The sequence below is a fragment of the Lutra lutra genome, chromosome 14 (assembly GCF_902655055.1).
Source record: "Lutra lutra chromosome 14, mLutLut1.2, whole genome shotgun sequence".
NCBI lineage: Eukaryota > Metazoa > Chordata > Mammalia > Carnivora > Mustelidae > Lutra > Lutra lutra.
The window spans coordinates 21,188,494-21,332,672 of NC_062291.1; the positions used below are offsets into that span (position 1 = coordinate 21,188,494).

The following is a 144,179-nucleotide window of genomic DNA, read 5'->3' on the forward strand; positions in this document are numbered from 1 at the left end:
AGCCAGAACTGGAATCTAAATTAGGTATTTATTTTTTTATTTTTTTTTTAAGATTTTATTTATTTATTTGACAGAGAGAGATCACAAGCGGACGGAGAGGCAGGCAGAGAGAGAGAGAGAGGGAAGCAGGCTCCCTGCTGAGCAGAGAGCCCGATGCGGGCCTCGATCCCAGGACCCTGAGATCATGACCTGAGCCGAAGGCAGCGGCTTAACCCACTGAGCCACCCAGGCGCCCTAAATTAGGTATTTATTATTATTCAATTTGACATCCCTAAATGCATAACTCTTTGCCAAAACTATTTTCACCCTGAATAATTTTTTATAATAAAACACTGTTTTCTAGTAATACTATCAGAAATATGTACATTTCACTATAATAACACTGTTGATCATATTTAATTAACCTTGGAACATTGAGCTCCCATGAAACCAGGTAACAGGTGGAGTCCCCAGCAAGGAGTCATACTGAGAGGCTGAGGCAGGTGTCCCCTAGTTAACCACCGCCTTCAGTCTTAACCTGTGAGTGAGGCAGTTACTGCTACCAACAGGGAGGAACCAAGAAAGGGAATAGTCATGAAAAATTACTGCCTTTCAGGGACTTTGTTAGGCATTTTTGTGATATGGTGAAATTTGATGTTCACTTTTGAAAATAGAGCTTATTGTTTTTTTTTTTTCAACTCTAAATACATACTCAAGAAAAATAAAAGGAAAAATTAACTCATTTTCAAATACCGAAGTATAACCACTCTTTCTATTTTTGTGTATTTCTCTGCAGCCTTTTCTTTATAAAGTTAGTTTTATCAAGTCAGGGAGTAAGTTGGTTAGGATCCTGGCTTCAAATGATTTATCCTTGCCTCAAATAAAGCTGTTAAGCATTTATCAACCTAAACATACTGGGGTCCCAACTAAACTCTCAAAGAAAAGATATCGTTAGTTTTTAAAATTAAACTTCTAAAAATTTATCTAGTAAGGATTTTAGGATTTTATGGATATTTTTGAGTTGATTTTCAATGATAAACCATAAATATTTGTAGCTTATGTAGTGATCCCATTGAAGGATTCTCAAATCGAGGATTTTGAGAACTCCAGTATCAACTTGCTATCTACATAAACACCACTAGGTGGTATTAAGCGATTTTCCTTTTTAATTCAAGTAGTAAAGCCTGTGCGTGCATGTATGTTCCTACCTCAGGCCTGTTAAAAACAGTGAAAAAGTGCAAATCGGCTGAGGAACAGTTTGGGGGTAATGGAAAATTCTAAAATCGATTGTAATTTAAATCTCAAATTTGCTAACAGGTCTTGAATTATACCTCAATAAAATGTAAAAGGATAAAAGAAAATTTTCCGTACATGGTATATCTTGATAGCATTCATTTACTTTGTCTATATATTCATGAGAAAGCTCTGCTTAGCAGTAAGTTAAATTTTTAAATTAATTTATATAATGTAAAACATATTCCCACCATGGTACTTTTAGCTCTAATCTGCACCCTTTCAAATTTGCCTAACAACATCAGAAAACCATCACAATGCTGCAAATATCTAACCAGTATAATTAAATACATATTTAAAATCTCCATTCTTGTGTTATATTCTACACTAAATAGAGACTATTCAATTTTTACTTCCAGAATTTTAACTTCTTTATTTCTTTTTAGATTTTATTTATTTTAGAGAGTGTGTGTCAGCTTTGGGTGGGGATGGGTAGAGGGAGAGAGAGAGAAATTTTTTTTTTTTTTTTAAGATTTTATTTGACAGAGAGAGATCACAAGTAGGCAGAGAAGCAGGCAGAGAGAGAGAGAGAGAGCCCGAATGCGGGACTTGATCCCACGGGACTTGATCCCAGGACCCTGAGATCATGACCTGAGCCGAAGGCAGCGGCTCAACCCACTGAGCCACCCAGGCACCCCCGAGGGGGAGAAAGTCTTAAGCAGACTTCATACTGAGTGCAGAACTGATACGGGGCTGGATCTCACAACCTGAGCCAAAACCCACTCAGTTGCTTAAATGACTGTGCCACCTAGGCATCCCTCTCGATTCCTTTTTAAGTTATATTATTTTTCTTAGCAATCTGTACACCCCACCTGGGGCTCAAACTCACGAACCTGAGATCAAGAGTCACATGCTCCTCTTCCTGAGCCAGCCAGTTGCCCAGAATACCTCCGTGGAGAGTAAGATTTCATAAACCCACATTTCTAATTTGGATAATATTTTCAGCATTTGATTGTAGGTGTTTTTTCCTATAGGTCAGTAAGTGGCATATTCTTACTCATCCAGACATTCCTTATTAGGGAATTTAAAGAATTGAGAAGTAAGCAAATCTAGTGTGGTAATTAAGCACCGTGGCCTCTTAGATCTAGGTTGAATTTCTTGTATTAAAGTCTGAACTCTGACAAGTTACTTAATCTCTATATAGGCCTTTTCCTAGTCTGTAAATCTGAAATAAATCTTATGAAGACTTTGTGAGGATTAAATGGATTTGACATTAGCAACATAAAGGAGGAAAATGGATTTAAAATTGCCACAGCCAATTGTGCTTGCCAAAGAGTGGTTACCATAATTCATTAGACTTAAACTAAATCTCTGTTCTTCTATTTACAGATATTGCTAGGAAAGAGGGAAAAACAAAGACTAATGACCATAGTAACTATTTATTTTTAATAAAGTTCTAGGAGATGGGGTGGAGGAAATAAAGGACAATTTAGGGCAAGGATGTTTAATATTCTATTCTGTTTTTGTTACTACAACGTAACCAAGTTTTCAATTTCCCAGCCTTCCCTAGCCTGCTATACAAATGCCTTGTGCAAACAGTTTGAGAGTAAATCAAGAAAAAAGAGCTGAGTCCCACTCTTGGCTTTGTATGGAGCAGAAAGTACAGTTGTAGAGATAAATGAAATGAAATGCTTGGAAAAATATACACTTGGGGCTAGTTCCTATTGAGAACAAGCCCTGGAGAAGTATATTGAACTTCTTACAGGATGTGGGATAGGTGGTTCTAACCAATCATGCCTAGACCCCAAACTAAAAGAATTGAGTTATAAATGATTATAATATGTAAATAATGCAGTGGCTGATATAAACATTCTCACTCTATATTACAGTTGAGCTTAACTATTCATGGATTCCATATTTGCAAATTCACCTACTCAGTAAAATTTATTATAGCTTCAAATCAATATTCATGTCATTTTTACAATAATTTGTGGACATGAACAGAGTAGCAAAAAATTTGAGTTGCCCAGCTGAAGTTGAACAAGGCAGTGCTCTACCTTCATTTCACTTCTCATATTATCTCTTTTTTGTATTTTGTTTTGTGCTAGATTTTTGTATTTTTGTGCCTTTTTTGGGTGATATCATTGTTTAAATGGCCCTTGAGCAGGGCTGAACTTCTACCTAGTGTATCTGAGAGAAGAGGGCTGTGATGTGTCTGGCAAAGAAACACATATATTAGATAAGCTTTGATCAGGGATGAGTTATAGTGCTGTTGGCCATGATTTTGATGTTAATGAATCAAATATATAAATTTGTGTGTATATATATGTACATACATATGTATACACATACTAAGGTGATTTAAACAGAAACACACATTAAAATACTGCAATATAATCCTGATGCTAACAGAGTTTAGCATCACACTCCACAGGTCAAACGACAGTTTCCAATAAGACCGTTCTTCAGACTTTAGCCACCAGTTTGAGTGCATATACACGGATATCGCCTTTAAAAAACTCCACGGAGAGGGGCGCTTGGGTGGCTCAGTGGGTTAAAGCCTCTGCCTTTGGCTCAAGTCATGATGTCAGGGTCCTGGGATTGAGCCCAGCATTGGGCTCTCTGCTCGGCGGGGAGCCTGCTTCCCACTCTCTCTCTGCCTGCCTCTCTGCCTACTTGTGATTTCTGTCTGTCAAATAAATAAATAAGACCTTTAAAACAAAAATAAAAAACTCCACGGAGAGACTGACTGTGAGCCAGGTCACAGTGATGTATTGACATCACTGGAGGGCTGTGAGTAGAAGGCACAGTAAGGAGAGAGAGGGGTACTTCACAGGAGTTTGCTTTTGCTTTGTTATGTTTAAGGAAGGAAGCAGGAATAACAATGATTCTGGAAGTAGCTACACAAGAACTATCACCTCCTGGACTAAAGTTGTTTAGGTAGAGGAAAAAACAGTCACCACTTACCTTTAATGTCTTCTTCTGAAAATATAAGAAATTGTGCAATGCTTTTTGGATGGATTACTATAAAGAGTTTAAGAACATTGTGACACCTGCAGTTATTTGTAGCTTTGTTATGTGAAGTTTCTATTATTTGCTATTTATGGCTTGCCTCAAAAGTTTATATTATATATTTTTTTAAAAGATCTAATTTATTTATTTGAGAGGAAGAGAGAGAGGAAAAGCTTGGTGCGGGCCAGAGGGAGAAGCAGACTCCCCACTGAGCAAGGAGCCTGAAGCAGGGCTGGATCCCAGGACTCCAGGATCATGACCTGAGCTGAAGGCAGATGCTTAACTGACTGAGCCAGCCAGGTGCCCCTGAATATCATATTCCTAAGACTCAAATACTTGAGCCCTTTTGTAAAAGCAAGGTCTCTACAAAAGCTATAGAAGAAAAATAAAGATCGAACACCCGGGAAAAGCTACATAGCATGTATTTGTGTAGTTACTGAGCAAAATGTCTAATTTTGCTCAGCAACTACACCTATTTGATGTTATACAGAATTACTAAAAACCTAGAAACTGGAAATTAAGGATAAAATCCCTGACTGCTTTGGATAAGTAGAGAGATGTTGTTATTCTTAAAAGAAGACTTGTTAATTTTATTTTCCCCAAGAAATATATTCAGAACATACTAAAAGGATAAAAACCATAATAGTATCTCCTCCTTGAAAAATGAATGAGAAATTCATAGAAAAGAGAAATTATGAAATAAACAGACATTCTTCCTAAAAATTTTCACCCTTAGGGGCACCTGGGTGGCTCAGTGTGTTAAGCCTTTGCCTTTGGTTCAGGTCATGATCCCAGGGTACTGGGATGGAACCCCACATCAGGCTCTCTGCTCAGCAGGAAGCCTCCTTTCCCCCCTCTCTCTGCCTGCCTCTCTCTCTCTTGTGAGCTCTCTGTCAAATAAATAAATAAAATCTTTAAAAATAAAAGAATTTTCACCCTCAGTGGTATATTATATACTAACAATAGAAAAAAAAATAGTGGGGAGAAAATAAAACTAAAATCTAGCTAACCTGACAATAAAACAGTGCATTCAAGTTCAAATAATATTTTAGAATAAGGTAGCTCTTGCACCTAAAAACTGAACCAAAAGTACTAGTTCAATTAAAAAAATAGTTTCATCAACTGGAAAACAGTATCTACAATATGTAATAGAAAGTACATGTCTTTTGCATAATTTTTGTCATAGAAACGTAAGTTTATATACACTTGAAAGAAAATTGACACTCAAGTCATCACCAAGGAACCCCATTAAGATTGCTTAGGATACCTTGTGGTATTATTCAGCCATCAAAAAGAATGAAATCTTGCCATCTGTAAGGACATGGACCAAGCTAAATAGTATTATGCTAAGTGAAATAAGTCAGTCAGAGAAAGACAAATACCATATTTCACTCATACGTGGGACTTTTTAAAGATTTTATTGGAGAGCAGAGAGAGAGAGATCATGAGTGGAGGGAAAAGGAGAAGCAGATGCCCTGCTGAGAAGGGAGCCCAGTGCCGCGCTACATCTCAGGAATCCAGGATCATGACCTGAGCCGAAGGCAGCCACTTAACTGACTGAACCACCCAGGCACCTCTATATGTGGAATTTAAGAAACAAATGAACAGGGCGCCTGGGTGGCTCAGTGGGTTAAGCTGCTGCCTTCAGCTCAGGTCATGATCTCAGGGTCCTGGGATCGAGGCCCACATTGGGCTCTCTGCTCAGCAGGGAGCCTGCTTCCCTCTCTCTCTCTCTCTCTCTCTGCCTGCCTCTCCGTCTACTTGTGATCTCTCTCTGTCAAATAAATAAATAAAATCTTTAAAAAAAAAAAAAAGAAACAAATGAACATGGCAGGGGCGGCGGGGAGAGGCAAACCAAAAAACACTCTCCTAATTATAGAGAACAAATCAATAGTTACTGGAGGAGGTGAGACTGATGGGAAGATGTGTTAAACAGGTGGTGGGGATTAAGGAGAGCTCTTGCAATGAGTACCTGGTGTTGTATGTAAGTGATGAATCACTAAATTCTCCACTCGAAACTAGTATTACACTGTATTTAATTAACTTGAATTTAAGTAAAAACTTCGGGGGAAAAAAAAAGAAAAAAGTACCAAAAAAAAAAGTACCAGCCATTCCTCAAATAACATATTATTACAAACTGAGGATGGCAACATTGTGAGACTACCCAGAGGGTTCTACCTAGGGGAGGTAAAGTGTGGGAACCTGGGTGAAATCTTTAAAAAAGGGAAAACAAATGAGATTTTAAAATTTGAACACAGTTTATCCTGCTGCCTCTGTTCTGACCAAGGGATCATTCTTAACGGAATGCCCACATTGTCCACTTGATCTGACTTTCTGCCTGATGAAAACATAGACCATGATAAGCCAGGGCAATATTCTGGTGTCCTATATGAGTTGGTCTGAGTTTGGAGCATGTGGTTGATTGCATCATGCCCTTCCGTAGCTGCCCATGCTAACTGGATTTGGCAATAATCGCAAACTTGACACAAACAAACTTGAAACCTGTTTGCATGTTTCAGCGTCTTCTCTTGTACTCCCACAACTACCAAAAGAAAATGCTGGGGCTAGCCTAATGAAAGAAGGTTGACATGTCATCCCAGCCATCCTAGACTAGCTCACAACCCACCCCCTCCCAGCCCCCAACTCAGCTGACCTGACAGCTGACTGTAGAAACATGAGTAAATCTAGCCAAGATCAGCAGAATCACCAAACTGACTTGCAAATCCATACAAATAATAAAGGACAATTGTTAAGCCACCTACATTTTAGGGTGTTATGCAGCAATCATGCTGACAGAGTGGTCAGGCTAGCCCATTACTGAGATTGGTCTCTCTGCCTCTAGCATAACATGGATGGGTTAGAGTCGACCATAATAGGGAGTGGAAGATGGAAGTTAAGACTGATGAGAACTAAAAGTTATGGTTTCTTTACAACTCACAAAAATAAAGATACTCTTTGAACTGGATCAAAGCCCTATAAGCTATAAATTCAGCCTATTTACCTTAAACTTATAATCTTTAAAATGTTTGAGGTAATACTGTTCATTCTTCCATAGATAACAAGTGTCCACATGATGCTTCCACATTCACCATCTTTTTTGTGCCCATCCCAAAGCACTTTGTCAAATTATATTAGTTTAATAAATAACAATTTTAACGACCTTCCTTTATGCTTGGGTGGCGCAGTCCGTTGAGCATCTGACTCTAGATATGGGCTCAGGTCATGATCTCAGGATTGTGAAATGGACCCCACATTGGGCTTCACAGTCTAAAATTCTCTGCCTACATGCCACACTCTTTAAAAATAGGGTGTGGTGCATAAACAATGAATTCTGGAACACTGAAAAGAAATTGAAAAAAAAAAATAGGGCACTTGTGATCAGCTAAAAAAACCAAAAAACCTTAAAAAAAAAAAAAACCAAAACCTTCCTAACTTCTCTTAGAAACATATAAACTCAAAACATCTGAGTATCCAAACCAATTGTACCACATCATTTCTCCCTAAAGCAAGTACAATGTAATTAACAAGCATATGCAGACTGTTTTCTTCAGTTGGTAGGCATCGTTCACACATGTGAAAAGCTAACAGCTGCAAATAGAAAAAGATTAGTCTATTATTACAGGAGCCCTAAGACCTGGAGGAGGAAAGTTTAATGGCCTGACGTAGCAGATGAACTTTTCTTCCATTCAAGAATGGACAGTATTTTTTTTTTTAATTTATTTATTTGAGAGACAGAGAGCATGAGAGGGGAGGTCAGAGGGAGAAGCAGACTCCCCATGGAGCTGGGAGCCCGATGTGGGACTCGATCCCAGGACTCCGGGATCATGACCTGAGCCGAAGGCAGTTGCTTAACCAACCGAGCCACCCAGGCGCCCCCAAGAATGGACAGTATTAACGTGAGCCATTACTGGCTGTTATTTTCTCACATTCTTTCTCAGCACTCTCCCTGGCTTTCAAATAGCTCTGGTTGTTTGGATAAAAGTGATCCAAGTTCTACTGCACATTCTACACCAAAAGAACCTTTTGAAAATCTTGCTACTAAGGAGTGGTCCATGGGCCAGGAGCATCACAGACCCCATCCAGGCCTCTGAATCGGAATCTGCATTTTCAATGAAATTCTCAGGTGATCATTTTCACTTACTTCATTTCAGCTTTTACTTAGTTCTTATAGTTAGCTGTAACTAGGGGACTACAGCTATGGGATTCTGTTATTCTCAGCAGTTAGGCAGCCAGTCTCAGAAACTACTTCACATAGTATTGCTCCTTCCCATGGTTTATAGTAGCAGGCAAAAAAAAGAGGAATGCCCTCTAGCTTTCTGGAGCCTTGAGTCACAACTGCAATGAGACTATGAGTCCCTTCTTCCTCTTGCATTTTATCAGAACTGACTCCTCTCTTTCACAGCCCTGCTGGATATTGGTTAAGTATCAGTCATACCCCAATAATATTTTACCCTTTTTATTATTTTTTCTTTCTACCAGATAGTACATATCTTGAGAACATGTACTGAATCTCTTAGGCAGCTTTTCAAAATCTCCAAAGCCAAATATGGTGCTTAATATAGGACAGGCATTTGATATACCCTCTCTTTTTAATTAATGAATGAAAATAATTAGGTCACTTATTAAGTAGCTGATTCACAAAACTTCAAATACAGGCAAAACTATCTTACCCACTTCTGAAGTTTTACAATTGCAATATGTATCTTCACAGCCAAGTCAGTTTGTTCTCCTGTTTTCCACTTCTCCTACAAGGTTGATTCCAAAGATTTTAGCACATCTCATAGAAAAATATTCAGGCAAAAAAGTTAAAATTTTTTTCATTTGCAATGCATTTTTTTTTTCTGTTACTAGCTTGTCTTAATCATCCTTGAATCCTTCATGATTCCTGTAGTTTCTGGTACATAACATACACTCAAATATTTGTTGAATGAGTATGTTATTTTTAAATTACCATGAGTTTGTTAGCATAATACAATGAAGAAAAGCTCCAATTGCAAAACATTTTAATAGGTTGTCAAATATACAGTTATTAGAATTATCTAAATATCACTTATAAAAATCGGTATATCACATTAGATGATTCTATAAAATAAAAACACAAATCACACATTGACAATAACCCCTGCAGTCCAAGTCCAAATACCCCCCATCAACACTACAAATTACAAACACATTAAAAAAAGGACATTGTGTAGACATTTAAACCAAAGTAACTTTGACTACACTAAATACATTCATTCATCAAGTAAAATAAATTTAGCATAGTCACTAATACAATTTTAGGTGCAATTTCACATGCTTTCATAAATCTTCCAGTACAACTCCCTATAGTAAAGTGTCTTTGTGCACACCAATTTCATTTATATGCAGGTGCATTACTATTTGAAACTATTTCACTTCATAATTAAACTTACTAACAGATTGTAAGTGAACACCAGGCCAAAATATAATCCCATGATGACAAAGTTTAACAATTAAAACTTTTAAAAGTATATTCTAATTTAATTGCACAAATGCTATTTCCTCTTATTAGACACTATCAACATAAGTAACAATTTAAACATCAAAAAACAGAGACTCCAACCTTCCTAAAATATTAACAAGCATTTTAAGTAACAATACAATCACTCTGTAAGTCAAAAATTTCATATTCATTGCCAAATTTAAAATACCAGTGGTTTGAAGATGAGACTGAGGTCTAAAGTACTTGTATGTAATTATAAAATACAATTTTAAAAATGTGCAGTAATTTCCTTGTGAATATGTAATGGAATGTTTTTCACAGCAATGTTCTGTTAAAACACTACTCTAAATGGACAGCCTAAAAATAAACGTACCTTTACCAGCAAAAAAAGTGAAAAATTAAGGCCTTTTTATCCTACCTATAATTACTACCTGAACTCAAGAGTCAAATAGAGGTTATAATGCTGCAAGTATTATTTTTCACCCAACATATTGTCAGTTGCTTCATCTCAGCTCAATAATCATTACCTTATCTTTACACAAACTCAAATGCTAGTTAGCTTCAGTATTGATAATGCATATTTTTCTGTATCTCTCTTTTAATTCAGTCCCCAGACCCACCCCATCCAGACAGAATGCAGACAATGGTTAGGGCTTTGTCTGAACTGCATATTCAGGGCCAAAAATGCTGGGCACATGGTAGACATCCGATATTTCTGAATGAATTAAGTAGCCTGGCCTATAGGCAACTCTACTTGTCTTCCCAAAGCATTGATAGACAATTGCTACCTCTTTACATGATCAAATTGACTTTTTTTTTTTAAACAAACTGCTGTCTAGGCTATAAAAATATTGCAGGATGTAGTGGAATGATAACTGAGGCTACAATCATATCAAATCAAGGTTAAAGGCACTGAATAAGAAAGATTATTACAAAGCACTGTAAACAATTTTAAGAGCAAATCAAGTTTTAAAGTATCAAATGTCTGTTAAGAGAGTACTAAAATGATGACAGTGTTTTAAAAACAGTAATTCCTCAAATAAAATTGTTTCATACCATTTTCTTTCATCCTGTATTTTCTACAATATTCCAAATCCTAGAAACAAAAGTTTTCAGTTGCATGAAATATGAAAATTACAACTCAAATCTCTCTGAAAATTAATCACTTTTTAAGTTATATTATCAATATATAGATATTATAGAGATAATATGAAGAACACTGCCTTAGAAATCATAAAATAGTAAATTATACTGAAAATCAGAAAAAAAGTTCTTATTCAGTTTAACACAATCTAAAGCCCCATAATAGCAAATTGTAGTGTAAAGAGGAATACTAAGTATGATCTTTCTAGACATATAAAACAAAGAATGAATACTGAGTTGAAAATACCACAAAGCTCCATGTTAGAGCCACTTAATATACACATTTTCACAACTGTTTCTTGAAAAACTATTTAGATAAAATATTTAGCATTTATCAATTTTTAATTTATTTGAATCTATGCAACTTCTACCCATATTAAAATATTAGTGTAAATACTTTATTATAAAACTATTATACAATTTAAATTTTTATTAGAGAAATGTATTATTATACTATCCACAATCTCTTAAAGTCCTTTTCATGAGTGCATTCCATAAGAAATACACTAAAATCATTATTTATGTTTCCTAGGGGGGAAAAAACCTATGATAATCCTATTAACCCAAACTATATCCTTATTATGCTTATTTCTTAAACATGTACATGTTTAAATATGGTTGGTGAATAGTGATCATTCTTCCCCACAGTGGTAAATTTCAGCATAATGTTAAATGGCTAAACATAATGTTAAACTGGGCTAGACAGTAAAATATTGACATGTAGATTACATAAACAGATACTTCCTCTGTGATATGTAAGATTACTTATAAAGTAACATAAAATGGGCATTGGATAATAGTGATAAAAATGTAAACAAACAGAATTAAATGTAATCCCTTCCCTGAAAAAAAAATAATAAAAGCGCTTTTTGTTTTATTAAAACAAAACCAAGATTATCTACTGTATCAAAAAGGTAAGACACTGATTTTTCCAAAACTGTATTTCCAAATATGGATAAAGAAAATCTAGAAAGCTGATTCACACTTTATTGAGCTAAAATGTGCAAAAGTCTGGTAATACTTAGATTTATTAAATTTACTATACATAGACCGATACCATCCGTTACAAAAAAACTCTTGTTAAAAGACTCAAAATTATTAATTATCTGAGCTTATTAAGACTTACTGAACTACTGTCCAAATACGAACAACAACAGAAGTCTATACTGTAGGAGAAAAAAGGTAAAATTAAAAATTTTTTGACTATTTATGAGCACTTGAAATTTATCTCCCCCCAAAAGCTATAGCCAATACCCATTTAGGCAGTAAGAAAAATATGAAGTCTCTACGAAAAATACTTATACTGACTCTAAAAAAAATTTTTTTTTGCTCTAACAAAATGTATATGAATTTTAAAGTAATTCAGGTTTAATAGATTTACCAAACACAGAATCATAGAACATTTGGTACTTCTGTCTGTGCTCAAATATTTGCAAAGTACGCTTAGAGATAAAATTGTGATACTTTCCTCCACACCAAAAAAATCTGCTTAGATTTAAAACTTTAATTTTTAATTCTAGGGGGAAAAAGAGGGAAAAGTCCAACAGCCCACAAATCTAAAACATTTTTCAGGAATATGTCAAAACTGTTAACTACTTAGATATGTTATTAGTAAGTCAAAGTACAATTAATGCTTTCATAAACAGCTAACATATTTGTAAATCCTTTTTCAATAACTGTTTTTTTAAAAGGTGGTAAATGTGAAATGCAGATAATACTTAAAAATCTCATTTTTCCAGGAAAAATGGCATTCCGCCCACCTATCACAAAATTAAATCGTAATTTCTCTCTGGAATAGGGTATAAAACTGTTTGAATAAGAGTGACATAGAAGCATGAATTTAGATATGCACCGAACTATTGGAGATGCACTAATTTACATAGTACTTTTGATAACACAACACTTGATGGTGTCCTTCACTGCTTACTAAAATTCTGAGAAGCACTTTTTTGGCAACATATATTTATACTACTGTTGAACTAAATGGGGATATATAAATACATGAATTTTAAATGAGAAAATTCTCAAGCTATTTAAAGGAGAAATAAGACAAAGCTTCAATCATCTACCTTTTGAAGCTGCATTTAGAGCAAAAAGTATTATATGGTTTACAGCACTTTTCAAATGTAGTAAATATATATTCCAATTTTCACATCAATGAAAGATTTTCAAAGAAAACCATTTTGTTCCTTGCAAATAACTTATTTCTTCTCCTAACCCTGACGAGAATAATTAGTGACCTTAATTTCAAGATTTTTGTTGTTCTTGTTGTTTAATTATCTTTCTCATGAAGTATAATATATTGAAATGTCCATTTTAATGGAAATTAAAGAGAAAATCTGCTTTTGGAATGCAATAATTCTAAATCGCTTTACTAAGAAGCACCTTTTGATATGCTGGTCTGAACTTTTAACATAAAACCTAAACAGTACTTAATTGTTCTGAAGTAGAATTTTCTCCAGTTTTAATGATTTCATACATAGTAATACCAAGGACATCAACCTGTGCTTTCTAGATTTTTAAGTGTTCCATTAATTTAATGAGTTTAGATATGGCTCATTGTCAGGGTTCAGTGGACAGAGATTTCATGACAAATTGGCTACAGAAAGCTAAATAAACTCTTAATGACTGAATAATGGTTTGCATCTTGATTCAGCCAGATGTTTAAGCCATGTACCACCACATTCCCTGCTTAAGATTCCTAAGTTTCTTTATTCTTCATAGTTTTCTAATGAGCAAATAATTAGTTTTCCTGAGTAAGATTATAAAAAAGATAACCCTCCTACCAAAAGTATAAAGACAAAATGTAGACTCACAATATAAATTTTTTACATAGATTTACAAGTACAGAGATATTGACTGCTGCTCTTATGATTGCCCCATCCCTTACAAAGACTGCAGCAAAGGATTCAATTGTCTAAAATACTTTGCAGTACAGTAATTAAATGCTTCAGCCCATAAACATATCCCTCATCTATTGAGTTGCTAGGGAACACATGAGCAAAATCTATCATTCGCACTTCTGCTTCTGAAATCTCTTGGCAACCAGTGGGAAGATGATAGAAAACTTTTTCCAGTTGGGAAAGTACATTTCCATTTAAATGTTCCTGTGACATGCTTTTCCACCCATTGTCTTGCTCTATATTTTCAACTTTCAATGAAGTCTGACTGTGATGCCTTTTTGAACACATTTTTCTGTGACGAGCATACATCTTGGAGAGGCTTTTGCCCACTGAAGCATCTATTTTTCCATTCTCTGTGGAATTTAACACATGAAAGTTATTATTGTACTCTAGTACATCTGTGTCTGACAGTTGCCCTTTGGACAAAAGTTTTTCTACCAAAGTTCTGTCATTTGATTTTGTAGTAGTTGGCCGAGATGAACCTTCATAAACAAACAGTAATGAACTTGCATAAAAATTAAGCTGCTTCTGATTTTCAAACCACTGCAGAATATTCTCAATCTTCTGAATACTGGCAGCAACAGCATCTTTTCTTAAGCAGAATCCATTATGAAAAAACCTGGAGACTCCTGTAAACAGGAAAATATTAGGATTATAATGAAATTATGAACTAGCTATCACATGGGAAATAAACTCATCTTAAATACAATTCTTCAATTTCTTCCTATCACCCCTTGCAATTAGCTGAACAGGTAAAATTCTAGTCAGACATAGAAACCTGAACCTCAACATAATTTTTAGTGAAGATTCTCTTATTAGAAAATGACACTTAGGTAAAGTGAAACATACTATTTAGATTAAAAAAATTATTACACAAAGACTGGTAGTTTAGTTCTCTCTCTATATATATTCTCTTAAGGAATGTGATTCCAAGATTTGCTTCATTTGCTAGTGTGAGGGATTTATTTTTAATAAGATTACTTGTTTGTTAGAATCACATTCAAGAGCTAATCTAAAACCTAGAGTCAAATCACAACTACTTGTAATGGCAACAACGGCCCATTACCAAAATACCAAATCATAACTATAATAAATTCTTTCCGTTCTTAATAACATTGATTAAATCAGTCTTCACAAAAGTTAAGCTCACTTTGGGATCAAAGCTACTCCAGGTTGAATATGTGATTCAAAACTGAGACTTTTACGTGTTTTAAACTATCAGATTATTAAGCCTCTTTTCATGTTGTTTATGCTTATTTTATCATATTTGAGAATTTATGGGTATATATAACTTGATTTCTGCTTTTAAATAGTTTGTTCCCCCACTATGGATAGAAATTGCTAAAAATGTATACTCACATTAGCCTGCAAAATATTTTAACAAAGAGCCAATCTGAGTATTATCCTGCTATTGGTTAAATAAACCAAGGCAAATACTGTTAAGATCACACTGTGTATGTTTGTCTTTTATATATAAAATTAAAAATTTTTTTCAAACTACACTACACATAAGCTCTTTCCCATCTTAGGCAAAGCTAAGAATAAAGTTTTTAATAGAATATTATTTCCAGGAACCTATTAGGGTCTCGTTGCTTTTGTAATAGCTCGGCTATAACTATTTTAGAGGCATTTATGTTAGCAGGCTTTAAACTACTTCTAATGCCATTTATTTTTACTATGTGGTTCTAGAAGCTTGTAATATACAGCTAAATTAGACATGGGAGATTTCGATAAAAGTACATTACATACAATATACATCTTAAAGTCTCTTATGTAAAAAGCAGTTTTAATACACTATGATTTACACACTAGGATTTGAAAAACAACCTCTAGTTTCAGGACTTGAACTATATGGCTGGTTCACAGATGTTCATTATTTTTTAATGTATAATAAGAAATGAACTAAAATAAAAGAAGGCACTCAAGGATTCATAGTTTTGGTGTATTACAAACTAGGGATTATGAATAATCCAACTGTGTAAATTTAAGGGTTTACATTTATTATGGATCGAATCATTATACCATAATTACACCAAAGAACTGAGACCGAAATTATTTTAGAATTATTTTGATAACTGTGCAGTAATAAAAGTATTGAAATAAGTTTTTCAATCCATACCATCTTTTAGAGTTTCTTTTGTTAAGCTTCTTCCATAGTGCTGATTTTGTGTCTCATAGCTGTCAGAATGAACATGGTAAACCTGTGAGAAAAAGCACTGAATATTAAAAACTAATCGTCCTTGACCATGTGGGGTTTACCCAACAATGCAATGATAGTTAAGGATGGGAAGATCTACTCATATTTCATTCTAATAGACTCAAGAAGAAAAAAATTCATATATCAATGGATGCTGAAAAGGCATCTAAAAAATTTATATCCTCTATTAATGAAAACTCTTTAAAAGGACTGATAAATATTTCCAATATGAAAGAATTATCAACATCAGTCCACCAAAAGTTAGCCTCGAGTTTAAAAAGGAAATAAGGAAACATCTGTCTTAAAATACAAGAAGCTTTTAGAAAAAGTATTCTACCACAATTTTTTTTTATCATCTATCTAATATCGTTCTGGAATTTCTAGCAAATATAGACAAGAGAAAGGGTATAATAATTTGGAAAGAAGGAGATAAAAATATTACTCTTTATAGATAATAGTTGTGTATTGGAAAATCAACTGAAAAGCTAATACAAACAATAAGAACTTGAAATGGTTACTGAGTACAAATTGGTACCCAGAAATAAGCTTTCATATTTACAAATAACCAGTTAGAAAATATAATGGAAGACTCTATTTACCAATGCAACAACAAAGAAATAAACTAAATAAGTGTAAGTCTATATAAAGATACCTTTAAAACATTCTTAAAACATACAAATGCACTCCCATTGTTCTCAGAATGGAAACTCAGCATCATAAAGGTATTAATCCTACTTAAATTAACAATTTAATTTACTTAAATCAACAACTAATCAACTTACTACTACTTAAATCAACAACTAAAGTGAGATTATAATAAAACAACTTTTTTTTAACCATATAAACTAATTCTGAAGTTCATATTAAAAAAAAAACAAGAATAGGCAGGAAAAATCCAAATAAGAATAATGAGGGACTAGCCTTGCCATCCTACTAGATATTAAAATATATTTTCCAGCTTTATCGAGGAACGTATGAGAAATATAATCATACATAGTGTACGTGATTATTTGCTACACATACACACTGTTAATGATTACTAAGATCAAAATAATTAACATGTGCGTCACCTCACAGTTAACTCATTTTTTGTGCATGTGTGGTGAGAAGGCTTAAGAGCTACTCTCAGCCAATTTCAAGTACACAGTACTGTATTATTAACTAGAGTTACCATGCTGTACATCAGGTCCTCAGAACTTATCCTGTAACTGGAAGTCTGTACCCTATGACATATATCTCATTTCCGTCCTCCCCCACCCCCGCCAAACCCCTAGGAGCCACCATTCTAATCTATTTCCATGAAATTGGTTTCTTTCTTTCTTTTTTTGGGATTGACGTGTTAAGTGGTACCACACATCATTTGCCTTTCTTTGTCTGGTTTATTTCACTCAGCGAAATGCCCTTCAGATTCATCCATACTGTTGCACAGTAGGATTTCCTTCTTTCTTGTGGCTGAATAATATTCTATTGTGTGTGTGTATATATACAAACTACATCTTCTTTATCCATTCATCTGTACGTGTACTGTTTCCATATCTTAGCCATCACTAATAATGCTGCAATAAACATGGGAGTTCAGATATCTCTAGACACTGATTTCATTAAAACATATCTTTGGAATCAAATACATGAGAAGTTTGTGAGAACAGTATTTTATTTAAATCAGTAGAAAAAGATGGATAATTTATTAATAAGTAATGATAGTGTCTTTAGGTAGTGATCTGGAAAAAAATAAGTTGTATTTATACCTTATACAAGGATAAAGTCCAAATATATCAAATATCAAAATGCACAAAATGAAATGATAAAAGGATCCCCACAAAGATGGAAGAATAACTGATACTAGGGAAGGCATTTCTAAACAGAACTCAGAAATTTCCTTCATACACAGTATGTTTTAAAAAATGTTCATAGTGTTTTTGCCAAGCAGAAATCAAAAGACAAATAAACACAGAGAAAAAGTATTTAAAATTTATATAATGAACAAAGGACATGATTAATCTTATGGGAAAAAATGAAAAAAAGGATCTGAACAGTTCACATAAATCAGCTCTCAAACACAAGGGGAGCACTGCCCTCCCCCAAATCGTGAAATACTGCTCCCTATCAGGGAGACTGCCAATATCTACCAAAATTACAAATGCATATAACCCTAGCAATTCTCCTCTAGGAACTTGTCCCAAAAATCTGCTTGCATATTGGTGAAATGAGGTAGGTCTCTTTTTATTCATTTGTAACATTATTTGTAATAGCAAAAGACTGGAAACAATCAAAGGGAGCTGGTTAAATCATGGTGTAATAACAGTGTGCCACTGTGGAGAGATCTTTATGATATGTTAAATGGAAAAAAAAAAGTAATATACAAAACTGTATTCAAAGTAGGTTTTTTGATAAAAGAACACATATATGCGGTATTTGTACATGTTAAAAATATCTCTGGAAGGATACACTGGAGAGAAAATAATAACATCCTGTGTGGAAGGTGACTTCTCACTGTATGTATGTCTATGTTTCTACAATTTTTGGAGTTTGAAGCATACAATAATGTACCTTCTCAAGTTTTAAATAAATATATTTATTTATTTTTGAGAGACAGAGCATGCACAAGTGGGCAGAGGGGCAGAGGGAGAAAATCTCAACCAGACTCCCCGCTGAGTGCAGAGCCCCATCTGAGCTGAAACCAAGAGTCACATGTTAAACCAGCTGAGCTATCCAGGCACCCCTTAAATCAGTATTTTTAGGAAGTATGAAGAATATATTGATTTGGGGGTGCCTGGGTGGCTCAGTGGGTTAAAGCCTCTGCCTTCGGCTCAGGTCATGATCCCAGGCTCCTGGGATGGAGCCCCGCATCAGGCTCTCTGCTCAGCGGGGAGCCTGCTTCCCTTCCTCTCTCTCTGCCTACTTGTGAACTCTGTCAAATAAGTAAATAAAATCTTAAAAAAAAAAAGAATATATTGATTTGGGAATTGATATTTTAAACCTTTTAGTCTGTTATAGTTAATTGCCATCTATTTCCAATGCTATACCTAACTGAAAAAAGTTCAATTACAATCATGTTCTTAAACACACCAACACATAATGCCTACTAAAGAAATATAATTTGGGGTGCCTGGGTGGTCAGCTAGTTAAGTGACTGCCTTTGGCTCAGGTCATGATCCCAGGGTCCTGGGATTGAGCCCCGCATCAGGCTCCCTGATCAGTGGGGAGCCTGCTTCTCCCTCTCCCTCTGCTGCTCTGACTGCCTGTACTCTCTTGCTCTCTCTGTCAAGTAAATAAATAAAATCCTTAAAAAAATGTATATATATATATTATATAATGTATATATATATTATATATATATAATTTATCTTGAGCAAAGTGTTACTATGAATGGAAGAAGGCACTTTATAAACATCAAAAATTACATTTGGCTACAGGAAATATTATTTTTATAAGAACAGTTAAGTATATCCAAAATGTGTTTTAAAATAACCACTCATGTTCTCTATACACATAAACAGGTTTAAAAGAGGATTCTTGAAAAAAAAAAGTAAATTAATTAAATAAAAAAGAATTTCCAACATGATAGAGGTGTTAGCTAATCTAATGCTAAGGTGGTAATCATATTGCAATATATGCAAATCAACATTTTGTATACCTTAAAATTACACAATGTTATATGTCAATTATATTGCAATAAAAAAGGATGAAATTGAGAAAATAATCTGAATAGATCAATGCAAAAAATGAGAATTTTCAAATTTTCAAGTACATAGTTATGTGAACCATAAACTAGAAAATGTACAAAAAACCCATGATTTTCTTTTTTTTTTTTTTTTTTTTTTTAAAGATTTTATTTTATTTATTTGACAGAGAGATCACAAGCAGGCAGAGAGGCAGGCAGAGAGAGAGGAGGAAGCAGGCTCCCTGCTGAGCAGAGAGCCTGATGTGGGGCTCGATCCCAGGACTCTGAGATCATGACCTGAGCCGAAGGCAGCGGCTTAACCCACTGAGCCACCCAGGCGCCCCAACCCATGATTTTCAAAATAAAAACTATTCTACTTATTCAGGGGTGTATTATCTGAGCTAAATTGTATTTCAGAATCTACATTTCACACACAGACTAAAGTTAAATAGTTTCAGTGGAACTCCTTTATTGATCTTCTCTTTTCCTCTATTTCTATTCTACAGTTAACACTGGAATAGAAAGAGAATTTCTCCATCTCTACTCTCTATCTCTACGGACTGCCCAGTCTTGGTCAGCAGCAAAGATACTTGTAAATCAAAAGTTACACACCAATCTTGAAAACATCTAAACATGTAGAAAAAAAAAAGTTTAATGGAAAGGAAAGCTGGAAGACATGAGTAGGGCAGAATAACAAGCAAACAGGCAAACGCTGGGGAGTCTGGCTGGCTCCATCAGTGGAAGCATGTGACTGACCCTTAATCTCACAGGTGAGTTTAAGCTCTACGTTGGGCATGGAGCCCACTTAAAAACAAAAACAAAAAAACAAGCAAAAGCAAGTTCTAGCCCTTCCTGGATCATATTTCACCATATGAGTTGCTCATTTTATGTGAACTTAAATCTGGAGCAAACAAAATATCTTTAGCAAAACACCTTTCCGATTAAGTCAATTCAAGACGTAAAAGGTTACTATCATCATATTATAAAGAAAAAAAAAGAGTCTGATCTTTAGATAAGATCAATAAATACCAAAAGAGAAGAATCATTTCCCCAATCAACTAGGAATCAGTGATTAAGAAAAGGTACTTCCCTTCAAAAGTATTTCTTTGTCAAAACTTTAAGCTGTTGCCAAAAATACACTGGAACATCTGAAAATTAAATCATTTAAAATCTTCAATTCTATGATTTAAAGAAATTTCAGGTAAATTTCTATACACTATAATTACTTTTGGCTAATAAATATAATAAATCCCTGTAATTATGTCTTGGTTTCAGAATCAATACAAAACTGGAAAATTAAACAAGAATGTATATAATAGTCAATCCATAAGGAGACTATTTAAAAAAAAAACCACTAAGTCCTAAAGCAGGTTACTTCTCTTAAATCTAACACTTTAAGATAATCTACACCCCACCTACCTATATATAGTATGTTCCAGTCACCTTACATAAACTCCTGTCTCACAATACACACTACTTCTCAATTTTTTTACTTTCCCTTGTTGCCAGTTCAAAAGATAGATATCTCTTGCTTTTCAAAAGTTTGTGTAACACCACTTTACTTTCACAAAAGAACTACATTAGTATCTGTTTTTGCTAACCAAAAGAGGTCCAAAGAGGATTTTCATTTCTATAAAGAAAGGCAAAAAGTGAAAATAGTGTTCAGCCTTTGTTTGGAGGTAACTGTTATAGAGGCAACATGAACCCCAGCAGCAAGAGCAGCACCACCAAACTCCTTCACAGGGAACTGCAGTCAGCATTCCAGCATCAGGATGCCATACCTTTGAACTGTGAATATCTGTGCTTTACTTGATGAATTTTGTGCATCCATTAGCAAGATGGAGCCTAAGGTATCAGAAGAGCCTGAGGGGTTATTTCTTGGGTGTGGGAAACTCAAAACTTTTCCATATAAATTAATGGTAACTGAGTTTTCACTTGAGGCCATGTCGGATCACAAAAAGTTTCATAGGAGCACTCTACTTTCAGAGAGCATGGAAAAATTGTACCATCTTTTCTAAAGTCACTCTATAACGCTCCTTTCTTGACTCCCTTGCTCTTACAGGCTCTACTCTGTTTCTACCTGTTTTGTAACACATATCTCAATAAATCTTGTTATTAAATCAATTGGTCTTTTTTTTTTCAAGTTTATTTTTCATTTTTTAAGTTATCTCTACACCAACATGGGGCTCGAACTCACAATCCTGAAATAAGAGTTGTGTGTACCACCAACTGAGCCAGCCAAGCACCTGAAAATTAATTATTTTAAAAAGCTTTCTTTTTTAAATTAAATTTTAGTTAGTTAACACAGAATGCAATATTGGTTTCTGGAGTAGAATTCAGTGATTCATCACTTATATACAATACCCACTGCTTATCACATCAAGTGCCCTCTTTAATACCCATCACCCATCTAGCCCATCCCCCACCTAACTCCCTCCATCAACCCTCAGTTTGTTCACTACCATTAAGAATCTCTTATGGTTTGTTTCCCTCTCTCCTTCGTTTTGTTTCCCCCTTCACAAATGTTCATCTGTCTTCTTTCTTAAATTTCACATGAATGAGATCATATGGTATTTGTCTTTCTCTGACTTACTTTACTTAGCATACTGCATCCTAGCTCCATCCATGTCATTGCAAATGGCAAGATTTCATTTTTCTTCAGTCTTATCATCACATCATCTTGGGATCAATGAAATATAGTATAATTATTAAAATCATTAAAAGTAAGTAATTCCTAGGGGCACATGGGTGGCTTAGTTGGTTAAGTGTCCAACTCTTGATTTTGGTTCAGGTCATGATCTCAGGGTTGTGAGACTGAGCCCTGTGTCAGACTTTGTGCTGGGAGTGGAGCCTGCTTAAGATTCTCTCTCTCTGAAAGGGGAACCCTCCAACACTGTTGGTGGGAATGCAAGCTGGTGCAACCACTCTGGAAAACAGCATGGAGGTTCCTCAAAATGTTGAAAATAGAGCTACCCTATGACCCAGCAATTGCATTACTGGGTATTTACACTAAAGATACAAATGTAGTGATCCGAAGGGGCACGTGCACTTGAATGTTTATAGCAGCAATGTCCACAATAGCCAAACTATGGAAAGAACCTAGATGTCCATCAACAGATGAATGGATAAAGAAGATGTGGTATATATATACAATGGAATACTATGCAGCCATCAAAAGAAATGAAATCTTGCCATTTGTGACGACATGGATGGAACTAGAGGGTATTATGTGGAGCGAAATAAGTCAATCAGAGAAAGACAACTATCATATGATCTCCCTGATATGAGGAAGTGGAGATACAACGTAGGGGGTTTGGGGAGTAGGAAAAGAATAAATGAAACAAGATGGGATTGGGAGGGAGACAAATCATAAGAGACTCTTAATGTCACAAAACAAATTGAGGGTGGCCAGGGGGTGGGGGGCAGGGAGAGGGTGGTGGGGTTATGGACATTGGGGAGGGTATGTGCTATGGTGAGTGCTGTGAAGTGTGTAAACCTGGTGATTCACAGACTTGTACCCCTGGGGTTAATAATACATTATATATTAATTTAAAAAAAAATTCTCTCTCCCCCCGCTCACACCCACTCTCTTAAATAAATAAATAAATAAAATTTAAACAAATAAATATAAAAAAAGAAAGATCCTAAACCAGCACAGAAAACTGGCAAGTTATTCTGCCCGCAAAACCTCTTCTACTATTGGCTGAGCAGAACAGAAAAATATTTAAATATATTTTTGAATATTTGATGTATTTGGTAAATTTCAGTCTAGTCAGTAATAAGAAGGCATGACTTTCCTGGAGGAAAATTTTTAAACATTAGAGTATAAATTGCACATATCTCTATGATAATTCTGTTTTCATTTCCTTGAATATATGCCCAGAAGTAGAATTGCTGGATCATGTGGTAGTTCTATTTTCTAATTTTTTGAGAAACCTCCATACTGTTTTCCATAGTAGCTATACCTAATTTACATTTTTCGCATTCGAACTATTCAAAGTTCTAGTGGCTTGACGCTGAGATGCTGAGTATAATTCCCAGAGGAGTGTTAATTCCCTTTTTTCCATATTCTGGGCAATTCTTGTTATCTCTTGTCTTTCTGATGTTTGCCGTTTTAACGTGTGAGGTAATTGTCGTTGTGATCTTGATTTGTGTTTCCCTGAGATTAGTAATGTTGAGAACCTTTTGATGTTCCTGTTGGCTATTTGGGTATTTTCCTTGGAAAAATCTCTATGTAGTTCCTCTGCCCATTTTTTAAATTAGATTTTTTTATCTATTAAATTGTGCTTCAAAGGAACTGTCAAGAAAGTGAAGGTGAGAAAATATTTGCAAATTATATCTCATCAGGTATTTGTATAAAACTCATTAATAAAAAGACAACTATCCCAATTTGAAAACAGCCAAAGGATCGGAATAGACATTTCTCCAAAGATATACAAATGGTCAATAAACACATGAAAAGATGCTTAATATAATTAGTCACTAGGGAAATGTAAATCAAAACCATATTGAGATACCACTTCACACCCATTAGGATGGCGACTGTATTAAATTGTATGAGTACTTTATATATTTTAGATACTAACCCCATATCAAATATATGATTTGCAAATATTTTTCTTGGAACCACACTGTCTATTAATGTAGCCTTGGAGTAAGCTTTGAAGCTTTGAAGAAATTGTGACAGCTCTAATTTTATTCTTCCTTTTTTCAAGATTGTTTTGACTAATTCTGGGTCCTCCTTAAATTTACACTTGAATTTTAGGATTAAGTTGTAATCGTCAGTTGCTGAAAAAAAAAATGCCAGTTTGGATTTTGGTGAGGATCATACTGGATCAATTTGTGTTCCTGTTATTTTTGTTCTCATAACTTCTTTTATAAAGTAGTAAACATACTGTTTAATTAGGATGACAATGGTTAAAAAAAGAAGAAGACAGTAACGAGTGTTGGGCAAGGATGTGAAGAAATTGGAATCTTCACAACATCACTGGTAGGTATGTAAAATGGTGCAGGAACTTTGGAAAAACACTTTGGCAGTTTCTTAACAAGTTAAATTTAACCACAGGACCTACCAATTTAAAACTCAGAAATCTATCCAAAAGAAATAAAAATATGCACATGTAAAAAAGTTGTACACTCATGTTCATAATAGCATTAATAATAGCCATAACATGGAAATAACCCAATGTCTATCAATAAATGAGTGGATATGGGACGCCTGGGTTGCTCAGTGAGGTAAGCATTGCCTTCATTATGATCCTGAGGGTCCTGGAATCGAGTCCAGCATCGGGTTCCTTGCTTAGCAGGGAGCGTTTCTCCCTCTGCCTGCTGCTCCCCCTGCTTGTGTGCTCTCTCTCTCTGACAAATAAATGAATAATATCTTTAAAAAAATTATATGAATGGATAAAGAAAATGTGGCATATATGGACAATGAAATATTATTTAGCAATAAAAAGAAATATAATACTGATCTATGCCACAACATGGATGAACTTTTAAAAACATTAAGTGAAAGAATCCAGTCACAAAAGACCATTTATTATATTGTACAATTCCATTCATATGAAATGTCCAGAAGAAGCAAATCTATAGGGATAGAAAGTAGATTATGGTTGCCTAAGGCTAGGGGGAATTGAAAGACTGGAAGAAAAAGAGGGGCGACTGCTAGTTGGTATATTTCTTTTGAGGGTGATGAAAATATTCTTAAGTTGAATGTGTTGATGGTTGCCCAATTCCATAAATATACTAAAACCAATGAATCATATCACATATTTAAGTAAGTGAATTGAAGGATATGTAAATTGTATCTCAAAAAGTTGTTAAAAAAAATACAAACAGAAGAATTACTTCTCTGGGGAAACCACATATCCCAAGAATGCTAACTCACACAATGTCTTCTTTATCCTGTATATGTACCTGAAGGGTAATGGAAACCCACTGAAGAATTTTTAAATAGGGTAATGTCCTAATTAGATATGTCTTTTGCAATGTTTGATGAACAGACTGGAAGAGAGCAAAACTGAACTTGAGAGATCAGTTAAGACTAGAGTCTGGAAAGGGATAATGGGACTCAAGAGACATTGGGAATTAAGATCAATAGAACTAATGACTGGTTCTGAGATGTGATAGTACTACAAGTCTTCTGCTTTGTAAAACTGTATGTATGGTGATGCCATTTACTGGGATAGGGAATAATAGAGATGTTACTATTGTTGTGGTTGTTAGTTTGCAAGAGGGATGTGTGTCAGTTTATAATATAGTCATTCTAGATGTCTTTACATTATCCAAGTAATAGATCCAAGGTCAGATTAGGAGAGCAAAGATAAACCAGAGGTAGAAGATACACATTGGGTTTAACCAGTTTAAGTAAAAATGAACCATTTAAGAACAAAAGACACTGCTCAGGAAGAAACAGAAAGAAAAACGAGGGAGTAAAATGGAACTGAGCAGAATACATCAACATTTAAAGAGTAAACAGAAAAAAATGAGCTGGTAAATAAGTGGTCTTAGGAAAGTGGTCTTAGGAAACAGCCAAGAGAGGGTGTCATGAACACTAAGAGGGAAAGTTTCAAGGATAACTTAGATAGCACTGAAAGTTGCTTTTCAAAGTAAAGTAAAGTGAATAATGAAAAAATGTCATTTGGACCTAGTTAAACAATGAAGATTGTTATGGTCTTTAGGGACCTTAGAGAGGAGCAAATCTGGAGGGATGATCAAACAGAAGCCAGATTGGAATAAGTTTAATATTGAGTAGAGGGGCACCTGGGTGGCTCAGCCCTGTAAGTGTCTGACTCTTGATTTTGGCTCAGGTCATGATCGCAGGGTCATGAAATCGAGCCCTGCATCAGGCTCCATGCTTATTTCTTGTTTGTTTTAACATTATTCCATTACCTTTTTTCCTTTACCATATAACCATATTTAATTATAGTATTCTAAAATGAAATAACTGTACATTTTTTTGGTTTTATTTATAACCAGAATACCAAATTCAACTGTGCTATTATTACCATCACATTAACAATTCATCTATAATACTTCTGTATTATAGTTTAAAAGTCAAAAGGAACACCTATACATATATCATCTTACATGATGAGTTTCAAAACTACCCACTATACTTGTATAGGTAAACAATCATTTATCATATATCCAAATTTTGCCTCCGCACATCTAGAAGGCATACCATTTATTTAGAGAATTTTATTCCACATTACTTTTTTTTTTTTTTTTTTAAAGATTTTATTTATTTGTCAGAGAGAGGAGAGCGAGCGAGCACAGGCAGACAGAATGGCAGGCAGAGGCAGAGGGAGAAGCAGGCTCCCCGCCAAGCAAGGAGCCCGATGTGGGACTCGATCCCAGGACGCTGGGATCATGACCTGAGCCGAAGGCAGCTGCTTAACCAACTGAGCCACCCAGGCGTCCCCTCCACATTACTTCTTAACTGTGGCATACTGTTTGCAAAGATGGCTTCAACAATCCTTCCCATCCTTGTGTGCACTACCATTTATATTGTGACTTCTCCATTCCCACTATCAGAATTGAAGTCTAGGGGCACCTGGGTGGCTCAGTGGGTTAAAGCCTCTGCCTTCGGCTCAGGTCGTGATCCCAGGGTCCTGGGATCGAGCCCCGCATCGGACCCTCTGTTCAGCAGGGAGCCTGCTTCCTCCTTTCTCTCTCTGCCTGCCTTTCTGCCTACTTGTAATCTCTGTCAAATAAAATAAATAAAATCTTAAAAAAAAAAAAAAAAGAATTGCAGTCTATTTCTTTTCCTTATCAATATGGGCTGGCCCTGTGATATTCTTTGTCCTACAGATGTCACATCAAATGACTTCCTAATGTAAATTTCAAGAGACCTTATAGCTCTCACTCTTGCCTTCTTGGAATACGAAGAAGCTCCAGCGAGCTTGCTGGAACACGAGAGATCACAGGGGAAAAGGCCCAGCCAACAGTATGATCTCTCAGACATGACAGTGAGGTCATTTTAGACCATCTACCCCTAGCTGAGTCATCAAATAAACACAGCTATATGAGGGACCCTAACTGAGATCAGCAAATTGTCTACCTGAGCCCAACTCAAACTTTCAACCTACAGAATCATGAGCAAATAAAACAACTGTTTTAAAATACAGTCTGAAGAAATAACCTAATTTTTAATTTTCTTTTTCTATTTTAAAAACACAGGAAAAAATGAATATATAAACTTACCACTTTTCTCACGGAAAAATCACGAGTAATATCACTTTTACTTATTAAATTATTTTGCACCTAAACTTAAGCTTCTTTAAAACAAAATTATCAGAGTCAGAGTCTTATGGTTCAGCCATTCATTCATTTATTAATTACATACTATGTGTCAGGATAACTCCAGACACTGACCATCTATTAGTGAACAAAGGAGATTAAAATCTCCACCTGCACTGGGGAGATATGGATAACCCAAATCCAAAATATATTATCTTCTAATATGTAAGAATTATAATAACATCTATATTTTCCAAGGGAAGAACATGTAAAGAGAAATGTTACCAATAATCACTCTTACCCTCATGCCAAGCACCAAGAACCCAATCTCTTCCATTAATGGGTACTTGCTGACCTGTTGCTTAATCTTCTCAGATGAGGCAAAAGGATCATAACTCTTTCGCCCTATCTTTACATCCATTATACAGGGCTTATTAAATTTATGGGTCACATCTTCCAGTTTTAAGTATAAATCTGTTATTAAAGAAAAAGCTTAATTAGTAATAGGAAAACATATTACTACCCAAATAACTTCCACAGGAAAACAAAATGAGAAAATCTTAAAACTGAGAAAAAAGTTAAAATAAAACCAGAGTCAACAATTATTATTATTCCAACTGAAAGAAGAAGAAAAAACTGACCAACAAATTTAAAACAAGTATAAATATCACAGAGAAACTCTTGCAGGAAGTGATTAAATTAATAGTCAATCATCAGCAAAAGGATGAAATAGATATAAGGTTCCTAAGGACATTAAAATGAGATGATATTTCAAAAGCTTTTTCAGAATGCATTCCCCCCCTTTTTTTTAAAGATTATTTATTTATTTATTTATTTGACAGAGAGAGAGAGAGAGATCACAAGTAGATGGAGAGGCAGGCAGAGAGAGAGAGAGGGAAGCAGGCACCCTGCTGAGCAGAGACCCTGAGATCATGACCTGAGCCGAAGGCAGCGGCTTAATCCACTGAGCCACCCAGGCGCCCCTGCATTCCCCTTTTGAATACATTTTATGTCATCTGTGCTTCAGTAGATCTCTTAGTATTTTAATAATTCCTAAAAATTTTCATTTAAAATTAATATTAGGAATAAATCCTTCCCACAGAGTACACAACAGAAGCATAGTTTAAGAAAGTATATCTATCAAGGGGCGACTGGTTGGCTCAGTCGTTAACTGTCTGCCTTTGGCTCAGGTCATGATCTCAGGGTTTTGGGATGGAGCCCCACACCGGGCTCCAAGCTCAGCAGGAAGCCTGCTTCTCCCTCTCCCACTCCCCCTGCTTGTGTTCCCTCTCGCTGTGTCTGTCTCTGTCAAATGAATAAATAAAATCATTAAAAAGAAGGTAAATCTATCTACATTATGGTCACTGCCAAATACACATTCTAGTCTTACTAGTCTCAAAAGAAAAATAAGTATCTTGCTTTTTAGAATATAAGCATTCGTCAAAAAGTTCATCTGTAAACTACTTTGGCATCCTGCATACATCTTCCCACAGAAAACTACTATAAATGGAGATTCAAGTAAAAAATTATAAAAGTTTTAGTTACTAAATACTGTAACTGAACTAATTACAGCTTAGCTTGAAAGTAAAGTCTAGGTACAGAGGGAAGAAAGGAAAGAAATTCTTTACTTGATGAAAGCATCTTCCCAAAGTTCTAACTGAGATCATAACTTTCAGTTATGAATATGTGAAGCATTTCTCCTAAAAACTTTTTCTCAAAAACAGAAAAGATTTTATCTGCTTTTTATTAAAGTAGCAAAGTTAGAGAAGATATGTATTTTTTATGAATAAAAGGCTACCAGAGGAAAAAAGACTTTCCCTATTTTCCTTTACCTTGACCCACACCAAGCAGTTATTAAATTACAACAAAGAAGGCTGTGTTGAACTAAAAATGAGAACAATCCTCATAGAGCTTGTGAAAGTTTTAAGCCCTCAGATTCAAGGGGCATACATCTTTTCCTTGAAAGGATAAGAAATAGGGGCGCCTGGGTGGCTCAATGGGTTAAAGCCTCTGCCTTCCACTCAGGTCATGATCTCAGGGTTCTGGGATCGGGCCTTGCATCAGGCTCTCTGCTCAGCAGGGAGCCTGCTCTCCCCTCCTTCTCTCTGCCTGCCTTTCTGTCTTCTTGTGGTCTCGGTCTGTCAAATAAATAATAAAATAAAATCTTAAAAAAAAAAAGAAAAAGGATAAGAAATAAAGAGGTAAGTTTTATCCCTTAGTAAAAAGAAGATGGGGGCAAGGTCATGATTTTGTAGAACCAGGTGAAGTCAAGCCCAAATATGACAAAAAACTATAGCCTAAGAAACCAGCACTGGCACAGCAGAAAAAGTAGGACACATTTTAAAAAAGGACTCTCAAAAACTGACATAAGAAAACAAAAGGTCTGGACACAGACACAGGACTGTTGACAATGAAAAGTAAGGGCACTGTGGGAATATTCTGATCAAGAAATTGGAACCCACCCAAGATTCTGTGCTTTCAAAGATAACAACAGGATGGGATGAGAAGATGGGGAAGAAAGCAGCACAGAACCGTCCCCTTTGTATTCCCTCCTTTCATCTCCAGCTACCTTGAGTGAAACTAAAGGAAACTTATTCATCCTTTTGCTACAGCTATGTAAAAATTTCAGTAACAAGGTTTATATTTCAAATATCAGAAAAAACTAATTAGAACCTAATACAGTAAATCCCTGACATACACAAGTGTATCATTACTTTCTGTAACTGAAAGAGACCTCAAATGTCTTGAGGAGAGTATAAAGATAGTGTGTGAACTTAGCTAACTATCATAGCATCTTTATCTCAGTGTAGGATTATTATTTTCTACTTGCCAATTTGGTAGTGATTAAAAACAAACAATAGGGGCGCCTGGGTGGCTCAGTGGGTTAAGCCGCTGCCTTCGGCTCAGGTCATGATCCCAGGTCCTGGGTTCGAGCCCCACATCGGGCTTTCTGCTCAGCAGGGAGCCTGCTTCCTCCTCTTTCTCTGCCTGCCTCTCTGCCTACTTGTGATTTCTCTCTGTCAAATAAATAAATAAAATCTTTAAAAAAATAAAATTAAATTAAAAAAAAAACAATAAACTGTTTCTTGTAATAATTGGAGATGACAGAAGCAAGAGTAGATTACAAACCATAATATAAAATCTCTATTTCCTCTTCCTCTCTTGGGAAGGAGGAACATACAAATGCAAATCCCATATATAGTAGGAATACAATAAATGTTTGCTGAATGAATGAATGTTTGCCTTTCTCAGTCCTACTGCCCAGAGAGACTTTGGATTTGGCCTAACACTGTAATAACTGAGTCATTCCTTCAGTAAACAGGCCTGAGCACCTTGGGTTTTATTTGACATATATTTCAACTAGCCAAATGTGTTTTTCTTTACTTTCAGGTTCTTTTTTTTTTTTTTTAAAGATTTTATTTACTTATTTGACAGACAAAGATCACAAGTAGGCAGAGAGACAGGCAGAGAGAGAGAGGACGAAGCAGGCTCCCTGCTGAGCAGAGAGCCCGATGCGGGGCTCGATCCCAAGACCCCAGGATCATGACCTGAGCCAACGGCAGAGGCTTTAACCCCACTGAGCCACCCAGGCGCCCCTATTTTCAGGTTCTTGATATGGGATATATGACTCAAATTACAAAACAACTGCTAGAATATTATTAACCTTAAGTTAATAACTCTTTTTTTAAAAATTTTTAATTTTTTTAATAAACATTTAATGTATTATTAGCCCCAGGGGTAAGTTAATAACTCTTAAATTAAAACCTGCTGAGTTGGCTTAGTGTTTTTCTTTTAGTTCCCTGGCCTTGATTTTTTTTTTTTTTTTGTAAGTGAAACTAAGAATTTGAGACTGTAATTTCTATCCTTCCCTCTTAGTTGTAAAAATAAACATCAAAACCTGCTGCAGAGATGCAGTTTTTTTTTTTAAGGCTATAATGTCATATATCTAGAAGCTTGCCACAAGTACTTTTGAATGAAATAGATAAATAGGAAAATGGGACATGATTTGAGCACGGACACCTTTACAGATTTTTTTTTAAACAGGTTGTTATCACTAGAGTTAAGTCTGAATATTAATTCTTTCTGCAAAATGCTATTAGCAAATTATTTCACTAGCATACAGCTTAATTCAAAATAAGTCAATCTTGAGATTCAGTAACTTAAATGCTCAAAGGCATTTTACTACAGGGGAGTTTCACTTGTAAAGCAATGTCACAGACTGGATAACAAAGGACACTTTTTCAGCCAGGCCCCTCTCGCTATAGAATGGAGTAGTATTTTTAAATTTTCAGGAAACAGAAAATATGTTCTAAAACTCATCCAGGGTTTTTGCCACCCTGGGTGGCTCAGTCGGTTAAGCGTCTGCCTTTGGCTCAGGTCATGATCTCAGGGTCCTGGGATCAAGCCCCATATCGGGCTCCCTGCTCAGCGAGGAGCCTACTTCTCCCTCTCCTGCTCCCCCTACTTGTGCTGTCTTTCTCCCTGTCAAATAAATTAAAAAAAAAAAAATCTTAAAAATAAATAAATCAATAAATAAAACTCATCCAAAAAATCGGATGGACTAAGAATAAGTGTTCTATCTGGAATATTTTTAAGTTCATTCTGACCAAGGTCAAGGAAATAAATGAAACTACTTTCATACAATGTTTGGAAAATAATTACGATATGATTATTTAATATGATGTAACTTGTAAGATATGATTTTGAATGAAGAGAGGTGATTTTTACACATACATGTGTATAACTGTATGTTGTATACATCATAAAGATTGATAAAAAAGTAAATCTAGTTATTATTCTAAGTTCTGAAAACCTCTATTTAAGACAACAGATACTGATGGGGCGCCTGTGTGGCTCAGTGGGTTAAGCCGCTGCCTTCGGCTCAGGTCATGATCTCGGAGTCCTGGGATCGAGTCCCGCATCGGGCTCTTTGCTCAGCAGGGAGCCTGCTTCCTCCTCTCTTTCTGCCTGCCTCTCTGCCTGCTTGTGATCTGTCAAATAAATAAATAAAAAATCTTTAAAAAAAAAAAAAAAAAAAGACAACAGATACTGATAAAACCAGTCTGCCAGAGGTCAAAGGACTGGCATTTATGAAACTCAGATCTAAGGAAATATTCTATAATAATTGTATAATAAATAAAAAGCCATCTACTTATCAGAAATACATGGAGCTCATTATAAGAGATCACAATGACTAGAAATACAGTTAAGTTTAAGAGGCTATGGCTATAAGAGATAAATCCATTATTTATCTACTAATTCATGGAAGTGTACACAGAATTTCTATAATTCATTAATTTTTTGAGGCAAAGATCATGAAAATAACTACCAGATATTCAGAAATATACCACTTTATGCTGTTATAAGCAGATTACTAAGTAAAATTTCTCAGTGGCTTTACCAATGACATGGTTAGCATGCTCAAAATATTATATACTTCATGCTGTTGACGACAGTATAAGATTGCCCAAGGTTACTATGGCTGAAGGAAGCTTCCTGTTTTAAATATATTTTCTAATTAAATATGTATAATTAAATATAATTACCTTTAATATAAATTAAATGTAATACATTGCTTTGTAATACATTATGCATAAAAAATCCCTATAGCAAATTTTCTACTGCTGGAATATATTCCTGACACTCTAAGAAAGGGGCAGAAAATTCCCAGTATCGAAAGAGAAAAAAGTAGAAACATTTGAAATACTGTGGAAAAACTGAAAGACCTACATATAACTAAACAGTAAAGATAATTAGTTTCTTTAAAGGAAGGACAAGGGAGAGGGCATTCAGGGAGTTGAAGGAAGAGTTATTTAGATGCTCTTATACTAAATATTACTGATTGTATAAATTATGAGAATATGGGTTCCAAGTTTCATCAAATTCTTCCCCACCATCTCCAGAAAGTCCAGTAGGTATAGATTACTATCTTCATTTCTGAACCTCTCAAAAAAGGAGAAAAGGCCAGATGAGGAGCTCCCGCCCAACTAGGAAGCCATATGGAAAAACAGAGAAGGCCTTTTGTTTCTGCTTTCAACTGCAATCATTGGTCATTTCTAAAGGCAAGATAAACTGAAAGTAGAAAGAATCACAGGCAGAGATCTTGAGCTTCCAAATTTGACCTCAGTGTATAGGAGGTCAGTGCATGCTTCCTAAAATTTGACTAGTAGCTAGCTCCAGAAACCCAACAATTAATCAAGCTGGAAAGTACATTTAAAAACTTTCAATTTGCTCAAACCCACTTAAAGATATACTTTTCTATCTCCCTAGATAACTATCAATAAAATCTTTTTGATGGTATATATCCTAGGCATCATATGTTTATATAGATAAGGATGAGATTTAATATATGTAACTAACTCAAAATCTTCAAAGATAATTTATAAATGTTTTAACTTAAAAAAAAAAATCTATTGATCATGTTCTAAAATTAGCTAATGGTGATGACTTTACAGCTCTATGAATATATTAAGAACTACTGAATTATATACTTTAAATGAGTGGGTTTTATGATACATAAATTATATCTTGATAAAGCTATCATAAAAAAATCAAAAGGAAAAAACCTTATTGGTGAGCATGATCTTACACTTAAGTTACAATAATTTGCTAAGCAAATTTGCAGTACTTTCTACATTTTACTACTCTGGGCTGTAAGAACTACATCAAGTTTATAAAACTACCATGAGCACCTGAAAAATAATAAATAATTTATAAAAGTACTATAAGCACCTGCCCGGTGGGTGGGTGGGGGAGGCCAATTATTCCTACGTAAAATACAGTAATGCAAACCACAGTGTTCTAAAATTTAAGAAAATATTTGGTTTCATGATATAAATATTTATATTTGTTTCATTATCAAAAGGATAACAGAAAAACGATCCCATGGATTCTCTAAAAAAAGCTAAACACCTGCATAGTGCAACAATTTTTGTGTAACTTCCTCCAGAGCAAAAAAATTAAAAAGCAATAGGACATCTACCAAGGCAACTGTTCAATTACTAAACCACTCTATATACAGATACTTTTTTATTCCTGTCCTTTCCACCCTTTTATTTACATTTTCTCCTCTCTTCTCTCATTTTCCTCACCTCATTTTCTTATCCCAGTAGCACCAATTTCTCCATAAGAGAAATTCAAATAAGAATATTAGAATTTTCAAAGCATTCTTACATAACATGCAACTCCTCAAATCTATGTGGTATTATTTTCAATTTATAAAAGAAAAAGTAGAGCTCAAAAAGGTTAATGAGTTGGGGTGCCTGCGTGGCTCAGTCGTTAAGTGTCTGCCTTTGGTTCAGGTCATGATCTCAGGGTCCTGGGATGAAGCCCTACATCGGGAGTCATGCTCAGCGGGGAGCCTGCTTCTCACTCTTCCAGTCCCCTACCTTGTGTTCCCTCTCTCGCTGTGTCTCTGTCAAATAAATAAATAAAATCTTAAAAAAAAAAAATGTTCATGATTTAACCAACTTCACAAAATTTGGAAAAAAATCGAGGTAAAACCAAGTCTTTTGGGGCACCTGGGTGGCTCAGTGGTTTAGCTTCTGCCTTCAGCTCAGGTCATGATCCCAGAGTCCTGGGACCGAGCCCCACATCGGGCTCTCTGCTTGGCAGGGAGCCTGCTTCCTCCTCTCTCTGCCTGCCTCTCTGCCTGCTTGTGATCTCTATCTGTCAAATAAATAAATAAAATCTTTAAAAAACAAAAACCCAAGTCTTTTGACTTCAAACTACTCTTTCTATTTTAGTATAGATGTCTCTCTATTTAGTACTGAGGACCAAGAAGATTGTTAATTGCTAGTAAGTCCTTTATTTTTAAATCATATGCTAGTAATTCCAAGCTATAAAATGTTATTTTTAATTAAAATATTTTTTCTTACCCAGATTCTTTCTATATACTCTACTTTTCAAAATAATGATGCTGTTTGCTCAGTTATTCTACCCCTTCCTAACGTTTATAAAATGAGTATTTACTTATCTGGATGTTGACTATAGTACCATCCTCAGTGACCTCTGTTAATCTTTCAACTGTCACTTTAACGATGAGTAATGATTTGCTCAAAATTAAACAGCAACCAGTGGCAAAGTTTAATGGAATCCAGTTATTTTACGTTATAATGGAAACCTCTATGAAGTAAGGTGATCATAAAGATTTGTGAAATAAGTAATATGGTGATCTCAATCAGGATATACTGTATATTTGGGACAAAAAGACAAAGAAAGAAGGAAGGGAAAAAGAAAGGAAAGAAATAAAGGGAAAAAAGAAAGGAGGAGGAAGACTAAAGCTAAACTCACTCATTTTTTTTTTCATATTACTGAAATACAGAAGAATCCTAAATACCCGGGGAATCATAGATTTACTATTACCTAACTGAGGATACCCAGGAAGATACCATGATTCCCTACAAATGACACTTCCTTACCTAGTAAATAAGTAGAAGAAAAACAAAATTGATGAACAAGCCCAAGCTGGAGCTCCTTCTCTCCCTCTTCTCAAAATGCAGTTCAAGTACTAGCTACATCAAAAAAAGTGTAGCTTTTTTTTTTAACAAGCATATCACTAAACTCTAACATTAATCTGCATAATCAAAACACTGGGAGTTGAGCCTATTAATTTGCATTTTAACAAGCCTCTGGGTTATTCTCAAACTCAGTCAAGTTTGAAACTCTTCACCTATTCATGAATGATTCTTCAATCATTAAGCATTCATGCTACTTGTTTAATTCTGCTCTGTCAAAGGCTTCGAAAAGGCAAATACTCCTTCAAGTATTCATTAAGAAAGAGATGTACCCTTACATAGATCATTTTGTCCTCTGACCATGAAACTTAGCAGTATTTTTTTTAAGACTGTGATTTTTTTAAAGAGAGGGAGAGGGGAGCAGTGGGAGAGGGAGAGAGAGAATCTTAAGCAGGTTCCACACCCAGCATGGAGCTCAATCTCACAACCCTGAGATCATGACCTGAAAATCAAGAGCCAGATTGACTGAGACACCCAGACGCCCCTAGAAGATTGCAATTTAAAGCCTAGAACGAGACAGAGGAAGTTATGTAAACAAAATATTTTTCTTGGTTTTCCTACTCAAAATGGAAAAAGAAATTGCCCAATAAATAAGGAAAAAAGAACATTTATAAATGTACACAGTATTAAGTACAATAGATTTTTTTATTCAATTATAAGAAATTGATCATAAATTTTTTGTTAAAGACATTTATTTTAGAAAGAAAGTGTGCACATATGAGTGGAGGGTGGTGGGAAGGGGCAGAAGGAGAGGAAGGGGGGGAGGGTTAGAAGCAGACTCCCTGCTGACCTCAGAGCCAACAGGGGGCCGGATGTCATGACTCAGATCATGACTTAAGCTTACATCAAGAGTTGGATGCTCAACCGACTAAGCCACCTAGGTTTCCCATTGGTCATTAACGCTATACACCATTTAAGAAAATGGGTATGAAAAACAAAAGCAGGGGCACCTGGGTGGCTCAGTCAGTCAAGTATCTGCCTTTAGCTAAGCTCACGATCCCAGATCCTGCGATGGAGCCTCACATTGGGCTCCCTGCTCAACAGAGAATCTGCTTCTTCCTCTCCCACTGCCCACCCCACAAATGCTCACACTTGCTCTCTCACTTTCTCTCTCTTTCAAATAAATAAATAAAATCCTAAAAAAAAAAAAAGAAGAAAGAAATAAGTACGATTCCCTTAATGAAGTAAAGAAAAGATTAGAAAGAAAACCACATATATTCTGTCTGTATAAAACTAGGCTTAAATTTATATAAAGGCGTTTAAAAAGATACTCTCAGGTCATGATCTCAGGGTCCTAGGATAGAGTCCCACATCAGACTCCCCTGCTCAGTGGGGAGTCTGCTTCTCTCTCTGCCCCCAGCTCCCCATGCTTATATACTCTCTCTCTCAAAAACAAATAAAATCTTTAAAAATAATTTTAAAAATCAAAATAAAAAGTCACTGTCATGAATTAATAGTAAAGAACAGATTTTTAAGAAAAGATTACCATTCGGTGCAGTGGGAGGTGACCAGATGCCGTAATATTTTGGCAAATATTTTCGTAGCTCTAAAAGAATACCATCCGTACAGTCAGCAGCATAAACCTGAAACAGAGAGAAATATAACATTTGCATGGCAGTTTCTTATAATGCTTTATAATTGTCCTACACATTTCTCAAATAAAATGATACTGGTGAATCATAATCTATCTCGTATTGAGTTTCAATTGGAAACACATTTGGAAGCAAAAAAAAAAAGATTACTTTGTGTCTCCAACAAAAAAGTATGATTGTTTAGAGCACGTTTTTCTTGGTTATCTAATTCTAGCCTTTCACTGTCCTTGAAATATTTTACAACTAAGTTGTAGATAAAGCTTCAACAAATGCAAAATAATTCTTGTCCATGGAAATGTAAAAAAATTCTGGCCGGAAGAAGTTCAGCTCACTTCCTTCCACCCTTCACCACCCCTCATGGGAGGGCAGAAGATAAATACTTATTTCAACTTCCCTTTAATTCTTATAAATTTGTGCTTCTTCGGATTCTCTTTTGAACCAGTTTCAGTATCTGCTTAGTTCCCTCATTATATAATGAGTTTACCAAAATCTTTAACACATATTCATTTTATATCTGTAAGGGTGTTACGGTTTTTTTTTTTTTTTTAGAAGATTTTATTTATTTATTTGACAGAGAAAGCACAAGTACAGGGAACAGCAGAGGGAGAGGGAGAAGCAGGCTCCCTGGTGAGCAGGGAGCCGGGTACAGGGCTCAGTCCCAGGACCCTGAGATCATGACCTGAACTGAAGGCAGATAGTTAACTGACTTAACATAGGCACTCGGGAGTTATGATTTTACCTTTAAAAAATTATCCTTTAGGGATGCCTGGGTGGCTCAGTTGGTTAAGCAGCTGCCTTCGGCTCAGGTCATGATCCCAGCGTCCTGGGATCGAGTCCCACATCGGGCTCCTTGCTTGGCAGCGAGCCTGCTTCTCCCTCTGCCTCTGCCTGCCACTCTGTCTGCGGGACGCCTGGGTGGCTCAGTGGGTTAAAGCCTCTGCCTTCGGCCCAGGTCATGATCCCAGGGTCCTGGGATCGAACCCCACATCAGGCTCTCTGCTCAGCAGGGAGCCTGCTTCCTCCTCTCTCTCTCTCTGCCTGCCTCTCTGCCTGCTTGTGATCTCTATCTATCAAATAAATAAATAAAATCTTTAAAAAAAAAAAATTATCCTTTAACTCAATGTAAGTCTAATTATTTGTCATTTAATTCCTTGATGTATAACCAGTAATAATTCTAGAAAATACTAGAAATGTTCACATATCCTGGAACTAGATTCTTAGTTTTTTCCCTAGAAGAGTAGGGAAAGAAAATATTTTTGGTTTAAAAACAACTTGTAAAACATATTATCCAATGAATTCTCACAATACGGTCTATCCAATTATCCCAAACCATTAAAGTTCACTGGTGTAAAATGTTTGTGAAATCTCAGTATTATAATTCTATTTGTCAAGCCATATTCATGTCTAGTAGTTAGACATAAAACAATTCTATAAAATAAACTCAAATGTGACAGAGACTCACTAAATATCCATGTGATAGACTGTATTACCCAGTTTTCCCTATTGAAATGTGAGCAGAAGTGGTATTAGTCAACTCTAGGCCAAGGTAAGTAAGGGAAGGGTATACCTTACCAACCCTTTGTTCCTGGCATAACATCAGTGAGGTCACAGTGTTCATGAAGACATAACAACAGGATGGAGGAACTAAGTATATATCTATGTTGATATGGACTTGAAATCCATGATATATTTTTAAGTAAAAAAGATAAAAGAACTGGAAGAGTATATATAAAAGGTAAACTTTCTCTTCTTACTTTAAATATGGGAGGGGGGGAGAGATGATTAAAAAAAAAAAAACTTTCTACCTGGAAAAATATAGGATAAAATATAATAAACATTTTCTTAAATGTATACCTGAGCTCCCAAGGAAGAGAAAAGGAAACTCATAGGGGTCTGAAATAAAGAGGGAACCAAAAGCATTAAACTGAGCAGTAATATTTGGGCTTCATAAAGGTCTACTCTGAAGATCTGAACCAAAAGATCTCTTTGGTTCTCACAGATGAAGACAGGGTTACTATACTGAAACAGGGAGAGTAAAAGAAAATCTAATTATGAATTGTAAAAACCCTGTCATCCTCTCCCTTCCCCTACCATTACATTCTAAAAATGCCAGGGACCTAAATAAATAAATAAATAAATAAAAATGCTGGGGGCCAAACTGATCAACAAAAAGACAAAAGCAACAAATAAACAAATAATATTAGGAATATAAAAGAAGTCATTAATTCAGCTCAGGTCCTGATCTCATGGCTCGTAAGATCAAGTCCTGTGTCCAGCCAGCTCCATGCTCAGCAGGAGTCTGCTTCGATATTCTCTCCCTCTGCCCCTTCTCATGCTCACATTTTCTCTCTCTTTCAAATAAACAAATAAATCTTTAAAAAAGAATCCAGGAAAGAAGGAATGAAATGAAAAAAAGGATATTAAAAAGAAAAAGGAAAAAAGACAACTGGCTATAATGATATAGTTAAATTCTACTGAGTCCTTAAGGAGGGGCACCTGGGTATTTTATTGTTAAGTGTCTGCCTTTGGCTCAAGTCATGATCCCAGGGTCCTGGGACTGAGCCCCACACTGGGCTCCCTGCTCAGCAGGAATAAATAAATCTTTAAAAATAAAAATAAAAAAATAAATCTTTAAAAATGAATAGGTGAATGAATAAATAAATAAAATGAATAAATAAATGACTAAAATCTTTTTTTAAAAAAGCCCTTAAGGAACAAAATCCTTATCTGACAGAAATTCTTCCATGAAATAGAAAAAGAAATGCCCCTCCTTTTATGAAGATATAAGAAATCTGATATCAAAGTTAGACAAGGAAAATATGTGAATAAAATAATAATTTAATCTCATTTTTGGGAATAGGTGGAAAAAATATTAAATAAAACACTAGCAAACAAAATCCAGTAATGCATATTATTAAGAAAAAATTAGAAGGACATGTACAAGTAGGTTTTACTCCAAAAATGAAAGATGAAAATAGATTAGAAATCTATTATGACATTTACATTAACAGATTAAAAGAGAAAACTCATAAAATCATTTCAATAGATATAGAGAAGGTACCTGAAAAATATTCAATACCCATTCATGTCTTAAAAAGTTTCTTGAAATAAAAATAGAATGGATGTTGTGTAACTTCCCCTTTTCCCAAGAAACTAGTATCAATCAACTAGATCGGTGGGCATCCCTTGTCCACCAGTGATGGACTTAATAGTACGGTGTCTCTTTTTTTTTTTTTTTAAGATTTCATTTATTTATTTGACACAGAGAGAGAGATCACAAGTAGGCAGAGAGGCAGGCAGAGAGAGGGGGGGAAGCAGGCTCCCCGCTGAGCAGAGAGCCTGATGCAGGGCTCAATCCCAGGACCCTGAGATCATGACCTGAGCTGAAGGCAGAGGCTTAACCCAGGTGCCCCCGGTGTCTCTTAATAGTACAAGATAGTGGAGGGTAGGAAAAGTGTTGAGATCAGGTTATTTACTTCTCTAATTTCCTCCTTCTCAGTTCATACCTTCTAGTAAAGTTACCTTCCCTTAGTTCTAGTAACCACTCCCTTTCTTTGCCCTTTCAGGCCCAGATGGTATTTGTAGGTGGCCTTGAACTGTGACCACACCTTTGTAAACAGTCCTTTTATTAAATTGACAGAGTGTACCTTCATATTTTGACAGTCTTGACGCCCACAGAAGGCAACTTCCTTAACCTGGGAAGAAGTATCAGAAACTTAAGAGAGAAAGCCATACTTAAAAGGAGAAATATTAGAAGTACTTTTCTTAAATGAGAAGAAGATGCCCTTTCTTTCCCCCATCACTACTTCCATTCACCGCTGTACTGGAAGTACTTAAAAGAAATATATGGATTCAAAAGGAACAATAACAGGGGCACCCGGGTAGCTCAGTAGGTTAAGCCTCTGCCTTCAGCTCAGGTCATGATCTCAGGGTCCTGGGACCGAGCCCCCCCACTCAGGCTCTCTGCTGGGCAGGGAACCTGCTTCCCCCTGTCTGTCAAATGAATAAATATTAAAAAACAACAACAATAACAACAACAAAAAAAAGCTTTAACTGTCTACATAGGAAGCAATCAGAACTGTTATAGTTCAATGAGATTACTAGATAAAAGAAATACAAATATCATTCCTGTATATTAGCAATCATTGGGAAACTTAATTCAAAAAAATATTTATGACAGAAACAAAAAATGAGTTACAAAGAGTAAGCTGAACAAATTATGTAAAAGACTTTTACAGAGGGAATATAAAATACATTCTTCAAAAAAGAGGCCATGTGTAGCAGTTAAAAGTACATATTCAAGAGCTAGACTGAGTACATTCAAATCCTGGGGCCATCATCAACTATTTGAATGATCTTGGTAAAATTATTTCAACTAATGATGCCTTCTTCATATGTACAGGTATAAAATGGGGATAATATAGACCCTACCTCACAGGTTTTTTTCTGAGGATTAAACAAGTTAATACTGGAAAAGCATTTATATTAGCATTTGTTTTTTGTTTTGGCTTGTACTGTTTTTTTCTACTTCATCTAAATGAGCTAAAACTACAAAATTCTTAGAAGAAAATAAGTATAAATCTTCATGACTTTAGATATGACACCAAAAGCACAAGCAAAAGAAAAAAACAGATAAATTGGACTTCAGAATTTTAAAAACATTTGTGCTTCTAATCACTACCAAGGAAGTGAAAAGACAACCCAAAGAATGGAAGAAAATATTTGCAAATCATTTACCTGATAAGGGACTTTTATCTAAAATACATAAAGAACTAAAACTAAATTAAAAAGACCACCCAATGAAAAAATAAGCAAAGGATTTGAATAGACATTAGTCCAGAGAATAAATACAGATAGTCAGTAAGTACATGAAAAGATACTCAACATCATTAGCCATTAGGGAAACGCAAACCAAACAAACTGCAATGAAATTAGCACTGCGCTCTCAAAAAAAACAAAACAAAACAAAACAACAACAAAAACCACAAAAAAATAAAAACCACTTCAACACTCACTTGGATGGCCATTAAAAACAAACAAACAAAAACCCTAACAAGTATTGGTGAGGATGAAGGGAAATTGGAAACTTCATACATTGCTGGTGAAAATATAAAAAAATGGTAAAGCCCCTCTGGGACACACTGACAGTTCCTGTAGAATATTCAAATGACCCACCAATTCCAAAATTGGAAACAGGTATTCAAGCACTAATGCAGGAATGTACACAGCCAACACTATTTACAAAAGCCAAAAGATGAGAACAACCCAAATGTCCATCAGTGGGTGAATGGATAAACAAAATGGGGTATGGAAGTAAAATGGAATGTTACCCTTCCATAAAAAGGAACAAAGTTTATGGACATTGGAGAGGGTATGTGCTATGGTGAGTGCTGTGAAGTGTGTAAACCTGGTGATTTACAGACCTGTACCCCTGGGGCTAATAATACATCATATGTTTATTAAAAAATAAAAAAATATAAAAAAAAATAAAATGAAAAAAAAAAAACAAAAAAAAGGAACAAAGTACTGATGCATACTATAATGTAGATGAACTTTAAAAACATTATGCTAGGGGTAGCTGGGTGATGCAGTTGGTTAAGCAATCAATTCTTGGTTTTAGCTCAGGTCATGAGACGGAGCCACAAGTTGGGCTCCACACTCAGCACAGAGTCTGCTTGAGATTCTTGCTCCCTCACCCTCACCACCTCCTGCTCATGCTCTCTCTCCCTCTAAAATGAGTAAATAAATCTTTAAAAGAAAAAAACACTATGCTAAAAAACCAAGCTAGGCCCATATTATACATAACTCCATTTATATGAAATATCCTGGGGGCAGCTGGGTGGCTCAGTGGGTTAAGCCTCTGCCTTTGGCTCAGGTCATGGTCTCAGGGTCCCGCGATTGAGCCCCATATCGGGCTCTCTGCTCAACAGGGAGCCTGCTTCCCCCTCTCTCTCTGCTTGCCTCTCTGCCTACTTGTGATCTCTCTCTGTCAGATAAATAAATAAAATCTTTAAAAAAATTTTTTTATATGAAATATCCTAAATAGGTAAATCCATAGAAAGCAGATTAACAGTTGCCAGGGATGGCTTAATAGGCACAGGGTTTTCTTTGGTGTGATGAAAACATTTTGTAACTAGACAGAGAGTTGAAAACACTGTGAATGCACTAAAAAGTATTCCTAGTCATAGAGTTAATTAGATGTTAAGTATGCCGTGTCCCTTTACCCAAATTTAAAGATTCATAGTACGCATTAGCACATTTAAGGTTCTAAAAAAAATCCTGTAGTAAAAATAAAAACACTTACTTAAATTCAGCACTTCTGCAATGAGCTCTCAGTTAAGGGATATTTATTTATTTATTTATTTGTCATAGAGAGAGAGAGAAAACAAGTGGGCAGAATGGCAGGCAGAGGCAGAGAAACAGGTTCCCTGCTGAGCAAGGAGCCCGATGTGGGGGCCTGATCTCAGGAACCCCCTGAGATCATGACCTGAGCTGAAGGCAGCAGCTTAACCCACTAAGCCACCCAGGTGTCCCAATTAAGGGGTTTTTAGAATGTAGGTCTAAATCCATTAACTGAAATCAATTTAGCAGATCGAAATAAGGATCTTTAAGAAATGAAGTAGAGTAGGGCCACCTGGTTGGCTCAGTCAGTTGGGCAGCCAACTCTTCATTTCAGCTCAGGTTGTGATCTCAGGGTCGTGAGATCAAGTCCTGAGTTGGGCTCCTCACTCAGCACGTAGTCTATTAGAGTTCCTCTCCCTCTGCCTTTTCCCTGCCCCCCTGCTCATGCGTGTGCTCTAAAATAAATAAATAAAATTTTAAAAATGAAGTACAGGGGAAAATACTAGACTGTAAAGATACACATTATATTCACGAAGCTTTTGTTTTAGTCACATATACAATATACCAGGACATGCTTTCAAATGAATTTCTTACCTAGTCATCAGAAAACTATGAAAAACTCTTTGAATACAATGAAACAAACCTTACCTCACTTACCATATTATAGAATTCCAGCTCTCTTGGACCCCTTGGAGGTGGCTGTAACTGTTTCAAAACTGTGCCATCTGGATGTTGCAGGATACCTATAGAACAAAAATCAGCTATTTTTTAATGCTTTGATAATGGTATACCTTGTATCACAAGATAGATGAGTTCTTAAAGTTACAGATAAATCACTTTCATAAAAACTAAGGGGTCTGTTTTCCTTATTTCAGAAATTTCAACATTTAACCAAGAGATTTCAGTGCTTGTTATATGCAAAGCACCAGAACACAAATTGTGAAGTGTGGTTTTATTGTCTCAAATTATTATTCCCCTTAGAGCCCTCTCAGACTTTCTAATAAATTTAGAATATACTTCTAAATTTTATAGAAATTCTTCAGTAATAGTCTTTCTGGGAGAAAGTAATTTATACTTAAACAAAAAATCACAAGCAGTAGTGTAAACTGATTCCACTCTTGTATACAGAAAAAAAAAAATATGTCAAAGGTGGTACTATATGAACTTCCTATTTTGTAACTTTTTAATAAGTTTTTCTCATTTATTATAAGAAACCAACTAAAAATTTTTCCTGATTCAGATGCACCACGTATAGATTGTATGAGGGCACATAACCACTGGGAAAAGTGGCAACTGAAATCAGATACCAAGCCTGAAGCAGGAAGGGGCAACTTCTCATAATCAGCCCACTCAAAGGAGGAGCCTTTTCCTAAAGCCATCACATATGTACTAGCACTGGTCCTGTCCCTATACCAAGAAGACTCATTACCAAATTTATATGCTAAAATCTTAAATTTTCAAATATTGAGCTTTTCACCAAATCACATGTTAGAACACAACAGGGCTCAAATAAGTATCATAAGGAAAAAAAGAGAATAGGTCAGAAAAAATTCCTTCACTGAAAAAATAAAATTAAATTAAAAAACAACAACAACAACAACAATAAAAAACCTCTCGGACTTCTACTTTCACTTAAGAGACAGAAATCTAAAAATCCCATCCCAAGACTCAGGGTCAGAGGGCCTACCTAATATTGAAGCTGCACCAAGACAACAAGAAACACCCCCTACAGCCTTGCATCAGGCTGGTAATTACCAAGTAATAAGCAACAGTAGCCTACATTTGGAGAAAAGGCATGAACATGGAGAAAAATTATCTCTGAAGCATGAGTGCACAAAGAAGACATAAAGTAGAGGGTTAAACAGGAATGTTGAGAAAACTCCTCTGGCAAATCAACCCCATTCTAAACATAAGCTTACAAGAGAAAAACTTCAAGCCTGAGGTGCACTAAAGGTGTTATTAGTCTGCTCCAGCTTCCATAACAAAATACTGCAGACTAAGTGGCTTAAACAACAAAAATTTATTTTTTCACAATTCTAGAGGCTGGAAGTCACAGATCAAGATGACAGCCTATTTAGCTCCTGGTGAGAGTTTTCTTCCTAGCCTGTAGACAGCTGCCTTCTTATTTTGTCCTCACATAGTGGAGACAGTGAGAGAAAAAACATACTCTCATGTCTCTTTTTATAAGGACACTCATTCTTTTGGGTCAGGCCCACCCTTATGCCCTCATTAATCTTAATTATCCCCACAAAGACCCTCTCCAAATACAATCATACCGAAGAAGGTTGTTCCTTCAGTGTATGAATTTGGGGCAACACAACATTCAGTTCATAACAGAAAGTAAGTATAAGAACAAAATTCAAACTTGGCTCTATTCCTGACTAGATTGGCTCAATCACCAACACTAACTGCCTAGCAGAAGAGGTATATTCATTTCAGTCATAAATACTGTTTGCTTTCAGTCTCACATGTGATGTCCAGAATTTAATAAAAAATTCCAAGACATATGAAAAAGCAAGGGAAAAAAACACTTCCAAAAGAAGATGCAACATATAGAAGAGTTTCAGAGATGATACAAATGTCAGAATTATCAAAGGAACTTAAAATAACCACAATTAATATGTTAAAGATTATAACAGAAAAGGTAAGTAACATGCATGCAAAGATGGGGAATTTCAGTACAGAAACTTAAGAGACAAATGGAAAGTTAGATGTGAAAAAGGGAGCAGCACCTGGGTGGCTTAGTCAGGAAAGTATCTGCCTTCAGCTCAGTCCCCCAACAGGTTCCCTGTTCAGTGGGGAGTCTGCTCCTCTTTCCCTCTGTCCCTTCCCTGGCTTGTGTTCTCTCCTCTCTTGCTCACTCTCTCTCAAATAAAAAAAGAAATTAAAAAAAAAAGAAGAAAAATGAGTAAAGAGACAAAAACATGCTTTCCATGGGCTCATAAGCAGACAAAATATAGAAGAGGAAGGAATCAGGGAGTCTGATGACAAGTCAACAGCAATTACCCAAACTGAAACACAAACAGGAAAAAAAAAAAGTGGAAAAAGTTAGAAGAAAGCATCTACAATCAGTGGAATAATATCGAACAGCCTAAGATAACTATTAGAATCCTAGAAAAAAGAAAAGGCACGCTCATGTTCACTGAAGCCATGATTCACAATAGTCAAAAGTGGAAGTAACCTAAATGTCTATCAACAGATGAAAGATTAAAAAAATGTGATAATATACATATAATGGGAACATTTTTCAGCCTTAAAAAAGGAAATTCTTTATGCTACAATATGGATGAACCTTGAGGGCATATGTTAAGTGAAATGAGACAGTCACAGAAGTACAAATACTGCATGATTCCACTTACATAAGGTATTTAAAGTAGTCAAACTCTAAGAAACGGCAATTACAATGCTGGTTTCCAGGTCTTGGAGGAAGGGAGAGGGGAATTTGTTGCTCAAGGAATAGTTTCACTTTTGCAAGATGAAAAAGTTCTAAGAGATATGTTGCACAAAAATGTATAGTTAACACTACTGTACTGTAAGGTTAAAATGATTAATATGGTAAATTTAATGATGTGGGGCTTTTTTAACCACAATGAAAAAATTATGTACGTAGTGGGATTATTTTACTATGTAAAATAAATGCATGTTAAAATTTCTATCTGTGGCAAGAACTTTCTAGGTAATTTTTATTTCTTTTTTTGTAACTTTCTCCAGGAGTTTCTATAATAAACACACTGCTTTTATTATGAGAAAAAAATATATGACATGAAAAATTCAAATATGCTAAAATGATTATACATTCTATTTAATCTCAATTATGTAAACAAGTTATTGAAAAAGATGAAGGGAAAAGTTTTTAAATGACAGAAAGGGTATGAGGAAATACTTGACAAGACAATGTCTAAAATGCTCTAAAACTAATGAAAAACCTAAAAACACAGAGATGGGAATTCTAAATAGGATAGAAAATACAAATTCCTAGACATTTTTTTTTTAAAAGACTATTTATTTATTTGACACAGAGAGCGAGAGATCACAAATAGGCAGAGAGGCAGGCAGAGAGAGAGGGGGAAGCAGGCTCTGTGCTGAGCAGAGAGCCCGATGCGGGGCTCAATCCCAGGACCCTGAGATCATGACCTGAGCTGAAGGCAGACGCTTAATCCACCGAGCCACCCAGGCGCCCCCAAACTCCTAGATATTTTAAATATAAAGACAAGGATGAGTTAAAAGTAAAAGGATAGGAAAAAAGACTATACTAGCAACTACCATTCATAAGAAAGTTAACATATTATTATTACCATATATCGGACTATGTTAATAATAGAGAACTCAAGAAAAAGGAACATTATCATATGTAAAAAGGGACATTTCATAAGTCAATTCATTTAGACACAGCAATCCTAAATGTGTGTACCTAATAAGAACTTCAAAATAAGTGAAAAAAAAAAAAAAAGTGACAGAACTGAGAAGAGAGACAAACCTGCAATTACTCTCTCAAAAATTGATAAAACATTAGTAGTGACACATAAAACTAAACAACAGTATCAAACAATCACATTGACAGGTACAGGATACTATATCCAAAAGAATACGCATTTTTTCATGTACAAATGGAACATTTACCAAGACTGACCATGTGCTGAGTGATTAAAAAAAAAAAAAAAAAGTTTAAATTTAAAAGGATTGAATATCCTCTGTCCATAATGGAAATAAGATATTTGGGAAAATACCAAGTAGTTATTGGTATTGTAGTTAATCATGGATCAAAATACACAAAGGAAATTTAAAAACATTTTTAACTAAACAATAATAAAAACTAACGTAACAAATTTGTGAAATGTATCTGAAGTACTGCTTAGAACTCAGAGGAAAATTAGTAGTTTCAAATGCTTCTATTAGAAAAAAAGAAAAAGAAAGGGGAGTTCAAACTTAAGATGCTAGAAAAAAGTAAGATATTAACCCAAAATAAGTGGAAAGGCAGGAGCAAATAAAAACAAAAACAATGAAATAAAAATAGACAACAGGAAAAAAAAATCAATAAAAAAGATTCTCTGAGATCAATAAAACTGATAAAACTCTAGCTAGATGGAGCAAGAAAAAAACAAATTACCATAATTGGGAATAAATGAAAGATGGGGTGTCACGATAAATGCTATAAGCATTAAAGTCATAAGAGAGTTATGAACTTCATACCAATAAATCCAACTTAAATAAAATGAATAAACTCCTTTACACATAAATTATTAAAACACAAGAAGCAGAAAACCCAAGTTGCCCTAGGTCTATGAAGAACACTGAATTCATAATTTTAAATATCTTTATAGATAACTGTAGGCCAAAATGGTTTCAATAGTAAATTCTATCAAACATTTACAGAAAAAGATAATAGCACTCTTCCCAAATTTTTTTTAGAAAACAGGAAAGTGGGGAACATCTCCCCACTAATTTTATGAAACCAGCATACTCTTTTTAAAAAACCCAACAAAGACTTAAAAGAATATTATGGACCTCATGAACACAGTCGTAAAAATATTTAATGAAACATCAGTAAACTTAATCCAGCAATATATTATCACGACCATGAGGACTTATTCCAGGAATGAAAAGTTGGTTGAAATATTTCAGTATGAGTAAATACGTTGATATTTTGGATAAGACAGAATTCTCAAAGAGAAAGAAGAGATATATAAATACAGAACAGGGGAAGGTAAAGAAAAACCCTGTGGTATTAGGTTTAAATTATAGGTATAGATATGAACCCAAATTTTAAAAATATTAAATTATGTATCTCTTAGTCCAATCTGCTTAAGGAAAACCAGCAACCATACCCAAGGAGTAATGAGTATACCTGGTGCCCATACTCTGGTTTTTAAATACCATTCTTCCCTAAAGGAACCAGGTTCTTAAAGAAAAATAAGCTTGTTCCAGGGCTGGAACAGAAAAAGTACAAGACAAACACAGAACATCTTTTTTATGCTAGAAAGTGAGAAAGTGCTTCAAAAGAAAAATGGGAAATGTTGAAAAGACCAAGTAGCCAGCCTGAAGAAGCTCCCACTGCCCAAATTTGGGACAAGATGAGCATCAATGTAAGTAGTAGTAACAATAATGGCTAAGACACATTGCCTGAAGTCTGCAAAAATCCTTATAATGAAAGAAAGCAAGAGAGAGAGAAGGGAAACCTACAATTCCCTAAAGCAGGATGCCAACTGACAAATTTAACAGGAATGACAGTTATTACCATTTTGCAACTACCACAGTAGTAAGTTGGTCAAATACCGTCAATGTATGCTTATAATGCTGGGTGAAAACTGAGGAACAGGATTTTTAACAGTCTCCAACAGTCTTTTTTTATTCCTCTCAAATTACTTAATGCCAATAGGAAAAATGAAAACTTTACAGTGGAAAACTTGTCAAATATCACCTAACCAAGTTGTCAAAGTCACATCACCAGTGATGCAACTGACATCCTGTGCTTATGATGCTTCAAGAATACAATGTAACTCAAATAAAAGAAAAAAATGAAAAACTGCTCCAAATGATAGGTAACTAAAGAGTCCTAACGACTAAATGCAACATGCAGTCTTGGATGGGGGAAATTGCTACAATGGATATTACAGGGGAAAAAAATGACAAAAGCCTAATGTTAAATATTCTCAATTTGATCACTGTACCATGGTTAGGTAAGAAAATGTTCTCATTTTTAGGAGTTAATTATTTAGAGGAAAAGGGGTCATAATGTCTGCAATTTAATATTAAATGGTTCTGCTAAATCATTATCAAGTAGAAAGTGATAAAGCAAATGTGGCAAAATATTAATAACAGGTAAACCTAGATGAATGGTATACATTAATTGATTATACTATTCTTGCAACTTTTCAGTTTGAAATTTTCCCAAAATAAAATAAAAATTCCTTAAAAAAGGCGGTATAATTTATAGTAACTCAAATACTTAGGGAAAAATCTAGCGAATGCTGTGTAAGACCTCTACAACGAAAACTATGACTAAGAGAAATTTAAGAAGGCCTAAATAAATGGAGAAATCTGCTATGTTCATGTATTGGAAGATTCAAGTACTATAAAGAAAGCAATTTTCACCAAAGCACCCTATAGACTCAAAGCAAACACAAAAATCTTACCATTTCTTGGGAAAAATTACAGGTTCATTTAAAATCTATATGGAAATGCAAAGGATCAGAAATCATCAAGACAATCTCAAAAAAGAAAACAGGATGCTTACTCCACCATACATTAATACTCAATTCCTCACTGAATTAAGACAATGGGATATTACTTCTATGATAAACAAATCAATGAAAATAAATATAAGTCTAAAAGCAAATCCAGGAAACTGACTGAAAAAACTGGGGTACATATGCACAATGGAGTACAACTGACTGTTAAAAAGGATGAGGAAGCACTCTATGAACTGATACTACTGATTTCTAAGATATATTAAGTTTAAAATTGAAGTGCAAAACAGTAGATAAAGTGTACTACTTTTTATGCCAGGAAGAAAGAAAAATACGAAAATTTATAGAGATTTGCATGTTCTTGCAACAAGTAACTTAGCAAGGATAAATCAGAAAACGAGAGTGGTTACCTACAAAGGATGTTGAGAAATGGGTGGAGTGACAGAGAATGAAGTGACACTTCTGATAGATCTCTCTGTAAAGTTTTAAGTTTTGGAAGAATGTTAATTTTATAAACATTCAAAAATACATAATTAAATAAAAATGAAGGGAGGGAACTGAATTTAAACACAAATGAATCCAACTGTTTTTCAAATAAATAATATTACCTTAGAGAAGAGGGGGGAAAAATAACCTCCCCCACCCCACAAACCCCTAATCCAGTAGCTTCTGAAGTGTTTCCAACCACATACCCTTAGTATAAGGGAATCTCATCTTGAATTCTTTATTCTAGGTTTGTTTTCTGTGGTAGTAGGGGTATAGAAATTCTGAAAATTACAGGAACAAGCAAAACATACAAACCAAAACACACACACACACAAAAGAACATTAAAAATGTTGCGAGCCAGGGTTCTCACTGAGGTAGATGAGAAATACAAATTTAGAATTAGGAAAGGAGGGGCGCCTGGGTGGCTCAGAAGGTTAAAGCCTCTGCCTTCGGCTCAGGTCATGGTCCCAGGGTCCTGGGGTCTAGCCCCGCATCGGGCTCTTTCCTTGGTGGGGAGCCTGCTTCCTCCTCTCTCTCTCTACCTTCCTCTCTGCCTACTTGTGATCTCTCTCTGTCCAATAAACAAATAAAATCTTAAAAAAAAAAAAAAAGAATTAGGAAAGGAAAGAACTCTGTGGTACTGGAAAGAAATTGGAAATACCAGTATGATATGATTTCTAAATATTTATACATTCTTCTCAGTTATGTTCTTTGGAAGGGCCAAGAAGCAATAACACTCCAATAGCAATGAGCACATCTAGCACCCAGATCTTAGTTTCAAAATACCATTTCCCACTGAAAATGAACCAGGACTCCTGAGAGCAACTGCTGGCTCTAGAATTGGGAAGGGAAAGTATAAGTCTAAAATAACTTGTGACAGAAAGGAAGGAAGTACTCCCACTCAACAAATCTGGGACAATTTGAACACCAAAATAAATATGTTCTATAATGGGTCATGACACTATAAAATAAGAATCTATGAGTCCAAACTATTAATAAAGGACATATACAGGAGTAAAGTGAGGGCTGTTTTTAGAATGCTGACTGTGAAAACAGAGGTAGTGATAGAACTGGGGAGAAAAATCACAATTTTTCAACTTTTAGAGTAAAGACTGCTTCAGGCAAAAATCAGCAATAGATGCCAAATATAGAGATGGAGTCTGAGGAGGATCTGGATATGTCCATGATCTCAAAGTGTCTCTCCAATAATTTGCACTATTAGTTGCAAAGTGAAAAATATTAACTACATGCTGGAGAAGCCAGACCATAACTGGACCAGATGATCAAAATAAATATCACTAATAATGGACAGATGCCATAACTGGACCAGATGATCAAAATAAATATCACTAATAATGGACAGATGGACACTGTAGGCCTCCAGATGTGATACCTTGAGGAGAACGCACTTCTATAATAATCCAGTCAGAAACGCATCCCCTGAATCTTACCGTAACAACCCATCAGAAATCCAAAAAAAGAGAACATTTCATAAAATAACTAGCTGGTACTCTTAAAAAATGACAATGTCATAAAAGATAAAGACTGAGGAGCTGTTACAAATTAAAGGATTCTGAGAGACATGACAACTAAATGCAATAAATGATCCTTAACTAAATCCTGGACGGAGAAAAACAAGTATGATAAAAGACCAGAACAGCTGACAAAATTAGAATATGGATTATGGATAAAAGCACTGTATCACTGTTAAATTTCCTATATTTGATAAATATGCCATGGTTACAGAAATACACACTGACATATTACTGTATAAAGGGACAAGATATATACAACCTATCCTCAAATAGTTCCCCCCCAATAAATAATATGCAAGAGAAAGAAATTCCATAAAATGTTAAGTTCTCTATACTGTCTTTGCAACTTTCCTGTAAGTCTGAAATTATTTTAAGTCAATTAGTTTTAGAACATATCTAATAAAACAGACCATAAGCCAAAATAGATAACACCAGTTTAAATCCTTCTTTTACCCAGACTACCTCATTTCTATATCCTTAGATCAGGAAACAAATACAGGATTTCAATATTTGTTTGAAACTTTAAGGAATTTTGAAAGAAACTAATGGCACATGTTAAATAATAAAACAGAAAAAGGATTTCATGCTAACTTTGGTGAACTTTGGGAATTTAAACCAAATTCCTCCCTATGAAGAATGTGAAACCTCCCTATAGAAAATTTTGCACAATGTGTTAAGTATACTATATTATACAAAAATGTTTAATACACTACTTAAAATAGCAAAAAAAAAAAAAAAAATAGTGAAAATATAAAAATCTATCCCAAGAGGAATAAATTGTGATAGATTCACACTATGGAATACAAGTTTTTTTAAAAAGTATGAAGTGTATTATGAATACAAAAATATGGATATACTACATAATACAGAATTTTTAACAAGTTGCTGATATATCGGGGTGCCTGAGTGGCTCAGTGGGTTAAGGCCTCTGCCTTTGGCTCAGGTCATGTTCCCAGGGTCCTGGGATGGAGCCCCCACATCATCATCGGGCTCTCTGCTCAGCGGGGAGCCTGCTTCCTCCTCTCTCTCTCTGCCTGTCTCTGCCTACTTGTGATCTCTATCAAATAAATAAAATATTTTTTTTAAAAAAGTTGCTGATATATCTATTTGTACAAAAATTAGAGTTCTGTTAGTGTATTTAGGTATGGGCCCAGAAACAAAAACCTGAGAAGTTGCACCAGGAATAGTTACCAGTGACTACCTATAGGAGAGGGAGAGTAGGTAGAAGGGTACTATTACACCATTTGAATTTTTTTCCTAAAAGATTATGTACTACTTTTACAATTAAAAAAAACCAAAACAACACTTTGTATTCTTAGATATAAGACTGAAATCATACTTCAGTGAAGAACACAAAATATTACTCTGATAGCAGAACTGTAACATATTCTTATTACTCAACTATAACAAGATCTATTTTTACATTCAAGTACTTTTGTGCAATTGGTTTCATGTTTTTAATTTTTATTTAACAAAACCAACAACTCCTTTTTGGAAACAGGTAAGATAGATTATCAATCCAAAACTGAAAAACCCTTAGTTAATGGCAGTAAGAAAAATTTTAAAAGGCAAAACAAATATCCACACAATGTCTTTAAGAAAATTTACTCTGAAAGTTTCAGTTGACAGCCAAGCCAAAGTATAATCTACACAAAGTACTTTACAACTGTGATTTATGATAGTAGAGAGACACAATAAATTCTTGAACTTTGAATTACTGAGCATCTTGTTATCCATTTTATGAATACATAAGATTATCATCATTCAGGTGTCCTTTCATTAATAATATATGCTAGGCTGTGTAAATAACTATGAATTAAATTCAATAAAATATTTATTAGGTTGCTAGCACAGTATGTTTGAGGCATTGTGCACTAGTGATACAGACAATCCCTAGTCAAGAGTATCTTACAAAATTTTTTAAACTGAATGCAATAATAAATAAAATTAAGGACTTTTAGAATCTCAACTACTCCTTCAATTAGGTAATTTGGGTGCCAAAACAACTTTCAGCCACTGTTTGCAATGTGGTATAAAGTCACATTTAGAGTACATTTGTGAATAGGCTGAATAGGTTCACTATTACACACTTTGATAAGCAGTGGTTACACTCTCAAATGACAATCACCATCGAAATTGTGTGTATTCTGCGGTATTTTATCTATTTTCCTTTGTACATGAGTCGATCTCTAGGGACCCTTAGGAAACAATTACTTTTTTTAAGGCTTCTAAAATACTATTAGGAATATTATCATTACAATTCATTAAAATAAATCAGTAGGTATGCAGTATAAATTTACCAACAATAATTCCATAATTACTCTAAAACTTTCAATACCAGAACAGACACACACAAAAATGTGTCTGTGCAAAGCATCTTAAGCTGTTTCCTTACATCTAGGCTAAGCACCTTGAGAACTCTATTTGTTTCCTTGCCTCTGTGTACTAAAAGAACTGTCATTTTTCACTCTTTCAGCATTTCCCAATTTAACTAAGCCCCAATCCCTGGACAAGGCTATGAGGATAAACAGATTTGGTCCCTAACTTAAAGGAACTCACAGTTCAGTGGGGACAAAGGCAGAGTCTACACTGACATCATCATTAATACCTAACTTTCACCATGAAAAAAGAAAGGTGGGTAAAGATAAAAGCAGAAAGAAATACTGCTCTTTGAGAAATAACATACATACAAAGATTCAAACAAATACTCATCCACTTTCAAAAATCCTTGTTGGATGAGTTATCTGCAAGAACAATACACGATGTACAGTGTTCTGAGGCATGACCCTTGGTGTCCCGAATCTAACACGCAGTCACGTGTGACCTCAGGCTTGCCACTTAACCAGGCTTGGCCTCAGTTACTCCTCTAAAAATGTCAATATTATCTTACTACCCTAAGCCCGAATCATTTTACTAACATAAACCAAACTGTATCTAATGGTTTCTAAGTCTAAGATCTGCAATACTCACATACTCATACATCAGATTCCCCAAGTAATCATGGCCCGGAGAACCAGTGTGAGTAAACTAGGTGAATTACGGTTCCTAAACTCAACTTTTACATCACCAAGACAATCAACTGCGATAGGTCCTACATTGTGCTTTAAACGTGGTGGGCTCACAAAATGTGTTACACAGACCATGACACAATCTTAAAAAGATAATCAAGAATAACTGAATGCCTTAACTGTGTACCTTTCTAGTAACAGCAGGGTATATTTCCTACCACGAAATTAGAGTTTCTGCATTACCGAACCACGCCTCCTGAAAAACCCAGGAGACACCAGAAAAACCTCTCAAAGGAATGGGGAGAAAGATCCTGGATAAGCCAATAAAACGTTCCCAGTAAATAAATAAATGAAATAAGCCCTGTTTTTCCTTCCCCTCCAGCTATGCAGCTGCACACAGAAGAGAAGCACTAGATTAGCATCATCTGCATTTCATTCCTTTTCTTGTGCAATTGCTCCCCGCCTATAATAAACAGACCTTGTGCTCAGGGGAGAATTTACTTCCCCGTTCAGTAAGTTCCTATTTTTCACTAACTACGCCGTTTCCAATCAACAACCACCCTCCTGGGAAGATCAGGCACTCCTCTCCCCGCCAACTCCCGCGGCTGGCCTAATGCCCCCCACCCTAGAAATCCGCCCCCCCTTTCGAGCCTCTGCTGCATGGGTCTCGAGGCTCCGGGGAACAGCGGAATAGGCCTGGGGTGCTGTGCGCAAACAGGAGGGGAGTCTAGCCCAGCCAGTGAGCGCCAAGCTGCCTCGGCCGGCCGGGGGCTCACACAAGCGAAAGCGGAGCGGCGAGCCCCACGCCAACCCCCACTTACCCACTTTGTCTTTCCCGTACATGTGCCCAGCCACCTGATGCGAGAGGGGCACGCATCCGTTGAGGAAGCAGAGCCTGCCGCCTGCCGCCTTCGGGGTGCCCTCGGGGGGGGCTTCGCTCACCGGTGGGGTCCGCATTTCTGGGGGGCCGGGCGCCTCAATTCGGAGGGGGGATGGCGGCTCCGTTGCCATAACGGAGAGCCGAAGCTGAAGGTATAGCCTCAGTGAGAACAGGAAAAAAATAAGGCGGAAGGAGGGGGAGCCGGAGAACCCGAGGGTCGCTTAGGCTTGGCCGCGAGGAGGCCCGGGGGTTCCCGCGGCTGGTGCCCGTTGAGGCCCGGGAAGGGGGCCCATGACGCCACGGAAGCGCGAGCGCTCCCCTGCCTAACTCTCGGCGGAGCGCGGCTCCCGACTCCTGCTGCTCTGCCGCTGCGGCTATCGTTGCCGGCTCAGCCCTGGAAACGGAACCGAGCCGAGGAGCGGCGGCCGCGGCGGCGCCCCGCTCTCCCTGGGGCCCTGACGGCGAGGGCGGCCCCACCTCCTGCGCCCCCGCCCCCTCCCGCCGTCCTCCAGTCCCCTCAGCTGCCGAGCGCGTCAGCGCCGCCTGCACCGCCGCCGCAGCCGCGAGCTTCCGACTGCGCGACCCGCGGCCGCCGCTGCTACTGAGCATGCCCAGAGGCTACCCGACGGGACCCCCTGCAGCGGGGCGGGAGCCTGGCGCAGCCAGCGCGAACGGAAGGCTACCGGATGGGGCAAGGGCCCTCGCGGTCTTTCTCACCCCCCACCGCTGAGCTGGCCTTACAGTGCCGGCCGGGCTGTTGTAGCTTCATTCATTCTGTGGGCGTTTCAGCGCTTCCTGGGGTCCGGCTCAAAGACTCCAGGGGCTTGCAGGTGTGAGGAGCAATCAGTCACGTGTTGAGAATTGGGAGGTCCTGGCTTGGGAGGCTACCCTGCAATCAACTCCCTCCGGTTCCCATCACGCATGGAAACGAGAAGAGTAAAAACAAGCAGCTTCTTAGAAAATGCACCTTCAAAACACCCTTTGAGTTAATTCTAACCCCCCTCCCCAAATTTGGGCCCCTAAACCGCTTTTATAAAATATTTTGTAACTGACACTAATTGCAGACTGTAGGAGATAGAGAATAATCTTAGTATCTTTTTGAGTACATTTTTTGGAAGAAATAAGCCGCTTTGTTTCTCCTATTCAGCCCTTAGTGCGGGTTCCAGGGTCCTCAATGGGTAACTGGCTCAAAAGCATTAGAAAGTGACGTACACCGTGAGCGAGGTGGTGGTTCTGAAATAGGACTTGTCTGCCACTGGCATTTTATAATGAAAACTGGTTGTGGCCTTGCAGGTGCCGAACTGAGCAAGAAAACTGTAGATAAAATCTTAGATACCTGATTATGTCAAGTGTACTACCAGCACCTGTCCTTTGCGGTAAGAAACCCGCACACCTGGAAAAGACTTAAATCTGACCTGGAATCTCTATTCTCCAAGCCCTGCCCCAGGCTCCAGGACTCCGCCCCATACGATTGCGCACACTCAGTTGCTACCTCTCTAGGTCTCCTCCCTACTTTCCCGCTGTCAAAATCCGGACTCAAGACTTTAGACTGGGACGCAGCTCCGCGCATGCTCAGCATCAACTAGAGTGGCAATACATACCGGCTCACGGCCAGCCGCGGCGCCTGCGCCGTAGCGGCCTGGAGTCGGTACGCGTAGGACGTTTCTCGAACCTTGACTCCGGGCCTCCGCAAGAACCTCTTTGTGCTTAGTGTCCTGTGCACACTCCTTGCAAGCGACGGAGCCATGAGTCTGACTTCCAGCGTACGAGGTGAAGTGGGGCCTGGGAGCGGGTGAGCTGGAGGCCTGCGCACCGGTTGCAGCTTCCTCAGCTTCTCTCTGGGCTGTTACCGCTGCCCTGCGAGCCCGCCAGCCCTGTAACCTTGAGATGTAGAAGGGCAAGCTTAGGGCGGGCCTGTGGACTCCCTGGGCCAAACCAGGAAAGGGGGCGATGTCGGTATGAATTGATGATCTCTCCAAGCTTAAGGAGTACTGGGGCCATGGAAGCATCTACCCAAGTCTGGACCACGTTTTCCTTAACTAGCCGTGTCCTAAAACCTAACGATTCCGCTGCTAGCTTTTTTTTTCTTGTTCTCCCTTGAGACACCTCTGTTTTCTTAAATCACAGAGCTTGGAAAAGAGGAAAGGTTTAAAAAAAAAAAAAAAAAGAACTGCTCCCCCTTCTCAAGTTTAAATCACCGTGGAGTCAGACCATCAATTTTCTGCAACCCTGAAGCAGTGCGTGACTAATCACATCTCAGTTTTGCACATTTTTTAAAGGAAAGAAACCCAACCCAAGACCTTCAGTTTTCCCAGGTTTTTTGTTGTTGTTATTGTGGGTTGTTTTTTTTTTTTTTTCCTTTTTTTTAATTCCTCTGGCATCTGCCACTCCGTGGCAGTAGTCCAGGAGAGAGGATTGAAAACGGAGCTCTTTGAACTCTCGGCTTTCTCAGCCTTGCTTCCTTTGCTCTAGTCTGGCGTTTGGAAACAGGTCCAGTTAAAATTAAGAGATTTGCTAGAATTTATTAATGTAGAGATTCACGTTATAACAATTCTTGGTGGTGGCAGAACTGTTAATATAATACTGTGCACCAGTAATAAAATACTTTGCCCAGGTATAAAACGCCACGCCTCATGGTTTGGTTACCTTTAACAGTTGTTAAGTAAAAGTAAAGAGATTGTTCAGAAGCTAATTAAAAAGAGCCTTGTTGATTCATTTAGTAAATATTGAGCTTCTAGAGTGCCCGGGTTCTGTAAAGCCTCTCTCTTAACCTGAGACCTAATTTTGTAATCTGTTCTTTAAATTGGAGAATTTCATGTCTGTTTCCAAAAGTTATCTGGCAGAGTTAGGATGATAACCCATGACATTTTTAACTTACTAATGAAGTTTGTAGGAGGTGATTATTTATAAAACTTATTTCAAAGGATGCTCATCTTTAAATAGAGGTACCTTGGTGCTCTTAAAATAGCGATTTTTGTTTTTGTTTTTTAAAAAATCCAAACCTGTATTTTCTCAGGAATAAAACTATTGTGTAAAATAAGATAATCATATGACTTGAGGCACTGATAATTTTATAGGAAGACAGTTTGCACTTTTGTGATATGGAAAGATTCCAACACGTTTTTAAAATGTGGAGTCATTTTGTGTATTTTAAACCTAGGGTGTAGTGCCCATTGAAATGTGAAGTAAGTGAACCCTAGGACTTCTTAAACCTCCCTGCTGGCCAATCTTTCTTGCAATCGAGACAAATTTGTGTGTGTGTGTGCGCGTGTGTTTAATCCAACCATAAGGGAATCCAAAGGTGACTTTCCCATTAGCTTGCTGTTTTGTGTGTGTGTGTGTGTGTGTGTGTGTGTGTAATCCAACCATAAGGGAATCCAAAGGTGACTTTCCTATTGGCTTGCTGTTTTCTAGGGATAGGAAATTGCTTGTTGAAGAGGGTTATCAGCTTAAACTTGAAGTACTCAACTTTGTAATGAGAAGTAACTACTTCTTATTTCACTTAAAAGTGTAAAGGTTGTTAGGCAAAGGCTGTGGGCAAAGGTCCAAAACCTTTGTAAATCACTTCATCCAGCACCTTCTTATCTTCTTCTCCAAACATAGTAGTTTGGCAAGGAAGGGACAGATAATGTATTGAGAGTCCACCTTGTAATATTTAGACCTCAAATTATTCCCAATTTTTAAACCACACTAAAAAATCTGAAATTTTGATTTTTTAATTTGGAGAAGATGAATTGAAAAGATGTCTCTTCTCACCTAAATAGATTAATAATTATAAAGGGCTTAAAAATAGTATGTACTTTGTAAGTATATGTTAAATAAAAAAAGGGTGTTGCCTATGCATGTAGAATTCTTGTTTGTATTCAGAAGAAAAATAATGGGTTGTGGGTTATAAATAAATTAATAGGGATCAGGCCAGGACATAAATCTGGGCAAGTCAATGAGGATAAGTCATTGGAATTGAAATCCAGAGATCCTATTCAGTGAGATGGTTCTTGATATACTTTGAGTGGGTGATGCCAACCTTTGTTTTTCCCTTATTGAGGTATAATCAACATACTTATGCTGAACTTATTTTTTATGTGATACCAGATACTACTAGTTTATTATAGTTTCTAACATTAAGCATCTTTCACTACAGTGGAGTCCCCCATCTTTAGTGACCCCTCCTCAACCCAGTATATGACTTTTAGGAGGTTTACTATATGTGTTGCTCCTTGATACCTCTAAAAGTCATTGAATCTGCTCCTTTAGGTTATAAACAATAAATAAATATTGGGGGACATTAGGGACTATGGATGAAACAGGATTGGCAGTGAGTTGATCCGTGTTGGAGCTGAGTGAGGGTAAATGGGAGTTCATTATAGTAATCCTTGTATATGTCTGAAGTGTTCCATAATAAAGTTTTATTTTTATTTTTTTAAGATTTTATTTATGAGAGAGAGCGCGCGTACGTGAGTGCACAAGCAGGAGGTGCAGCAGGCAGAAGGAGAAGCAGGCTCCCCGCTGACCAAGGAACCCCATGCAATTCAGGGCTCCATTCCAGGACCCTGGAATCATGACCTGAGCCGAAGGCAGATACTTAATTGACTCAGTGACCCGGGCATTCCTAAAGTTTTATTTTTAATATAAAGAAATGTTTAAGTCCCACACTTATACAGTATGTTAAGATGAGGCCAAAGATAAGTCAATTGGCGTAAGAGCAATGTGATGGTAAAATAGACAGAAGGAGTTGCAAATTCGAATTAATAATCTGTTATTTCTTTTTATTCAGCTAACATTGAACACCACCTGTAAGCCAGGCCTTAAGAAAAAAACATTACCAGGCACAGCCTGCCGATCTGGGAGAGAGACCTTAGGGAGGGAAAGATTTAAACATAGTCCCCCTCCCCCTCTCCTGAGAAGAAAAGGACATTCTGATTCTGTGGCAGTTGACACTGGGGAGGAGAGGACCATTTTGGACAGATAAGGGACTAAAGGAACAGAAACAGGGTGAGATTTCTAAGTTAAAACAAAATAATTTCCGCAGTAGAAGAGAAAAGCTGGGGAATGGGTTATAAACAAGAGATTGTTTTCAGTATCTGAATTATCCTGAGAGAAAACCAGTATTCTGCTATACAAATCAATATTATACAATAGTAGACCAAGGGAAGAGTAAGAATGGAAAGGATTATTTAGAAATGTATTTCCTGTATTTTGTTTTTTATATTGGCTTATTCATTGTATTGTAGAGAGAGAAAGCATGGTTAAGCAAGATTGGGAAGGGTGGGGTTTGATCTAACTGTAGGAATACTGTACCTTGAGAGATGTTTATAAGAGAAGGGAAGTGCGGGTAAAACCAGAAGAGGCAGAAGTAGTGCTCAGGAGTTTTCTGGACCCCGGTTAGGAAAGAATGTCTGAAAGGTGCCAGCTGAAATGTCTTTGAAAATTGGGCTTTAGTAAAGTCTCATTTTGCCTTTGAGGTTGTGTTTATTCTTAATAGAATATGCCCACTATCAAAAACTAAATGTTACTTAGGTTTTGTTGTTTTTATTTGTTTGTTATATTGGGTTTTCAATTCTTTCTCTATTCTAATTGTTGACTTTTCAGGCAATCATCATTCTTGCCTATCTCTACAGGTTTCCTTTTCCTTCTTTTCCCTAGAGTTGCCAGTGGCATCCACAGCTTTTTGCCAGAAAAAAAAAAAAAAAAAAAAAAGATTCATTTATCATGAAATGATAAAACAGTAACGTATTTCTTATTCTGGGAACTTTTACATTTGTCTCTATGAGATTAGAGAATTAGGTTTTTGGGGCGGGGGGATGGAAATTCTTAAGAATTTATCTAGCCCTGATTCTGAAAAACCCACTGGAGCAAATGCAAAGCCATTTTCCTAGCACACATATGGTACTATGACATTTATATAGGGTCATAAGTCACCTTTGTTAGGGGGTAGAGTAACACTGCGTGTTTTGATTCCCTGTGGGGCAGCTACTTTTCAATAATGTCTAGACTCAGTTTCCATTTCTTCATTTGCTATTGCCTATTGTGTGTGTCAGTTATTCTGTCATTTATTCCACTGTCAAAAATTCAGAGAAGTAAAGGTTTAAAAAAAAAAAAAGTCCTATGGATTCAGTGGCTAATATGAGAAAAGAGAATAGAAGACTGTTTTGATGGTTAAGAAAGATTCTTTTGGCCTATTACGATTTTCAGGTAGAAATTCCTATAGGATTTCGTTCTTATGTTGTGAGACAAATTAATCTTAACCAATTTTAGTTCTTTGGGTTTCAGACCTTTTTGATACATGTAGGCACTATTAAAGCAAATCTGCTAGGGATTACTTCATAATTCACCTAAAAAGTAGGGTGTAACTAAGATTAACTAAGATTAATTTTTATTGTGTTAATTTATTCTTTTGGGATATTTCCTCCTTTTAAGTTTATACTAAAGATAATATTTAGCAAATATAATTGAACATATACTATGCATAGCAGTATTTTAGCCCATTTTGTGATACGTACATTAGCTAATCAGAGTGGCTTTCCATTAACTTAGAAGCAGATTGCTACAGCTCCTGACATTGAGTCGTTTCTCAAGGGAGTTCCGTGGTAAATAATACATCAGAAAGGACTATTATGAACCAAGCTAGAAATCAGAGCGAAGTTTCAGCCCTGTTTGGAATTGCTACAGGGTAATATCATGAAGCTGCACTAAAATTCAAGACCAATCTACACAAAATGTGTAGTTAAAAACGTTCTTTAGTGAGTCCAAAGTTTGAAGCTGTCAAATAACTTGTCTTAGTCATGTAGCACCTGGGAAGGACATAATGTTAATGTTTATTTTAAAAGGATTTTAGCAGGGAGGAATAGAAATATTGTGGGAAGGAAAACTGTTTTGTAGGGAATACTGTAGTTGAAAGTAGAATCCAAGGAATGAGTTAAAAGAGAGGACCCAAGATAAAAGGAACTAAGTGTGAGAATGGTTGTTCCTTCCCATTATAGTTTTGTAACAATGAGCTCCAATTTAATTAGGGCACTATTAGGAAGGGTGATTAATCACAAATAAGAAATTTGACTCAATAGTGCAAATAAGCCATACAGTTGATTATTCATTATATGTTTTTATTTGTTCTTGGAATGTGTTTTTTGTACTTATCTCTCTAGAGCTTTATTTGATAGTCTGGGAACTTATTACAAACACAGAGAAGATCTGACTCAGGAAGTGCTGGGAAGCAGTCCAGTGTGTTTATCCTGACCCCTGTTCAACTTCTTCCTGCAGTTCACTCCATGCTGGGAATAGACAACTCTCCTCTGAGGCTGAGGCTAACCAGACTATGCAGAACTTTCTACTCTCCAACATTCTGTGGAACTGGGGTAGTTAAGTGCTTGGGTTTCTAAGGGCTCCTTGAAAAGCTACATGAAAAGAAAAATAGATGGTCTGTTAGTCAAGCAAATATTGAGTAGAAAAATGTCATTAAATTTAAAATGACGTTTGTAGGGCATTCAAATCATCATCCACTGGTGGGTAATGGAAATTTAGACTTGATTGAGAATATAACTGTAATTATATTCATGTTTTCTCTGAAATAAGAAATTAATACATTCTGATTTAATACACCTGACTTTTACTCTAATGAGAAAGCAGTTTTAAATTTAAAAAACGAAAACAAAATCTTTTGAGTAACTGAAGCCCAGAATCCTGCTGGATATATTTCTTTGAATGTTTAAGGGTGGCTTTGTTTTATTTATCCTTTTGTTTTTTTTTTTTCTTCAGATACCAATGCTGTTTGTGGTTATGCACTTTAAAATCACAAAAGGACTTACTATTTAAATGAACTCTGATGAGTCAGTTTGTTAACATAATCACCTCCTGATTTTTTGGGTGGGGGTAGTCTTTATAATCTGAATTATTTTATTTATCAGGTTTTTTTTTTTTAAGCAGTAGGTATCTTCAGGTTTGCATTTTATTTTAAATCTATGAACACTTTAAAAATTATTATTAAAGGGGCGCCTGGGTAGCTCAGTGGGTTAAAGCCTCTGCCTTCGGCTCAGGTCATGATCCCAGGGTCCTGGGATCGAGCCCCACATCGGGCTCTCTGCTCAGCGGGGAGCCTGCTTCCCTTCCTCTCTGCCTGCCTCTCTGCCTACTTGTTTGATCTGTCTGTCAAGTAAATAAATAAAATCTTAAAAAAAAATTATTATTAAACATCGTTTTTTTTCTTTTTTCTTTTTTTTTTTTAAGTTTTCCTCTATCTCAATTTAGCTATCATCTTTCAATAGAAAATACGCAATTGCCTCAGTAAAGGCTGGGGAAAGTCTTAACAAGAATTGTTACACCATTGTGTTGTGATTATTTTGTTAACAGTAAAAATTTTTGACTATCGGAATGCTTAACTCAAAAACTGGATTTCCTAAACATATCATGTTAGTAAAAATATACATTATTAGTGTATATTTCGGTTTTGATGATTATTCCTGTTTTCCTTCCCCGCTCTAGTTGAATGGATCGCAGCAGTTACTATTGCTGCTGGGACAGCTGCAGTTGGTTATCTAGCTTACAAAAGATTTTATGTTAAAGATCATCGCAACAAATCTATGGTAAACCTTCACATCCAGAAAGACAACCCCAAGATAGTACATGCTTTTGATATGGAGGATTTGGGAGATAAAGCTGTGTATTGCCGTTGTTGGAGGTCCAAAAAGGTGAGGAAAACAAGTTTTTTATGTTAGTGCCATCTTTAATGTAACATTTCTTTTTAAACTATTCTGTCAAACATGTATCACTAGATATAATTAGGATATCTCTTGATCTTTTTTTTTCATTTGTAAGTAATCTCTGTGCCCATCGTGGGGCTTGAACTCACAACCCTGAGATCAAGAGTCACCTGCTCCACTGACTGAGCCAACCAGGCTCCCCTTTTCTTTCTTTCTTTTTTAATGCATTCTGTTCTTCTCTGTTTTCCATGTTCTCTTCATGATTATATTTCCTAAAATGTATAACTACTATGCCGTAAAATTGTGTTATTCCCTTACTGATTTCAGGTGAGTGTAACTGTATTCTTGACCAAGAAAAGAAAAAAAAAAATCCCTTTATTTATTCTTAGGATTTCCTCCCCAAGTGGATCTTTGCCTCCACTCTCCCCGGAAAGAGAGTATGCAGCCTAAAACACACAAGAAACAAAAGGGTAGATTCTTTTCTTGAGCTTTTTAAGTTCCTGAATTCTAGGACAAGTTTTAGAAAATTCAGGAGAAACTTGGAATACTATCCTTGAAAATTTCTTATCTGGTAAATATATTGACACTGTATCTAAGCTTTCTTTAAGCTATAGCTCCTGTAATTAAATACATAACAGGATTTTTTTAATCTTCTTTTGTGATAATTTCATTTCATCAAGTTCCATTTGGAACTCTCATCTGTGATACCTGCAGCTTTTAGATAGTGATGACAGGTAGTGACATAAAGATGGTAAATCCTTTCCTAAGGTCATCTTGAAAAGCTTCATACATTGAATGTGATGTATTGTAAGAAATATGGTGAGTGTACTGCCACTATTAGTATTTAAATAAGATGAATTTCACCAAAGATGATACTATAACACGTAATAGACAATAGGGCCCCTGGGTGGCTTAAGCATCTGCCTTCAGCTCAGGTGGTGATCCCAGGGTCCTGGGATTGAGTCCAGCATCAGGCTCCCTACTTAGGCAGCCTGCTTCTCCCACTCCTCTCCCTGCTTGTGTTTTCTCTCTCTCTCTCTGTCTCTGTCAAATAAATAAATAAAATCTTAAAAAAAAAATAGACAATAAAAATGATTTATCTGTTTCTGAAAGCACATGTCAGGGACCATCTCTTCCCACAGTGGAAAACCATTATCACAAATTGTATATCAAATAAGACGTCACAAACTAGGTACTAGAAAGTGTATTCTAACTCTCTTCCCCAATAAAATGATGATGTATAATCCAGTGATACATTGCTGAGATAATGTCATTGTATTTGAAACTGCTTGATGAACATATGGAATGTGAAAAATTAATAGTTCCATTACAAGTTGTACCTTAAAAAGAACAGTGTTCATTTGGTATGTAGGATTATTTATAAGTACTAGTGGGGTTGCTAGAAAATAATCCTCAGTAATATTCTGTAGACCAGACCTTGTTTGTATTTTAAAAATTACGCTCATTATAGGTTTTATTCTCCTGTTGATCACCAAAATATACAAAACAATGCCTTTAGAAATTCAGGAATTTTTAAGTCAGTTTAGTAGTTCTTTAGTCAATGATCATTTAGTGTCTACTATATACGCATGAGAAAAGTTAAATTGTAACATACCAAGTATCATAGATGTGTACAAGACTCAGTGCTTTAAATAAAAGGGCTTATGCTGTGGGCTAGAATTTTCTAGGATAGCATAGTGATATACATGGGAGTTTAATTGCCCTTGGAAAGTGTGGTAGTATTTGAATAAAATACCAGTTTTGGGGGAGTCTTTATTAAAATCTGTAGGAAAGGACTCAAGTGAGCAAAGGTGGTGGGATCAATGAAGAATCTAGTCTGGTCACTGCTCTTCCATCCCCCCAGGAATAAGTCCACATTGAGGAGAGTCTTGGGTACCTTTGCAAGGAGTTTGTGCCTGCAGACATGGGGAACTTCTTGTCAGGAATTTCCAATACTTATGCGATATTATACTTATGCGAGAGTGATAGCTCTAGGAATGGAGAAAAATGAACAGATAGAGGAAACATTTTGAGGGAAGGATAAGCTAAATGTACTGACTGATTGGGAGATTGGTGGAGAAAAACTGAAACTAATTAAAGAATCTAAACCTGTTGTATTAGACGAGATGGTGCTGCTAACAGAAATAGGACTTCCAAGAAGAAAAGCTGATTTTCTAGAAAGGTGACAAGGAATTCAATTCCAAAGTGAATTTTGAGGTGACATTTGAATGGAAATGTTCAGCAGATAATCTGAAATGTGGGTCTAAGGCTGAGACATCAGGGTTGGAAATAGAAATCAACAAAACTGAGGAGTTAAACATAAGAATGCTTATGTTTAAGCATTAAGAATGCTTAAGAAGATCCGTGATGCAGATAAAAATCAAGCATGAAATCTTGGGGAATTTTTTTGCATTTTGGGAAGAGGAATAAGAGCCAAAAAAGGAGATGAAATGGGCCAGAGTCAGAAGAAAACTGCAACTTTCTCCTTTCCATTATGAAGCCATGATATTAAGACTTGGCTATGAACATAGGCTTGTGTAAAGACAACTAGTATGAGTTGCATTAGGCAATTGACCTTTTGGTGTCATTTCAACAGAATAATTAGAATAGAAGCTGTGTCTAAGTGGGTTAATGTGCGAATTATGAAAAACTAAAAATGAAATGCTAGGAGTCTGAGTATATGTTAAAATTTCAGTAACTATCATAGTAAGTAGAAAGGAAAAGAAAGATGACTGCTTGAGTGAAATCTAAAGCATAGATTTGGGGTCAAGTAAGGGGTGTTTGCCTTGGTTGGATTTTCCCAGAGGGTAAAGAAAGGGTCAATAAAGCAAATAGGAACGTATGAGGACTAAGATCTTAAGTGTATCAGGAAGAATCATAAATGGACACAAGCTACTGGTTTAAATGTTTATTAGACTTTATAATTCAACAAAACATTCTGGGATTATTTTCATCACACAGTTTCCAGATTCTTAAACCAGAGATGGTCATTTCCCATAAATAGACATCAAGGAAAGGAATGACAGACCAGTCAATTTATTTCCCATTTTCTCTTTTTTTTAAAGCTTATCTTTTATGCTGTTAGTGATCCTCTTTGCATCTAGTATTTGTCAGTTCTGAATTTTCACTGAATCTTAGGAACTTTTTATTCCCACATGAATCAATTAAGAATTCACTTTGAATTTTATTCTTGTTAATTGATGTTCTTATTCTTCTGATATCTTTGGAAACTTCCCCATTCTGGAGGTATGTAAGGTTATCACAGAGGTGCCAACTCACACATTTCCCTAACAGTGTACAAAAGACTTTAATACCTTTGGCTGTATTGAGTTCATAATCAGTAATTGTTTTTTTTTTTTTTTTTTTTTTTTTCATATAAACCAGTTGTGTTTATAATGCAACAAAATGAAAACACCTTTCTACTTATCTCAAAAAAGTTACGTATGATAGAATCTTTAATTCTGTTCTAATTCATTCTTAAAGTACAATCACTAGTAGCCCATTGTGTGGGTTTAACATTTTTGAGTGGTTTTCTCAGGCCTAATGAATCATCTCTTAGCAGTGTGCAGAAATTACATTTTTAAATATGCCTTGTTTGTCCTCTCCCCCCTCCTTCCAAGGATTGGTATGCCGTCTGCTGTTTCAGAAACATGTTATTTCATCGTATTTCACAAAAGGGCTATCCATATGTGACAGGAGAAAGAAAGGAGGCAATAGAGAAGTGACTGCGGGAAAGATAGTATTTGAGACAGTGCTGTCTTGAAAGAGGTTGGAAGATGAGAGTGGGAGCTCAAATGTGAAACTCAGAAAGGAAGAGAGAGCTTTATTTTAGAAATAAGAAAGTGAGAGAACTTTAATGTTAGAGGGAAGAGTATGCAACATAATCTTGCTAGATTGCCACCCTACCCCCACTCACCTGAGTTGTATTTTGGCCATCTAGGAGGGAGGAGAGAGTTTGAACAAGGACAGTAGATGGATGCACACACACTAAGAAATAAGAATAGAGGAAAGGCGTGCCAGTTACTGTCAGGAACTCAAATGAAGTTGAAATGCAACTGAACATACTGTGTAGAATCATTTTGTTTCATTTACAACTTTAGGATTTTAATTTTTTGTTAGTGGTGTGCTTGTTTTTGTTTTAGGTTGTGTGTGTGTGTGTGTGTGTATGTCTGTGTGTCTGTGCGTTACAGAAGTCTCCAGCCTATTAATGGTTTGGAAGAGAGTGCGTGGAGTCTGAAACAAAATTTTGAGTGATGGTTACATAGCTTGACCAATCCACATAAGGATAGTCTTATAAAATCTTAATTTCTCTTAATATATTTTACTTCTATCTTACATTTTCCTTAAAGTAAGTCCCTAAGAATGGAATAAAATGTCATATTTCTCAGATAATGTCAGATCTTACTGCTTTTCTTTCTCAACCAAAGCAAGACTATTTCTCAGAGTTTATGTTAGTCAAAATGGCCCCCGGCAACTTCCTTGGGAAATACAATTCAAACTCATTAAAAGTACAAAGCTTGGAGAAGGAAAATAATTTTTTTTAATTGTTGCAGATATAAAAGGTGAGGATCTTCTATTTATTTTTATCTTGAAATACCCAAAAACCAGAAACATCATAACTTGAGATTAAAGCCTTTAAAAAGAAGCAAATCTTGTCTATTTTATGAAGACTGATGATGTTGCTAGCTTTCCAAATGAAAAGCAAGAATCTCTAGGTCTTTTTTTGTTGACCCTAATCATTTTTTAAGCCTCCTCTCTAAGTCCTCTCTTCTCTAATTTTAAAAATATGTGGGATTTGTAGTTTACTAATTGGGTTAACAAATAAATGATATTGTCTGGACATACAGGAAGTTCAGCCAATTCAATTTGCAAGCTTTTCTTCAGAATTTGTTAATAACGAACACTGGCATGTTAGAACAGATTTCAGAATCACTCATGAGCTAAAGTTTTTTCCATCGGTTATTTAGGTTTTACTTTTAAATATTGATGACTACGTGAATTAAATATACCCTTTGTGGGTTTTTTTGTTATTTTATCTCTTTGCTTGACTGTTTAACAAATTTCAAATCTTTAATGAAAGGGTATTTTTTGGTTTTGATATATAATTGCATTAATACAAAAACTACTATACTTCCTAGATTACATTTGAAAGTATACACATATTTTCTTTCTCTAGCATAGAAAAGTTAAAAAATAGAACAAGAAAGACACTTCCTGAAAAACATAAATATTGTTATATAATTTACCATTTGAATTTTTTTTTTTTAAAGATTTTATTTACTTATTTGACAGAGAGAGGTCACAAGTAGGCAGAGAGGCAGGCAGAGAGAGAGGAGGAAGCAGGCTCCCCGCTGAGCAGAGAGCCCGATTCGGGGCTTGATCTCAGAACTCTGGGATCATGACCTGAGCCAAAGGCAGAGGCTTTAACCCACTGAGCCACCCAGGCGCTCCTACCATTTGAATTTTAATGCCAAGTAATTGACATTCATATTGAGAATCATGAATTAATTTCAATAAATATATCCCATTTATATGTACAGTGTATTCTTAAGAAATTGTTAATCCAGTCCTGTAGTAACTCATCTTGGTCCTGGTTGGGGGGAAAAAAAGCTTAGTTTTTTTTCATTAACTTAAAGTGAAAAAACTCTGAGTAAGTATGAAAATACCTAATCTTCACATGAAGTTTGGGAGAAGATTCTGCCCTAAGTCAGTAATTCCTGAGATTAATAAAGTACTATTAAAAGATATCTGTGTCTCTGAACAAAATGATTTTTAATGTTTAGTTTACATTTTAAAGTCATAAAAGCTTTATATATTATGAAAGCATGAAAGCTTTTTGAACAAATAGCCAGAATCTACTGTTCGCTGCTTTTTTTTTTTTTTTTTTAAATTTATTTATCTGACAGAGATCACAAGTAGGCAGAGAGGCAGGCAGAGAAAGAGGAGGAAGCAAAGAGCCCGATGTGGGGCTTGATCCCAGGACCCTGGGATCATGACCTGAGCGGAAAGCAGAGGCTTTAACCCACTGAGCCACCCAGGTGCCCCTGTTTGCTGCTTTTTAAAGAAATATTTTTTCTTTTAAAACAGGAAACAGACAAATTTCTGTTTTTAGGCATACCTAGATTATCATATAAAAAGTATATTCTCATCTTAGATATATAGCTTTCTTAACCTTTTATAAGATGTTCTTTGTATATTTCTCTGTAGATTTCTCTCCTGTTCTTGATTCTATATAGAGAGGGAAATAATTTTTGAACATGTATTATTTTTCTAGAATTTTTTAGTATTTTCAAAATGAGATTCAAAAAGAAAGAACCATGCTATTTCTGTAAGTTATTTAAGGCTTTTCTATTTTAAATACTTTATATTTTAGAAATACATTTTATAATCTGTATATGTAAAACTGTTCAGTAACATGTTTTGTGTGTGCTGTTTATAAAAAATGGAGTCTTTTACCATGTAAATTTGTATTCTCACTGTAAAATCATCTGTGTTTGTTTATTAAACATATGTCACCTTGAAATGCTGATCTCTGCTATAGGGTACATTTTAGTTTGATTTTTGTGGATTATTATGGCCTCTTACCTATGTCAAGAAAAAACTGAGAGCTTAGATTGATTGTTTTTGTTGTGAGGACTTGTTTTTAACAGGAATATACTGTGTACCATATCCTATTGAGGAAAGAAAGAGGAAAAGAGGAGGAGAGGGAAGGAGGAAAGGAAAGAGGAAAAGAAAGCTTTACATACATTGCATTGATGTTGCCAGCTACCCCAAGATAGAATTTTTACTTGGAAATATTAGATATGCTCGTACCTTGACTTTTGCTGTAAATTTTAACTAATTTACTGTATCTTGGAATTATATACAAATAGTAAAATTAAAATTGAATTTCTTTAACATAATATTTTAATTTTAGAATAGACACTTCTAATGTCAAAGTTGAAGATTATATACCCTTATTGTCTGTTTTCAGGTATCTAAAATTATACTGCCTCCACTGTGAGTAATGCAATTTTAATCTTAAGGCTGATTCCTGTTACTTTAGTCTTCTAAATTGGCCTCTTCAATGCAATAGTGTACCTTAAACCAAACAGTGACTCTAGATTCTAGAATATTAGGTACACTTCAGACATCAAGAATAAAACGAAGATACTAGCTATCATTATTTAATGTGAAATAGAAATAAAAGGTATAAATACAAAAGGAAAGAACAAAATAATTTACTAGTAATTGGACCTTCTAAGTGTAAAATCCTGAGGAGACACGTAAAACATTGTTGAATTCCTATTTTTGTTATTTAACAGTAGGAAGGCTATACCTGCAAAAACTGTTGATAATATATAGCATAAGTAGTTAGGTATGAAAATATACCTAATTATGATAACTATAAAATATGTAAGACAGAAATAATGTTATCAGAGTATGCATGAGACCTGAAGATGAGGATTCCAAGAGAAATTAAATATACTTGGCAAAAAAAAATTCTCAGGTTTATCTGGAAGAAAAATTGGCAAAGTTTAATAAAGGTAGGTAGAGAATAAATAAGAAAAGTCTAACAAGAATAATTTGAAGGAAACCTAGCTCTACCAAATATTGAAGCATATTTTAAACATCGTTATTATCCCAGCAGAGTAGATTGATGAATATGATAGTGTAGAACCTATAAATAGGCATTTTTACAGGTAGAACTTACTTTGTAAAATTAGGAATAAAGGTGTAACAATTGTACAAACTCTAATAATATTGAAGCAACAGGATCTTAGAACATCATTTTGTAAAGTGTGTTCTGTAGAACACTATGATAATAGATATCAGAGTTAAAAGCGTCCATGGCAGGGGCATCTGGGTGGCTCAGTGAGTTAAGCCTCTACCTTCGGCTCAGATCATGATCTCAGGGTCCTGGGATCGAGCCCTGCCATCCGGCTCTCTGCTCAGCGGGAAACCTGCTTCCCCGCCCCCCCCCAACCCCCTGCCTGCCTCTCTGCCTATTTGTGATCTCTCTCTGTCTGTCACATAAATAAATAAAATCTTCCAACAACAACAACAAAAACATCCACGGTTCAGTCAGCCTGGGAAATTTTGAGCTAAAATAGTATTTTTTAATAGCAGGACTTCTTTTAAATAATAATGTATGCTACAAATCAAGAGAATTATATGTTTTTTAAAACATAATGAAACCAAATCAGAACATCTTTTAGGACTTCTTTGGAGCACACTCTGACAGGCACTGTTAGAAATTTACTTCTGGGGGTGCCTGGGTGACTCATTCATTAAGTGTCTGCCTTCAGCTCAGGTCATGATCCCAGGGTCCTGGGATTGAGCCCCCCCCATCTGACTCCCTGTTCAGAGGGAAGCCTGCTTCTCCCTCACCCACTCCCGGTGCTTCTGTTCCCTTTCTTGTTGTGTCTCTCTCTGTCAAATAAATAAAAGTAAAATCTTAAAAAAAAAAATTTACTTATGGGGTGCTTGGGTGCCTAAGTGGGTTAAGTGTCTGCCTTTGGATCAGGTAATGATCCCAGGGTCCTGGGATCTAGCCCCACATCGGGCTCCCTGCCCAGTGGGGAGTCTGCTTCTTCCTCTCCTACTCCCCCTGCTTGTGTTCCTGCTCTTGCTATCTTTCTTTGTCAAAATAATTAAAAGAAATTTACTTCTGTCACTTTTCTACCACTGAATCCCAAAATGTCAGTTACATTTAAAATGTGAAATCATGTAAAGAAATTTACTCTAGGAGAAAGATGTCTCCATGAAGAATGTTAAAAAGGGAAATACTGGCATGTTTGTATGAAACTAATAGGAAAGTAACATGAAAAAATTAGCAAAAAGGTTTGGGGAAAATTGCTGCAAAGATGATCAACAAAGGGATAACACACAAATTGATTCTAAACAAATGAACTTAGGCTCTAAATGGACACAGTTCACTAGATGGGGCATTGTAACTGTAACATATAAACACGGAAAAGATACTCAGCATCCATGAACAAATATCACAAATGGAAATGCAGTTAATCATCTGTATTATCCACAAGTTGATTTCTTCCTTCTGCTTGGTGTTTATACTTCAAATATGCTCTTTAAGAATACCTATATAAGGTGGGCTAAGAAAATCTTTTTATTGAGAGTTGACGTGTGTTATATATATATATAAGCATCACCCCCACTCGGCTAAACTAATAGTGATTTTGCAATTAGCCATTGACATTCTCTCTTTTTCTAGTTCCCATTCTGCGATGGATCTCACACAAAACACAACGAAGAGACTGGAGACAACGTGGGACCTCTGATCATCAAGAGAAAGGAAACTTAAATAGACAGTTTTGACACTGCAAACAAACTTGTCATGATGTTTTCTGATTGTTTAATTAGAATGACTATGACTTCTGTCTAATTCACCTCTCCTGGGTCCTAGATGTTGTCTGTTGGAAACTGCAGCTTTCATATTCATGGCATTTGCCTTACTTGTTGAACCATTGTGGTGCACATTTGTTTAAACAAAAAAAGGAAAAAGTAAAAACCAATTTCATGGCTTGTGGGTTATTTTGGTCTTGTAAGGATCCGTTTCTTTATGTTTAATTATATTAGAATATAGTTCTGTATTAAAGTTGCTATTAAATTATTGTCAAAATCCTGTATATGCAGGTTGTACTTAGAAGTTTCAAAGAAAATTACCACCTTTTATTTTTTTTTTATTTGACAGAGATCACAAGTAGACAGAGAGGCAGAGAGAGAGAGGAGGAGGCAGGTTCCCTGCTGAGCAGAGAGCCCAATGTGGGGCTCGATCCCAGGACACTGGGACCATGACCTGAGCCGAAGGCAGAGGCCCTAACCCACTGAGCCACCCAGGCACCCCAAATTACCACCTTTTAATATTACTTAGTTAACCTAGAAAGTAAATTGGGTGTGATTAAGGTATATTAATCTCTTAATATAGGAAAAACCTGTTACGACCATGATTCTCTACTTGACAGAGATGACACTGAGAAAATATAACTTCTTTATTTTCATAGTTTTTAATCAAAATGAACTTGGAATGTTATTCTGCTTAATTATAAGTGGGCCGGACCTAAAATAAAAGGGCACAGTAGCTTCTTTATTCATTTTCATGAGTATTTAATTGACCCATGAAAGGAACCAATACTGGAAATTTAGATCAAAGTGATACTAGATTTAAAGTAGTCATGAAGAATGTCTTAAAATGTTAATGTTCCAGGGTTCTATTCCAAGAAGTGGCACTTGTAGCAGGAACATTGAAAGATTTGGAACACATGATGTCAAGCCTCTTGAACAGAGAGCCACACATCCATGACAGAAATAGTAGTCACAAAGCTAGATCAAAGGCACAGGTAGATTTTATTTCCCACTCTCCAAAATCAGGCACATGCATATTTCTAGTAAAGAAACTTGGGGGAGTAAAACAACTACATTCTCTTAAATTACATGATCTTAAAAGCAGAAATTTGAAGACAAGTTTTTGTTTATATAATACTTCTCAAAGACTCAGAAATATTGCATTCATTCCTGATTCAGAAAAAAAAATGAAAACTGAAAATAATTAGGAGCAATAAAAATATTAAGACAGGAGTAGTTGACGGGTGGATTTTTAGAGATTAGTTCTTTGGGTTTTATGGATTAGAAGGAAAAGCCAGGACAGAATATATATGTAATACAAACAACTTGACAAAGGTAACAAAAATATTCTTATCATTTCTTTTAAGAAGTCTACTTGAATTCTCAGTAGTAGTCAATAACAAGTTTCTATGTGGTAAAATCCAGAATTACCATGGAAGTCATAGGAATCAAACCAAATATCAGCATTCCTATATTTCATGTATGATCAGTGATATTTTCTAAATGTACAGTTTTGTGTATTACAGTAGGTAAAGTTTTTACCAGAATTGTGTATACTGATATTAAGCAGCCTATATGACTTAATATGGATGTGACTTTAAGACACATCTTGAATACACAATCTAAAATACTACAAACCCTGATTCTGCCTATCAGTTTCTTAAGGTGAATTTCTTTCCGTACCTCTGCCTCCTGTTTTAAGTATGAGTGGGTCTGCAAAAGAAGCATCATGCTTTTAAAGGTTGATTGTTTTAAGGAAAAAAAATCCATGAACTCCTGGTTTCTGATAAAGGGGCATCCCTTTAACAGACTAAACTGTAATTTAATTTTAAATTTGAAATTACGCTATTGGTCATGCATTTTTATAGCTAGTGAGGGGCGGGGAGGAAATTAGTGCCAATTCTCAAAACTATTTTTCAAAGGAATAAGATTATGTGTTTGTTTATGGTGGAATTAGAGGTGATCGCCTAATTGAAATGCAGGTCTACTGTAGAATTTTGTTAGTCCAAAATAATGAGATAAATGTATCTTCAGGGTCATGTTAAAATTTTGTTTCATGCTCTTGAACTAGAATTCCTTTAGAATATTAAAACTTTCCTGTTACTTAACCTAAAAAAATTAAGTGGGTGTGGTTAAATTAATGTGATGTTTTTACACAGAAGTCATTGTGTGTAAATACTGTTCTCATTTAAGCACCACGAAGTATCTGATTGCTTTTTTTTTTTTTGAGAAATCAGGCAAATTGGGTTCCCCAACACCACCACTATTTTTTTTCTCTATACGTTAATGTTCCAGTGATTTCCAAAATAGGATTCCATGCTAAGTTGAGAGTTTCTAATGTTAGGAAGAATCTTGTTTTGCAGTGATTGAAAGTGACACTCCTCTGTTAGTACAACAGACATTTATTAAGCATCTTCCATAGACCATGTACTTGAGAATGAAACATTTTGGATAATTAAAAGCTTACAGATAAGATTATATCATTTATGATGTAGGTTACATAATTATGATAATTTATGATTTGGGGTTTTCCTTAAATTATACGTATGGCTGTGTATAACAAGTCTTTATACTACAAAGTAAGTGGATTTGAATTTTCATTAGTTATGAAGGATTTGGGTTTGGTTTGGTTTTAAGATACACATTGATTAAGGTTCCTAATTAGCAACATGTTAAGTGATTATGTTTCTGTGAGAGTGTATTATCTACTAGTTGTCAGAAGCGATGCTTCCTCTCTGAGTTTAACACAAGCTGATTTCAGGCAAAGCCACTCACCTCTCAGCCTCTATTTAAAATGGTTGGAGAAGATGGCATTTTAGGCAATTTATTTGCAAATTTTAGGACAACCCTAAATTTTCAGCATCCAGAAGGGGAAAAAAAAGTAAAAGGCTGATAGGTAATCAGCTTGAATTTAATTCTTATTATAAGATCATTCCAACTTTTGTGGTATTGAAATATCCTTTTATGAAATGTTGATAGTATTATTAGTTGCTTTAAAGTATCCTTACTTGGCAAAATAAAAAGTTGACAGCTCTGTATTGGTCCCCACTTTTTTTTTTTTTAACTACATGAAATCTGGAAGCCTGGGAAACACTAACCCGTTGATCCTATCTAAAGTTCTGGGACTTACAGTTTTATTAGGGTATTAAAACAATATAGTTTTATTCATTTTGATAGTTTATATATTTGAAAATTTTCACATATGATTACAGTGTGTTGAGGTTTCATGCAAAGTAAATGTATAAGAAATCAATTTTTTTAAAGAACGAATTTTTTCCTAAGATTTTATTTTATTTATTTGACAGAGAGAGAGCACAAGCAGGCAGAATGGCAGGCAGAAGCAGGCTCCCCGCTGAGCAGGGAGTCTGACACTGGGGCTGGATCCCAGGACCCTGGGATCATGACCTGAACCCAAGGCAGATGCTCAACTGACTGAGCCAGCCAGGCACCCCAAGGAATTATTATTATTTCCATTCAGATGTACCATCATGGAATGGGTCCAAACTAAGAATAATGGCTATCCTTCTTAATCCTTTATTTAAAGCATTAAAATACACAACACAAATTTAGGAAGGATTGTTAATTGGGTATATGCCTTTCCTGAGAAAAGTCTATATTTTTGTGGACTTAAGTATTAAATAAACAAAAGATGGTATAAGTTAACTAACGTTGCCAGGAATTACGACAAAGGGGAAAGACTGGGAATAAAATTTTAATAAATTGGTGAATATAGTTAGGATTATAGATTAGGGGTATCTATATGGTATTACCCCTAAAATCTGAATAACAAAAAGGCAGAACAGCCTCAAACATGAAGAGTAGAATGCCAAGCTCAGAATGTCAGCCAGACATTGTGTAAACTAAATGTTTTTCATTTAACCCGTTACCTGTGAGGATAGACTATTTCTTGTCAATTTCTGTTAAGACCTGGTTTTCCTGAGTTCAAAAGTTGTTTTCATTAGTAAGTATAGGGTCGTATAGATTTCCAGCCTTATGTTTAAAATAATTGTGAATATTGCCCACCTGCCTACATGCTCATTACTAGGGGATAAATTATTTCTTCTGCTGGTAATCCTGTCTACTAACATTTTCATTATTGGGTTAGGCAGTGAGTGGCTGATTAACTCCATATTCAAGATAGACAAGAGAGATTATGTCTCTTAACAGTCCTATCATCCATTACACTTAGCTAAATCTGTTATATTTCAAAATCTCCCAACCATGAAAGAGTTTCATTTATGTACTCCATCTGCACAGAAATCCTTTTTCTTTATCCGAAACTTTTTTTTTTTAAGATTTTATTTATTTGACAGAGAGAGAGATCACAAGTAGGCAGAGAGGGAGACAGAGAGGAAGGGAAGCAGGCTCCCTGCCTAGCAGAGAGCCGGATGTGGGGCTCCATCCCAGGACCCTGGGATCATGACCTGAGCCGAAGGCAGAGGCTTTAAACCACTGAGCCACCCAGGTGCCCCCGAAACTTTCTTGATACAGGCTTGCTTCATTCTAGACAAGAAGGCTGTGTATTCACTTTAATACCATTATTCTATACTTTTAAAATTCCTCAGCCTTCATCTTCCCAACTTGCAGTTGCCCTGTAGTCATCACATGACCCTTTCCCCGATCTCTTCATCTCTATGTCTCTTCAAATATGGAGAGCATTTTGATCATCACTTAAGCAACCAGTTCTTTTTTAATACTATTTCTTCTAGGATCCACTGGGAAGTTGCTTCTAGCACAGAAGCTAAAATACATTGATTTTCCATTGCTGGTTACCGCTTCCATTCTGACTCTGGATGCCACCTAGTGTAGATTCTCTGATAATAAAAATATTAAAACATAAATTAAATTTCTCAAAACATTGCCATCCAGTGTATGCACTCAAGTCCCTGTTCCTCTAGTACCTTTGTACCCCCTAGAGGCTGGTCACTTACAGCAGTTTGCAGTTTATGGCTTTGTTACTCCTTAGGCTTTTGTCATCTTGTTTGCCAAAGTCCTTGGTCATGTTACATGACTCACTTTTTTTTGAACCCCTGAGAAGGAAAAATTTTCAAATTTTAATCATTACAATATACCCAGTACCCAGAACAATTATAAGCACATAGCAGGTACTCAATAAAGACTTGTTTTAATTAGTAAGAGATTTGAAAGTTATTTTATTTTTTTTTAAAGATTTTATTTATTTATTTGACAGAGAGATCACAAGCAGGCAGAGAGGCAGGCAGAGAGGAGGAAGCAGGCTCCCTGCTGAGCAGAGAACCTGATGCGAGGCTCGATCCCAGGACTCCGAGATCATGACCTGAGCCGAAGGCAGCGGCTTAACCCACTGAGCCACCCAGGCGCCCCTTGAATGTAATTTTAAAAGGATACAATGGTAATCCCCCAAAAGTCAATATTTCTGTCTTGTTCTACCCCCAAGTCCTGCTTATCTTTCCTTTTTTCAAATTTGCTCCTTTACATCCAGTATATATACCTTTGGACATGCTTATTAGGAAAATTTACTAAGTAGCTATCTTACCCTGACAAGATTAGCTATATAATTTAGTCTAATCAATACTTAAACATGCCTAAACTTCTAGTATAAAAACCAACAAATCCTACTACCCAAATCAGCTTGTTTTAGGACAGTATGCACATGATGCATTATAATTGGGGGAAAATTATGGTACTTAGAATATTTAAAATCTGTGAACACTGCTTTAGGAATGTGCTTTTTTGGAGAAAGCTTCTATGAAAAAGACTAAAAGTTTAGAAGTTTGTCAACCTGGAAGGCTTTCTAATTGCATTTATTACTTCTTTGGAGGCAGCATGTGCCCTGACAACAATTATAGCCCTTTAAATCAGACATATTAAAATCCCTGCTCTGCTACTCGAAGAAATAATTTTCTGTGGGCCTCTGTGATGGTTAGTTATGTATGTCTACTTGACCAAACCACAGACTGCCCAGATATTGGGTCAAATGTTATTCTAATTGTTTCCATGAGGGTGTTTTTAGATGAGATTAACATTTAAATTGATAGACTAAAGCAGATTGTCTTCCCTAATGTTGAGTGGGCCTCATCCAACCAGCTGAAGGCTTGAATAGAACAAAAAAGCTGACCCTCCCCAGAGGAAAAATTCTTCCTGCCTGACTGCCTTTGAACTGAAACATCTGCTCTTCCCGAGTCTCAAGTCTCGAAAGCCTGCCAGTCTTTGGACTGAAACTACACCATCGGATCTCTGAGGTCCCCAGCTTGCTGACTCACCCTGCAAATCTTGGGACTTGCCAGCAGCCTTCACAATCTCATGAGCCAATTCCTTCTAATCACATAATACAAACTGTCTTGGCTTCCTTACCGTAAAATCATGTCCCCTGCTAAAAGTAGTACAAAAAGATTCAGAACTGTTTTCTACACAATGACTGAATATTGGCATACTTCTGTTAACATTCCCAGGACATTTTTCTAAAATGGTCCCCAGTTATTCCTGGGGGGAAAAAGCAGTTTTTGTTGTTAATTATAAGGTCTTTCTATAGTAATTTCTGCAACTAATTACTCAGCACCTACTGTTTGCCAGGCTGTAAGTAACAAGACTCAAACAATCCCTGCCCTTACAGAGTTTATCAGCCCCCAACTCTTAGGGGGGGTGAAGGGTGGTATTACAACAGGCCATTAATATGATTAGAGAGATGAGGTGAAGGAGATTGTTGGGTCCCCAATGTTAGGTCCCCCAATAATGGGTCTGTGATTAAAGGAGCGAGACTGATAAAGTGAAGGTCAAGCAAAGCTTTATTTCGTGCCAAGCATCGAGAATCAAACCGACTGGCTGGGGCCACGCCTCTTACAGAGAGCTCGACCACTCCCTGCCTCACAGACTAACTTTTATAGAGCAAAGGCCATGTGGTTGAGCCTGGCCACACACAGGTGGCCAATGAGATTGCAATACACAGAGAAAGCTGCACAGTCATGCTAAGTCATACACGGGTGGCCAATTGAACTACAAGTCACCCCATAGTATCTCTTTGAATTAGCCTATCACCTTAGTCAGCACCCAAAAGGCACCCCAAGGGTGGGGCCCATACTCCTTGGTAGCTAGGAGACAGTATGTGCCCCCACTGATTGAATGTCTCCACTTGACCTGATCCCCCCTTGTATTTGGGCTTTGTTACCTGGGACTGGTTTCCCGGACTTGCTTTTAAGTAAGTTTCCCTGGGGGGCAGGGTCAATTTAGTTTTACTGCATAAACAACAAAATGGCAGTTCAACCGGGGTGGGGCCCCTCTGGCTCAATAGGCCCTTACAGAGATGAGTACAAACACTGTAAGAGTATAAGAGGCAAAAAAACAGAACCAGGTTAAGGCAGAATGAGTAAATGTTTGAAGGGGAAGAGAGGCAAGCAAGTTTCAAGTCTGGAAGACAGAGACCACCTTACCCTCTCATCCAACATGGCCCTGGTTGGTTCTACCTAAACTTGTTATGTCAGCAGTGCAACTTCTTGTGGAATGATTGTATTCTCAGTATTTTTTTTTCCTAATTTTTAATGTGTAAGATAAAATCCAGTTGTCATCCGTGACTAACCAGATGAAAGCAGACAAAGTTAGCATTAAACCCAGGTAGAAGAGGTTAGCCCTTACTGCTTTAGCCAGAACTTAAAAGGTCATGTATTCAACCTTGATCATGTCACCAGAGAGGTCAAGAAGTTAAATCAATGGTGTTCTATAATGTTCTCATTGCATAATGAAAAATACCTGATCTGAATATGAAAGGTTTCATAATCTCAGTAATAATAGTGATGTTTTAAATTGAACTATACCATAATGTAATGTTGAAGAGGAAAATTAAGTGGATATTTATACAAAACCATTCTTAGTATTCATTAACCATCAGTGAGTAAGTACCCTGGAAGGTTCTTAACAAAGCCAAGAGCTAAAGACTCCACCTTTTCCACTCTGTGACCTTAGTTGACCAATTAACCTATTTGAGCTCCTGTAAAACAGGGATAATAGGACTATCTCATAGCACTGTCATGAAGATGAATGCATAAAAAATGCATATGAAGTCTTTTATATAGGGCCCAACACCTGGAAAGTATGCTCGATTGTTCACTACTGTCAATTCTTGTTCACCTGATAGCATATCAGAATGCTGTATGAGTCATTACTACTACATTACCATCACCATTTTGATTCAAAGAAATCTTTTTCTTTCTTTTTTTTTTAATTTTTTTTTTAAGATTTTACTTATTTATTTGTCAGAGAGAGAGAGGGAGAGAGAGCAAGCACAGGCAGACAGAATGGCAGGCAGAGGCAGAGGGAGAAGCAGGCTCCCTGCAGAGCAAGGAGCCCGATGTGGGATTCGATCCCAGGACACTGGGATCATGACCTGAGCCGAAGGCAGCTGCCCAACCAACTGAGCCACCCAGGCATCCCCAAAGAAATCTTTTTCTTGATCAAAAACTATAATTTGAGTACAAAGTTGGTTTGATTATTATACCCTTTGATAGATACAGTCTAAGACCAAGTAACTAAAAAAAAAAAGCCAAAAACAATAAACACACCACACAAAGTTGATAAGATTGGAAATTTAAACTGAGAGAAGTAACCCAAATGACATCCCTAAATGTCATCCTTCCCCTTTCTTCCTTTGGCCTCATCTATTAGTAACCACTCCATAGAAGGAAAGCCAAGTGAGAAATGCAAAATTCTAAACATTCCCATGTATGTCCCCAGTGACCATCACCACCAGGGGGAGTCCTGGGCACGCCTTTCTATTGCAAGATACTAGGGTGGTGAAAAGTCTCTTTTATAAAAGTTTCTCATTAACGTTTAATCAAGATCAGGAAAACTGGAGTACTATTGACTAGAGGGAGTGTACCAGTTGATTTCAAAGGAGCCACTCCAAGCAGCTAAATTTTTTATTAGTGTCCTAAGAAAAAAAGGGGAGAATGTAAACCCTGAGGGCAGAATCAAACTACAGATAGTAGGAAGATCAAGCAAGCAAGTGATCTCAGACTGTTCCTTATCAGTAGGCCGAGAAAAAATGAGCTCTGAGAAGCTTCATGTATAATATCAAATAAAATTTTTAATCTCCCATTGTCTTCAAATATATTTTAAACAAAAGGAAACATTTAAAATAATACATTTCTTGAGTGAACATTTCTCTAACGTTATTTTTCTGAAGAGTTTGAGATTTTTTTTCCTTCTTAGTAAGGATTCCATATATTCATAATTTTGTGAGAAGGTAAAATGAAGAGTCAACAACCTATGTATATTGTTCTATACACATATGTGTGGTAAATATGATGTCTTACAATATCAACCACATGCCAAAAAAGTCATTTTATAGATACAATTCAAAGTATAAAATATGCAATTACAAAAGAAGTAAGCATGCCTTCAGGGGTTATAATCTTTATTGGAAAAAGTACCAGCAGAAAGTCTGGAGGGATTTGGAAACAAGAAAGGAGCCCCTAGGATTTCAATAATTGGAAAAGACTGCAGAGAGAAAGTCAAATATAAACTGGGTATTAAAATACACACAATAAGGAAAGAAAGACCTGTCATAGTTGTCTGTTCAACTGCACTAACATAAATAAATACTTCCACCTTTTCAGAAATATTTGAACATAGGTCAAAGCAGTGGAAGAATTCAGTGTGAAATGGAATTTCACGACAGCCTTCCTTTTAGCAAATGCCATCAAAATTTCTTTATCCTCGGGGCACCTGGGTGGCTCAGTTAGTTAAGCAATTGCCTTTGGCTAAGGTCATGATCTCTGAGTTCTGGGATCGAGTCCCTCATTGGGCTCCCAGCTCCATGGGGAGTCTGCTTCTTCCTCTGACCTTCTCCCCTCTCATGTTCTCTTTCACTCTCTCTCTCTCTCAAATAAATAAATAAACTTTTAAAAAATTTCTTTATCCTTTCTAATCACTTGGGCAGTCATTTCAACCAAAATGATTAAATAAGAAATATCTTTGTTCCTGGGGCACCTGGGTGGCTCAGTTGGTTGAGCATCCAACTTAGGTCAGGTCATGATCTCAGGGTCATGGTATCAAGCCCTGAGTCAGGCTCACCACTCAGCTCAGAGTCTGCTTGTCCCTCTCCCTCTATCTCCAAATTGTGCTCTCTCTCTCTCTCTCTAAAATAAAATCTTTAAGAAGAAAAAAAAATCTTTGCTCCTATTCCATTTGCATGATATGTCATCCTTCATGCATGTGTGTGTGTCTAATGTTACTTATTCTCAACATCCACCTAAAATGCTATTTCTTCTGAGAAGCTGATGACAATCTATTCATTCAAGGAACAAATAAGAAATATCTAATGGATGTTTTAGATACCAAGATGAACTTAAAAAAGAATTAACTTTAAAAACATAAAATGATCCCAGCCTAGCTGAAAAACTAATAATAAATATAGAACAAAATAATTAGAATGAAAATATAAGTATGTGCAAAGTACAATGGTTCAATCAACTCAAATTCTGTTCATAAGATTTAGAAGGAGGTTGAGACCATCTTTCCAGAAAAACTGGAATTTGTACTGGTACATAAAGGATAAGTGAGATTTTCCCAGTCAGAGAATTAAATTATAGACTGGGGGAAAACCAATTGGGAAAAAAAAAAAAAAAAAAAGAGGCATTAGTTTGCATTGTGTGCTGGTCTCACATGAACTTATTCAATGTAGTTTTTTTTTAAGATCTTATTTTATTCATTTGACAGAGAGAGAGAGAGACAGTGAGCACAAGCAGGTAGAAAGGCAGGGAGAAGGAGAGGGAGAAGTAGACTCCCCACTGAGCAGAGAGCCTGACATGGGGCTCAATCCCAGGACCCTGGGATTATGACCTGAGCTGAAGGCAGATGCTTAACCGACTGAGCCACCCAGGTGCTGCCTTCAATGTAGTTCTTCTTGACCAATCCTGACTACCCTCTGGCACCATCATTCATCATTCCCAACCAATGCTCTGGAATCAGCTCCCAAACCAGACTGCTTTCTCTTCTTGGAAAGAAACTGGATAAAACCAGTTTCTTCAAGAATCAAAGAATTATTCCAGATATTGCCTCCTCTGGGGGGTGGGGGAGGCAATCTCTAGCCCTTTGTTTAGGATTAGGTGCCACTTCTTTGCAGGTGACAGGACCATGCTTATTTTTTGTTCAAGTCCTTATTATACTTACTATAAAACTTTTCATTTAGCCTATAAACTCTTCTGTTTCTCTGCTATCTAACATTTGTTGAGTGAGTATATGAATCAACAAATAAATGCATGACACCATTAAGTACCAGAAACTATGGTAGACAGGAGGAAGTGGAGAGGGGATGTAATAAGAAGGGATGTTCTTAAAGAGTTCACAGCCCAGGCAATTCATAAGTGGCATTATCAATGGCTGAGGATGAAGGGTGAAGGAGTAGGGAGAACTGAACTGTAGGAATCATTGGCTGATGCTGGAGGGAGGAGACAATAAAGGAAATATATTTGTTTGTCCCTAGTACCTACTAACACAAAAACTGAATGCTGGTAGACCCATGGCCAAAAGAGAAACAGGCAGTTTTTGTTTCTTCAAGCTAACATTAAAAAGTCAGAAGATTTTATATAATAAGACAGATTTCTGCTTCATTTGAATAATTTGGTAACATGGAACACATTTTTCAGATGTGAGGAACAGCTGGGTTTTTTTGGGGGGAAGGGCATTAACTCTCATTTAACTTTTTTTGTTAAACTTATTTCAGTTAAGAAACGTGTGGTTGGCAGGGGGAGCTAAGATGGTGGCATAGTAGGAGGACCCTAGGCTTGCCTTCTCCCTTGAACACAGCTAGATTAACTATCAAATCATCCTGAATACCCAAGAAATTGATGTGAGGACTGACAAAACAAACTGCACAAATAGAAGGAGAAAAGATGCTACATCAAAGAAAGTAGAAAGTGCAGAGACATGGTTTGGGAGAGAAACAGATATTGGGTGCTGCAGAGGAAATGGAGTACTGGTTGCAGAGAAAGGTGAGTGGGTAGAATGAAGAAAGATAACACTCTCCCAAAGCCACTAGCTTGGAAATCAAGAGGGGCTGATTTTTGTGAGTTTTTGCAACCAGCTGGGCTCAAAGACTGAAGATTAGAGGTCAAGGGTTTGGCTGGGATAGAGCCCTGAATATACTGTCCTGCTCTTGGAGAGAAGGCACACAAGCAACCCTGGGGCAGATTGGCACTATCTGAAAATAGCCTAAGGCATGAAGAGAATATTAGCTCTTCTTGGAGCACATATGTGAGATGTGCTGGTCACAGAGTTCCCTCTCCTGGAACAAAAGAGCCAGAAGGTGCCACTTCCCTCCCCTGTGCCTCAGCATGGGCACAAAAACATCTGCTAAGGGTGGCTAATCTTTGACACTGGTTGTTTAGCCTGCTTTGCTCCATATCCCACTCTCCTATATCCTGGTGCCACTCCTCTTCTTGGTCAAACCTGCATCAGTCCCAGCGTGGCAAGACCATCCACCAGAAGACCAGCACAGGACCCTGACTATACCACATCCCTAAAGTATGGAGTTTTGAAAGTTAGCAGGCTTGGCTGGAATACAACCCAAAATGAATTGTTCTGCTCTAGGTAGACAAGCAACCCAGAGACAGACAGCATGAAAACAGTGATCAAAAAAATACTTGAACACACAAGGGGAAATCATTTGTTTCTCTGGGAGCACATCTCTGAAAGCAGCAAGCACAATGTCCCCTCTCTGGCTGGTACAATTTCTCTCCCCCACCCCTCAGTGTAAACCAACTTTAATAAACAGCACAGCACCCATAATGCTGCCTAACCTGCTTACAACAAGTCCCACCTAAACCTATGCTCTCCTGATACTGCTTTTCTCAGGCAAGTGTGTCTTAGGACCAGCATAGCAGGCTCATTCCCCAGGAGACCAGCACAAACCCCTATATATATCATGTCTGCCAACCACAGAGTTCTGCAAGGCTTCAATTCTAATAGAAGTAGCATTAGGTCTCATTTAACAAGCAAAACATCATACCTAGTTAAAACTCACCATACTCTTGACAAGGTCCAAACACTGCCTTCTGCTGGCAAGGAGAACTTCTGCTGACAACTGACCTGAGGGACATAGCAGCCAAAACACAGCAGCAGTGTCATGCAGTACACACCAGAGACACTCCCTGAAGCTCCAGGCTCTGGACATTATCTGACCTCTTCTTCATAAAGCCATTACTTTACAGACCAGGAAACATAACAAGCTTCTCCAACACAGAGAAAAAGACAGAAACCAGACAAAATGCCAAGCCAGAGGAATTCATTCAAAAAGAGTAAGAAAAGGTCACAACTGGAGATAAAATCAAAATAGATATAATGCAATATGTCTGATGGGGAATTTAAAGCAACAATCATAAAGATACTCACTGAGCTTGAGAAAAACATGGAAGACATCAGGGAGTTCTACTGTGGAAATAAAAGGCAATTCTGTACTGTACTGTGGAAATAAAAGAGTTAAAGAAATTAGGTCGAAATGAAGAAAATGTAATAACTGAGATTTGAAATAAACTGGATGCAATGACCAAAAGTATGGAAGAAACAGAGCAATGAATAAGTGATATAGAAGATAGAATTATGAAAATAATGAAGCTGAACAAAGGAGAGAAAGAATTATGGATCATGAGAGTAAACTTAGGGAACTCAATGACCCCAGCAAACATAGTAACATTCACATCATAGGAGTCCCAGAAGAAGAGAGAGAGAAGGGAGCAGAAGGTTTATTTGAGAAATAATAGCTGAAAACTTCTCTAATCTGGGGAATGAAATAGGCATATAAATCCAGGAGGCACAGAGAACTCCCATAAAAATCAATAAAGCAGACCAACACCAAGACATATTGTAGTTAAATTTGCAAAATATAGTGGTGAAATATCCTAAAAGTGGCAAGACAAAAGCCCCTACTTACAAGAGAAGAATATAAGGCAAGCCGCAGATCTCTACACAGAAATATTTATTGGACAGAGAGAGAGACATCACAACTAAGCAGAGCAGCAGACAGAGAGAGAGAGGGGGAAGCAGGCTCCCTGCTGAGCAAAGAGCCCAATGTGGGACTCAATCCCAGGACCCTGAGATCATGACCTGAGCCAAAGGCAGAGGATTAACCCACTGAGCCACCCAGGTGCCCCAAGAGAGAATCTTTTAAGCAGAATCCTCACTGAATGTGCAGACTGATGAGGAGCTTGATCTTAGAATTCTGAGATCACCACCTAAGCCAAAATCAAGAGTCAGCCACTTAACCCACTGTACAACCCAAGCCCTCCTCTATCAAACATTTAAAGAAGAGTTAATACGCATGTTCTCAAAATATTCCAAAAAATAGAAATGGAAAGAAAACTCCCAAACTCATTCTATGAGGCTGGCACTACCTTGATTCTGAAATCAAAGACTCCACTAAAAAGGAGGACTACAGCCCAATATCCTTGAAGAACATGGATACAAAAATTCTCAACAAAATACTAACAAATTGAATTCAGTAGTACCTTAAAAGAATCATTCACCACGACCAAGTGCAATTCATTCCTGGGCTGCAAGAGTGATTCAATATTCACAAATCAATCAATATGCTATACACATTAATAAAAGAAAAATGACATTTACATGCTCCAAGAGCCAATATAAACTGGAGGTGTCTTGGGCTCCTTCTCTCAGGGGTATAAGTCTGTGATTTGCCTCTCTCTACAGAGGTTGGCAAATTATTGCCCATGGGTCCAAACTGACTCACTATCTGTTTCTGAAGATAAAATTTTATAAGAATACAGCCACAGGGCAGTGCAATTCCATTGGGCAAAGACATTTGAGAAACACTGCAACAGGCCCCTCCCCCAGAAGATCAGCAAGAACTTCCAGCCAAGACTAAGTTCACCCATCAACAAGAATTATGGAACTCCAGAGCTAGGGGAAAGCAATGCATAGAATTCATAACTTTTTCCCCATGATCCCTTAGTCTTGCAAAGTTAAATTTTAAGAATTTGTGTTCTTATTCTATTTTTTTTTTAAACTTTTCCTCTTTCCTCTTTTAATGTTTTTAAACTATTTTATCTTAATACCTTTTTAAGGAAAAAAAATCTTAAAATTTTCATTGTTATAGTCCTATTTTATCCCTTCATTGTATTTAACCTTATTTTTTGTATACATATAGTTTTTTCTTTTTAAAATTTTGGAATAAAATTTCTTTTTTTTTAAATTTTTTATTTCTTTTCAGTGTAACAGTATTCATTGTTTTTGCACCACACCCAGTGCTCCATGTAATCCGTGCTAATAGGTCAAAATATCCCCTAAATATGGCACATGGCTTTCTTCTAGTCTCCAGCCTGCTCATTCTCTCCTCTTCTTTTTTCTTTTCCAACCAACCTATCAATTCATTTTTTAGAATCTTTTTAAAATTTTCATCTTTACAGTCATATTCCATCCCTTCATCATGTTTACCTTTATTTTTGTTTATATATAAGTTTTTTTTCTTTAAAATTTTGGGAGTTAGTTTCTTCTGAGAGACCAGAATACATTCAAAGTCAAGTGGTGGCTCTGTTCTATTCACCAGTCCAAAAAAAAAATATATATATATATATATATTTTTTTTTTCTTAGTTTTAGTTTTTCCCCCTTTCTTCTCCCCCCAGTCTCAGGTCTCTTTTGATTTAGTTAGCGTATATTTTCTGGGCTCTTTGCCACCCTTTTAGTATTTTATTCTCTTGTTCATATATTCTTCTCTGGATAAAACAACAAGGCAGAAAACTCACCACACACACAAAAAAAGAACAAGAGGCAGTACCGACAGCTAGGGACCTAATCAATATGGACATTGATAATATGTCAGAACCAGAGTTCAGAATGACCATTATCAAGGTGCTAGCTGGGCTAAAAAAGGCATGGAAGATGTCAGAAAATCCCTTTCTGGAGAAATAAAAGAATGAAAATCTAACCAAGTTGAAATCAAAAGAGCTATTAATGAGGTGCAAACAAAATTGGAGGCTCTAACTGCTAGGATAAATGAAACAGAAGAGAGAATTAGTGAAGACCAAATGACAGAGAATAAAGAAGCTGAGTAAAAGAGAGCCAAACAACTACTGGACTGCGAGGGCAGAATCCAAGATATAAGTGATACTGTAAGATGAAACAATATTAGAATAATTGGGATCCCAGAAGAAGAAGAAAGAGAGAGGATCAGAAGGTATATTGGGGCAAATTATAGTAGAGAATATCCCTAATTGAGGAAATTCCCTAATATGGCAAAGGGAACAAGCATCAAAATCCAGGAGGCACAGAGAATGCTTCTCAAAATCAATAAAAATAGATCCACATCCTGTCATCTAATAGTAAAACTTATATGTGTTCGTGACAAAGAGAAAATCCTGAAAGCAGCTCGGGACAAGAAGTCTGTAATATACAATGGTAGAAATATTAGATTAAAGCAGACTTATCCACAGAGACCCGACAGGCCAGAAAGAACTGGCATGATATATTCAGAGCACTAAATGAGAAAAATATGCAGCCAAGAATAAAATATCTAGTGAGGCTGTCATTGAAAATAGAAGGGGAGATAAAAAGCTTCTAGAACAAATAAAATTTAAACACCAAAACAGCCCTACAGAAAATATTGAAAGGAATCCTCTAAGCAAAGAGAGAGCCTAAAAGTAGTTAACCAGAAAGGAACAGAGACAATATACATATAACAGTCATCTTACAGGCAATATAATGGCACTAAATTAATATCTTTCAATAGTTATCCTGAAAGTAAATGGGCTAAATGCCCCCAATCAAAAGACATAGAGTATCAGAATGGATAAAAAACAAGATCCATCGATATGCTACAAAAAAGTCATTTAGGACCCAAAGACACCTCCAGATTGAAAGTGAGGGTGTGGAAAACAATTTACCATGCTAATGGACATCAAAAGAAAGCTGGGGTGGCAATCCTTATACCAGATAAATTAGATTTTAAGAAAAAGACTATAAGAAGGGATGAGGAAGGGCCTTATATCATACTTAAATGGTCTTTCCAACAAAAAGGTCTAAAAATTTTAAATATCTATACCCCTAACATGGGAGGAGCCAATTATATAAACCAATTAATAACAAAATCAAAGAAACGCATTGATAATAATACAATAATAGTAGGGAACCTTAACACCCTCCTTACTGAAATGGACAGGTCATCTAAGCAAAAGATCAACAAGGAAATAAAGGCTTTAAATGACATGCTGGACTAGATGGACATTACAGATATATTCAGAACATTCCATCCCAAAACAACAGAATAACATTCTTCTCTAGAGCACATGGAATATTTTCCAGAATAAATCACATCCTGGGTCACAAATCAGGTCTCAACTGGTACCAAAAGACTGGGATCGTTCCCTGCATATTCTCAGACCACAGTTCTCTAATACTAGAACTCAATCACAAGAGGAAAGCTGGAAAAAACTCAAACACGTGGAAGCTAAAGAGCATCCTACTAAAGAATGAATGGGTCAACCATTAAAGAAGAAGAAATTAAAGAAGAATTTTAAAAATACATGGAAACAGATGAAAATGAAAATGCAACTGTTCAAAATCTTTAGGACACAGCAAAGGTGGTCAAGAGAGGAAAGTATCTAGAAATACAAGCCTTTCTCAAGAAACAAGAAAGGTCTCAAGTACACAACCTAAACCTACACTTAAAGGAGCTGGAGAAAGAACAGCAAAGTAAGCCTAAAACTAGCAAGAGAAGAGAAACCATGAAGATCAGAGTAGAAATCAATGAAATAGAAACCAAAAGATCAGTAGAACAAATCAACAAAACTTGGAGCTGGTTTTTGAAAGAATTAATACGATTGATGAACCCCTGGCCAGACTTATCAAAAAGGAAGAGAAAGGACCCAAATAAATAAAATCATGAATGAAAGAGGAGAGATCACAACCAAAATAAAAGAAATACAAACAACTATAGGAACATATTATGAGCAACTATACACCAGCAAAATTGACAATCTGGAAGAAATGGATGCATTCCTAGAGACATATAAACTACCAAAAGTGAACCAGGAAGAAATAGAAATAGAAGAGACTCATAACCAGTAAGGAGATTGAAACAGTCATCAAAAACCTCCCAAAAAACAAGAGCCCAGAGCCACACAGTTTCCCAGGGGAATTCTACCAAACATTTAAAGAAGAATTGATACCTATTATCCTGAACTGTTCCAAAAAATAGAAATGGAAGGAAAACTTCCAAACTCATTTCATGAGGCCAGCATTACCTTGGTCCCCAAACCAGACAAAGACCCCATCAAAAAGAATTACAGACCAATATCCTTGATAAACACGGATGCAAAAAATTCTCACCAAAATACTAGTCGACAGGATCCAACAATATCTTAAAAGGATTATTCACCACGACCAAGTGGAGTTTACTCCTGGGTGACAAGGTTGGTTCATTTGCAAATCGATCAACATGATACAATACATTAATGAAAGAAAGAACAAGAACCATAGGAAACTCTCAATAGATGCTGAAAAAGCATATGACAAAGAACAGCATCCTTTCTTGATCAAAACTCTTCATAGTGTAGGCATAGAGGGTACATACCTCGATATCATCAAAGCTATCTATGAAAAACCCACAGCGAATATCATTCTCAATGGGGAAAAACTGAGAGCTTTTCCCCTAAGCTCAGGAACACGGCAGGGATGCCCACTATCACCACTGCTATTCAACATATTACTAGAAGTCCTAGCCTCAGCAATCAGACGACAAAAAGAACTAAGAGGTATCTGAATTGACAAAGAAGAAGTCAAACTATCACTCTTTGCAGATAACATGATACTTTATGTGGAAAACCCAAAAGACTCCACCCCAAAACTGCTAGAACTCATAGAGGAATTCAGTTAAGTGTCAGGATATAAAATCAATGCACAGAAATTAGTTGCATTTCTATACACAAACAGCAAGACAGAAGAAAGAGAAATTAAGGAGTTGATCCCATTTACAACTGCACCCAAAACTGTAAGATATCTAGGAATAAACCTAACCAAGGAGACAAAGAATCTGTACTCAGATAATAATAAAAAATAAAATAAAAAATTTTTAAAAAATAGAAAAATAAAAAAAAGTACTCATGAAAGAAATGGAGGAAGACAAAAAGAGATGGAAAAACATTCTATACTCATGCATTGGAAGAAAATATATTGTGAAAATGTCTATACTACCTAAGGCAATCTATACATTTAATGCAATCCCTATCAAAATACCATCAATTTTTTTCAAAGAAATGGAACAAAGAATTCTAAAATTTATATGGAACCAGAAAAGCCCCTGAACAGCAAGAGGAATGTTGAAAAAGAAAGCCAAAGATTGTGGCATCACAATTCCAGACTTCAAGCTCTATTACAAAGCTGTAAACATCAAGACAGTATGGTACTGGCACAAAAACAGACACATGGATCAATGGAACAGAATAGACAACCAAGAAATGGATCCTCAACTCTGTGGTCAACCAATCTTTGAGAGACTTCATCAAGATCTAAAGGTTTTGCACAGCAAAGGAAATAGTCAACAAAACCAAAAGATAACTGACAGAATGGGAGAAGATATTTGCAAATGACATATCAGATAAAGGGCTAATATCCAAAATCTATAAAAAACTTATCAAACTCAACATCCAACAAATAATCCAATCAGGAAATGGGCAGAGGACATGAACAGACATTTCTGCAAAGAAAACATCCAGATGGCCAACAGTCATATGAAAAGGTGCTCAACATCCCTCAGCACCAGGGAAATACAAATCTAAACCACAATGAGACACCACCTCACACCAGTCAGAATAGCTAAAATTAATAGTCATGAAATGACTAGATGATAGATGTTGATGAGGATGCAGAGAAAGAGGAACCCTCCTACACTGTTGGTGGGAATGCAAGCTGGTATAGCCACTCTGGAAAACAGCATGGAGGTTCCTCAAAAAATTGAATATAGAGCTACCCTATGATCCAACAATCACACTACTGGGTATTTACCCTCAAGATACAAATGTAGGGATCACAAGGGGCCTGTGCACCTGAATGTTTATAGCAGCAATGTCCACAATAGCCAAACTATGGAAAAAACCTAGATGTCCATCAATAGATGAATGGATAAGATGTGGGAAATACATATACAATACAATACTATGCAGTCTTAAGAGAAATGAAATCTTGCCATTTGCAATGATGTGGATGGAACTAGAGGGTATTATGTGGAGCGAAATAAGTCAGTCAGAGAAAGACAATTATATGATCTCCCTGGTATGAGGAATTTGAGAGGCAGAGTGGGGATTTGGGAGGTAGGGAAGAAAAAATGAAGGAAGATGGGATCAGGAGGGAGACAAACTATAAGAGACTCTTAATCTCACAAAACAAACTGAGGGTTGCTGGGGGGTGGGGGGATAGGGAGAGATTGGTTGGGTTCTGGACATTGGCAATGGTATGTGTTATGGTGAGTGTTGTGAAGTGTGTAAGTCTGATGATTCACAGACCTGTACCCCTGGGGCAAATAGTACATTATATGTTAATAAAAATAATTAAAAAAATAAAAGAAAGATAAGAAGTATATGATCCTCTCAATAGATGCAGAAAAAACATTTGACAAAATAAAATATCCCTTCATTATTTAAAAAAAAAAACCCTAACAAACAAGATTTAAAGAGAACACACCTCAACACAATAAAGGTCATATACAAGAAACCCACAGCTAATATCAGCCTCAATGGGAAAAATCTAAGAACTTTTCCTCTATGGTCAGGAATATGACAGCTATGTCTACTCTAACCACTGTTATTATACTACTGGATGTCCTAATCTCAGCAATCAGACAACAAACAGAAGTAAAAGGCATACAAATCAGTAAGGAAGAAGTAAAACTTTCACTATTTGCAGATGACATGATACTCTGTATAGAAAACCCAAAAGACTCCACCAAAATATTGCTGGAACTGATAAATGAATTTAGCAAAGTAACAGGATATAAAATTAATGTAAAGAAATCTGTTGCATTTCTATACAACAAAAATGAAACAGCAGAAAGTGAAATCAAGAACTCAGTTCCATTTATAATTGCATCAAAAGCCATAAGATACCTAAGGAATAAACCTAACCAAAGAGTTAGAATATCTGTACTCTGAAAACTATTAAAACACACATTTAAAAAAATTGAAAATGACACAAAGAAATGAAAAGACATTCCATGCTCATGGACTGGAAGAACAAATATAGTTAAAATGTCCATACTACCCAAAGCAACCTACACATTTAATTCAATCCCTATCAAAATACCCACAGCATTTTTCACAGAGTTAGAACAAACAATCCTAAACTTCGTGTAGAACCACAAAAGACCCAGAATAGCTACTGGCACAAAAACAGACACGTAGGTCAATAGAACAGAATAAACCCAGACATATACCCACAACTATAATCTCTGACAAAAAAAGGAAAGAATATCCAATGGAAAAAATTCTCTTCGACAAATAGTGTTGGGAAAACTGGACAGCAATGGGCAAAGAAATGAAACCAGACCACTGTCTTGCACCATACACAAAATAATTTTGAAATGGATGAAAGACCTAAATGTGAGACAGGAAATTATCAAAAGCCTGGAGGAGAATATAGGTGGTAACCTTTCTGACACTTCTTGCTAGATATGTCTCTTGTCACAAGGAAAACAAAGCAAAAATAAACTATTAGAATTTCATCAAGTTTAACAGCTTCTGCACAGTGAAGGAAACGACAAAACTAAAAGGCAGCTTTTAGGAGAAGATACTTCCAAATGACACATCTAGTAAAGGGTTAGTATCCAAAATCTATAAAGAACTTATCAAACTCAACACCCAAAAACCAAATAATCCAATTAAGAAATGAGCAGAAGCTATGAATAGACATTTTTCCAAAGAAGACATACAGGCGGCTGAAAGACACATGAAAAGATGCTTAATATCACTCATCATCATGGAAATACAAATCAAAACTACAACAAGATATAACCTTACACCTGTCAGAATGGCTAAAATTACCAACACAGGAAACAACAGATGTTGGTGAGGATGTGGAGAAAGGGGAACCCTCTTACACTGTTGGTGGGAATGAAAACTGGTGCAGCTATTCTGGAAAACAGTATGGAGGTTCCTCAAAAAGTTAAAAATAGAACTACCCTATAATACAGCAACTGCAATATTATTTAAGTATTTACCTAAAGGATACAAAAATACAGATTTGAAGGGAGATATGCATGTTTATAGCAGCATTATCAACAAACAATAGCTACATTATAGAAGGAACCCTAATGTCCATTGACTGATGAATGGATAAAGAAGAGATGATGTACATACATACAATAAAATAAAAGCTTGCCATTTGCAATGATATGGATGAAAGTAGAAGGTATTATGCTGAGTGAGATAAATCAGTCAGAAAAAGACAAATGCCATAGGATTTCATTAATATTTGGAACTTAAGAAAAAAAAAAAAAAACCAGATGAACATAGGAGGGGAAAAAAGAGAGGAAAACCAGGAAACAGACTCTTAATGATAGAGAACAAACTGAGGGTTACTGGAGGGGGAGTAGGTGGCAGGATGGGTGAAATAGGTGATTGGTAATTTTTTTAAAAGATTTTATTTATTTATGTGACAGAGAGAGAGAACAAGAATGGCAGGCAGAGGGAGGGGGAAAGAGAGAGGTAGAAGCAGGCTCCCCGCTGAGCAGGAAGCCAGATGCTGGGCTCAACTCCAGGACTGTGGGGTCATGACCTGGGCTGAAGGCAGACGCTTAACCGACTGAGCCACCCAGGCACCTGTAGGTGATTGGTATTGAGGAGTGCATTTGTTGTGATGAACACCAGGTGATGTATGGAAGTGTTAAATCACTAAATTCTCCACCTGAAACTAATATTACACTGTTGGTTAACTAACAGGAAGTTAAATAAAAACTTGAAAAAAAAAGGACATGTGCCATTAAAAAATTATGGTAAATAACTAGACAGGCAATAATTGGGTATGATCTTAAAAGCAGAGTTGGTGCTTAGATGATGGTTCAAGGCCACAGAAAGCAACGCATGGGCCTGCCAGATTTTCTACCATTGTCCACTTCCAACCTCACCTGCAACTTCCAGCAATTTGAGTCAAATTGTACATATAAACTGGGCATATCATAAAACCTTCATTGTATATTGCATTCTTTATAAAGTGTCATGTTTGTAATTATTTTCCAGAATTTAATCTCATCTGATATTAATATTGCAACCCCTCTTTCTTTTTATGTATTTTCATAGAATATCTTTGTTCATCTTTTTATTTTCAAATATTCTGAGTAATTTTAATTTAGTGTTTTCTCTATGTACAGAATATACAATATGGAATGTTCTTTGTTTTATAATTCAACCAGAGTCTTTTTTTTATAGGTATGTTTTAGCATATTTACATATATGGATATAATAGGTATGTTTTAGTTCTATCATTTTTTATGATTTCTTTCTTATTTTTAGCCTTTTAAATATAATTTTTCACTATATGTCCTATGTTTGTTTTATGTTGGTATATGTATCCTGAAAACTTGGGAAGTTTGTATTTTGCTTTTTGCTGTTAACTTTATTATGAAATCTACTCTATCTTCTGTTTGTTAAGATAGTGCCTAGATGCTACTTCTTAAGAAATTATAACAGAATATCTGAACTTCTTACTCCCCTCTTTGTCAGCAACTGAAATAAATATCCGAAGGAAGTAAGTTCCAGGTAGTAGATGAGCGAGTATGAAGGCCTGTGGTAAATTATGCTACGTGGTTTTGTTTATGTATTTGAAGAATAGCAGGGAGACTCCTGGCACTGGAGGGAGTGGGAGTCTAGGAAGTCAGAGAAGTCACTGGGGCTGTGTGAGTATTTGTCTTTTACTTTGAGTAAGCTCAAATGCTACCAGAGGGTTTTTGAGCAGGATGCTGACATTGATTTACATGTGTTCCACACTTTGGTATGTAGAGGAACTGTAGGGACTCTAGGCCCGGAGGCAAGGAAAGCGTTTGGGAGACTACTGCAATAATCCAGATGAGAGAAATGAAGGCAGCTTTGGGTAGGATGGAGCGAGAAGGGGTCAAACTCAGGATATGTTTTGAAGGTAGAATGGATCAGATTAGCTGATGGATTGTGTATAGAATGTGAGAGAAAGAGGAAGAGTCATGGTGAGGACTTGACCTAAGTGTTACTGAGATGTTCTCCAGAATGCTGGGGCGGGGGGTAGGGTGCAAAACCTATTAACCCCCAAATTAGCAACCTTAGATTATCCAACCTATTATTAAACTACAATAATAATCGAAATGGCATGATAATGGAGTATGAATTTGTAAAAAAAAAAAAAAAATCTATGAAAAAGAATAGTTTAGGAAGGACCTTAATTCAAATTGGGATTTAAAATAAAAATGACATTTCTCATCATTTAAAAAAAGGATAAATAATTCAAGGGATTGTGCTGAAACAACTAATAGCCAACTGGAAGAAAAAAATGTTGGATACTTGCTGCTACTTGATATCTTACAATAATTGATAATTGTCCCCTCAAAATGTAAAGACTTGGAGAGACTATAAGGTTCTGAAAGAAAGAAGAAAATTTTTTAACTTTTAAAGTAGAAAAAACTTTTATAACACAAAACACAGAAGGCATAACTTTTGAGTTCATTTTTAAAAATAAAACAAAACAAAAAATTCTGCATGACAAACACCCAATAAATAAAAATCAAAAGAAACAAGAAACTGGTGGAATCGAGTTATACTTGTAACAATCATAGACATTTATGCTTTTATTTGTCAAAGTTCTGTATTAATAAAAAAATCTTGTTTTTAAAATCTCATAATAAAAATACTAAGAAGAAAAATAGAATTCTACTGAGATTCCGAAATTAGGCTAACCATGAACATGGGGAAAGGAGTATGGTCCTGAAAACAAGAGGATACATTAGATATCTGACTAGGGGCTATAAACACCCCCCACTATGAAATTCCCTGTCAGGTCCACAGGCAGTTAACTGCCCCTTTGCCCCACTCTGTAAAAGATGATTTGATCTTTACTCTGAGAAAGGCTGTCATGGGTGGCACTAGACTTCAAGACTCTAGAATTGGCAAAGGCCTGGATTAAAAAGAGGAGGGCTAAATTAAACATTTGTATAGCAAGACCTGCAGCCCCTTTTCCTAATGGGTTGCTTATAACTTCTCTCTACATTTCCTTCCCACCTTATTTAGTTCAAGCTACTGTAACAAGAATAACATTAGCTGGGTGGCTTAAATAACAAACATTTATTTTTCACACTTCTGGAGGCTGAAAAATCCAAGATCAAGTTGCTCAACAGATCCTGTGTCTTGGAAGAGCCCACATCCTTGTTTGCAGATGGACATCTTCTCATGCTATCCTTACATGGCAGAAGGATAACTCTCTTCCTCTACTTATAAGGATAACTCTCTTCCTCTACTTATAATCCCATCATGTGGTCCCCATCTTCCATCTTCATGGATGATATACCTCCTAAAGACCCCACTTTCAAGGGCCATCACATTAGAGCTTCAACATAGGAATTTAGGTGAAGACACAATTATTTTGTCCATAGCACCACCCCAACCCAACAGAATAGCCAAGGGAAAATATTGACATTTGTAACTTAAATAGATAGCTCAAAAATAATACCCTTTGGTCAGCAAATCCTACTTATTCATGCAGAGACTGAAACCAGCTTTTTAAGTGCCTCCTCTTAAAAGTGAAATGATAGGCAATGATCACTAGGCCTGTGAGGTAAACCTCTAACATGAAAAACAGAAACAAATAAATAACAGAGAATTTGGAAATTAATAGGTGCATTATAAACTCCAAGACAAGTAAATATGATAAAAGAAAAGAAAAAGTCTTGTGTGGCTGTGCTGTGAATAATATTTATGTGGTTATGATAATTAAACCACTAGCTTTGATTTTATAAAAACTGGATAGATAGCAAAGGAGAGCTGTTTTCTCTTCAGGGCCTTGTTGTACTACTTGGCTATTAAAACTATGTTCAGATGAGTCTCTGAAAGTCCTAGTCAGTTTAAGAGGGGTTGGGGAAAAGAGGGAGAATAAGATACTTAAGAGACAAAGAGATTGAAAAGAACAAACACAATTCTAAATGGTCTATTTGTTACTTGGTAATTTGAAGTCTTTTGTTTTTAAAGATTTTATTTATTTATCAGACAGAGATCACAAGTAGGCAGAGAGGCAGGCAGAGAGAGAGGGGGAAACAGGCTCCCTTCAGAGCAGAGAGCCTGATTTGGGGCTCTATCCAAGGACCCTGGGACCATGACGAGCCGAAGGCAGAAGGTTAAATCCCCTGAAGAGTCTTAACTATGACACTTGACTTTGGGATACACTTTAATGTATACTTTGACTTTGATACCATAAAGATTGTCAATGTGAAAATCTTGGAATAATCAGAACATATAAGATCATGTGGAATTACTGAATACAAAATCGTGATACCAAAATTGATCATATTCTTATAAACTAGCAACAAATAATTACAAAAATGCCAAGAAATTAATTTAAGAAAAAATGCAAAAATCTTTATGGGAAAAAAGTATTGAATTTAGTAAAGAAACATTTAAGAAGACCTCAGTAAATGAAGACTATAGCATGATCAAGAATGGTAAGAATCACCATCACAACAAGAACAATTTCTTCCCAAATTAATCTTTACATTTAATGCAATTGCAACTGAAATCCCTATAGGGTCTTCCACGGACTTTGATGGGCCGATCCTAAAATTCATATGAATAAGCAACTTAGTTTTCAAGGCAAATAAGAGAAGGGCACTTGTCCTACAGGAAAACAAAACTCATTATAAAGCTAGAGTAATTGAAATAATCTGGTTTGGTATGAGACAAAAATACCTTTGAAAAAGAACAGGAAGCCCCTACCAGGTCTATTTATATATGAACAGTAGCAGAGCAATTGTTTAACCATTGGAGAAAGATAAAATTAGATTCCTGTATCCTTCTGTTCCAGGTAAATTGAAGAACAAAATATAAAGTGAAAATTATAAAATGTTTAGAAAAAAAATGTAGCAGACCACTTTAATGACATTGAGATAGGGGAGATTTCTTAAGCAAGACCCTAAAAACATGAACTCTGAAGGGGAAGACCTGATTATATAGATCACATAGATATTTGATTACACAGATATTTAAAACTTCCATTTGACTAAAAACAACCCATCTAGTATCCAGAATATATAAAAAACTTCTAAAAACTCATAAAGAAAAGAAAAAGAGAAAAATTGACAAAAGATGTGAAAAGCAATTCATACACAAGGACACTGAAATGATCAATAATCAGGTAGAAGATGCTCAATTTCTGGAGTAATCAGAGAAATTCATATTTTAAAATAATAATAACTTGCCATTCATCTGATTATCAAAAAAGCCTGGCAGTACTAAATGTTGGGAGAGAATGAGGGAGTGCAAGTTGGCATAAGGAAGTTTAGAGAGCAATTTGGCAATATTGAGTAAAGTTAAAGATGTGTATACTCTATGACCCAACAATTTCACTTCTAGAATTTAACCTAGAAAAACTGCTTAATTTTAAGATCCAAAAAGCAATAGCTATTAGGGACACATTATTAGTAATAGAAAAAATTGAAACAATCTAAATGTCCACTGACATGAGCTAATGGATAAGTTGTGGTATATTTATACATAATATATAGTAATTAAAATTATTTAAACTGTATATGCATCAAAATAAAACTCAAAAACATTTTCTTGAGCGAAGAAAGGCAATTACAGATTGATGAAGTGTGATACCATTCATGTGCTATTCTAAGACACAAATATGATATACAAGCCAATATTATATATAATATTTTAATATCTATATAGATACATATAATATTACATTTAGGTGTGTATTCATAAATGTGTGACCAAGTTGTAAAAACATGCAACAGCATCACACAAAACTTCAAAATAGGAGCCACCTCTCCAGAAAGAAGTAGGGGAATGAAATGCCTAACTTTAATAGTAAATACTGCAAAATATAAATATTGATTCTATTTGGGGGGTGAACATAGGAGTTGGGGGTCTTTATATAATTTTGACACTTTTTATATGTGTAAGGTATGCTATAATTTAAAGAGAGAAAGAGAAGCAGACAAGCCTAATCTAGTACCAAAGACTGGGATTAGGAATAATTTTAAGTAACACGTGATTTTTCTGCTCATATTCTTCATTGAGCCAAGTCTCCACTTTCCACATGTGTTCACTCCCAAAGTTTCCCTGAGAAAACAGGAGGTAAGGAAAAGGGGGGAAATGCTTCAAATGTATACTGAAAGTATATTCTCCTTAAAATTCTAGAAGATGTAGTGGTACAAGGCATGGTAGGGCAAACTTTTCTCACACATTTCCTTTTTGAATCCTGGTATGTATTACGGCTATGAAAACAGAGAGAAGCCTTGGTAGGATAATTAAAGCCAAGGAGATAGAAGCTAATTTTTTTTTTTTAGTATAGTTGATATAGAATGTTGCATTAATTTCAGGTGTACAACATAGTGGTTCCACAACCCTATACTATGCTATTTCTGCTATGCTCACCACAAATGTAGTTACTATTTGTCACCATATAACTTGACGGGAGGCTAATTTTAACAGTGCAAAATGTTAACTTTCTTTTAGGTACTCCACCATAAGACCAGAGTACTGAGTGGGCCTCTTTCCCTTTGCTTGTCCTGCCTTCAGAATCTGAAAATCCCTGGTCATCTGATAACCCCAGCTCTAAGAACAATTTAAGTCTCGAGAATGAGGGATTTAAAAGGACTGAAGAGTTTAAGAGAAGGGAAGAGATAGAGTGAGCCAAGTTTGGGGGCAATAATGCAGAGATTGGTCATGCAGAATGCCTCTAAGCTGGAAACTAAGACCATGTCTGAGCTGTTTGGAAAAGATGAGGAATACTCCACAGTCTCTTGCACCAAGCACAGTGTAACATTAGGACACAGGGCTGCAGAGAGCACAGTGCAACTTAAGTGCTATAGAGATCCAGGACATGATCCGGATTCCCTTTTGAGAAGTCTGGTGAAAGCAGCAGTAGCAAGGCTCACTGCACATAACAAGTGCCCTGTGGAAGCAACTGTCCTATGGGCACTGAAAGCAGCAGCAGCATGGCACCAAGCCCGTTGACAACACTGGAGTCAGGTACACACACAGTACACATACTAATGGAGGATTTCAAAAAGAGGAGTCCAGAGGAGCCCTTGGGATTCTATGATCTGGAGGTGAATGACTTCCATGCTTTTATCTACAGTGAGTCTATGCTCCTAAAAGTGTACTGGTTGTTTTCCTCTGTTATATATGGTGTGTCTTTGCTTCTGGAGTTTGCAAATTTTGGGTGGTCCTTGTGACATTTTGGTATGAGGTGGGGATACTGTGAAAGACTGATCAAAATTCATCACATAACAATTCCCTTTAAAACTGTGTGTGTGTGTGTGTGTGTGTGTTGTTTGAAAGAAAAAGTAGTGATAACATTTAAGTACTTCTCCCCAGGTAGCCCAAAAGAGAAAAGAAAACTGAAGACAGAAATTTGACCCATTGATTCCCCTTATCCCAGTAGTAAGAACCTGAGGGGGATCCTGGGTGGACAATGGTAAGGCTGACGTTCAACCCAGGAAACATCAGAGTGGCTGTTCCAGATGTTAAATTATTGAAATTCCTCTGAACAAATTGGTTAATGTTCACTGCCCATGGATGACCCCTTCGAGTGCTGCCCCAGCTTTCCTGGGTCTTCTCCCAAACTCTGCTCTCCCACCCAGTTCCCTATGATCCAATAACTAAAGGCCTCCACGATCCTGTTCCAATATTACAGCCCAAAGGAATGACCATAAAAAGGTCTCTACTATTTCTACTTTAGCTTTTGCATCTTTTCACAAAGCTTGTTACACCCTCTTCTACTGGATAAAATCCTTTTTTCCTCCTCCCTCTTCTACTACCCATATCTAGCTAGCACTTACTTTTTTCTCTATACTTATCTCTACCAAGCCCATTTCCTCAAGATAACCTTGTAAGACTATGAGCCAGGAACTGCTGATGCCAGCTCTTCCATGAGAGAAATGCCCAGCATATAGACTTCATCCAATTTCTAGGTGGCCTTAGATCATCTTATGCAGGGCTTAAGAGTGATTAAGGAAAGGAAGGTGCAGTTTCTCCAAAAGTGCATTTCTTTTAACCTCCTTATTTCCTTTCCTCTCATTTCTGACTTATTTTCTTTACCAGGTAATTTATTACTTGGTTTCTCTCCGCTAGTCAGGAAAAGGGACCGCCAGGCCCTGGTGTATAGATCTGGACATACTGGGGCACCTGGCCTTTAAATTGGCCTTTCATCTCCTGGTGGGCACCTTTTGGGAGTAGGAATACAGCCAATTTGTGTTCTTTTTTCCCTTATCTTTTTTAAAAGTATGAGGAATATTTTTTCCCCTAACTTATTCAGTTACTTTCCTCTACAAAATATTTTCTCATATCTAGAACAGGTGAATTTTTTCAGTGTGTTTGTCCACAATAGACACTAAGAATATTCTTAAGTGAATGGTTCCATCAGAGTCTGCTAAAATGGGGTCAATTCTCTGTGTAAAGCAATAGAAAGGTCAAATAAAAGCAAAATCAAAATCTCCCGTTATTTTAATAGGTTGGTGAAATAATTAAAATTTTCTCCTTCCTCAAATAAATATCCAAGTAAATTTTCTTATAAGAACTAACCAGGAATTTAATTTTTAATTTAATTTAATTTTTCCCAGATGACATAAGAGTGAATGGCTCCTTTAGAACCGGGACCCTTTTTAATATTTACACCATTTAGGGGTGCCTGGGTGGCTCAGTGGGTTAAGCCTCTGCCTTTGGCTCAGGTCATGATCTCAGGACCCTGAGATCGAGCCCCGAATCAGGCTCTCGGCTCGGCGGGGAACCTGCTTCTGCCTCTCTCTCTCTGCCTGCCTCTCTGCCTACTTGTGATCTCTGTCAAATAAATAAATTATTAAAAAATTTTTACACTATTTAACACCAGCTGGCATTACTAAAGAGATTAGCCACTGATCCTACCGCTATTCAGTTGAGAACATAGTATTTAGAGTTGTCTGTAGAAGCTGCAGCTTAATTACAAGCAAATTCCTGAAATTTATAGTTTCCCCTCTGGTCCTTTACTTCTGTACAAATTTCCCTGGAAGCAAAGCTCAGAGAGAATAAATGCCTTGTCCACATTCACATCAGGCAGGTCAGGATTCGAACCCAAGTCTCTCTGACTCTAAAAATCCAACCTGTTGCACACAATTCCATTTTTCACTCAATCTCAGACAAAGATGAATGCTCAAGTTATTACTCGCTGTATTTCAAGAGGAGAGAGAACATTCTGGACAAAGCCTGGAAGAAAGACAGCTTAGTTCCTCTCTACAACAGAGGGAAGTGAAAGGAAAGAAGATAATGAAGTTAAAAGAGAGGGAAAAAATAAACAGGAAGAGAAAAGGCATAAGGGGAGTGTATCAGTTCTCTGTTGCTGCATAAAAATATTACCAGAAATTTAACAGCTTAAAACAATATATGTTTATTGTCTCACAATTCCTGACCCAATTCTGTGGGTCAGGAATTCAGATAGGGCTTTACTTCAGGGTCTCATGAGACTGAAATCAAGGTTTGACCAGATTGTGGTCCATCTCATGATTTGTCTGAGGAAGATCTATTTCAAACTCAGAGGATTGTTAGTTCCTGTGGCCTGCGGACTGAGAGCCTGGGTTTCTAGCTGTCAGCAGAGGCTCTCTTCAGTTCCTGGCTAGTCGTTGGCTAAGGACACCCTCAGCTCCTTGTCACATGGCTATCGTCAACATGACCTTTGCTTCATAAATGCCAGGAAGATGGGTGTTATACTTCATGTAATATGAATTACAGAAGTGACATGCAGTCACCTTTGCAGTATTCTGTTGATTAGAAGCAAGTCACAGGGCCTGCCCACATTCAAGGGGAAGGGATTTCACAGAGGCATTAGTACTAGGAGATGGGGAATTTTGGGAACAGTTATAAATCTGTCCACCATAGAGAGCAAGGAATTTTAGACCTCCAAGTAAATTTGCCTTTCTCTAAGTACCCCCAAAATCCCTTGAACTGAAAACCTCCTAAAATTCCTTTCACATTTCTTTAGCTGCCAAATATATAATCATCCTTCAAATCGCAGATCAAATATTTATTTAACTGTGAATATGGGTGCTACCTTTGGTCCCCCATTTGCATATTCCATTACTCTCTCCTTTGTTGCTGCATGGTGTCCTGTTCAAACCTCTAATAGAGATTCTGAGTTTCTTGTTATGCAGGTCGGTGGCTTGGGGACTCCTGTATTTGTTGAAGTGGGAGACAAAGGGATCCCTGACATCTTTTCCTAACTTCCAGTCCATGACTTTATAAAGCTACTGCATTTTTGCCTCCTTCTGGCAATCCAGCTATATTTTCTTCTTGAGTTTGATCTATAAGGGGAATTTTTAGTTGTGGGACATGATAAAGGAATCGGAATTAGAAAGAGCTCAGTGTTTTTGTTTTTGATTTTGTTTTTAGCAAAGCAAACCTTAGTCTGCACCAGATGATGGATTCACCCTACATAATACATTCTGTCTTTTGAGGTGGGGAAGGGATACAGGAATAAGAATTATGATCCACAAATGAGATAGCTATCTGTCCCGGTTTGTACTAACCATTTGTGCAGAAAAAGAAAGAGGTGAGAACAGAGCAACATCACATGCTTTGGCCTATGTCGCAATGGGAAATAAAATAGGGATGATATGAGTCTAGGTGTTAGGGACCCATTAAAATGGTTTTCAAAGTCAAAACTTGAGAGATAATGACAGGAAAGTAACTATAATGAAACTTTTCGACAAACTTCATCTCCATTTCCCCACCTCCCAAATGCCACCTTTCCCTATATAAACTACCTCCCTTTTCCTGGCCCCTAAAGTGCCCCTTGCCCCAAGATATTTTTCCCTCTATTCCCCAAGAACCCCAGCTCCTCTTACTTCCTGGTTCTTCTCCAAGGCCTTTGCTCTCCTCTCCATCTCCAGCCATCCAAACTTTTTCTTAGCTAATCACCTTGGCTGTGTTCATTTTTCCAATGAATTTACCCAAGCTCGACTTCTGTTACTGGAGACTCCTGCCTGTCTGAAGACTGGGACAGCCAAGACTCTGACCTTCCTGTTCCAGACTTCTCAAGGCTTTGAGAGAGGTCTAGGGAAGAACACAAAAGGCCTCCTTTCAAGACTTCCCTGCACTTTTCACCTGTGTGAAAGTAGGAGTTTTTGTGCAGTAGGATTTCTCTCTTCTCTTGTGTTTGCAGTGTATCTCCTATTCTCCCTTTGTCAATTTTCTTTTTTCCTATTTCAAGTTTTGTTTTGTACACAACATAGGCTCCAATAATATGGGATAAACTGAATCGAATGCACTTTTATGGTGAGCTGCTTTGTTGGAACCAGCAGACAGTAAAGCAGTAAGGGGTCAATCTTTTGTTTCTAAAAGAAAATAATTTGGTTCCAGTTACATTGAAAACCATCAGTGTCAATCTCTATGAAGGAGATTTTGGTACTTTTTTTTTTTTTTAAGATTTTATTTATTTATTTGACAGACAGAGATCACAAGTAGGCAGAGAGGCAATCAGAGAGAGAGGAGGAAGCAGGCTCCCCTGCTGAGCAGAGAGCCCGATGCGGGACTGGATCCCAGGACCCTGAGATCATGACCTGAGCCGAAGGCAGAGGCTTAACCCACTGAGCCACCCAGGCACCCTGGCACTGTCTTTAAAAATTAAAAATTAACATACCATTTGACCCACAACTTCCATTTCTAGGAAATCCTATAGATTTATTCACACATAATCAAAGGATATAGTTTTAAGATTAGTATGTGATGCACTGTTTGTAATAGCAAACCAAAAGAAACAACTTAAGGTTAAAAATAGTGTTCAGATTGAATAAATTATAGATAGCATTTGGCTACAATGAAATAAAATGAAGCCATTAATACTCTCTATAATAAATGTCTACAACATGTTCACATAAAAAAGCAACTTGTGAAGAGTATGTATATGCTTTATTAATCACTACCTTTTGTGTGAAAAAAGATATATGTGTGTGTATATATCCTGTGTAATGCATACATGGTAATTAAAAATCATAAAGTTTTAAGAAGAATCAGAAGCTTTATCCATAGCTACTATGTTCTAAATATTTGTTACATTGAATATAGTGACATTAGCTTCTGAAATCCAAGCCCAAATTTGAAAATGATTGGAAATGGTTGGTACAATTTTATCTTAATTATGTGGGTAGACCAAAAGGACATGAATTTTCTTTTCTAAGCAGGTCCTTGTAAATCAACTACATTCAGCACTTAGAGTCCTGACAAGCCAGGAGCAGACCCAACTTTGCACGTTTTTTTATACAGATTACTTTTCTTTTGTAGTTCTGTATGGAAATACACTCTTACAGACCCTGCTCTATCCTTTTCCTACAAAGTCTTTTCAACTGTGAGAGCCCCTAGTGATGATTCCCTGTCTTGATCCAATAAAAGTATTGGTCATGTCTTTATGGGTAGTTGACATATATTATTTATAGTATTTTATCTTTTTATCTCCATTTATGTGTTCTAACTTGTACCCTAAACACCTGCAGAACAATACCACTCATTGGAGGCTGATTCAAATTCACAAATTAGAAACCATGTTGCTAAACCTTATCTACTTTGCTAAACCTCTCTTAACCTCATCTGTAAAATCAAATCAATAAAACCTACCACATGGAGTTATTGTGATGACTGAATACATGAGAACTGCTTGTCCTAGCATCTGACACCTGTGAGTACCAGATGTGAATCATGTTTCTCCCAGGTCCTAACAGAGTAATTTTCAGGAAGTCATTAGTATATCTGTAATTATGATAACATATGTTTTAAAAAAAGAAACCAAACATAAAAATAATTTTCAAAGACAATCAGTGTAGCAGTCACATGTCTTGCATATCTGACATCTGGATATACCCATTCTATATGATGAAACTTGTTTCAGTAATATAAAAAGCAATGAATAACACTAATGGCCAGAAAAGAAATGCCAATGGAGAAAATTTTCATATATTTAACTTCATATATATAAGCATGTTGGTAAAAATAAAAATAAAAATTGAAATATTTTGGTAAAATTTTGAAAAGCAAAACATCAATGCTTTTTAATTACATTAATGTGTTTTTTGAAAGAGGGGGATGTACCTATCTATTGGTCTATGACAGAAATGAATAATATTTTCTAGTTTTGAGTGTTAACTTAGAAAAGTTTGTCAATGACTGCATGTCTTAACATTCAATAGATTGTATAGCCAGATTTGTTGATCTTTCTTCAGAGCAAATGATATATTTTAATAATTTTAACTTAGAAGAGTTTCTTTCACACAAAGAAAACAGACGTACAAGAGTCAGGGAAAATCTTAAATATGAGGAAAATTGGCAGTCTTAAAAATCAGATTTAACAAAAATTTCCAGAAATTACAATACTCTCCATGTCTTTGTCTTCAAGATAGATTCTAGAGGCTTTCAAATGTCTCCACAATGAAAAGTTTTCTTTGAAATGTTGTCTTTACCAGAAATTACTTTTTGTGTAATTTAGTAAAAATTTCCAGTTTTTCATCTTTTTTTTTAAAGACTATTTATTTATTTGACAGAGAGAGAGAGAGAGATCACAAGTAGTCAGAGAGGCAGGCAGAGAGAGAGGGAGAAGCAGGCTCCCCGCTGAGCATAGAGCTCGACATGGGGCTCGATCCCAGGACCCTGAGATCATGACCTGAGCTGAAGGCAGAGGCTTAACCCACTGAGCCACCCAGGCACCCCCGAAGTTTTTCATTTTATTAAAAAAAATCTGGGAGAGAAAATCTGCTGCTGGCCCTGAAGAAACCACCTGTCATGTTATAGAGAAGGCTACCTGATAAGGAATGGCAGGCAGACTCTAGGAGCTGAGTATCTTGGTCCTACAATATCAAGGGAGTGAAGTCTGCCAATAGTCCATGACTCCAAAGAAGACCTAAACTTCAGATGAAATTGTCACCTGCCTATCACCTTGATTTAATCTTAATGAAACTCTGAACAGAGAACCAAGCCCACCCATGCCTGAACTTCTTACCCAGGAATACTGTGAGGAATAAATTTATGTTGTTGAAAGAAAAAAAAATCTGACAAAATAAATGAATAATAGTAAATATTGGCATTTTTTGATCCATTGCTTTAAAGAAAGTGTCCAGTGCTTAGAACTCAAACATTGAATTTTTATTTCTCCTAGCAATGTAAGAACAGCATCTTCCATTGTTTCTTCTGGCATTCTTCTTTGACCTTTTATTCTTTTTTCTTTTTTTCTAAAGTGGGGGGAGGGGCCTAGGAAGAGGGAAAGTGAGAATCTTCAGCAGGTTCCACGTGCAGTGCAAGGCCTGAACCAGGCTTGATCTCACAACTCTGAGATCATGACCTGAACCAAAATCAAAAGTCGGATGCTTAGCCAACAGAGAGCCACCCAGGCACCCCTCCTTTTCCTTAATGTAAATATCCCATTTCCTTACATTTTGTTGTTATATAGTCTTCTCCTCAATTTCTATGCACAGATCTTCCAAGAACAATTTTAAAGCTTGTTTTACCAGATATTATTAAAGTCTGATTCTTGCTGTTTGCAAATATTTTTGTATCTATTTAACCTCATCTAAAAACTTCTTACCAGAAAAAAAGATAACTTAAAAGAAATGCTTATATCTATCATTGTTTATTTGGAATCTCTTATTTAAATGCGTAAATATGTAAATTACAAAGGTCGGAGGCAATAGCTGTGCAATGACCTGAAACAATTCTAGATCACTCTGAACTTACTTTCAAAACAAATGTATGTAGCTAAAGTCCATTGGGTCAGAGACCAACAGTATAATTGGAAATTCTCCAAATTAACTTCTGTGCAATATCCAAAATTTATTAAAGTATTAGTAATAAAAATGTGCTAATTAGAAGCTTACATATGTATTACTAAAACCCAATATATGAAGAAAATATTCTAAACTTAGATGTGGTGGTGTCTGTACAATTCTGAATATGCTAAAACCCACTGAATTATATACTTTAAAAAGGGGAATTTTATGACTGGTGAATTATATCACAATCAAAATGTAAAAAAAAAAAAAACCCTCAAAAAAAAAACAAACCTCAAGAGGAATTGAAGTGATAGTTTAGAACTTAGATCAAAGAAAGATTTTTGGGACTGGAGTTATTACTGACATTGTTTAGAATTGCTGGCTGTTTATATTATGCTTAAATTTTCTATGGTGAGCCTCATATAGTCAGTACCCAGGGTTAACATCACCCTTGGCACTTCACTGGATCATTTGTGTGTCCATAATTCGATGTAATTTAATTGTTATTAAATTTTACTCCTTTAGGCTCTAAACTCAGGGCAGCTATATCATGGGTGGCCTAATGCTAACCACACAGTAATCCAGGGGATTGTGGACTCCAACATTAAATGACATATGCAGGGAGAGTCAATTATCATATGGTTTCACTTATTTGTGGAGCATAACAAATAGCATGGAGGACAAGGGGAGATGGAGAGGAGAAGAGAGTTGAGGGAAATTGGAAGGGGAGGTGAACCATGAGAGACTATAGACTCTGAAAAACGATCTGAGAATTTTGAAGGGGTGGGGGGTGGGAGGTTGGGGGCACCAGGTGGTGGGTATTGTAGAGGGCACGGATTGCATGGAGCACTGGGTGTGGTGCAAAAATAATGAATACTGTTATGCTGAAAAAGTAAAAAATTAAAAAAAAAAAAAATGACATATGCAGGGACAACTTTGCAGTTTTCCTGCTTCTGATACTGAATTTTCTGTCTTGCACTTCCTCTCTGTCTCCCTCACTCATTCTTCCTCTCTCTCTGCCCCCAACCCCTAGGATTCTGTGTTGGTAATACCTGAGAATTGTTCCAAGAGGCTTAATGTTCTTAAGCCCATCAGTTGCCTGGGGTTTTTTAACACCGCCAATAGAATAAAGTGATTTTTCTTTTTTAAGGTATTAAGGCTACAGCTGCTGTGTAGTTACAACACCTAACATTCACACTAATTCTACCTCCTTTTCCTGCAAAGGTAAGAGAAACTTCAATCCAGACACTGAAATTTGCTTTGTTTAGAGGTGGATAGAATGTTAATATTAAGATGGGACTCAGTTTTTTTCCCATCTCCCACAAAGGTGGTGGGCTGGAGATACATAAGAAATTAACAACATAATCTCTTATGTAAGTACACCCTTTGTGGGATGTTTTTGTAAAAATTTAGTATCTGTGGTTCTCTTTTCCATTTCTATTCAATTGCCTTCTCCTTGTTTTCCAACAAGCAAGCAGCAAAACAACATAGTTATCCTCTAGCAAACAAAGGGCCACTGCCTAAAGTCTCACCCTTTTTCTCCTGGTCAAATACGCTTTCTCTTCACTGTTTCCCAGATAGCTGTACTCTCTCTACTTCAAAGTTTTACAAAGTAGATTGACCCCCCCTCATTTTTAATCTCTTCTCATTTCCTGGTCATCTAAAGAGAGGGTGTGGCTCTTTTCCCCAGAACAGCAATGGATGGAGTTCTTTGACAGATAAAAGCCAGAGAGACAGGTGTGTAAAAGGGACTGGCTCACAGAATTGAGAGTCATCCGCCTGTCCTCTCTATAACAGGAAGACAAGTAACAGTTTTGGCCTAACTGCCAGGGCCAACCAGGTTCAGCGGTCATGCCAAATCCCACCCTCTGAGAATCCACAGTTCTTAAGAAAGGGGGATTATTGGAGAGGGAGCACATGTATTTAGACAAAATATGTTGTAGTGTAGAGTAAGGCTGTAAAGTACCATGGCTAACAGCATAGCTATTAGCTTAGTCACTTACAAGCTATGTGACCTCATAAAAAATTTTTTTCTCTTTAAATTTCAGTTTCTAAAATAAAGAAACTTAATTATCATATGGTTTTACTTATTTGTGGAACATTAGGAATAGCATGGAGGACATTAGGAGAAGGAAGGGAAAAATGAAGGGGGAGAAAATGAAGGGAGAGATGAATCATAAGAGGGTATGGACTCCAGGAAACAAATTGAGGGTTTTAGAGGGGAAGGTTGTTGGGGGCGATGGGTGAGCCCGGTGATGGGTATTAAGGAGGGCACAGATTGCATGGAGCACTGGGTGTTGTATACAAACAATGGATCGAGGAACACTACATCAAAAACTAACGATGTACTATATAATGACTAACATAACACAATAAAATAAATAAGTAAATAAATAAATAAATTTCAGTTTCTATATATGTAAAATGAAGCTAACAAGTTTATCTTTAACTGAAAAGCAGAATTTTTGAATTTTAGTGTTTGTGAAATTGGGGTATCTGACAATCAGTACTATTATATATTCTATGTACTGCCTACCTCCCAAGGTTGTTAGGAGGTGGAAGAGTGATTATGTGTGTAAAGTGCACTTTACTGGTGGGAATTCTTCCATGGTAGACATATTCTCTTTGAGAACATAGGGGAAGCAAGTTAGAATCTGTGGAAATATAAGATTTTACTCTTATTTTTTGGGATATGGTTTTTATATGTATTTGGATTTATTTTGCTCACAATTCTTCATATTGGGCAGAGCTCAACTGAGATAGCTCACATCTGTTCCAAGAAGCACTTGTCCTGGCAGTATGAACAGTCTGGAGAATCTATTTCTAAGATGGTTCACCATATGTGGGGTGTGTTATTTTTAATTTTATCTTTATTATTGATCTTATTGAAGTATAATTTATATACTATAAAATTCACTAATTTAGTGGGGATACAAGCTGGTGCAGCCACTCTGGAAAACAGTATGGTGGTTCCTCAGAAAGTTAAAAATAGGGCTCTTGGGTGGCTCAGTTGGTTAAGTGACTGCCTTTGGCTCATGTCATGATCTCAGAGTCCCAGGATCTGGTCCTGCATCAGGCTTCCAGCTCCATGGGGAGTCTGCTTCTCCCTCTTACCTTCTCCCCTCTCATGCTCTCTCTGTCTCACATAAATAAATAAATAAATAAATAAATAATCTTTTAAAATAAAGTTTCAAATAGAGCAACCTTAGGATTCAGCAATTGTACTACTAGGTATTTATCCAAAGAATACAAAAAAATAGATTCCAAGGGGTACATGCACCCTAATGTTTACAGCAGCATTATCAACAAGAGCCAAACGATGGAACAAACCCAAGTGTGTCCATCAATTCATGAATGAATAAAGAAGATGTGGTGTGTACACACACACACGCATGCACACACACACACAGGAATATTACTCAGCCATCAAAAAGAATGAGATCTTGCTAATTGCAATGACATGGATGGAAGTAGAGTGTATTATGGTGAGTGATCCTAAGTCAATCAGAGAAAGACAAATGCCATGTGATTTTCATTCATATGTGGAATTTAAGAAATAAAACATATGAATAATAAGGAAGGAGGGTAAAAGGGGGGAAGGAACAAATCATAAGAGGCTCAATGGATGAAAACAAACTGGAGATTGAGGGAGGGAAGTGGCTCGGAGATGGGCTAAATGGGTGATGGATATTAAGGAGGGCACTTTTTATGGGGATACCTGGGTGGCTCAATTCATTAAGCATCTGGCATCAGCTCAGGTCATGATCCCAGAGTCCTGGGATTGAACCCCACAGAGGACTCCTTGCTCATCAGGGAATCTGCTTCTCCTTCTCCCTTTGCCTGCCACTCCCCCTGCTTGCACTCTCTCTCTCTCTCTCTTTCTCTCTGTCAAATAAATAAAATCTTAAAAAAAAAAAAGGGAGGGCACTTATTATGATGAGCACTGGGTTATATGTAAGTGGAGAATCACTAACTTTTACTCCTAAAACCAATATTTCACTAAACATTAACTAATTAGAATTTAAACAAAAATTTCGAAGAAAAAAATTCACCAATTTAAAATGTACCTTTCAATGATTTTTGGTGAATTTATTAAGTACAACTCTTACTACCATCCAGTTTTAGAACTTTTTCATCACCCCCAAAATTTCTTTGTACTTGTTTATAGTTCATCTGCTTGTGGATTCCCACACCAGGGCAATTGCTTTATTTGATCTGCTTTATTTCAATCTTTATACTTCTGTGGACATTTACCTTTGTTGGACATTTCATGTAATGGAATCATACAATATGTAGGTCTTTTGCATCTGGGTTTCCTCATTTGGCAAAGTGTTTTTGATGTTCAAACATGTTTAGGATGTATCATAGTTTGTTCCTTTATATTGTTTAATAATATTCCATTGTATGGATATACCATCAGTTTATCTATTCACCAGTTGATAGACATTTAGATTGTGTCCAATTTTTAGTTATTAGGAATAATGCTGTTATGAACATTCATGTATATGTCTTTTTGTGAACATATATTTTCTTGCTCCTGGGTAAAATCCTAAGTATAAAATCCCAGTACTTATATGGTAAAGTGTAGATTTTTTTAAATTTAATTTATTTTTTCAGTGTTCCAAGATTCATTGTTTATGCACCACGCCCAGTGCTCCATGTAATATATGCCCTCCTTTTTTTAATTTCTGAAGTTTTATTTTATTTCTTTTTCATTAAGTTCTTCAAGATCCCCCACAACTAATGTATTCATATCAATATGACTCTTTATTTTGATTAACAGTTGACGTATGTATTTGGCTGCTCCCATATTTGGGGCATAAGTATTTACAATTGTTAGATCTTCTTGGTGGATAGACCCTTTAAGAATGATGTAGTGTCCTTCTGTATCTTTGACTACAGGCTTTAGCTTAAAATCTAATTTATCTGATTTGAGAATCAGTACCCCAGATTTCTTTTGAGGCCCGTTGGCATGAAAGATGGTTCTTCATCCCTTCACTTTCAGTCTGGATGTATTTTTACGTTCCAATTGTGTCTCTTGTAGACAACATATGGATGGGTCCTGTCATTTTATCCAGTCTGCAACACCGTGCCTTTTTATGGGAGCATTTAGGCCATTCACACTGAGAGTGATTATTGAAAGATAAGTTTTCATTGACATCATGTTGCTTGGGAAGTCTTTGTTTCTATAGATTGTCTCTGTAAATTTCTGTTCTATGTCATTCTTGGGTTCTTTCTTCTTTTATAGAACCCCCCCTTAATATTTCTTGTAGTGCCAGCTTGGTGGTCACATACCTTTTAAACCTTGCCAGTCTTGGAATCTCTTTATCTCTCCATCCATTTTGAATGTCAGTCTTGCTGGATAAAGTATTCTTGGCTTCATGTTCTTCTTATTTAGTGCCCTGAATATGTCTTGCCAGTCCAGAAAGACTTACCAGGTTTCTGTGGACAGGTCTGACATTATTCTGATGGACCTTCCTCTGTATATAAGGAATCTTTTCCTCCTAGCTGCCCTCAGAAGCTCTTGTCTAAAATTATGATTCATGAGTTTCACAATCAAATGTCTTGAGGTCTTTCTAAATTCGTTCATCTTGGTGGGTATTCTTTCTGCCTCTAGGATATGAACGCTTGTTCCATTCCCCAGATTGGAGAAATTTTCATCCAGAATTTGTTCAATTATATCTTCTAGTCTTCTCTCTTTCTCCACACCCTCACATATTCTAATAATTCTGACATTGGAACATTTCATGGTGTCATTTATTTCCCTAATTCTCTTTTCATGGCTTCTAAGTTGTTCATTCCAGGACTCTTCCTGATCTTTTTTCTTTATCAATTCGTCCTCTATATCACTAATTGTATCTTCTGCCTTGGTTACTGGCTGTTAGAGTATTTAGATTAGATTGTATCTCATTGATCGCATTTTTAACTTCTGCCAGGTCCACTCTCACTTCTGCCCTTAAAGATTATGTGTTGTCAATAATGGTCTTCTCCAACCTAGCCATTGCCTGGATAATTGTTTCCCTGAATTCCCTTTCTGACATACTGTTTATGTCCACATCCAATAGTTCTGATGAAGAGGGCACAGTCTCTGAATTTTTCCTCTATTGCATGTTCCTCTTCCTAGTCATTTTGGTGAGAGGTGGTTGAGGGGATGTTTAGCTGAATATATCAACCACAATCCAGGTAAGGTGCACCCTGGAACTTTTGGAGCAATCAGAAGTCACCACCAAAGAGAAAGAAAAAAAGTGAGAGAGAAAAAGAGAGAGAATAAAAAGAGAAAACCTGCCAAAACGAGCCCCAAAAGTAAGATTCATAAGGTATATAAATGAAAATGGTCAAAAAGGCTGACAAAAGTAAGTGATAGTAAAAAAAGAATACAGCCAAAATGAAGTCGAAGAATAAGATTTATATACTATCAGAAGAAAAACATATACACAGAAACACTGACAGAAGAAAAATATGGGAAGGTGGTTATAAATCATTGATGTGGGCAAGGAAGATTATTTTGGTTCTTCCTGGGTGTATCTTGATATCTTTTTAAAAGCACTCAACTTTCCAGAGATAAAGGGAGATTAAAACTGGTTTATAGGGGGGCGCCTGGGTGGCTCAGTGGGTTAAAGCCTCTGCCTTTGGCTCAGGTCATGGTCCCAGAGTCCTGGGATGGAGCCCCACATCGGGCTCTCTGCTCAGCGGGGAGCCTGCTTCTTCCCCCCCCACCCCCCCGCCTCTGCCTGCCTCTCTGCCTACTTGTGATTTCTCTCTGTCAAATAAATAAAATCTTTAAAAAAAAAAAAAGAAACAAAAACTGGTTTATAGGGATGCCTGAGTGGCTCAGTTGGTTAAGCAGCTGCCTTTGGCTCAGGTCATGATCCCAGCCCCACATCGGGCTCCTTGTTTGGCAGGGAGCCTGCTTCTCCCTTTGCCTCTGCCTGCCACTCTGTCTGCCTGTGCTCACTTGCTCTCTCTCCCTCTCTCTCTCTGACAAATAAATAAATAAAATCTTAAAAAAAAACCTGGATTATATATATAGGGATAGTATTGAATAGGGAAAAATGATCCCCTTGAAGCTTATATCTATATGCATATCAAAAAAAAAAAAAAAAAAAAGAGGGGGCACCTGGGTGGCTCAGTTGGTTGAACAACTGCTGTCAGCTCAGGTCATGATCCTGGGCTTCTGGGATCGAGTCCCGCATCGGGCTCCCAGCTCCTTGGGGAGTCTGCTTCTCCCTCTGACCTTCTCCTCTCTCATGCTCTCTCTCACTCATTCTCTCTCAAATAAATAAATAAAATCTTAGAGAAAAAAAAGAGAAAATAGAAAAGAAAAAGAAAAACACAGGTATATGTAGGAAAAAAAGTTCAAGTTAAAAGAGTGTTATGGAATATGTTGTATAAAACCTCTAGTTGTAATGGTAAGTAGGTAAGTAGGTTGTAGGTGAGAAGGTTAAAAAATTAGAAGAACAGAATTGTGACAACAAATTAAAAAAAAGTTTGTATCTATGAAATATACAGGTTTTAGGGCAATACTGGGAGCTTAATATATTGTTTTACCCTGATGTTGGGGTTCTACAGTTTTATGGGGACCCTGTGGTGGTTGTCTTCTCGTTCTTTTGGCTTGCCTTTTGTGGGCAGGGCTTGCCGCATTGTTTTTCAGTCTTCCTTGGGTTTTGTTGTCCTGCCCGCTATCAAGGGGCTGGGTTCTCTGGAAACCAGTTTTTCAGGCTTTTGTTCTCTGGAGGTTTTTGTTCTTTGGGGGCTTTTTGCAGCTTTTCAGAGGTTTAGTAGAAAGCAAACTGCACCCAGACCTCTGCCTAAGAGAGAAGCCTCAGACAGCTCCCCTCTGGGTCGTCCAGAACACACAGACTCCCTCTCTGCAAACTCTGCTGAAGAGCACAACCTTCCACTATTGGTTGTGTGCTCTCCCAGCCACTGTCCCAGTGGTTGACCAAGGTGCTGGCTTGTCTCTGCACCCTTGTGCCACTAAAACCCCAAGTGATATTGGTCCAGGGAGTCTGCTTCCAGTGGCTGACTTTGCCAGGACTGCTGTCTAGGGTGCAGGTCCACACAGGGTGTGCTCAGGGTGTGCTGAGACCCCGTGGTCGTGTGGGTCATGGAAGGCTGCCCCCTGAGGGATCCCACCAGAGATTGAGCGGGGTTCTCTCAGGTGTGGGCTGACCCTCAGCTGGTGGCAGAAGGCCTCAGTCCTAGAGAACGCTGGCCGATGCCCACACCAAGTTCTCTCAGGCACAGGCGAGAGTGCATTCAGACCCAGGATCCACCCAGGGCTTGCAGAGTGAGGAATGCTGTGGACCTAGAGAGCTCTGGTTGGTGCCTACACCTGACTCTCTTACACGCAGGCGGGAGTGCTCCCAGCCAAGCAGTGGTGCAAGCAACGGAGAGCCAGGGGCTCTGGGACCATGGACTGGAGCTTCCACTGCACTGTATCTGGCATAGGTGATCTCTGGTGGTAGCCATCCTGGGTTCTTACGCTTAGGCCTGTGCCCGTGACCACCCAATTCCACTAGTTGCCCCTTAAGATCTTTTGATCTTTTTTGAGTGCTTTTAACCAGGCTTTTAACCAGACTTCAAGTTAATGCTGGTCCCCAATGACAGGGAACTTTCGTATTGGTGTATTACTTTCTAAGGGTCGCTTCTGGTGGCTCCCTCTCCCTTCTGTTTATCCTCCAATATCCGTCCGAGTATTCACACTCCACTTTATCTCTTCACTGATGTCTTCTGTTCCCGTAGAGATCCAGAAGTGTACAATCTTGCATCTCAGGCTGATTTCCTGGGTGTTCAGAGTATTCTGGTAGATGTTTAGCTCACTTTAGGGGACCAGTTGAAACAGGGTCTCCTACTTCTCTGTCATCCTGTCCCAGAGAACTTCTTTTTAAAGATTTTATTTATTTGACAGAGAGAGGGGGAACACAAGCAGGAGGAGTAGGGGAGGGGAAAGCAGGCCTCCCCCTGAGCAAGGACACCCCACCCTCCTCCAGTGCAGGGCTCGATCCTAGGACACTGGGATCATGACCTGAGATGAAGGCAGCAGCTTAGCGACTGAGGTACCCAGGTGGCCCAAGTTTATGTTTTTGTTAAGAAACTGCCAAATTACTTCTTGAAAGTGGCTGTACCATTTTACACTCCCACCAGCAACGTATAAGGGTTCCAGGTTGTTCACATCCCCTCTAACACTTATCTGTCTTTTTAATAACATTTTTTAAATTGTGGTTAAAAAACCCAAAATTTGGGGCGCCTGGGTGGCTCAGTGGGCTAAAGCCTCTGCCTTCGGCTCAGGTCATGAACCCAGGGTCCTGGGATCGAGCCCCACATCGGGCTCTCTGCTCCGCAGGGAGCCTGCTTCCTCCTCTCTCTCTCTCTGCCTGCCTCTCTGCCTGCTTGTGATCTGTCTGTCAAATAAATAAATAAAATCTTTAAAAAAAAACCCAAAATTTTATAATCTTAATTTCTTTTTAAAATATTTTATTTATATTCAAGTTAGCTAACATATACTGTATTCGTTTCAGGGGTAGAATTTAGTGATTCAACAGTTGCATATAGTGCCCAGTGCTCATTGATCAAGTGCCCTCCTTAATGCCCTCCACCCAATTACCCCACCCCTCAATTGGCCTCCCCTCCAGCAACCCTCAGTTTGTTACCTTAGAGATTAGAGTCTCTTATGGTTTGCCTCCCTCTCTCTTTCCATCTTATTTTATTTTTCCTTCCCTTCCCCTATGTTCATTTGTTTTGTTTCTTAAGTTCCACATATGAGTGAGATCACATGGGATTTGTCTTTCTCTGACTGACTTATTTTGCTTAGCATAATACCCTCTAGTTCCATCCACATCATTGCAAATGGGAAAATTTCATTTCTTCTGATGACTGAGTAGTATTCCATCATATATATACCACATCTTCTTTATTCTTTCATCTGTCAGTGGATATCTGGGCTCTTTCCATAGTTTGGCTATCGTAGACATTGCTGCTATAAACATTGGGGTGCATGTGCCCCCTTCAAATCACGATGTTTGTACTCTTTGGATAAATACCTAGTAGTGCAACTGCTGAGTCCTGAGGTTGATCTATTTTCAACTTTTTGAGGAACCTGCACAGTTTTCCAGAGTGACTGCACCTGTTTGCATTCCCATCAACAGTGCAAGAGGGTTCCCCTTTTTCTGCATCCTCGCCAACATCTGTTGTTTCCTGAGGTATTAATTTCAGCCATTCTGACAGGTCTGAGGTGGTATCTCATTGTGGTTTTGATTTGGTGGTGGTGAGCATTTTTCATGTGTCTGTTGGCCATTTTTTGGCCATGTCTTTTTTTTTTTTGAAAGTTTATTTATTTATTTATTTGATAGACAGAGATCACAAGTAGGCAGAGAGGCAGGCAGAGAAAGAGGGGAAAGCAGGTTCCCCGCTGAGCAGAGAGCCGCATATGGGGCTCAATCCCAGGACCCTGGGATCATGACCTGAGCAGAAGGCAGAGGCTTTAACCCACTGAGCCACCCAGGCGCCCCTGTATGTCTTTTTTGAAGAAATGTCTGTTCATGTCTTCTGCCCATTTCTTGACTGGATTATTTGTCATTTGGGTGTTGAGTTTGATCAGTTCTTTATGGAATGTGGATACTAGCTCTTTGTCTGATAAGACTTTTGCAAATATCTTCTCCCATTCGGTAGGTTGCCTTTTAGTTCTGTTGACTGCTTCCTTTGCTCTGCAGAAGCTTTTTATCTTGATGAAGTCCTGATAGTTCATTTTTGCTTTGTGTCTAGGAAGAAGTTGCTGTAGCCAAGGACAGAGTTTCTAATTAAAAAAATAAAATAAAATAAACAAACCCAAAATCTTCTCTTAAATAAAAGTTGTAATTGTAGTACAAAATACTTTTCTTGAATAAGATCAGTGTAAGTTCTCAACATGATACTCTATCACTCATGAGTGGATTAGTTTGTAATTTCAATTATGAAGGGTATTTTCCTTCATAACCACAATACTAGAGCCAGGATCAACAAATTAATATTGACATATACTACCAACTAATTCTTAGACCCCAGCCAATTGTTTCAAGAATGCCCTTTATAGAAAAAGGAACCATATCAGAATCTTGTGTTGCCTTTAATTGTCTTTCAACCTTAAGTTGAAATTGTTCCTTGGTCTTTCCTAACTTTATTGACTTTGATTCTTTTGAAGATTACAGGCCACTTTTTAGGATATCATTCAGTTTGATATCTTGTCATGATTAGATCAAAGTTATGCATGTTTGGCAGGAAAGAAGTGATGCTGTAATATGACTCAGTAAGTTTGAAATACAGTCTGATCCATTAATGATGATGTTCATTTTAATCATTTGATTTAAGGTGGTGTCCAGGGACTTCTAAGAGAAAAGTTACCTTTTTTTAGTTATGTTTCATAAGTATTTTATTAGGAAGTAATTTGAGAATAAACTCTTCCTCCTTAAACTGCTAATTTACTCATTTATGTATTTACATCACTATGGACTCATGACTTCCTTGTTTATTCAATAGGATATAGTCTATCACTATCATTAATTTTGATGTTTCAATTATCTCAGATTTGGTGAGTTGTAGCCCCTTCAAAATGATGTCTTTGCCTTTCTGTCTTTTATGTCTTCTCATTATTTGAAATTTTCTTTACTTTTTGGCACAAAAAACTAGCTCCAGGCTCATCTCCTACTTTTTATCTCCCAGTTTTGGAGCCAGCCATTTCCCCCAAGGAATTTTATTTCCTTTTAATAGTAATATTATTTAGAAACCAAAATCTGGTCATTTGGTGTGTCATTGTTATTGGATGTAGTTATTCCCAGACCCTCTCAGTGGACAAACTTTGTAAATATATGCATGTGTGTATATGCATATATAGAGATATTTACATTTATAGCTAGTTCTTTTACTATTGAAGTAGAGTAAAAAACAGGAATTTACATCAACATCTTTAATTCAATTCCAATTCTATAAAGTTCATTCCAATTTTTTCCTTTTCATATTTTAAACTCACTTCTCTGGCAATAAAACTGTGTCTCTCACTATTTGCTTATTTAGTCAGTTCCTTTGATATAATTAACCAATGATATATCCTTTGATATATCATTATATCCTTTGATATATATATCCTTTGATATAATTAAGCTGTGACCAATGTCCCCATCTCCTAAACAAATTTTCTCTTTATCTCACTTGGTCTTCAACACTCAGCACTGGGCTGCCACATCCCTCAAGCCTCATATGGATGCCCCTTTCACCCTATTCTTGTTCCAATTCTCTGTTCTGGTCTATCTCACCACATGAAAGCCCTCCTTAGCCACTTGGGCTCTAACACATTATATCATGTTACTTTCCCCCCAACATGATCACTTTCCTTACTGTGCTTAGATCTGGCACCCCAGGTAGGGGTGTCTGTCCTTGTGAATATTGTCTTCTATCCACTTGGCTCTGATACCCAACCCCAGGCAGCATTGTCATCAGAGCAATTTCCTCACTCCACTTGCTTTCTGACAATCCAACTGGGCTTTGCTTTTCCATGGATGTCTTCACCCAACTTAGGCTCCCTCACATAGCACTGAGCCACTTCTTACACAGAAGTCTTCTTCACAGATAAACAAGCACTTGTCCAAAGAAGACATACAAATGGCTAACAGACACATGAAAAGATGTTCAACATTACCAGCAATCAGGGAAATACAAATCAAAACCACAATGAGATACCACCTTACACCAGTTAGAATGGCCAAAATTAACAAGACAGGAAAGAACAAGTGTTGGTGAGGATGTGGAAAAAGGGAAACTCTCTTATACTGTTGATGGGAATGTAAGCTGCTCCAGCCACTCTGGAAAATAGTATGGAGGTTCCTCAAGAAGTTACAAATAGGGCTGTTCTATGACCCAGCAGTCTTACTACTAGGTATTTACCCCAAAGATACAGATGTGGTGAAGAGAAGGGGCATATGCACCCCAATGTTCATATCAGCAATGTCCACAATAGCCAAACTGTGGAAGGAGCTGTAATGCCCTTCAACAGATGAATGGATAAAGAAGATGAGGTACATATATCCGATGGAATATTACTCAGCTATGAGAAAGGATGAATACCCCTAATTTGCATTGACATGGATGGAACTAGAGGGGGTTATGCTCAGTGAAATAAGTCAAGCAGAGAAAGACAATTATCATATGTTTTCACTCATATGTGGACTATAAGGAAAAGTGTGGAGGACTATAGAGGAAGGGAGAGAAAACTGAATGGGAAGAAATCAGAGAGGGAGACAAACCATGAAAGACTCTGGACTCTGGGAAACAAACTGAAAGTTACAGAGCAGAGGGGGCTGGAGGGCAGGGGTAACCAGGTGATAGGTGTTAAGGAGGTCACATGTTGTGATGAACACTGGGTGTTATATGCAACTAATGAATTGTTGAACACTACATCAAAAACTAATGATGTACTATATGCTGGCTAACTGAACATAAAAATAAAAAGTCAGGTTCTCACAACCTGCACTGGTCACTCTGCCCTGGGCCACTTCCCTCCAACAAGGATGCTTTTCCATCCTGGTTAGGCTCTTACAAGTCATGAGTGCCACCCTCCTACACTGAAGCTCCTTTCACCCAGCCTGGTTATGATACTCTGTGCTGAGCTCCAGGTGCCCCCACAAGGGGTATTATTAAGGACTAGAGAGTAGAGAAATCTTTGTAGAAATAACAAAACTTGAATGGAGTGAAGCATTTAGATTAGGGGAGGACTAATTGAAGAACTTTCTAACAGGGCGCCTGGGTGGCTCAGTGGGTTAAGCCTCTGCCTTCAGCTCAGGTCATGATCCCAGGGTACTGGGAACAAGCCCCACATCAGACTCTCTGCTCGGCAGGAGGCCTGCTTCTCCCTGTCTCTCTGCCTGCCTCTCTGCCTACATGATCTCTCTCTCTGTCAAATAAATAAATAAAATCTTAAAAAAAAAAAAACCTTTCTAACAAAAGGAAATGCACATGGAAATGAGCATGAAATGTTCCACATGGAGGCCAGGTTTCCTGTTGGGGACCAGCAAGGAAATACAGCTAGCTGTATCTATGATAGGATCAGATAGTGAAGGATGCTGACTGCTAGGTCTAGAAACATAAAGTTGAGCCTAACTGTAACAAGGGGAGGTTTTTGATCATGGGATTGACAGTGTTACAGTGACATAGGATGTTACAGTGACATAGGACTAGATAATGAGAAAATAAGGGAAAGAAAACAAGTTCATTTGCTACTGCAGTATTTAGGGCCAAGATAATAAGAGACTATATAAAGATGACAGCACTAGAGACACAAAGAAAAAAACCTTAAACAAAAGAAGCCATAGAATTTGACTACTGCTAGATAAAGAAATTGAAAAAAAAAGAAGAAGAAATTTGAACTCTGGTCATTCAGTGAGTGACTGAAATAAAAGGTGCTAATATTGATAATCGTTTGGAAAGGGGATGGTAAATTGAATTTAGGACATAAACAATTTGAGGTTATCAAATGTATGAGGTATCCAAGGTGAATTGCCTCAGTGGTAAATTGAGGTATGGACTGAAAATACAGATCTGAGAGAAATCATGTGAGAGGATGGACTTGAAACTAGAAAATATAAATTGCTCCCTAAAAGAGTAGAGAGAACAGAAAAGAGTATCACACTAGAAATTGAACTCTGGGAAATAGCTATAGTAAAGGAGTAAGGGAGAAAAGAAGGATTGGTGGCAGAAAAGTAGATAGAAAACCAAGAAACTTCTGTGTAGTGGGAGCCAAGAGAAGTGAACAAAAGCCAGCTGACTGTTCCAGAAATGTTCAGATAATGAAACTCCAGTTCTTGGAATGAAAAGGTAAAGGTAAAGAATTGTGAAAAGGGGATTGAAAGTTTGTATAGGGTCTGTGTAAGTAAGAGTTAGAACCCTACCTTACAGCATATAAAAAAATGAACTCAAAATGATATAAAGATCTAAATGTAAGACATGAAAGTATAACATTTATGGAAAAAAACAGGGGAAAACCTTCATGACACTGGATTTGGTGATGATTTCTTGAAAGGTGCACGCAACAAAGGCAAACATAGATAAATGTATCTAATCAAACTTAAAAATTTCTGTGCAGGGGCACCTGGGTGGCTCAGTTGTTAAGCATCTGCCTTCAGCTGAAGTCCTGATCCCAGAGTCCTGGGATTGAGCCCCAGGTCGGGGTCCCTGCTCTGTGTGAAGCTGCTTCTCCCTCTCCCACTCCTCCTGCTTTTGTTCTCTCTTTCTCTGTCAAATAAATAAAGACTTCAAACAAATAAACAAAAAACCCCACAAAACTGTGCATAAAAGAAAACAATCAACAGAGTGAAAGGCAACCTACAGAATGGCAGAAAATATTTGCAACACATATATATGATCAGGGATTAATATCCTGAGTAAAGAATTGTAAAGAATTCCTTTTTGCACAAATTCCTATTTGCATCAACATATATGACTAAGGTTAACATTCAGAATATATAAAGAATTCCTATTTCAACAACAAAAACCAAATAACCCAATTATAAAATAGGCAAAGGACTTGAATGAACATTTCTCCAAACAAGATATACAGATTGTCAACAAGCATATGAAAAGATGCTTAATATCACTAATCATCAGTGAAATGTAAATCAAAACCAAGTGAGATATCATCTCACACCTATGAAGGCAGCCACTATGAAAAAAAAAATTGAAAATAACAAGTGTTGGCAAGAATGTGGAGAAAAATGAATCCTTGTGCACTATTCATGAGAGTGTATATTGATGCAGCCACTGTGGAAAACAATACAGAGGTTCCTCAAAAAATTAAAAATATAACTACCATATGATTCAGCAATACAACTTCTGAGTATATATCCAAGGAAATGAAAATAAGATAAAAACAGATATCTGCAACTCCCATATTTATTGCAGCATTAGTCACAATAGTCAAGATATGGGAACAACCTAAGTGTCCATCAATGGATGAATGAATAAACAAGATGTGGGGCATACAATGGAATATTATGGAGCCATCAGAAACAAGGAAACCCTGCCTCTTGTGACAGGATGGACATTGAGGGCATTATGCTTAGTGAGATAAGCCAAACAGAGAAAGACAAATACTTCATGGTATCACTTATAAGTGATATCTAAAGGATATCATTTAGGGTTATCTAAGTGATATCTAAAGGATATCATTTAGTGTTATCTAAAGGATAAAAGTCAAACTAATACAGACAAATAGTAGGAAGGTGGTTGCCAGAGGCTAGGGAGTAAGTGAAATAGAGAGGTTAGTAATAAGATATAAAATTTCAGCTGAGTTAAATAAGTTCTGAGGATCTAATGTACAACAGGGTGACTATAGTTGATAACACTGTATGTATAATTAAGTTTTGTTAAGAGAGCAGAAAATGTTCTCACCAAAAAAAGAAAAGAAAAAGATAAATATGTGAGCTCATGGGTGTGTTAATTAACTAGACAGGAGAATCCTTTTACAGTGTGCATGTATATCAAATCACAACAATGTACACTTTAAATATCTTAGAATTTTGTCAATTATATCTTAATATAGTTGGGTGGAAAATGAATGAATTTAATGGAGTTAAATGATTCTTATCACACTTTGAAGAAGTTTGCTGGTGAGTGAGAAAGGAGTATGAAATAGGAGCTAAAAAGGGGCCTGGTGTTTGTCTCCAAATAAGATCTTTTTATGCTTAAAGGTAGACCTGAAAGAGTTAGTAGGTCTATTATTTATTGCTCCCAAACAAATTAACCTAACACAAAGCTGCTTAACTGAACAATCAACATATATTATCTCACAGTTTCTTTGGTCACGAATTTGGGGCCCTTTTAGCTGGATGGTTCTAGATTGAGAACTTTCATAAGATTACAATTTAAATTATCAGCTGGAGTTGCAGTCACCTAATAGAAGATGGTTCATCCAAGGTGGCTCACTTACATGGGTAGCACCAGTCTTTGTTTTCACCATCTGGACTTTTTCATAGAGCTGATTAAGTGTCCTCACAACATGACAGCCAACTTCACTTTATTCCTTCTTCCGAGGAAAGAGCAAGGTAGAAGTCACAATGGCTTTTATAAGCAAACCTCAGAAGTCACATGGTCAACCTTATTCAATGTAGAAAGAAACTACACAAAGGTATGGACACAAGAAGTGACAATCATTTGGAAGCATCTTGGAGGATGGCCACCTCAGGGGAAAAGGAAAAGTAAATAGAAAAGGCATTAAGGGAGGGGTCTAAGCCATTTCTATTCAGAGCATGGTTCATAGAGTGTCATCATTTGAGAGACTGTCAGAAATATAGAATCTCAGGACCTATTGCAGGCCTACCAAATCAGAATTTGTATTCTATAAGATCCTCAGGTTACTCATTTGCATATTAAAATTTGGGAAACATTGATCCAGAATACAGAGATAGGGATTGACTTTAAAGAAGTTGATTTCAGGGGCACCTGGGTGGCTCAGTTGGTTAAAGCCTCTGCCTTCGGCTCAGGTCATGATCTCAGGGTCCTGGGATCGAGGCCCACATCGGGCTCTCTGCTCAGCAGGGAGTCTGCTTCCCTCTCTCTCTCTCTCTGTCTGCCTCTCTGCCTACTTGTGATCTCTCTCTCTGTCAAATAAATAAATAAAATCTTTAAAAAAAAAAAAAGAAGAAGTTGATTTCATCCTCCACAGGAGAAAAGAAGTGTGGAAGTAAGATTTATGACAGAGGTGAAGGGGAGAGTAATTGAGAGTGCATATAATAAAGATGTATGCCACATTGAGTTAGTTCACTGAAGGCCTACTGGCAACTAAATTAGGAGACTTAATGTAAATTAAGTCTGCTTTCTTCAGGAAGTAATATAATGTAGTGGCATGAACATAACTTTAGAATAAAAAACTTGAATTTATATCCTGATTCTAGTGCTAATTAGTTGTTTATCTTTGGGTAAGTTTCTTAACCTCTCCAGTTCTTTCTTTTTTAAAAGATTTTATTTACTTACTTGAGAGAGAGAACACAAGTGGGGAAGAGAGGCAGAGGAAATGGAGAAGCAGACCCCCTGCTGAGCAAGGAGTCTGCTGTGGGGCTCCAGGCCAAGTCACTTAACTGACTGAACCACTCAGGAGCCTTTAAGCTCTCCAGTTCTTAATTTCTATTTTCAGATGTAATATCATGATAATACCAATTCCGTAGAATGAATGAAATTTTTAAAAATTATATAAAGGACCCAATTCAGAGTAAGTATCTGAAAAGATCATTTTCACTCCTTTCCCTCTCTTATTTCAACTCTTTAAATAAAATCTCTATTTAGTCCTATCTTTTGGCCTTTCAATTATAGTTGTGACTTGGGGGAAATTTCTCTTGGATTCTCCAGATTCTCCAAGCTCAATCTTTATAATTTTATCCGAGTGCATTGGTTAAAGAGAACCCATTACATTTACTAACACCTTATCTAGAAAAGCATATATATTCTGGAAAGACCTTGATTTCTCTCTCATTTCATCAGAGTTGATGTAATAATAGGTGCTATATTGAGCATAAAATTTTGGCCTAACAGTACAGCCCAATTGTACAGGTGAGAATCGTGACTGGTGCTATCACATGGGATTCTGCTCCCTGGACATCACTTTCTGGAATAGTCCCTATCCCCACCTTATTGCCTAGCATTGGACATTCATCCTCCTTGTAGTTCTCCTGGGCCCTCTTGAAAGCCTACAACAGGTTTCCTATTTCTTCCTCTTTTTTTCCATTATTTTTCCTTTCTATTTTTTTTCCCAAATACCTTACATTTGGGACTTTTCAGAAAACATTTTATTACTACTAACAATAAGCAAACCGATGAATCTAATAAATATATGAACAACCATGACACGACAGTTATAAGAATTCTTCAAAACAAATATAAGACAAAACTATTAAAGGTATTTATTATCAACAGATTGAAAAGACAACCCACAAACTTGAGAAAATTTTTGCAAATTCTATATCTGATAAAAGACCTGTATCTAGGGGGGAGGAGTTAAGATGGCGGAGAAGTAGCAGGCTGAGACTACTTCAGGTAGCAGGAGATCAGCTAGATAGCTCACCTAAAGATTGCAAACACCTACAAATCCAACGGGAGATTGAAGAGAAGGAGAACAGCAATTCTAGAAACAGAAAATCAACCACTCTCTGAAAGGTAGGACTGGCGGAGAAGTGAATCCAAAGCGACGGGAAGAGAGACCGCGGAGGGAGGGGCCGGCTCCCGGCAAGCAGCGGAGCAACGGAGCACAAAATCAGGACTTTTAAAAGTCTGTTCCGCTGAGGGACATCACTCCAGAGGCTTAACCGGGGTGAAGCCCACGCAGGGTCAGTGTGGCCTCAGGTCCCGCAGGGTCACAGAAGGATCGGGGGTGTCTGAGTGTAGCAGAGCTTACAGGTATTAGAACAGGGAAGCCAGCTACTGAGACAGAGCCGAGGAGTAAGCTCTAAGCTTGGGGTTACCTTGAACCGGTCGCAGGCTCGGTCAGCTCGGAGCGCGGCCAGAGGCCAGGGTGACGGGAGTAATTGGGTGCTGTTCTCTGAGGGCACACTGAGGAGTGGGGCCCCAGGCTCTCGGCTCCTCTGGGCCGGACACCGGGAGGCCACCATCTTCATTCCCATCCTCCGGAACTCTACGGAAAGCGCTCAGGGAACAAAAGCTCCCGAAAGCAAACCTGAGTGGATTACTCAGCCTGGCCCCTGGTAAGGGCTGTGCAACTCCGCCTGGGGCAAAGACGCTTGAGAATCACTACAACAGGCCCCTCCCCCAGAAGAGCAACAAGAAACCCAGCCAGGACCAAGTTCACCTACCAAGGAGTATAGTTTCAATACCAAGGAGAGCATCGGAAATCCAGAGAAGGAGAAAGCAAAGCACGGAACTCATGGCTTTCTCCCCATGATTCTTTAGCCTTGCAGTTAAATTTTTTTTCTTTTGTTTTTCAATTTTTTTTTCTTCTTCTGCTAAATTTTTTTAAGTTTTACCCTTTCTTTTTTAACGTTTTCTAACTAGTTTATCTAATATATATATATATTTTTTTCCTTTTTATATTTTTTCTTTATTGGTTTTCTTTTTTTAATTGTTTCTTTTTTTTTTTCTTTCTGAACCTCTTTTTATCCCCTTTCTCCCCCCTCACGATTTGGGATCTCTTCTGATTTGGCTAAAGCATATTTTCCTGGGGTTGTTGCCACCCTTTTAGTATTTTACTTGCTCCTTTATATACTCTTAGGTGGACAAAATGAAAAGGCGGAAAAATACACCACAAAAAAAAGAAAAAGAGGCAGTACTAAAGGCTAGGGACCTAATCAATACAGACATTGGTAATATGTCAGATCTAGAGTTCAGAATGACGATTCTCAAGGTTCTAGCCGGGCTCAAAAAAGGCATGGAAGATATTAGAGAAACCCTCTCGGGAGATATAAAAGCCCTTTCTGGAGAAATGAAAGAACTGAAATCGAACCAAGTTGAAATCAAAAAAGCTATTAATGAGGTGCAATAAAAAAATGGAGGCTCTCACTGCTAGGATAAATGAGGCAGAAGAAAGAATTAGCGATATAGAAGACCAAAATGACAGAGAATAAAGAAGCTGAGCAAAAGAGGGACAAACAGCTACTGGACCATGAGGGGAGAATTCGAGAGATAAGTGACACCATAAGACGAAACAACATTAGAATAATTGGGATTCCAGAAGAAGAGGAAACAGAGAGGGGAGCAGAAGGTATGTTGGAGAGAACTATTGGAGAGAATTTCCCCAATATGGCAAAGGGAACAAGCATCAAAATCCAGGAGGTTCAGAGAACCCCCCTCAAGATCAATAAGAATAGGTCCACACCCCGTCACCTAATAGTAAAATTGACAAGTCTTAGTGACAAAGAGAAGATCCTGAAAGCAGCCCGGGAAAAGAAGTCTGTAACATACAATGGTAAAAATATTAGATTGGCAGCAGACTTATCCACAGAGACCTGGCAGGCCAGAAAGAGCTGGCATGATATATTCAGAGTACTAAACGAGAAAAACATGCAGCCAAGAATACTATATCCAGCTAGGCTATCATTGAAAATAGAAGGAGAGATTAAAAGCTTCCAGGACAAACAAAAACTGAAAGAATTTGCAAATACCAAACCAGCTCTACAGGAAATATTGAAAGGGGTCCTCTAAGCAAAGAGAGACCCTAAAAGTAGTAGATCAGAAAGAAACAGAGACAATATACAATAACAGTCACCTTACAGGCAATACAATGGCACTAAATTCATATCTCTCAATACTTACCCTGAATGTGAATGGGCTAAATGCCCCAATCAAAAGACACAGGGTATCAGAATGGATTAAAAAAAACAAAACCCATCTATATGTTGCCTACAAGAAACTCATCTTAAACCCGAAGACACCTCCAGATTTAAAGTGAGGGGGTGGAAAAGAATTTACCATGCTAATGGACATCAGAAGAAAGCAGGAGTGGCAATCCTTCTATCAGATCAATTAGATTTTAAGCCAAAGACTATAATAAGAGATGAGGAAGGACACTATATCATACTTAAAGGAACTGTCCAACAAGAAGATCTAACAATTTTAAATATCTATGCCCCTAACGTGGGAGCAGCCAACTATATAAACCAATTAATAACAAAATCAAAGAAACACATCGACAAGAATACAATAATAGTAGGGGACGTTAACACTCCCCTCACTGAAATGGACAGATCATCCAAGCAAAAGATCAACAAGGAAATCAAGGCCTTAAATGACACACTGGACCAGATGGACATCACAGATATATTCAGAACATTTCATCCCAAAGCAACAGAATACACATTCTTCTCTAGTGCACATGGAACATTCTCCAGAATAGATCACATTCTCGGTCCTAAATCAGGTCTCAACCATTATCAAAAGATTGGAATCATTCCCTGCATATTTTTAGACCACAATGCTCTGAAGCTAGAACTCAATCACAAGAGGAAATTTGGAAAGAACCCAAATACATGGAGGCTAAACAGCATCCTTATAAAGAATGAATGGGTCAACCAGGAAATTAAAGAAGAATTGAAAAAATTCATGGAAACAAGTGATAATGAAAACACAACGGTTCAAAATCTGTGGGACACAACAAATGCAGTCCTGAGGGGAAAATATATAGCGGTACAAGCCTTTCTCAAGAAACAAGAAAGGTCTCAGGTACACAACCTAACCCTACACCTAAAAGAGCTGGAGAAAGAACAAGAAAAAAACCCTAAACCCAGCAGGAGAAGAGAAATCATAAAGATCAGAGCAGAAATCAATGAAATAGAAACCAAAAAAACAATAGAACAAATCAACGAAACGAGGAGCTGGTTCTTTGAAAGAATTAATAAGATTGATAAACCCCTGGCCAGACTTATCCAAAAGAAAAGAGAGAGGACCCAAATAAATAAAATCATGAATGAAAGAGGAGAGATCACAACGAACACCAAAGAAATACAGACAATTATAAGAACATACTATGAGCAACTCTACGCCAACAAATTTGACAATCTGGAAGAAATGGATGCATTCCTAGAGACATATAAACTACCACAACTGAACCAGGAAGAAATAGAAAGCCTGAACAGACCCATAACCAGTAAGGAGATTGAAACAGTCATCAAAAATCTCCAAACAAACAAAAGCCCGGGGCCAGACGGCTTCCCGGGGGAATTCTACCAAACATTTAAAGAAGAACTAATTCCTATTCTCCTGAAACTGTTCCAAAAAATAGAAATGGAAGGAAAACTTCCACACTCATTTTATGAGGCCAGCATCACCTTGATCCAAAAAGCAGACAAGGATCCCATCAAAAAAGATAACTACAGACCAATATCCTTGATGAACACAGGTGCAAAAATTCTCGCCAAAATACTAGCCAATAGGATTCAACAGTACATTAAAAGGATTATTCACCACGACCAAGTGGGATTTATTCCAGGGCTGCAAGGTTGGTTCAACATCCGCAAATCAATCAATGTGATACAACACATTAATAAAAGAAAGAACAAGAACCATATGATACTCTCCATAGATGCTGAAGAAGCATTTGACAAAGTACAGCATCCCTTCCTGATCAAAACTCTTCAAAGTGTAGGGATAGAGGGCACATACCTCAATATTATCAAAGCCATCTATGAAAAACCCACCGCAAATATCATTCTCAATGGAGAAAAACTGAAAGCTTTTCCGCTAAGGTCAGGAACACGGCAGGGCTGTCCGTTATCACCACTGCTATTCAACATAGTACTAGAAGTCCTAGCCTCAGCAATCAGACAACAAAAGAAAATTAAAGGCATCCAAATCGGCAAAGAAGAAGTCAAACTCTCACTCTTTGCAGATGATATGATACTATATGTGGGAAACCCAAAAGACTCCACTCCAAAACTGCTAGAACTTGTACAGGAATTCAGTAAAGTTTCAGGATATAAAATCAATGCACAGAAATCAGTTGCATTTCTCTACACCACCAACAAGACAGAAGAAAGAGAAATTAAAGACTCAATCCCTTTTACAATTGCACCCAAAACTATAAGATACCTAGGAATAAACCTAACCAAAGAGACTAAGAATCTATACACAGAAAACTATAAAGTACTCAAGAAAGAAATTGAGGAAGACACAAAGAAATGGAAAAATGTTCCATGCTCCTGGATTGGAAGAATAAATATTGTGAAAATGTCTATGCTACCTAAAGCAATCTACACATTTAATGCAATTCCTATCAAAGTACCATCCATTTTTTTCAAAGAAATGGAACAAATAATCCTAAAATTTATATGGAACCAGGAAAGACCTCGAATAGCCAAAGGAATATTGAAAAAGAAAGCCAAAGTTGGTGGCATCACAATTCCGGACTTCAAGCTCTATTACAAAGCTGTCATCATCCAGACAGCATGGTACTGGCACAAAAACAGACACATAGATCAATGGAACAGAATAGAGAGCCCAGAAATGGACCCTCAACTCTATGGTCAACTCATCTTCAACAAAGCAGGAAAGAATGTCCAATGGAAAAAAGACAGCCTCTTCAATAAATGGTGTTGGGAAAATTGGACAGCCACATGCAGAAAAATGAAATTGGATCATTTCCTTACACCACACACGAAAATAGACTCAAAATGGATGAAGGATCTCAATGTGAGAAAGGAATCCATCAAAATCCTCGAGGAGAACACAGGCAGCAACCTCTTCGACCTCAGCTGCAGCAACATCTTCCTAGGAACATCACCAAAGGCAAGGGAAGCAAGGGCAAAAATGAACTTTTGGGATTTTATCAAGATCAAAAGCTTTTGCACAGCAAAGGAAACAGTTAACAAAACCAAAGACAACTGACAGAATGGGAGGAGATATTTGCAAATGACATATCAGATAAAGGGCTAGTGTCCAAAATCTATAAAGAACTTAGCAAACTCAACGCCCAAAGAACAAATAATCCAATCAAGAAATGGGCAGAGGACATGAACAGACATTTCTGCAAAGAAGACATCCAGATGGCCAACAGACACATGAAAAAGTGCTCCATATCACTCGGCATCAGGGAAATACAAATCAAAACCACCATGAGATATCACCTCACACCAGTCAGAATGGCTAAAATGAACAAGTCAGGAAATGACAGATGCTGGCGAGGATGTGGAGAAAGGGGAACCCTCCTACACTGTTGGTGGGAATGCAAGCTGGTGCAACCACTCTGGAAAACAGCATGGAGGTTCCTCAAAATGTTGAAAATAGAACTACCCTATGACCCTGCAATTGCACTGCTGGGTATTTACCCTAACGATACAAACATATCTTTACAAACGTGTCTTTTCCTTTAAGGTCAGGAACACAACAGGAATGTCCATTCTCACCACTCTTGTTCAACAGAGCACTGAAAATCCTAACCTCAGAAATCAGACAACAAAAAGACATGAAAAGCATCCAAATCAGCAAAGAGGAAGTCAACCTTTCACTCTTTGCATGATACTCTATGTAGAAAACCCAAAAGACTTAACCAAAAAATTGCTAGAACTAAAACAGGAATTCAAATATAAACATAAATACATGCAGAATATAAAATAAATGCACAGAAGTCAGTTGCATTTCTATGCATTAAAGATGAGGTAGAAGAAAGAGAAATAAAGGAATTGATCCCATTTACAATTGCACTGAAACCCATAAGAAATCCAGGAATAAACCTAAACAAAGAGGTAAAGGATCCGTGTTCTGAAAACTATAAAACACTTATGAGAGAAATTGAGGAAGACACACACAAAAAAATGGAAAAATGTTCTTTGCTCATGGTTTGGAAGAATAAATACTGTTGAAACGTCTATGCTACCCAAAGCAATCTAGACATTCACTGCAATTCCTATCAAAATACCACAAGCAGTTTTAACAGAGCTGGAAAAAACAATCCTAAAGTTTGTATGGAACCAGAAAAGACCCTGAATTGCCAAGGGAATGTTGAAAAATAAAACCAATCCCAGACTTCAAGCTATACTACAAAGCTGTAATCATCAAGATAATATGGTACTGATACACAAAAAAAGACACATAGATCAATGAAAAAGAATAGAGAACCCAGAAATGGACCCTCAACTCTATGGTCAACTAATCTTCAACAAAGTGGGGAAGAAAATCCAGCAGAAAAAGGACAATCTCTTCAATAAACAGTGCTGGAAAAATTGGATAGCCACATGCAGAAGAATGAAACCGGACCATTTTCTTACACCATTCACAAAAATAAACTGAAAATGAATGAAAGACCTAAATGCAAGATAGGAATCCAGCAAAATCCTAGAGGAGAACACAAGCAGCAACCCCCTCAACCTCAGCTGCAGCAACTTCTTCCTAGACACATATGAGGCAAGGGAAACAAAGCAAAAATGAACTTTCAGGACTTCATCAAGATAAAAAGCTTCTGCAGAGCAAAGGAAACAGTCAACAGAACTAAAAGGCAACCTACCGAATGGGAGAAGATATTTGCAAATGTCTTATCAGATAAAGAGCTAGTATACACATTCCATAAAGAACTTAACAAACTCAACACCCAAATGACAAATAATCCAGGCAAGAAATGAGCAGAAGACATGAACAGACATTACTTCAAAAAAGACATGCAAATGGCCAACAGACACATGAAAAATGCTCACCACCACCAAATCAAAACCACAATGAGATACCACCTCAGACCTGTCAGAATGGCTGAAATTAATACCTCAGGAAACAACAGATGTTGGCGAGGATGCAGAAAAAGGGGACCCTCTTGCACTGTTGATGAGAATGCAAACGGGTGCAGTCACTCTGGAAAACTGTGCAGGTTCCTCAAAAAGTTGAAAATAGATCAACCTCAGGACTCAGCAGTTGCACTACTAGGTATTTATCCAAAGAGTACAAACATCGTGATTTGAAGGGGGCACATGCACCCCAATGTTTATAGCAGCAATGTCTACGATAGCCAAACTATGGAAAGAGCCCAGATATCCACTGACAGATGAAAGAATAAAGAAGATGTGGTATATATATGATGGAATACTACTCAGTCATCAGAAGAAATGAAATTTTCCCATTTGCAATGATGTGGATGGAACTAGAGGGTATTATGCTAAGCAAAATAAGTCAGAGAAAGACAAATCCCATGTGATCTCACTCATATGTGGAACTTAAGAAACAAAACAAATGAACATAGGGGAAGGGAAGGAAAAATAAAATAAGATGGAAAGAGAGAGGGAGGCAAACCATAAGAGACTCTAATCTCTAGGTAACAAACTGAGGGTTGCTGGAGGGGAGGCCAATTGAGGGGTGGGGTAATTGGGTGGGGGGCATTAAGGAGGGCACTTGATCTAATGAGCACTGGGCACTATATGCAACTGTTGAATCACTAAATTCTACCCCTGAAACGAATACAGTATATGTTAGCTAACTTGAATATAAATAAAATCTAAAAATAGTAAAAAAAAAAAATTAGAAACTTGTAGACTAGTTAGTCTGCCCATATTCTGATACCAGTTCAACATTTATGAGCCATTAGACCTTGGGCAAATTATTCCTATGTATCTTATTTTCCTTATCTGTGAGAGAGTGAAATGTGTACCTACCTCATAGGATTGTTAGAGGATTAAATGAGATAATACAAGTAAAACAGTGTGGAAAAAGAAAAGGAGGGGCGCCTGGGTGGCTCAGTGGGTTAAGCCGCTGCCTTCGGCTCAGGTCATGATCTCAGGGTCCTGGGATCGAGTCCTGCATCGGGTTCTCTGCTCGGCGGAGATCCTGCTTCCCTCTCTCTCTCTGCCTGCCTCTCCATCTACTTGTGATCTCTCTCTGTCAAATAAATAAATAAAATCTTTAAAAAAAAAAAAGAAAAGGAACTATTTAAGGAATTATAATAGGATACTGACAAATATTCAACTAATAAAAAAGAAATTAGAGAAGAAAGAAAATAGGAACAAAAGAAAAGATAGCATAAATGGAACACAAAGAGCAAAATGGTAGACCTAAATGTGGTGAGATCAAATATAAATGAGTTAATATTCCAGTTAAAAAGCAGAGATTGTCAGACTGATTGGAAATAGTGTCCAACTGTATGTGTCTAAAAGAAGCTAACTTTATTTTTTTAAAGAGTTATTTACTTATTTGAGAGAGAGAGATAGAGAGAGAACATGCAGGGGGAGGTACAGAGCAATGGGAGACAAGCAGATTCCCTACTGAGTAGAGAGCCCACATGGGTCTCAGTCCCAGGACCCTGAGATAATGACCATTAGCTAAAATCACAAGTCAGTGGCTTAACCAACTGAGCCACCCAGGCACTCCCACCAAAAAAATTAATGTTAAATATAAAAACACAAATGAATTGAAAGTCAATGGACAGAAAAAAAATACCAAATAAATAAACATCACAAAGATGGTGTGACTGTCCTTTTTTCTCTCTATTATATATATATATATATATATATATATATATATATATAATAAATATATATATAAAACATATATTATATATACACATAATAATATACAAAATACAAAAAATAATATATATATTATATATATATATACACATAATGAAATAAAGTAAAATATAAATATATATTTATATATAAAAGCTTTGCTTTCCTTGTGATTTTGGGATATAGTGTCTTCTAACACACAGACCAAAACTCAGTCAGAAACAAGATCACCCTGCTTTGTCCACCCTGCGAGATTATATTCTCTCTTCCCCCCTTCCTTTTTGTTATTGTTTTGGTTTATTCTGGCTTTGTTTGCTTTTCTGTGCTGGCTTCCAACCACTTAACATTTTTTTCTATGGTGCATTTTGCTTGGGTCACAGTTGATAATTTCATTCAGTCACTCATCCTTCCTTGGGCAGAATGATAAGGAGGAGCTAACAACAAAGGAAAGAACCAGAGGCAACGTTCTCTGCCACAGAGCTAATCGATTTGGATAAAAGCAAGATGGCAGAGATAGAATTCAGGATAGCAATTATAAAGTTACTAGCTAGGGTTAAGCAAGCATAAATGACAATACAGAATCTCTAAGGGCGGAAATGAGATCTAATCAGGCTGAACTTAAAAACGCAATGAAATGAGATGCAGTCTAAATTGGATCCTCTAACACCTAGGGTCAATGAGACAGAAGACAGAAAAGGTGATCTGTAAGACAGGCTGATGAAAAAGAAGGAAACTGAAGAGAGAGAGAAAAACAACTAAAAGCCCATGGAGAAAGGATTCAAGAATTTAATGATGCATTGAAAAGAACAAATGTCAGAATCATTGGGGTCCAAGAGTGGGGTGGAAAAAGAGAAAGAGAGATAGAAGGTATATTTGAGCAAATCATGGATGAACTTCCTTAATCTGCAGAAGGTAACAAGCATTCATGTCCAAGAGGCAAAGAGGACCTCTCTCAAAATCAATAAAAACAGATAAACACTCCAACATATAATAGTGAAGCTTGCAAATCTTAGAGCCAAAGAAGCTATTATGAGAGCAGCAGGGGAGAGGAGATTCTTGAAATACAGACAGAGGAACATCAGAATAAGATCAGACTTATCCACAGAAACCTGTGGCAAGATATATTCAGGGTACTAAGCGAGAAGAACATAAAGCAAAGAATACTTCATTCAGCAAGGCTGTCATTCAAAATGGAAAGAAAAATAAAGAATTTCCAGGACAGACATAAACTGAAAGAACACATGACCACCAAGCCAGCCCTGCAAGAAATGTTAAGGGGGATATTGTAAGTGAAGACAGACTCCAAGAGCAACATGGACTAAAAAGTAACAGAGACAATCTGTAGAAACAAGGACTTTGCACACAATACAATGGCACTAAATTCATGTCTTTCAATAGCTACTCTGAATGTAAAGGTATCAAAAGACACAGGTGATCAGATTGCATTAAAAAAAAAGACCCATCCATATGCTGTCTAAAGAAACTCAATTTGAAACTAGAGATACTTCCAGATTGAAGGTGAGGTGATGGAGAATCATTTATCATGTTAGTCGGCCTGAAAGAAAGCTGGGGTAGCAATCCTCATATCAGACAAATTAGATTTTAACCCAAAGACTGTAGTAAGAGATGTGAAGGACACTATATCACACTTAAAAGTCTATCTAATGAGAAAAATCTGAGAATTATAAATATCTATGCTCCCAACATGCAAGCAGGCAATTACATAAACCAATTAATAACCAAAATAAAGAAACTTATGGATAATAATACATTAATAGTAAGGGACTTCAACAACCCACTCACAGCAATGGACATATCATCTAAGCAAAAGATCAACAATAAAGAAGGGCTTTGAATGATGCACTGGACCAGATGGACTTCACAGATATATACAGTATAGCATTCCATTCTAAAACAACAGAATACTCATACTTCTCAAGTGCACAGCAACTTTCTCCAGAATAGATCGCATACAGGGTCACAAATCAGGTCTCAACCGATACCAAAGGATTTGGATCATTCTCTGCATATTTTCAGACCATTATGATTTGAAACTGGAACTCGTCACAAGAAGAAATTTGGAAGGAACCCAAACACTTGGAGGTGAAAGAACATCCTGCTAAAGAACGAATGGGTCAACCAGGGCATTAAAGAAGAACTAAACAATTCATACAAGCCTATGACAATGAAAACACATCGATTTAAACTTACGGGATACTGCAAAGGCGGTCCTAAGAGAGAAGTATATAGCAGTCCAGGCTGCTCTCAGAAAATTAGAACAATCCCAAATGCACAAGCTAAGCTTACACCTAAAGGACCTGGAGAAAGAACAGCAAATAAAGCCTAAACCAAGCAGCAGAAGAGAAATAATAGAGATTAGAGCAGAAATCAACAAAATAGAAACCAGAAGAACAGTACAATGGATCAATGACACTAGAAGCTCTTCTTTGAAAGAATTAATACAATTGATAAACCTATGCCAGACTTATCTAAAAGAAAAGAGAAGGGATTCAAATTAATAAAATCGTGACGAAAGGGGAGAAATCAGGACTAAAGCCAAGGAAATAGAGACAATTATTAGAACTTGTTTCCAGCAGCTATATGTCAACAAACTAGAGAATCTGGAAGAAATGGATGCATTCCTGGTTACTCATAAACTACCAAGACTGACGGGACGCCTGGGTGGCTCAGTTGGTTAAGCCACTGCCTTCGGCTCAGGTCATGATCCCAGCGTCCTGGGATCGAGTCCCACATCGGGCTCCTTGTTCTGTGGGGAGCCTGCTTCTCCCTCTGCCTCTGCCTGCCACTCTGTCTGCCTGTGCTCGCTCTCTCTCTCTCTCTCTCTCTCTGACAAATAAATAAAATCTTAAAAAAAAAAAAAAAAACTACCAAGACTGAAACAGGAAGAAATAGACAATCTGAACAGACCAATAACCAGCAGGGAAATTGAAACAGTCGTCAAAACCTGCCAAAGATCAAGAGTCCAGGGCCAGGTGGTTTCCCAGGGGAATTCTGCCAAACATTCAAAGAAGAAATCATACTTATTCTACTGAAGGTGTTCCAATAAATAGAAATGGAAGGAAAACTTCCAAACTCGTTCTATGAGGCCAGCATTACCCTGATCCCCAAGCCAGACAAAGACCCCATCAAAAAGGAAAATTACTGACCAATATCCCTGATGAACATGGACACCAAGATAGTCAACAAGATCCTGGCCAATAGGATTCAACAGTACCTTCAAAGGATTATTCACCAGGACCAGGTGGGATTTATGGTGGTTCAACATTCACAAATCAATCAACATGATAGAGCACATTAGCAAAAGAAGAGACAAGAACCCTCTGATCCTCTCAATTGATGCAAAAAAGCATTTGACAAAATGCAGCATCTTTTCCTGATTAAAACTCTTTCAGAATACAGAGAGGGAACATACCTCAAAACCATAAAAGGCATCTATGAACAGCCCACAACAAATGTTCTCAGTGGGAAAAACGGAAAGCTTTTCCCTTCGGGTCAGGAACACAGCCGGGATGCCCACTCTTACCACTTTTGTTCAATGTAATACTAGAAATCCTAGCCTCAGCAATCAGACAACAAAAAGAAATAAAGGACATTCAAATCAGCAAAGAAGAAGCCAAGTTCTCTCTCTTCGCCAAGATGACATGATACTTTATGTGGAAACCCAAAAGTCTTCACCCCAAAATTACTAGAAATCATACAGCAATTCAACAACTTGGTAAGATACAAAATCAATACACAGAAATCAGTTACTTTTCTATACACTAACAATGTGACTGAAGAGAAAGAAATGAAGGAATCAATCCCTTTAAAATAGCACCCAAACCCATAAGATACCGAGGAATAAACCTAACCAAAAAGGT

The 144,179-nt window shown here is 37.0% G+C and overlaps 2 protein-coding genes across 5 annotated transcripts; one reads left to right on the top strand and one right to left on the bottom strand.

The window, feature by feature from the left end:
- Nucleotides 1–9,210: 9,210 nt before the first annotated feature.
- On the bottom strand, nucleotides 9,211–57,515 carry IPMK (inositol polyphosphate multikinase). 2 transcript variants are annotated; one of them, XM_047701789.1, is made up of 6 exons: nucleotides 57,325–57,515; nucleotides 44,944–45,029; nucleotides 37,839–37,935; nucleotides 28,138–28,310; nucleotides 15,854–15,935; nucleotides 9,211–14,363 (listed from the first exon to the last, which is right to left on the bottom strand). In XM_047701789.1, exons 1-6 carry the CDS (start codon nucleotides 57,512–57,514, stop codon nucleotides 13,741–13,743), a joined length of 1,251 nt encoding a protein of 416 aa, XP_047557745.1. In that variant the 5' UTR covers nucleotide 57,515; the 3' UTR covers nucleotides 9,211–13,740. The 2 variants fall into 2 exon arrangements, with proteins under 2 accessions (XP_047557745.1, XP_047557744.1); XM_047701788.1 differs by having other exon boundaries at nucleotides 44,935–45,029.
- Nucleotides 57,516–58,940: 1,425 nt separating this feature from the next.
- CISD1 (CDGSH iron sulfur domain 1) lies at nucleotides 58,941–78,457 on the top strand. 3 transcript variants are annotated; one of them, XM_047701790.1, is made up of 4 exons: nucleotides 58,941–59,153; nucleotides 64,641–64,735; nucleotides 65,859–66,064; nucleotides 75,291–78,457. In XM_047701790.1, exons 2-4 carry the CDS (start codon nucleotides 64,696–64,698, stop codon nucleotides 75,378–75,380), a joined length of 336 nt encoding a protein of 111 aa, XP_047557746.1. In that variant the 5' UTR covers nucleotides 58,941–59,153; nucleotides 64,641–64,695; the 3' UTR covers nucleotides 75,381–78,457. The 3 variants fall into 3 exon arrangements, with proteins under 3 accessions (XP_047557746.1, XP_047557749.1, XP_047557748.1); XM_047701792.1 differs by lacking the exon at nucleotides 58,941–59,153 and adding an exon at nucleotides 62,261–62,375; XM_047701793.1 differs by lacking the exon at nucleotides 64,641–64,735 and having other exon boundaries at nucleotides 58,952–59,153.
- The last annotated feature ends 65,722 nt before the right edge of the window (nucleotides 78,458–144,179 follow it).

What these genes read in the sequence shown, in the direction of transcription:
- IPMK (XM_047701788.1), bottom strand. Translation starts at nt 57,514, where the DNA reads ATGGCAACGGAGCCGCCATCCCCCCTCCGAATTGAGGCGCCCGGCCCC. An exon ending in ACCTCCCACTGCACCGAATG is followed by an intron (nt 28,311 to 37,838) that starts GTAATCTTTTCT and finishes CTTTAATAACAG; the next exon opens with ATTTATACTTAAAACTGGAA. An exon ending in TCTTGGTGCTTGGCATGAGG is followed by an intron (nt 15,936 to 28,137) that starts GTAAGAGTGATT and finishes TTTTTCTCACAG; the next exon opens with GTTTACCATGTTCATTCTGA.
- CISD1 (XM_047701790.1), top strand. Translation starts at nt 64,696, where the DNA reads ATGCAGAACTTTCTACTCTCCAACATTCTGTGGAACTGGG. An exon ending in CAACATTCTGTGGAACTGGG is followed by an intron (nt 64,736 to 65,858) that starts GTAGTTAAGTGC and finishes TCCCCGCTCTAG; the next exon opens with TTGAATGGATCGCAGCAGTT. An exon ending in GTTGTTGGAGGTCCAAAAAG is followed by an intron (nt 66,065 to 75,290) that starts GTGAGGAAAACA and finishes CTCTTTTTCTAG; the next exon opens with TTCCCATTCTGCGATGGATC.